General features: G+C 38.2%; 4 protein-coding genes across 4 annotated transcripts; 1 reads left to right on the forward strand and 3 right to left on the reverse strand.

The window, feature by feature from the left end:
• Positions 1-4,118: 4,118 nt before the first annotated feature.
• On the reverse strand, positions 4,119-12,197 carry LOC139739374 (snRNA-activating protein complex subunit 3-like). The gene is made up of 8 exons (XM_071649994.1): positions 11,983-12,197; positions 10,934-11,041; positions 10,158-10,224; positions 9,503-9,610; positions 7,799-8,025; positions 7,249-7,419; positions 4,929-5,036; positions 4,119-4,266 (listed from the first exon to the last, which is right to left on the reverse strand). Exons 1-8 carry the CDS (start codon positions 12,195-12,197, stop codon positions 4,119-4,121), a joined length of 1,152 nt encoding a protein of 383 aa, XP_071506095.1.
• Positions 12,198-26,308: 14,111 nt separating this feature from the next.
• On the forward strand, positions 26,309-28,069 carry LOC139739375 (uncharacterized). The gene has a single exon (XM_071649995.1). It carries the CDS (start codon positions 26,309-26,311, stop codon positions 28,067-28,069), a length of 1,761 nt encoding a protein of 586 aa, XP_071506096.1.
• Positions 28,070-36,180: 8,111 nt separating this feature from the next.
• LOC139739408 (histamine H2 receptor-like) lies at positions 36,181-37,284 on the reverse strand. Its single transcript, XM_071650026.1, has one exon. The coding sequence runs from the start codon at positions 37,282-37,284 to the stop codon at positions 36,199-36,201; it is 1,086 nt and encodes a 361-aa protein (XP_071506127.1). The 3' UTR covers positions 36,181-36,198.
• Positions 37,285-44,953: 7,669 nt separating this feature from the next.
• Positions 44,954-107,264, reverse strand: LOC139739409 (phosphopantothenoylcysteine decarboxylase-like). Its single transcript, XM_071650027.1, has 6 exons — positions 107,208-107,264; positions 104,884-105,047; positions 56,244-56,345; positions 54,989-55,117; positions 47,716-47,884; positions 44,954-45,311 (listed from the first exon to the last, which is right to left on the reverse strand). The coding sequence occupies exons 2-6, from the start codon at positions 105,028-105,030 to the stop codon at positions 45,250-45,252; spliced, it is 609 nt and encodes a 202-aa protein (XP_071506128.1). The 5' UTR covers positions 105,031-105,047; positions 107,208-107,264; the 3' UTR covers positions 44,954-45,249.
• Between the last annotated feature and the right edge of the window lie 28,193 nt (positions 107,265-135,457).

Genomic DNA, 135,457 nt, shown 5'->3' on the forward strand with positions numbered 1-135,457 from the left:
AGTCCTCAAAAACCTAAGGATACACTTGTGTACAGCATAATTTACTATCCTGGTATTATTGTCCCCGCCGAACGAGTTCGAGCAGGGGACTATGAAACGGGCTCCGTACGTGTGTGTGTCCGTCCGTGTGTCCGTGTGTCCGTCCGTGTGTGCGTCCGTGTGTGATCAAAATGTTCAAAATGCTACTCCTTCGCCATTTCTCACCCGATTTTGATTCTGTTTGCTTTATATGATAGCACTACATGGGAGCTTTGAAACTTCTATACAGAATTTCAATTGTGACCTTTGACCTTGACCTTTGACCTATATTGTACATTTTGCTACAAAATGCTACTCCGCCATTTCTAACCCGATTTCGATTCCGTTTGCTTTATGTGATGGCACTAGGTGAGGGCTTCAAAACTTCTACACAGAATTTTGACCTTTGACTTCTTTGACCTTTGACCTTGATTTTTGACCTATATTGTACATTTTGCTACAAAATGCTACTCCTTCGCCATTTGTAACCCGATTTCAATTCCGTTTGCTTTAAGTGATGGCACTAGGTGAGGGCTTCAAAACTTCTACACAGAATTTTGACCTTTGACTTCTTTGACCTTTGACCTTGATTTTTGACCTATATTGTACATTTGCTACAAAATGCTACTCCTTCGCCATTTCTAACCCGATTTCGATTCCGTTTGCTTTATGTGATGGCACTAGGTAAGGGCTTCAAAACTTCTACACAGAATTTTGACCTTTGACTTCTTTGACCTTTGACCTTGATTTTTGACCTATATTGTACATTTTGCTACAAAATGCTACTCCTTTGCCATTTGTAACCCGATTTCAATTCCGTTTGCTTTAAGTGATGGCACTAGGTGAGGGCTTCAAAACTTCTACACAGAATTTTGACCTTTGACTTCTTTGACCTTTGACCTTGATTTTTTTACCTATATTGTACATTGGCTACAAAATGCTACTCCTTCGCCATTTCTAACCCGATTTCGATTCCGTTTGCTTTATGTGATGGCACTAGGTGAGAGCTTCAAAACTTCTACATAGAATTTTGACCTTTGACTTCTTTGACCTTTGACCTTCATCTTTTTACCTATATTGTACATTTTGCTACTAAATGCTACTTCCGGCGGGGACATATATTACGCACCGCGTAATTTCTACTTTTCCTTGTTCACTTTTGAAGAGTCATCACATATGCTTCTCTCTTCCCCATTACCCCCTCCCCCCCCCCCCCCCCCCCACACACACACAAACAATAGACTTTATACAGTATCATGTACAGTAGTTACACCACCATCTCCATCAACACATCAAACATCGTCTTAACCCACTCCATACAGGAACCTTGTGACTTGTGTAATAGGTCTATGGAGATTTCAGAATTCAATATGGAAAGGGTGAAGAATGTCTTCAGTTTGTCAGGGTCCTGCTACAAAATGTGTGTAAATATCTTTTCACACAGGTGCACACTATAGCCGGGTTCACACGTACAAAATAGCGGGATGACGATCGCACTCCATATCTCAAGATTTTTGCAACCGTTCACTCACTCCAAATTAGCGGGATAGCGATGGCGCTCGGAATCTCAAGTTTTTTTGCAACCGTTCACACATACAGAATTATCCCGCTAATTGCCGATCGGGATAACAACAAAACCTGCAAACTGGGTCATTTAGCGCCCTTCTCTATCACTGCCTGCGTGCACTTCTCTTTGCCCATTATTTCTTGCACACCAGTGGTGTGGTTCGCGCGCTGTTCTTGTGGTGTGCCAAAGAGGTGAAGGACCTCTTCGCAGAGGCCTTGCTGTTGCGATGTGCGCATTGTATGATAGGATGTAAAAACTCAAGATTCTAAACCCCACTGTTCACACGTACCGGCCCAGGGTGAATTATCCCGCTTATTGAGGAATTAACGCAAGATTTCTTGGGATTAGCATCATGATGCTTATCGCGCTAATTTTCGGGTTTTTTCTGTCCACACAGAAACTCAAGATACCGATCGCGATACAAATCTCGAGATTTGTATCCCGCCAGTTGGTGTACGTGTGAACCCCCCTTATGTAGGTGTTAGAATAGAACCTCGCACGTGGAGCATAATGGAATCGTAAAATAACACTACAATACACATACAGTGTACATGTGGTATTGCATATGTGTGTACACGGTGTTTGTGGAGCGGTGTTATGTAATTAAGTCTAAGCATGGATTTACAATGAAAGGTCCATGGTCTATGGAAGACAACCTTTCGGATGTTTGATAAAAAACAGATCTTTATTGCATACAAGCATTTCCAAATTGAGTGATGGTACACATGACATAACAATTGTGACATGAAAGTACACTGTTATGTGTCTAAACCAAGAATATCAGAAAGTGTATCTTACATGCTGACTTCTCTTTTCCCTGGGATTACACAGTTGTGACATCAAATTTTCATAAAAAGTGAAATGATCAGATAAAATGTCATCAAGAACAGCAGCACAATACACATATGATTATGATTTCAAAAGAGGATTAGCTTCATGGAAAACCATCACAAAAAGTGAATGAAATACATGTATGCATGATCACAGAATACCAGAAAAACAAATGACGGGCTGTCAAATTTCATTTGTGCTGCATCACTGGTCTCAAATCCAACCGGGAAAGCTGCATGTAACAGTATGGATTCATTGGTATAACAAATATGTCTTTACAAGGTAATTTTCTTTTTTCAGTGAGAACTACAAAATGTACATTGTACATGATTTATCTCTGCAAGAAGACAGTACACTGTATATCAGAAAGAAATTCAATTTTCAGTGCATCAACCTTACTTGTAGAGTATGTCGAGAAAACTGTGCAACCTCATTCGATCAAGAGCTGTGTGCTTATTTTCACAGGCCAGACGTTCTACATCAAATACAGTAATCATAATGTTCACTGATGATAGCCATGCAAACATACTATCACAAACTTGTAGCAATTGTCCTGCAAAACCCACTTGTGACTTGATGGTCTTTGTATAGGACTGTTCATTGTCGTGCAAAGAAAACATGGAAAGTTTGAACATGCATGACAATCTTGGCTGGCAAATGGAAGGGCAATGCATATGAACAAGATTTTGCTAGAGCGAAAGAAATCTAACGGCAAAACAATTGTTATTTCACTCACTTGCTTCAATCTTTGAGAAGAGGGGCAGGGAACCTGGGAATGACTGACTTCCCAATTAAATACACAGTATGTGGATTCCCAACCAAACTTGCCTCTTGTTCACCTAACACATACATATACAAACAGAGCACAAGTCATATTAATGAAATCTGGCTGACAAGAAAAGATTCTTGCAGTTCCCAGTACCTCACTTTAACAGGATCTGCCTGTACAATGAACCATCAGACATCTCTACATTACGCTGGATAAGTCAAGAGATGATAGTGGCAAGTATTTTTCTTTCTTTTTCCATTGTACAGACATGGTGGTCTGGACAAAGGCAATAAAGGAAAAGAAACATCAACCCCTACAGAGTGGGAGACATGGTTAAGTAATGGTAATGATGATGAAGATGATGGTTATGATGATAATAATGATTGGAATGATTATGATAACAGTGATGATGACAATGGTTATGATGATCAGGATTAAGATGGGGATAATGATACTAATAATGATTAGGATGATAGTGATGGTGACAATGATGATAATAATGATTAGGATAGTGTTGACAATGATCAGGATGACAATGAAAATGATTCTTAAAATGATTAGGATGATGATGATGATGGTGATGGTGATGAATGTATTCTATCACTGCTTTGCATACAGAGTAGCAGCTTTCAATAAATGATGGAGACACAATGCCGTTATGGCATCTGCATCCAACATACTGTTCCTTGGCAGGCACAATGTCCTCATAATGCTCCGATGATGTACAGCTATCCACTCATAAATTCAACGTCATGTCACTGCTGATCTGATGCATGGTGTATGGTGCTTTCCCCTCCAATGAGTATGTATTCACATACAAATAATGTTATGTGCACATCACAGTTCAGGTGTGAAGAATTCCTTTCTCAGAGGTATATTGCAGGTGTCTACCAATGCAGCAGTTCTCAACACAAGGACTTTGATGGCCCTGTGCTACCTGAAAATGGACGGGTCGATGAATCGATAGGCCTTGAAAGTCCCCAGCTTGTTTCCGTCCGGATCATAGTGAAACTTGTAGAAGCAGACGTCACAGAAGAAGCAGGGATCATGTGGTGCCAACATGTCTTCTTGGGTCATCCATCTATGGAGAGCGAAAGGGAGCAACATTTTTACTTAAAAATGGCCCGCAAGATATCATAATGCCCCTTTCTACAACTCAATGGCATCCCACAGGTAGTTTTTGGGAGGAAAAAAACAACAACAAGCCAATCAAACCAACATTTCTTCATCCTTTGACACAGGCCTTGGCTTTAACAACTTGCCAAGCTCTTTCATTATGATTCAGTAACCCATCCAAACCTGACTGACCTACGGATAAAGGAAGCCCACTCAGGTGGATTAATGTGCCTCAGACCAATACAATGACAACACTACAGTGACACAAAAGGCACTATGGGATAAGGTAATCGTTATTCATTAACCCATTGAGGACGAGTCCCCAGTATACTCAGGCAGGGGTCTATGGGAAATGCATGTTGTAGCAAAATCGGCCTGTCCTCAATGGGTTAACAATTAGTTTCCAGACATCCCTACAAATACTGTAGGCAAACAAAGCATGCACGTCAGTGTGCCAACTGGCAAACCCAGCACAGTACAGGTTTATATAATCATATGAGCGGATGTTACTGAAAAAAAAAAAACAACAACAGCCAAACATTTGTGTTTGAACATGTCAGAAGCCTTGCAAGGAATTCTAGGGTGATCTTTTTTTCTATCTAGAAGTGAGAAATCATGGATACTAACTTGGATATAAGCAGCTTGCAGGCATAACAGGCAATCTTGTAGAATTTGGACTTGTTAAGCAGCAGCGGGTATTGCTCCAGATCCTGGGGGTCATCACCATTCAGAAACCTGCACATCAAGAATTGGATTCAGAGGCAGTTAGTCACATGACTGATAAAACTTATTTTTCTCTCTATTCATCAACCATGTTTCCTGATCAATTTATTTTCCAAACTGTACTTTCTCTCTTTGTATAGGTGCAATGAACACTTGAACAATACTTAATCATTTGAACACATTCACTATATCCACCTATAATCTTTACCATACTTTGGTATACATGTTGAGAAAAAAAATAACAACAATCACCATACATGACGTAACAGAGAAAATATCATTAAGATCATTAACAACAAAAACATAATAATGATATCATATCATCAATTAGGGTAACGATGACAACAAGACAAAGACAAAAGAACCAAAGATGAAGATGAAAAGACAGAAAAGAGAGGGGTTGGTGAGACAGCAAAAACAAAAGTTCATGAGAAGTATCCAAAGCCTTCTTCATTGAGGATTGAGCAATTTTGTGGACCTGGAATGTCACGCCAGATACCACAAGACAGCAATCAAACAGGGACAGATTTGGCTCTTAATTAGCCATTTTCAAAGGCCCCCGCACTGTTGTTATCACTGAAAGTCGTGAGCAAAGAGCACACTAAGCTGCACTTGTAAGGGTAAGGACCTTTCGCGATCTGTGATTGTGATTATTATTAATGACTGGGAGAAAGTCTAACCCGCCCACCACTTCTGATGAAAAATTCAATCACTGAATAATTGAGCCATCACTTTGACCTGTGAAAGTTCTTGATTTGCCCATCAGCCATCAGTGCAAAACGTGTGTGCGTGACCTTCTTCAGGTCGTGCCCACCTGATCGGTTGTGATATTTGCTATCTAACACTGGTCGCAAATCCTACAATTCATTGGCTTAAGTTTTAAAAAAAAAATGGATGGATTCCCAGAGGCTCTCTTGATGCGTCTTAATAGACTTTTGCTACCAGCCCAACTAATCTTGTCTACCAACGGACTACTTGTTCCTCTTGCAATCCTTACAGCAGGGCGGCAGTTGAAATAGGCTAGCTCTCAATGGGCTCTAGAGCAAATATTTTCTAGTCCGAAGCAACAATAACAACAATATCTGAACTGACAATACTAACAGCAAGAGACAAAATAAAGAACTCATTAACATTTGGAAATGTATGTATATAGTTGTAGCTACACTATCCATAGTATTGCCATCCCCTGACATGGACATCATGTATGCAACAGCTTGAGTGTGTGAGACAAAAAAGATAGAGTATAGATACAAAGAAAGAGAGAGAGCACTCTATGCAGCAGACATATTTCATATGTCTAGTGATGCGTATGTCTTTCATGGGGAAAAATTAAAATCGGACAGGAAATCTAGAACACAAGCACAACCAATACAAACTAGAAATGTTGCTATAATGCCTCCGCCACATCACATTATTTTCCCATAGGTCTGTTGTACATCTTGACAGTGTGAGATGACAGCTTCACATGATTGGCAAAAATACAAAAATTGAGATGACATGTTTGAAAGTTCCATGGCACCACCCAAATGACAGAATGTGTTTAGTATTTACACATTCCGTGAACCAGATTTCATTCCAAAGGCAAAATTCTTTCAGAGAGCAAGTATTTGGGTATTTGAGCATTTTTACTGATCCTTGACCCTTGCCCTTTGATGCCATACCAAAACATATTGCCTATGGCGACACTTTGTGGTGGAGGAATTAAAGAAGACTTTACAGTACATTTAAGAGACTTAAAGATAATATAAAGTTTTGGTACCTCAAAAGTTTCCCTGAGTTTCCATGTCTTAGTTTGTGTTTCAGGTTAAAGTACCATTCATATAACTACATTGGTAACAGTGTGAGACTTACTCGCCCCAAAGTGCTCTCATGTCTTAGTAATCATGCAATAATGGTTTCGTACAATACGTGTATATTGATTGTCACGGTACCGCGTCGAGTCAACCTAACGGCTCGTTCGAATTTTTCAGAGCCTGCTCTGCTCTGGTACGAAACCATTATTGCATGATTACTAAGACATGAGAGCACTTTGGGGCGAGTAAGTCTCACAGTGTTAGTTATATGAAAGGTACTTTAACCTGAAACACAAACTAAGACAAGGAAACTCAGGGAAACTTTTGAGGTACCAAAACTTTATATTATCTTTAAAGGGGGAAGGAACAGACAGATAGATAACAGACAGACAGACAGACAGACAGACAGACAGAAGAGTGGTGTCCTGTACCTGATGTCAGTGAAAGTGATGTTGTGTTCACAGTCTCCCTGATGACAGTAGAGATAGGGGTAGCCCAGCCTGACCTTCAGGTCATTGAAGGTCACCTCAGACATCCTGGCGCTGGTCACCTCACCCTTGATCAGGTCACTCTTGCCCTGCCGCAGCCACTCTCGCACTGGACTGGCATGGGGAGACCAGCAAAGAGAGTGTGAGAGCAGATGTGCTTTGATGCCTCTTCGGAAGTACAGGCATGAATTATTATACTCAGTTGACTGCTTCTTTCAATGAACTGGTCAAGGAATTTTGTTACCACATAATAATAACAAAAAGAAAATAGTACTATTACTGCTGCTACTATTTATTGTAGGAATACTGATAATGAATTACAATGATGTTGATGATAATGACCAAATCAATACTACAATTACCATGAACATCGTCATGATAATAATAATAATCAGGACACGTTAATCACTGAGTGATGTAATGTATTTAAAGGATGTAGAATAGTTGGGGGAATGTCATAAAACAAAAAGCTGGGGATTTCACAGACACTCACGCACTAATATCTCTAGCAGCAGGATCTCTCATGTCATTGTAGAAAACATTCTCGATGAAGAAGTACGAGGACTTGAACAGGTCCTGGGCTCTGATGTCGGTGACCGCATCAGGATTCCCACTGCATTCTCCTTCGATGTAAACCATGTCTAGGGGACAGATTAGATTGTCCTTGAGGGCAGTAAGGGGCTGATCTGCATAGACTAGCAACTCACAATCATGCTTCACCTTTCGAAGTAACAAATAAAGAGAGAATCAGGTATAGTGGGGTCAATTGGTAGGCAGTCACAAAATAGCAAAGTAGAGAGCAATACACCATCATACATGCTCCTGAATTCGCAACAAGTCTTTGCTTTACAGATATCTTTGAGTCGCAAAAACAAGGAGGTTAGAAGTTGTAGTGACAAAGTTAATGATACAAAGTACACTGAATTTGTTTTTCAGCATTTTTTTCTTTAAAAAAAAAGATGAAAGTTTTAACAAAGGCCCCATTTACAATTGAAATCACAGCTGACACTAGTGTTGAATATACAAAATAAATATTGATACAAATAACATTATGGTTAATGTATAATCTGTGCCTGTGCCATGTAGAAAGTTAAAGACCTGTCAGCATTGGGAGACTGTGTGATGGAAAGTTGGCTCAATTTAATCAATCTCCATTCGCTGCCCGCCAGGGTACATTTGAAAAACGCAACTAGCACAGGCCTGATAGAACAGATTTGCTTGTCAGCGAATGTGCACCAATGTGTACGCTCATTAGTAGTGTTTGCAGCGCTGAATGTTTGAAATTCTTCAGCTGCCTGTGCTATGTATAAAGCAGCACATAATTTGAATGGTTGTCGGATGGTTATCGGCCATTCGACGCCACTCGACCAACCGGTTTGAACCGGTTCAAGACAGCACGCCCCCCGCCACGGCAGGGAACAATAGCAGCACCGCGCCTGGTGATTGGCCATTGACAGTGGCCAACCACAATGCAGGAGCACCTCGACCAATAGCAGGCCAGCGGCACCGGCCAATGGCAGTCCAGCTCACGCCTCAGTAGACCCGGACAATAGTGCGCGCCCAGTCGCCCCGGGCCACCTTCACGGCTATATAAACCGCACGCAGCAAAGTCTATGTTCATTGCCTGACGAAGACTAGCAGTTCGCAGTCGAAACGTCGCAACCTCTCAACATTTGCACATCGTGAGACAACTGATTACTTTCTTCATTCAGCACATAATTTGTTAAGGAGATTCACAAATATGATGCATCACGCATTACCCCGGGGTACCACGTTGTGTAGCGCCACCTAACGTCCACTCGAGGACAGCCGCAGGGAAATGCATGCACTGTGTGTGCGTGTACATAGTCGTTTCCATGCCACTGCATGTTATACTATGCATGCATGGTACGCTGTGCTAGCAATAGCGTGTGCTTCAGTGCAGTGCAGTGTAGTGCAGTGCAGTGGCTAGCGCGTGCTAGCTCCAGCACCAAAATAATTTCCTACTTTTTGGCACCCAGGGTACAACCATTAAAAAAAATAATAATAATTCAACAAAATGGCTGATTTTTATTTGGTACCCCGGGATACCATATATGTCATCACATGTCCACATCATGCCAACCTTCGCAATACAGTGTCCCCATGCTATACCAAGTGTTTAAATGAGTTTATCTGCGCGAGTCTGTGGCACTTGTCACCACTCAGCAGTTCTTACCATATGAGAGGCGTGCTGGACTTTCCTGCTGACCGTTACTGATACTGTGAGAAGGGTGACTGGCCTGTTCAGCGGCTTTGCCGTGGTTGGCTCGTCGTCATAGTAGTACTGGACATGGCATGTGAATAGACGGACAGACTTGCTTTATCATTACATGGGTTTAAGAACGTATACAAGAATGAGAAGCACTGTAATGAGTCACATGTGATCTCTCTATTATTTCACTAATGCATAGGAGTGTAAAAAGTGTGAAGCAAAATAAATGTAACTGCACTACGCAATATCCCTGTGGAAAATTACTGAATGCTTTGAAAAGAAAAAATATGATCAAGGCTACTACTAAAACGCTGAATAATCGGTGCTTACGGTATATACACCGAAGAAGGGCAATTTGTCAATTTGTAAGCTGTGATAAAAAACTTGACACAAGAATTCATTAATTACGGTACATATGAATATTGTCAGTTGTGTTCTGCCACAACTGGTCTGATAAGATAAGTGCTTGAAATAAGCTATGCCTGTCATTATATTAAAGGGCAATGATGTAGCCCAGTGATTTCACTCAGGCACTGTCACACACGCGCACGCGCGCGCACACACACACACACACACACACACACACACACATTTGGTCAAGGGGAATCTGGGTACTTACGTGAGACCATTTACATCGCAAGGGAATTCCACACTGACCGTACTGTCTATAGTTTTCTGCTCTCCTCCTGCAATGCACATTTAAATGTTGAGTACAGAATTATATGAGAACAAACCCTCAACAGGTTACATTCACAGATTTTTGCAGCACAGCATGAATTCTGCTGAGATGCATTGTTGATTTTCTCATAATCAAAGTTGTGTTTGTCTGTTGGCAGGCTTTCTCACCACTTTGGTGATAGGACTTGGGGAGAAATGTGTTACATTATTAATCATCGAAAAGCTTTAAATACAGTGTACATAGAGAATCTGAAGATCCATACTAGGTGAAAAAAGAGATCAACATCAAAATACTTCATTACATGTTTGTGATGAAAACAATATTTTTGCAAACTCATTAAATAAATTCTATTCATGACTGATACCACCTTTCCATATGTAGAACTCTCCCCCCCCCCCCCCCCAAAAAAAAGAGTTCTACAAAAACTGCCAAACAGAAACAGAGACAACTTTCCATGCATGTTATGATCCCAAACTTGCAAATAATTATCTAGAAGAATTGCTCTTTCAGAAAATATTGACACATTCATTTTTTTTTTTAGTCCTCATGTTCAATTGGGTCTTTCGACTTTTTGTTGGTTTGGTAATGCATGGTCACATTTAACTTTTTGGAAGTAGTCCACAATCACATACACTGTGGGGAACAATACCTCTGGTATAAAGAACTATGTATTAGGAATATAAAGTTTTGAGTATTATATCCACACAACACTGCACCTGACTGATTCTAGCTGCTCACAGCCGTCTGGTACCTTGCCATTGACGATGGCGACATGTTTGGCAGTCGGCACACAGGTTGTCATTTCAGAGTGTAATGTGTCTACACTGTAGAAAAAGAAATACAGAGAGGGGGTGCGTGGGGTAGATACACAGAGAGATCAACAAAATATTCGCTAATAGTAACATAGCCATGATGATATGATGTATAGAAGATGACTGTCATGAGAAAAAGCACACATGCAATGTTTAATCTTAAGAGTCTGAAAATTTTAGGGGGAATGCTAGATAAATTCTGTATACTCCTGACAACAAAAGTCATCATCTCTGAAAACATAAAGATCAATTAATGTGACTAAGTCAATTTATATAGATACAATTGTTGAAAAAGCAGCAACTACATATCAGTCCTTTGAAGATTTAACTGAAAATGAAAAATCACAGTAGATATACATTGTATATTTCACGAATGAGAGTACATTGCTTGGTTCCACTCTGCCGTTTCTGTAATCTCTGTGAACAAGAGTTTGACTAGCATGCCCAGTCAGACCAGCCTCATCAACAGCAGCTCTCCCGTCCCTAACAATCACAATATGCTGGACACAACCTGCAATATACACATTGTACTCAGCCCAACTGCATAGAGAACCGCTACATGTTACAGCATGTTCCAAAGAACTAGACGCATCTGGAATACTCTCCCACACTCCACCATAGCTTCAACTTCTGTCTACAGCTAGATTTCAGGGAACAATGTTACCTGTCATTTGAGACATATTGCCTACCCAAACACTGAAGTTGCTTTTAAAAGAGGGACACGCATGCACCACCTAGGGCCTACATACTGCACCTAGCACACTATAGAATGTACAAACTGTAAAAGTGGATATCTTTGCGCCAGAGATTTTCTTCAACATTTAAAAGGTTTAAGTAAATATCTTTGTGAAGGGAAGTTTCATGACACAAACTGTTAAAAACAGATATTAAATAGAGGTCTACAGATATACATTCTTGTTTTTTAAAACTCAAGTTCATAATGAAGAAAATACCTGCACACTTTGCGTAACTCTTCTGCTAAGACAGAAGAGACTCCCAGCTCCTTCACAACATCCTCGTCAGGAAGATCTCTCACATCAAACCTGAAGTTGGCATCGTCAAGGATGTTCCAGCTCTCCTGGAAGTCGGCCACGGCGACGAGTTTGGAACATGCGCCCTTTGTTTCGTCTTCCTGCTCATGAGACTCATCAGCTACAGCTGCACACATTCTGTCCAACTTAGCAAGATGTCTGAAAAGTAGAGACTACTGACTGTTATCAAAGTAAGACAGAGTCAGGTAAATTTATTCAAATTTAGTCTGTAGACTGTAGGCCTACTTATTTTCTTCTCTCTCTTTTTTTTTTTGTTGCAATTTTTACGCACTTACGTACGAGTGCACCTTTACTATACAGTCACTAGAGATCTACATGAAAAGCAAATGATATTGTAGCAGCTCAACTTTCTGCTTCTCTCTCCTCCACAATCTCTCTCTCTCTCCGCTCCGATCTCTCCGTCTTTCCCCACTCTCTCTCCTCCTCTCTCCGTGGGTCATTGTATCCTCCCCGCTGGTTCTCTCCAAAACAATTCCAAGGTAACCGCTTGTCAACACTGACCACTTGTTTCATTGTCTCATACCAGAGAGGTGAGTCACCTCTCTGCTGTTCTACATGTATAAATACCGACTGCTCTTTGTGTAAAAATGCAGAGTGTGTTACAATTTCATCATGAGCGACTTGCTCAGACAACTCGCCTCGGCAGGGCCTCAATAAAACCTCATCTACAATGTACGCTCGGAGTGCTCGATGTCTTCATTTCCTATAGTGTATTCGACCTTAATTAATAAGTGAGTAGGTGTTGCTACCACTACCACAATCATCATCCATATCACCGCTAAATTGGTGACCCCGTGTTACGAACAACGCAGCAATCATGACGGAAACGACATCAACTCCAACTCCAACCACGCCCGAGCTTGCCTCAACAATGGCTGCCGACACTACTGCCTCTCTGCACCTTGAGATGGATATTCCTCATCACCTTAGTCCATCTTCCCTTTCTCGGAGCCGATTTTCTGCATCACTGTAATCTGCTTTTCGACATGCACCACTCAACTTTGCATCAGCGGGATCGCTCCTTTTTCTCGTCACCGGCCCCTTGCCACATCACGACATGCACTCGACCAGCCCGCGGCCGGCCACTCCCTAGAGCAACTCCCCGACTCAACTGGTTCTCTAAACCATGTTACGCTTACTGCCGTGGAAATTCATTGCACCCATGACGAACTGACATCTATTCGACGATTTCGACCCCGCCACTTACGCCGGCACTTACGCTCATCTTTTGCACGTCACAACGTAGTTGATGCGACGACATCGCCCGCCACGCCAACAGCAATCATCTTCGAACATGCCATCGCAACGAGCAGGCTGCATGTTTTTGCCCGCCACGATGCCGCCCGGCCGCCGTCTACTTCACCCGCCGCACGCCTCGACCGTTCCTTCGGCAGGCACGCACGATCGACATCCACGACCGCCTAATCGCCGCACTGACACCAACACCTGCCAGCATCAACCCGCCTTCAACCGCATGACGCCATTCGAATCGCTCGAACTCTCGACACGATATGATACGAATTGCTCAACAGCTGTCGCTTCGACACGATACGACACACCGCGATACGAATCGCTCAACTCTCGCAACGCCACGATACGACTCGACATCGCCGACCGTTGCCGCATCGACCGCCACGAACTCTCGATCGCCCTCTGCCTAACTTTGGCTTGACCTCGAACACATCGCGCATCGGCTTCTACCGGCACGACTCGCTGCTGCCGCTGGCCATCTCGCGCTTGTCAACTATCAACACGACATCTCCAGGCGACTCACTGTCCTGTCGAGAGACCGTTGATAGCTGACAATCTGACATCGACATCGACCATCCGCTCACCCCGACTCTCGTCCACGCCACATACGTCCTACTGACTACAGTTAGTCTTCGTCAACCGCGATAGCCGGACATTACCCGAGCACGTTATAATCGCAAGCGATAAAAAGACTCAGTCATACACAGGACATTCGTGTTGGACACTCATTTCACTGCGTGTTTCGTGATTACTTTATCATGTCTGTCAAGTAAGCATCACCTTGCATATTTCAATTGTACTCTGATCATGCTTTAATTCTCTTAATTTCTATGTTACCTTTCGATATGCGATAACACGGTTTATAAACACTGCCTGCAACGACACGCGTCAAACTGCCAGTGCTTATTTTTATATTGTCATTTTGAAACGAATAGCATGTAAATTGACGGAATTATTGTGTGGCCATGTCAGTACTTCATAAACATAATTACCAAATCCCATGCATTTTGATTGTACATGACGCATACAATTCGATAAGTTCATTGCTTTGAAACGACTCAGCGTGATTGACATTTGTTCCGTTCGCATTTCTCGAACCAAGTTCACTTTGGCATTGTCATGTATACGATTACATAGCGCGTTTCATGCCTTACAACGGTTCACGAAATTTAACATGAACGAATGTTAGCATGTACGTTTTCCAAACCATTCTGTACATTTTGTAATTTCCATGTGTGCTCTAGCCTCGCTGCATACTTTTACATTTTCTATCGTTCCCATCTCTCTCTTTTACCTTTCGAGACGCTCACTAGGGGGGAGCTACTGTAGCAGCTCAACTTTCTGCTTCTCTCTCCTCCACAATCTCTCTCTCTCTCCGCTCCGATCTCTCCGTCTTTCCCCACTCTCTCTCCTCCTCTCTCCGTGGGTCATTGTATCCTCCCCGCTGGTTCTCTCCAAAACAATTCCAAGGTAACCGCTTGTCAACACTGACCACTTGTTTCATTGTCTCATACCAGAGAGGTGAGTCACCTCTCTGCTGTTCTACATGTATAAATACCGACTGCTCTTTGTGTAAAAATGCAGAGTGTGTTACAATTTCATCATGAGCGACTTGCTCAGACAACTCGCCTCGGCAGGGCCTCAATAAAACCTCATCTACAATGTACGCTCGGAGTGCTCGATGTCTTCATTTCCTATAGTGTATTCGACCTTAATTAATTAGTGAGTAGGTGTTGCTACCACTACCACAATCATCATCCATATCACCGCTAAAATATGAACACTGTAAAGTCATCCACTAATGCATTTCCATTCCAAGTAAGACAGAGAAAAAGACGAAAAGACCAATACACATTTATAATCTTTACAATGCAATGATACCATTTATGTAGTCCCATATATGCCATTTTATGCCATCATGTTTACTCTGTTGATAGTGTGCATGGTTTTGATCCTGCGAGGAGGTCTGAATTTACACTATATCAGTTCGGGAAACCCACTCACAAGGGGGGCCCCTCCTTATAAGTAACCCGTCCCCCTTATAAGTAACCCCGTCCCCCTTATAAGTAACCCCCGGGGCACCCCTTATAAGGAGGCGACTGAGTCGTACTCAGTCGCCACGTCTGCACTCAAGCATTGCCGCGCCGCCGCGTCTGGCGACACTCACGCCAGTAATCGCTCGCATTTCAGCATTCGCATGGGTCGTTTGACATCGCATTTAAATCCATGATTTTAGATATGATGCCTCAAACCGATTTTGCTCAAATTTCGTGAGTAACTAGGAAACTTGTGAAGCTTTATGGACATAATCAAGCGAATTGCCGCAGTCCTTTCATTTTCGCGTTGCATTGCAAAAAAGCGTGGAGACTCCTTATAAGGGGTGCCCCGGGGGTTACTTATAAGGGGGACGGGGTTACTTATAAGGGGGACGGGTTACTTATAAGGAGGGGCCCCCCTTGTGAGTGGGTTTCCCGAACTGATATGGACGTGGATGGATCCATTATGGATGAAAATGAACCTTTATACTGAATAGTCGATCAAAAGACTTAAGAATCACTGAATACGCTGCCACACAGCCGAGTATCCGAGAGCAGTTCAGCAGAAAAGGGGCCTCGCACACCAACGTGCACACAGCCCTTGACTGATGAGGCATGCCGCGCTGCCGGGACTTCGGGGTAGCTAGTAGCTGATGCTGATGTCACGTCCGCCTTCGGCTGCTGCAATATCAAAACCACAGCAAAGTAAGCATTTAAAGCAACAAGCTACTTAATATGGTAATACACACCTGATTGCTTACTTATAAATATCATCAGCAACAGCCACAAAGTTAAAGATCAGTTAAGATTCCGGTTTCTGCTAGGTAGCCATCGCCATCTAATGTTACTTGCTGATCAGTGCAGTGATATTCGCCATCGCCACAATATGAGCTGAACGCTTCGCAGGGATTCGCGCGCAACTCGCAAGAGCTTGATCATCGCGGAGTGAGTTGCCAATTTAAAACTGCACAGCGTTCACCACTGATTCCCAGACGTGGTCGAAGGAATGTGTAGGCCTAGCTACTAAAAGAAAAAAAAAAAAAAACTTTTAATGATTTTTTTTTCTTCATATTATGCTCCTATGCGACGTCACAAACGGATCCCTTCACAAACTATGGTAGTCTTCTCACTCAGCGAAAACAAAGAAATTTCTTGCTCATCATTCACACAAATTCACAGATTCATTTCGGATACTAGTATGAAAGTGTATAAGGCCATTTTCGTCACCCGATGTATACTTGGACTGATAGAAAGCATATCAACACTCTTTTATGTCGATACGTGAAACTTGTTATGTGTGTGTGTGTGTATTTCAATTTTCAATTCAATTCAATTCAATAGAACATTTATTTCCAGATCAATTCGTGTAACAGTAGTAACAATTCAGTAATGACAAACTGGAGGTGACAACTCAGTAAGCACAGCTTGAAGTGAGTGCACCTTTAACATTTGAAAATGTAGTTGAATCTGATTGAAACATAGCTAAAAAGACATTTTTGTTTAAAATACACATATTTACAAGACGAAGTACAGATACACAAGAGACTAAAGCTAGGGATGCAGGAGGGAAAACAGATAGGAAGAATTGTTTTGCTATTTTTCTAGGCAATTTGACTAGTTTCCTAGTTTGGCAATGAGCTAGGCTTATTATTTATGAGGAGACTGCAGACTTAAAGTCCTGCTGTTCAGCAGTCCGCTCCATATCCGACAACTTTGATTAATCAGTATTTGACATACAAGTCGCTTATAGTATTTCAGTTCATCGTATTCGTTTAAATAGTGTCATTAGGAGAAAATATTTTACTGCAATTATACTTTTGCAGGAAATTAAAATAAACGAAAATAAATGAATCGGTGTACAAACTATTAGGCCTATAGATCCTAACTGATTCTCACATTGTTTTACTTTACATTTGTCTCGTCGTTTTATGTGAAGTCCAGAAACCATGGCCTATTTGAACTGGATAGCCATTGGTTTTTCCCTGTACATGAGAAACGCATAGCTATTTTACGACAAAGAAACAAGACCAGTTGAAAGTCTTGTTTTACGTGGCACTGGTCTGACTAGGGCCTACACCATGTGCACAGATTTCTGGCTGAATACTGCACCGGACATGTCTTGCCGTTCGTAGAATGCAAACTAGTAGTAACTTATTGCCCTGAATTTCTAGCATTTACCCCCTTCTATACAATCTCTTACAAGAAAAATATGTTTAACTAACTTTGCACCTTTAGGGATGTCATACTATGGGAGAACCCTCTACGGGTGCAACTGTGCACACTTAAAGAAAAAATCCACCCCAAAAATAGATAAACTTCAAAAGAAAGAGAAAAATATTCCCTACAGAATGATGCAAAAATGAGTAAAATCGATTGAGAAATAAGGAAGATAATCAACATTAGGTCATTTTTGAAATTATACATATTTTAACTCCTTATATCTTATCCGATTTTAGTTATTTATGTATCATTCTGTAGGGAATGTTTTTTTTTTCTCTCTCTTTTGAAGTTTATTTTTGGGGGGTTGATTTTCTATTTAAGACCATTAAGACGATGGGAGCACCTTGAAAGGTGCTCTTATTGTGACACTGGCAAAGGTGCAAAGTCGAACCTCTTTTTTTCTAAGAGTGCATTGCAAACTAAAAAAAATCGCGTAGACTTCTGTATGTTTTCCTACTTGCCATCTGCACTGTGACCAAGAGGGAGCTCATTTCCGAGTCCCAGTTCGCACTCCTATACACAGTCATGACTGTGCTTAGGAGTGTGAACTGGGACTGATTATTTACAATGGAGTGAAAAGAAGGAAGAGTGAACAGAAATGTAAAACTCAATGGCTGCTGTAGGCAGCGAAAGACATGCCACTGGATGACGAAGCCTACACAAGAGACGAACTTCGGCTGCTATTTATTTATTCATTCTTTTATTTATTTATTTATTTATTTATTTATCTATCTATATATATATATATGCATCTATTTATCTATCTATATATATATATATATATATATATATATATATATATATATACATCTATTTATCTATCTATCTATCTATCTATCTATCTGTCTGTCTATCTGTCTATCTGTCTATCTATATATTGCTGTGAGTGACTTTAAAGTCACTCATACCCACACTCTCTCTCCCCACATGTTTTCTCTTTCATTCCAAATCAAGTAAACACTGAGGTTAGTAATTATTCTAGACAACGAATGAATGATCATGTCCCCGTAAATTACAAATTATTATCGCATTACACTATTTGGATACTGTGCCTTTCTATAATAGTGTGATATAACACTTGAAATCTCAGCGTGAGATTATGTTTTCCCCATGAAAGGAAATATATTGCATGTAAGATATAATATTGTCTCAGGAGGATTGTGTGTTATACTATCTGGTCTACATAAATGCATGTCATTTCAGCAGACATTCAAAATCTTAAATTATATCACGTGACGTTATGCCACTGCTCACAATCACAACGATTTTGATCCTCACTGCATAGTCACGTGATCGCATTATGGCCGATCACCAAGCAGTATAGGCCTATTTATACCATCTAAGATATGTAGAGTACCTAAAGTATATCATATATACACACATGCATTCATACATACATACATGCATACATACATGAATACGTACGTACATACATGCAAAAATACATATTTATCGAAGCAATATAGTTTGATTAGTATAAGTAACATGAGACGGGATGATGGTGCGTATTCGTGTGTTAATTTTTGAGATACAAGAAATCATGTCTCTTTATAGTGTGCGAACTATTTGTTAATACATTTTCTCACCCCCCCCCCTTGTTTCTCTTCTGACAACAAGGAACTAATGTCCAAAGACTTCAATGTTAATCATCCTTTCAGCCCATGAACCTCGTACCTGACCTGAACCCCCATAGGGAGGTATAAATCCTTTGTTCTCATCACCCTGTATAATTGTGTTTTATATACCCGTATTGAGGCTACGTGCTCCTCTCCGCTATCATGATATGATATTAAACTTAATACATTGATGATGAAAACGTATGTGCACGCCACAAAATTAGTGGTTGGATCTATAGGGGCAGACAGTTGAAATCTAAGGCTCGATAGGTAAGCGATACCATTGTTAAGCACTCAAGCACCCTCGACGTTAGTGCGGGTATAGCTATAGCTGGCGTGGTTAACTGATGTTGCTTTTATCTCGTGTTGCATATCGTGCCGAAGTGTTGACAAAAAAACAACAAAAAATCAAAGAAAAAATGTAGATGGGAAGAAAAAGAGACGGGGATCAGAGTTCTTTCTGGTCTTTGTCGAGGTGAATCTGCGATCGTGTGAAGCACTCTTGCCATTGTGATCGGCTGCTGCTGCTTACATTGAAATGCATGTTCGTCTTTTAGGCTATACGAACTTCGCACTTTTTTTTCAAGGGAGAAACGCCGTAAGATCCTCACTGGACGAAATAACATTAAAGATTGTCTTTGTTTTTTTTTCATGGCTTTCCAAACGAAATGAATCGATTTCCTTATGCGAGTCGCTTAAAGAGACAAAATAGAGACTTTTGTGCATTCAAAAAAACAAATACACAGAGTTTATCGGCCAATTTCGTAAGATTGCCGTCCATTTTCACTTTATGAGCATTCAAATTCGTATGTTTGAAGCGGTGAAGTGACTTTGGTCAAAGGATTTCACATTAATCGTTTTGAGGCACCCAAATAAATTGTTACAATATTCAACTTCGCATGTAAGCATCCAATTTCGTGTTTGGGCACGAGTTTCCAAAGATGTGCATTCTATTAGTGAGATGGGTTATCATCATTACATTGATCATTACATTGATTTTGCTTTATAATTTTGATGTTAATTTTAACTTACGTCTTTATCTTTATCATGATCATTACGTTGTGTTTATAATCTTCATTTGAAATCTTTAATTTCATCACGATCATCATATTGCTTTTGTGCTCTTTGAATACACATCTATAACACAATTATGTGTGATTCATATAATATAATTTTTGTATATATTCAGGTTGAAATACATTACAAGCAATGAACCTTTTGAATCGACATCTCATTGAGTGTTTCTGTGATCATAATGCTGGACTTGTTTGCCCTTTTGCAAATTTGAATAATTATTCGGAATGATCTGGCGAGATGTATAACCATTGCCGAAAGTGTATGTGCATTCAATGAATTAGAATTCCCAAATGCAAAACCGATTGTCACTTTAGTTAATTGGAACGACGACGAAAAACGATTTTGAAAGATGATAATCATTTCGATGCAGGATCGTATTTGAAGAAAATGATTGCTTCCGACATGAAATTGAATGAAAAAAACAAACAAACAATTAAATTGGAGAGGAAAACTTATATGAAACTTCAGAGGTAACAATTCGTCCAGACGCTTTCTTTCCTCACTATACATTACCTAAGTTTCACAAAGAATCAAGTGGATAATCTCAGGTATTATTATTTTGACGGGACTTGCCAAACAGAGGGACACTTCTTTGAAGACAGTGTAAAATTTGATTGAGACAAAGAAAGAAAAAAATAGAAAGGGAACTTTGATTATATCACTTATTTCTATCCTATCACAAAATGCATTCATTCCTTTTTCGGAGCTCTCTTTATGCAAAACAAGGATTTCTCTTGTTGGAAACTATAAGTACGTGTACAATGTACCCTACTTGAAGATCCATTGAGGCCTGTAATCGCAAAGCCTCATTATTATTGTAAAATGTCGTGTTAGGTTTACTTATCTTTTTTTTTTCGACTCGCAAAGAGGTTTACGAACCCTGTGCAAGGAAGCTCTGTTTTGTTCAATTATTGAAAGAAACTTAGGAGATCCGCGCTCGGTCGCGGCTGTTCAAAAGCGAGGTACTTCCCTTCAAACATCCGTGTCAAACTGCAAAAACCTATTCAACTCTTCTGAGAATACTATTGATACGTACGACTGTGTTCCTTCATAATTTATGATATATACAACGGTATGAATAGTTCGTCGCGTATCACCCCATCTATTTTTCTTCCCATCGTCGCGTCGCCCCCTCAAAAAGGGACTGATAGCTTAACTACATCAGTGATTCTAGAGTTTTATAAATAAGCCATGATGAAAAGTGAAGGAAAAACGTAGTCTTTTAGAGAGAAAAAAACCCCCAAAAGCCAGGTGATTACTTAAATGTAAAAATAACGACCGAAAGGTATTTGAAGGGGACCATTCAAGTTAACGAACTTGAAAGAGAAAACATGAAAATGCTGATTAAGAGATGTGAATGAGGACATATTATCAATGAATGTTACGTGCAAATCACGCCATGCACGGCGCTTCAGGGACTTGATTACATAAAACAACGTTTTCAGTTTTGCTGGATAGAAAACAGAAATTTCTCGATCTCCCTCTGCCTGAAAACAATGACACTAGAGCGCATGGAGCCAAAGAAACTGGAAAAAAAATTGGAAGATACCTTTACATTCGTTACTATATTACTAGAATAGTTCGTAACATGTTTGACGCTAGTTATGGAGGATATTTTTCTTGTTTTTCATTGTTTCATGAAATCTGAGTGACAGCAGTCTCATACACACAATAAACAGAATAGTTTGAATGCTTTGGGTTGCTGACATTATTGCCATGGAGACAAAGTTGACATTTAGCCTATCTCAAGTCTTTGCTCGTTGTACTTTGCCATTCAGGGGGATTTACACTGCGCTTTGAAACTGGCTGGCAGCATTCACACAACGGTATTCTTTCAACGTTGAAACGGAACTTGTAATGATTGTATTTGCTCTAAACCTTGAAAGTGTACAGGAACGTACACTTAATGGTCTCTGACAAACAGATCTATTGATCATCTATTTTCGTTTCTATTCCTCGTCATGCTTTAGATAACACAAACATACATTATTATTTTCAGCAGTCAAGAGATCTCCAGATGCAAGATTACTCACCCGGAGCAGGCATATCAGGATGTCTTTATGCTCCAACGAGTATGTTTTTGTCGTAATTTCCCAACGATATTGTTAGTATTCCCTGGCAAGTGATGATATGAAGGGCAAAGAGGAATTTGTTTTGTTTTTGTTTAGTGCCAAGCAACGAATCTTGAATTGTATGATCTTAATTAGAATAGGTACTTCCAGCGCTGCAAGCAATGAACAGAAATTTCACCTTTGATTGATGGATTAATTCATGATTGATGAATCCTTATTGTGCCGCTCTCCCTCTCTCATCTTGCTTTCTTTTCTCATCTCTTTCTTTCTCTATTTCTCTGTCTATTTCTCTTTCTCTTAGCAATGTCCTGCATTAATCATTAATCGTGCACCTGGGAAGCTCTAGGAGCACAGCGTTCTGCTACACGTGATGACTATGATGATAAGAGTTTATTATAGCGCAAAATATCCCACACACGCGCATACACACAAACACAAGTGTAAACTGGATGGATACACACAAATTTAGCTACGACACACCCACGTACATTTCACACCACATTCTTGCACGGAAAGGGTCAACTTTTTTTTTTTTTTTTTTTTTTTTTGCTGAGAAACGACTCAGAATTTAGCAAAACGCGATAATTTGTCTCTCGGCCTATAAAAATGCCCACATTCTTGTTTCCCATTAATCGTATTGTTCTGAGGATAAACGTGTTGCCCATACTCCATAATGGGAAAACCACTTCTTTTGCTCTATCATGATGTGTACTTGAAATTGACAAAATATTTGATTTATGAGCTTTATTGTTTTCTTCTTGTAGTTTTGTGTAAAGGCAAATGAATGCAAAATGTCAACAGGGTTTGATAGCTTCCATGTGATTCCATGCGTAGCATCAAGAATTGAACTTTGGATGCAGTACACATTTTAATGTCTTCGTGGGTAAACGGATTGATTTCTACGAGAGCATCAGAAGCAAAGGACGTCATGCAGTTTTGAGAGAATTTATGAACGTTGTGAGGTGACAGGGTGCATGCCTGATTGACATTCTTTTAAAGCCCTGACATGTTCGCAATGATCTCGTAGTTCCCGAACAGTTGGATTAAGATTCTGTCCGTCTATCGCGACATTCTGATACTTAATCGTGTCCCGATGACACGGACAAACACTCAGACGTCACGACAAAGGAACTCTCCCATGCATGGCTAGCGGCGATGACTTACCCCGGTCCCGAGACGCTATTCAACCTGCCACAGGAGCAAACAAATAGCAGCTTCTCGCCTAGGCAACCACGACACGCTTTAACCACGAACGAAATTATTCAATCACCAGCACTCCCCAACCTCAATAGGCTTTCGGGACCGCTAATGCATGGTATTACCATCGGCACGGAAGAACATGCATAAGCGATCCTGTGGGTAACAATTAATGTTTTTTCAGCAACAAGTCGTGCATGTGTGGACGCCAACATTCAATAGACGGTCATATGGTTTGGGATTGACAGAGAACAAGATGTGATTTTGTGCGACAGATTTACGAGAATCTGATATCGATCTGTCATTCGGTGGGACTGGTCGTGATTTCGTCTTCAGTGCTGCCTAACGTCACTCTGTCATATTGCGGCGCCAAGTGGTACACTCAGTCCGTATAATCAGGAAATAAGCGAAGGTGATTCGGTTGTTCAAGCGAACATGATGTGACTGCAGCTATTAACTGACACCATCGAGACATAATTATGAGCTGATCTGTTTGTGATACTACGAAACCGCCGGCAACACACATCATTCGTCATTATAGTGTACTGACTGAATGACTCGGGACAACAGTCTACAAGGAGACACAAGTACACCTACCGGAGTATTAGGCCTAATTCAACGCGATACGGTTCAACTATTCAAATGGTGAGCAAATTTGTGTGAGAACATAGAAGTGACAGGCAATAAACTTACGATGATAAGTAAAGGGAAAAAACATTTAAAATGTGTTGTCAATAACACATTAAAATGTTTTATTTCCCTTCATAAGTGAAGGGAAATAACACTTTATAGTAGTGAAATTTCATGACACACGATATGCAGATATCTTTAAGGTATTACTGCAATGTCTGTTGACATTGCAGTAATACCTTTGATACCTTAATTTCATGACACACGATATGCAGATATCTTTAAGGTATTACTACAATGTATGTTGACATTACAGTAATACCTTTATAGGACATTTGCCTGTATCGGTGAAACTTTTCATCAATTTGTCAGTATTCCTGGTTTGCCTCTATCTCAAAAGAGAACAACGAACTTCAAAAGAAGGGTATCTAAATTATGAATAGCCCTTTTCATATTTCTTTTGAAAGATTGGTTCTAGCCCTGCAAGTGAAAGGAACAATCAGATATTTGTGAAATTCTTCCTGAAATGATTATTTTAACTTTGCCATGAAGTGTAGTCGCAAAGTTAGTTTACAGATAAGTGACAGTGATAATTTTGTAGATAAAGTGATTGTTTTCACGTTCAGCGTAGCTCTTCTACAAAATTGAATATGCAATAGACGGAATAACGACATCTTCATTGCTGATTTGCCATGTAGACCAAGTGAGAGTTTGATTTTTAGTGGGCAGGGCTGATTAAGAGTAATCCTGTTTTATAAAAGCGGGAGGGGCATAGTGGTAAATTGTGCGTACTGTCTGTAAATAGAAGGAAATGTGTCTTCCAAATGAATCAGCTGCGATACAGAGTACTTTAGTGTACACTATATACATTATGACATTTCCCCCCACTTACAATACAGCATTAGTATGAGAGCGAACATAAATCTCAATGGGATTATGAAAGTCGATCCAAATGTCAATTATTATCGTAAAACTCAAATTTCAGACTTCTTGGAGATGGCCTTTTATTATTCTGTAATGCACAGGTTGCTGGAAACAGGAAAAGAAAAGAAAAGAAAAATGGAATTACTTTTTTATGTCGTTTGTAAAGATACAGACAAAAAAGAAAGAAAAAAAGAACAAGTGAAGGGAAATAACACTTTGTAGTAGGGAAATTTCATGCCACACGATATGCAGATATATCTTTGCCTTCGAGTGTGGGAACTGGGAACTTATATTTCATTGAAAGTGCCCAAATCAAGCGTTGCAATAAGTTTTCGCTGTGCAAAATAGAGAGAAGCTTAAAGCATGTTAGAATATACAGCAAGATTTTCTTTTCATTACATTTGCTATGTTTTGTTTTGTTTGTGGGTGTTTTTGTCTTTTCTTTTTTTTTGCTGGGTACAAATTCTGCTCAGGCACGTCACTGTACGCGATACTTGTATGGCACTAATTCAAATCAAGCAAGAGTTTTCTATCACAATTGGATGATCATGATGGCGGATATGATACCTGCCGAGCGTTTATTAGTGGAAGTCATCAGGCTAATGGATGTGCTGTACGCACTCGAAGGACGGAGGATAGCGTCTTTTGTACTTATTGTTGCGTGTTTTTTTTTTGTTTAATACGACACAAACCTATTTAGGTTCGGCCCCTACACCGGTGTCATATGGGAGATGTTGATTACCATCATTTTTCTTTTTCAAAGCGACAGTCCTACACACGCACAGTTTATCAAATGACTCATGTTATTATGGAGAGGCGAATTAAAGCAATCACATGAAGAGGTTTTGCGAACCTGCCTCCGATTGTTCGTGACGCTCGATACATATAATCGCGCTTTGCCAATATCGATAATTACTATCGACAGTGTCCATCCTGAGTATTTCATCAAAACTTTTCAAGGGTTTATTGAGATCCTTTCGATGACTGACGATGAGAATGTTATCTATGTAACTGCTCGACGACAGACATTGTGTTTATAAGTAAGACGTCAGCTTGATCATCAATTCCTGAATGTTGTCTTCCCATTCCTGCAGATTGCTGAGAGAAACCTTCGGCTACTCGTGTTCGGTGCCGGGCATTTCGATGTCGTCATGGTTGGAGAATGATGCTCATCAATTCCGACGACGAGTTACTGGCGGACAGCATGCTTGACTCGGATGACATCAAACCGGTCCTGGCACACCACGTCACCTGGATTCACAACGCACCAAAGTGCGACAGCTGCGCGGTTATGACCGGACTCGGAAGCGATCATCCCGCCCGAGACCTTCCCGCTTTTACCAGGAGATGTCCTCATCACAGCACCAGTATGGAAAGACCACGGATAAACGCAATTACACAGAAATCCTTTCCACCGTATGAAACGCGGCTTGAAACTGGCTTTCTACCAGATATCGTACAAGGTAAATCAATGCAACGAGCGCGTCGCTATGACTTGTTGCGAGATAACCCCGAAAACGATCTTGTTCTTGACAAAGACTCGAAGTTATTATCGTGTCAGGAGGACACGAGACACTCAAGTAATTCCCTGCCAAAAATAAGACAATTTCCGCGACAATCGAACGCAAACCACAGCGCTGGCTTGCGACTGAGTGTGAATACATTATATAACCACAGACTGTCTAGGTCGCTGGATATGTACGACCGCGTGAGACAGCTAGAAGTTGAGGGTCGATACCTCGCGACGCCCCAGTCCGACAGCCGAAAACTTTTGAGTGGCGCACGAACAGCTTCCGACGGGTCGATCACGGACAGTGGGATATATGACGGAACGACCGACGAAGAGGTACTCCTCAGTCGCGTTTCGCTCGACGAAAGCGCATCGGAGGGCGAGGAGGCCGACGATGTGCACGCACTGACTATTAATCCCTTCCCTTACGAGACAGGGCGATCACCGTACGAGAATGACATCGATACTGAGCCCGAGAGGCCACCCACACCAATCAAACCGAAAAAGAAGAAGAAGAAAAAGAAAGAGCCCCCTCCACCACCTCCGAAGCCGAGACCGAAGAAGATCAAGAGACCTTACCAGCGCAAGAAGCCGATCAATTTCGCAGCACTCCGGCGCCACGAGCAAGAAGTGGCAAGGCGACATCCCATCAGAAAGCAATTCCTCTACTCGCACATTCTGGAAAGCGAACTCCAGAGCTACATTCCAGCACGGAGGCCCGGCGGGAAACTGAAGCCGGTTTACAAGCGGTCTTTGCAAACCGGGGATATCATGCTACCCGATTATCCCATAACCGTCGAATACACCCAGCTCGAAGAAGGTGACCACGCGCACACGAACTCTCCCTGGCAGATCACGCGGCGCCGGCAGGAGGCGCTGCAGGCATTCATAGAGAGGAGGCGGAAGATGCAAAAACACGTCGCCACGAAGAGCAAACGGAAACGCGTGCGGTTCATTCTTCCACCAGGACACGTCGACAGCGTAAGCGATCATGATTCCGTCGAAGATGAACTCGATGATGATGAGAATCACGAAGAAAGGCAAGCACTGCCTCTTGAAAATGCCGATGAACAAGGTGATGATGCAAACGGTGCAGAGAAAACTGAACAAACTCCAAAAGAATCTAATGAAAGGAAGGATGAACAAGCACCAGATGCAGTTGATGCTGCTGAAGCGATATCCCGCGACACAATGTCGGACCTCATAGGCGACTCGACCTTGAAGAACTCAGACGAGCTCGTAAGTGATTGGCTGCAGACGATGGAACCTAGTCGCCATCAGAGTCGGAAATATTCGGGAGATCGACTCAGTATCACGGATCAATTCGTTAAGCTGCCGAAGATATCCGAGTCGGAGCCTCTTCCGCGAATCTCCCTTACGCTTGCCGACGATGCTCAAATCATTCCAATACTAGACTCTGCAAATGTCGGTACCAACGAAGTTGAGGAAAGCTAGCTTGGTATCAAGCCATAAAAGACAACGACATTTGGTACTTTTAACTGATTAATGTGAACAATTGGGTCAGCAAACTGTTCATATATCCATAAAGTTATTTGCTAAAATAACATGATGGATAATTGATTTCATTTACTGCAAAACTGTAGCACATTATCGCAACCCTTTGTACAGCTGACAATGGCTGAGTGCAACGGTTAAGAAATGGTAGATGTCGTCAAAGTATTTTCCTCTCAGTGGTGATGGTAGTAAATCGTGTCTTTTTTTGTGTGTGTCTTTTTCGTTGTCATGAAATTAATGTCTAGTGCAAAACAAGGTTCATTTGATAGCAAAGTCTAAGTTTTGCCAACAATTATAATATTGCACGTTGAAATCAAGTGATTATAATCAATGGCTGATTAAGGTATGAATGGATAACCATCAACAAATGAGCAAAGTCGCATCCCTTGGCTTGCTTGGAAAAAGTTTCAAAACAGGCCAATACAATTGGTATGTTGTTGTACTCCAAATTAAAAAAACAAAACAAAGACAGACCAAACACAATCTGACAATGATAATATTCAGTGGGAATAAATGGTATTATGCTAAAACGGATCTTACATATTCTATATCACTCTGCCAGCCTTAGTGGTGTAGATCCCTTTTGTCAAACTAAAGGTGAAACTATGACATCACACAAATATTGTTATAGTACCACAGCATAAACCAAACTAGTACACACCCTTTTGATTGAGATGAAATCTTTTTTTTTTTCAACCATCGTATTTTCGCACCGTAATTATGGTTACTTGAATATGAAAAATTATGTGAAGCGTCAGGCCAAAAGAGAAGAGGAACAAGATACATCTTCTGTTAAAAATATTTAGAATTCTAGCTGAGCCGGCAAATATAGCAGCAATTATATGATTAGCACTTTGATACTTCGAGAGTTGACTTTTTCCTCTCTCTCTTTTAGCAAATTGGGTCACCGTCTTTGTACAGGTATCTCACCTTCTACGTAATTTTACCATTACCGTAAGCATCCAAGTTATGTTCATTGTCAGTAGTCTTTTGCAATATAATCTCGAATAGGTTAAAGTTGATGCTTATAATGCTTATAATGCACTAAACGTCCAACTCTTCAATCATTGCCAAAGTGCAGGTCACATAGATCCAACTCCTATAGATCCTCCGGCTACAAGGAAAGGCCTGAAGTATTTAATTGATTTAAACTAAATTTCAAGTACGCATCGGCTAGTCACTTAGTAGGTTCAAGAAAACGTTTACCACATTTACTCATTGAAAGAGTTATTTTAGCATTATCAGAATAACTTGGTATCAGGAAGGCTTGAAGAGAGATTGACTTTGGTCATTTTGGGTTGACATGATATACATGTATGCTATGATCTTTCGTTTGTTTAGCAGTTTTCGACTCGTGATCTTTTAGACAGATGTGCAATATCCTTGGTACGCCAACTCTGATATGACTAGATCCCTACAGTACGTTGGCAGTCACCATGATGCTGAAAATTTGTGCATTTCAATCTTGACATTTCTGTGTGAAAAGTACTTTTTATTTGATAAATCTTCATGTTATCAATGTGAGTGTTGTAACAGTAGAATAGCCATGTCGAATCAATTTTATTCATTTGTCTTAGATTGTCTGTCAAATCTTTTTTTTTTTTAGGTCTTCGACATCACTTTTCACAGATACAATATATTTCGCGAGTAAGAACATATTTGGTGTTGATCATTAGGCCAATTGTTCCACACTTCAATATTCACAAGACAAAGTCCCCCTGTTCTTTGGCGTTAAAACGCATTGTGCAATATTCCCTACTTACACTGCATTAATATTCAGTGGCAAAGGTCATTGATTACCATGTTCACCAATGCCATCGCATTATGATAATTAGTGCTGGTTTATAAACGACAAGATGATAATAGTAATAAAGAACAGCATTTTTTTTTTCAGATTGTAACTACGGGCAGAACTCAACGAAGAACATCTATTGTGATAATATAATGTATGGGCCACAACTCTCAAAGATAAAGTGTTTGTCTTAGATAGCTTTTTTTTTTCAAGTTAACTTACAAGTTAAGCAGAATCTTACGCCGTCATTTTGTTGAAATAAAGTTATTGATGATATACATATTAACATTATATCAATTATAGAATTCGCAATAGTTTATTTGACAAGATGTCAAGGCCGAGGGTCAAAGCTACGAGGGGGAAAAAACTCTAAAACACACACTAACTTTGTCAGATCCGGACATGGAAATTCCTCATTGTTTCATCTGCATTGTGTGAACTCATTGAATTTGTAACAGACGACAGGTCACCCTACCCTCCCCCCCCCCCCCTTGAAAAATTGAAAGGTCGTCCTCTGCTGCATAGTGGCAAGCATCTGCAGCAGGTTCAACTCGTGCGTACGCGCATTGATACAACAGGTTGCCTTGATATCTGCCTGCAAAATTTTCAGGGCAAGTGATGCTAATGTTAGAATGTACATTCCTTGGATGATAATGTCATCTCATTATGTGTAACGTAAATATTTTGCATTTGTGCCTAAAATGATGAGAGTGATCTGGAATCATTATTAAACAAGAAATCTTTGTTTTAAAAAAATCATTATTTTCGTGTGTGGTTGAAAGTTGTATGTCCTGTGAAATGAGTGAGTCTTTTACACGCAAATTTGAGCGAGTTGTTGCATAAATAGGTGTTTGGTAAGTGACAGGTATAACAAAAAGGTATTAAGAAGTGTATGAATGTGCTTGATCACATGCTCTAAAGACGAAGAAAATAACCAACAAATAGCCAAATAGAATACAATATAAACAATTTGTTCCAAAAGCGGATTGAATATACACAAGAAATCTCTAGAAAGCAAAAGCCCATATGGTTGTTATGAACAATCTAGAATTGATGGCTAATCGCCTGACTGTGAGCCTTTTGTTTTTTGTGGCAAGTAGCACGAAGCAATTTCACAGAGATAGAGGAGAGAGGAAAAATGGCGGAGAACACAGATACAGACATGCACAGATATAATTAAAGAGTTTGACCACAAAATAGGGTAAGCGCCATTTCAGCTGCATTTTAAAATATCTTAAAGTAAGTTCATCATCACATAGAGCAGAATAAAATCTTTCCAGTGATGCCTCACTTGTCGCATAACAAGGAATATGCCTGAACTTACGATTAAGATTATCTCGTATTTTCTTATTATTTTCTTGGTTTTTTTTTTTTAGCAGCTTCAATCGCAAACATCCTAACTTAACAGGAAGAGAGTTAACTTGTTTTACGATCTTGAAATAGTCAAACGCGCACTTAATGTCTGATTATGATTGCTATATGTGTAAGTCCAAGACCTAGTTTGATATTGAACGTGATGATAAACTACTTCAGCTTGCCTACGTAAGCACGGCAGGTTGAGATATCGAGTGCCACTGTCATTGCGCTCGTCCGTGACCGAATCCGATGAGTGCGCCGTGGCCTTGCTGCGTTTTTGCTGGAAGCGGTGTGCTCCGCGGGTGACCCGCAACCTCGTGAGCTCGCCCGTATATCCACGCCCCTGGTCGAGTTTCAGCCACATCTTGGAGAAGTGGGGTGAACGTACGCGGATCTCCGCAGGGAGCCTCAACCCGGACAGTGCTCTTACAGTGTGAAACTTTTCAAAGTACACATCTCTTATACCAGGAAAAGCTGACATATAGAGTACAGTCTCAGTTTCACGCAAGTGAATAGCCCCTATAAACATGATATAGAGTGAACATTGCCCACAGTAATGTTTAGAACAGAGCTTTAGGAAGACAGCGTTTGACACAGAAATAGAGAAGAAATCTAGTCCGGCTAGGATCACGTGAGGATTGATAGAGAAAGAAGGGTGCCAAGGCAGACCGTACACATAATGTGACCCTTCATGACAAAACCACCGAAACGTCGTCAGCGGTGGATTTTTAGATAAGGGCAAATTCTAAAAGAGCAAACTCTATGCTTTAAAATAACATGTACTTTAAGGGATTTTCTAAACTCAACTTAGTAAAGGGACATAACTAAACACTCTGGAAAAGCGTGTACTGAGAAGAGGCTTTGAAGTTAAGGGTATTATCAATTGCGCATTTCACCCCGATGTGAACTATGCAATGAATGGAATAAACAACAGGATATAAAGCTCAATGGCAAGCACTACATCAAACATTGTCAAACTAAACTGAAAGTTTGCGCATCATTAAGTACATGATATTCTTGACCGACACTAACTTAAAATTGCATCATCCTTTCAGAAGTTATAGGAGTCGAAAAATGAAAAGTGCTAGAAGGATTCCTTATAGTGCGCCTAATTCGCAAATCTGAGAAAGCCTACGTCCGACCGACTATAAGTGTTCTAGAAAAAAAAAATGGAATGAAATAATTTGTTATATTCGCTTTATGATCCCAAATTTCGAACCCTACATTGAAGAAGAATTGCTTTTTCAGAAAATATCAAATACCTAAACATTGACTAGGTTTTTATTCATTGGTGAAGGGATTGTTAAGATCCTACGTACCATTTAAGATAGCAAGTTATGAGTCAAAAATAAAATCTATCTACGAACAAGAGATAAAATGGACCAATCAATATCAGATTGATGATTGAAGCTTTAGTAAAGCTTCAATCCTGCATTTTCTATTATCCAAGGAATCCTTCATAATAATATAAATAGGCCTATAATATTCTTTATCATATTATTCATACTGTTCGTCGTTATATTCTTTTGAATCACGACAGAACGGCGTGGATGGAATCGTCATTTGGAAACATGAGTTCTACACAATATTCTATCTGCACTACAAGGAGTGAAATATCGGCCAGCTGTATAGAAACACACACACACACACACACACACACACACACACACACACACACACACACACGCGCGCGCGCACACACACACACACACACACACACACACACACACATACACACACAAACAAACACCTGAAATAACTTCTAGCGCTGGAAAGTGTACACGCGTGCATATTATGTGTCATTACTCATATACATAACACATAACATACACACATATATATATGTATGTGTATGTTTATTGAAAAAGGTCTTTGACCAAAACGTCAGTCCAATTTTTTGGCTCCTGCGGTGTTTATACGACTGTTTTTACACTTGATATATATATATATATATATATATATATATATATATATATATACATATACATATATGTATACACATATATATATATATATTGGTATGTAAGTCTATGTGTGTGTGTGTGTGTGTGTGTGTGTGTGTGTGTTATGTGGGTCAAATCATGACATCATACAGACGAATAAGTGGGAAGTACTTTATTTACAGACTTGCCGTTACAACATGCAAACAAATAGCATTGCGGAGCAATCCAATCATAAGAATCATTAAAGTAGATAGTTAACATGGAATAAAAGTAAAAAATAAGTAATTGTCAAATCTGTGCTTTCCTTCCACACAAGCGAAGGTCAATATTCAAAATATTCTTTCGCGATCAAAAAAAAAAATGCATTTTCCCACTTAGGTGTATTTCTTTGAAAAGATACCTTGGAGGTGTTTCAAAAAGCTGTTCGTAAAGTTACGAAAAACTTACGAGCGACTGGTGATCAGTTCTTGTGCTGAAGTATGGAAATTCTGATAAGTATAGCACATTAGAACTGATCACCAGTCGCTCGTAAGTTGTTCGTAACTTTACGAACAGCTTTGTGAAACAACCCCCTTATATTGTGTTTTTCATTTCTCAAGCTCGTTTCCTTTTATTAGCGGAATCGAAACATCGGTTTTATACGAGTCTTTACGCCGTAAAGAATTGATTATGATAAGAGCAAAGTAGATAGCATGATAGAATTAAGGCCATGTACATCGGTACATCTATTTACAAAACATACACTCCGAAGAAAATATAAAAAATTCGTCCTTTGAGGGTCTTCTTTCACAGCTTAGACTGACCATGAATGCCTCAGAACTGAAAATCTTGCGCAAAATATGAACGAGTGAGTACATCGATTATCATCGTCGGCTGCCCGTACAAAGTGAGGGAGCGTATTTTTTTGAATATTTATTTTGTTTTGTGTGTATGTGTGTTGTTGTTGTTGTTGTTGTTGTTGTTGTTGTTGTTGTTGTTGTTGTTTTTTTTTTTTTTTTTTTTTTTTTTTGGGGGGGGGGGGTAATTTCGAATACTTGTTTTTACTTGCATAATTTAAAGAAAAAAGAGTACATCGCGTTAGCTTTCTGATGGTGTACAAGCCGAGTTATGATCATGATGATATTTCACATTCTAGTTGATATAGTGCACGCTGGTTTTTCAAAATTTGCAATGAAAATATGGTGTAAACATATCCTAAAATTATTTTTCTTTGTTGTCGTTGGCAACTGACGTCTGTAGTCACACCATCAAAGTCTTGGTATAGAGTGGCGTTAAATGATGATATTTACACGAATTCCAATACATCGTAAAAGCAAAGACTCGTATTTGAAATAATGTCCATCCTGTTCCTTATCTCTTTCAAGTATTCATAATGTCAGTGTAAGTAACATCACATCGTCGCAATTAATGCATGTACTCGAATCTCTGCTCTTTAACAAATCTTAATGTTCCTCTGCTTTCTTCTCTTGCTTTTCCCCATTGCTCTCTCCATTTTGTCTTCTAACTCTTCTTCTCTTTATCTCCTAATAAACACTTGGAAGTTCCTGCTTCCTCAATTCTTTCAAAATTATCAAAATCGATGTCTTCCGCTGAAAATTAAAGGTTTTCCCGCTCAATTTCATCAGATTTGCATTCGACTTCATGAATAGGCGTTCAAGTTCAAACGATTTTGGTCAACACTCTGTTTTGTGATTCATTTTTATTTGTTGAGCATTTAGTTTGGTTTCATATCATTCCTTTTAAATTCTATTCCATTCACTTTAGAGATGGATTCATTCTATTTAACTAAGGGAAGTTGTCATTCAATTTCGCGCTAGCTGGATATAGACGTTGAATTTCGTCCCAATGCTGATTTCAATTTCAGTTATACACAATACCTTCGCACTTTGAACGTTCGAATTCAGTAAACATAAACAAATTCTGTATAGTTTTATGCAATTGCCGCCGATTTCCTTCATGTTAAATCCCCCTTTTTACTGCTTGAAATTACATAATTTCATGTTAATATCAGAGTTGAAATTCAAAAGATCAATTCAATTGTATTTTCATGTTTTTCTTTCTCATTCTTCTTCCAGTTATACTTCATTTGATGATTATATGGATGTATTGTTATAACTAACACAAAATGGCCATAACTCATAACTTTTTGCATCTAAACATCCATTTTAACATTTTGGACCCCACCTCTTGGTAGCTTTTGAACCCTGCCCGCGTATTTCCCTCGAAATTGAATGATCTCGTCGATAAATCGAATGCAACTCTGACAGAATTGAATGGGAAAACTTATATCACATCAATGATTATTATGACAATTTCACGTTTGCTGAAGTCATAATACTACTAAATCTATTTAAAAAATAACCAAGTAGAATTTTATATACAAATATGTCTACACTACATAGAATAGTCCTTAATACTATTGCATGAACCGCATTACTACTTTGATACTCAGGGGGAAAATGACGTAACGCGAGTGTGTGTGTGTTTGTGTGTGTTTAGACATTTAACACAATTTATGCCAAAGTAATATCAAATGAATGTATACAAATTAATGCATATTCTAGTTATTGTGACATATGAATGGGGATAGAAACACTAAATAACTCTGATATTGCCCCGCAATATGCGCACCTCAGAACACTCTCTGATGTTTACATGATAAACCATTATTCTTACATAGGTATATTAAATTAAAACAACCATATAACAGCTTTTATCTGCGGAAAGGTGCTAGTATCAAGAAGTGTATGCAAACATTGTCCTTAACTTTACCATTTTTCCTCAGCTGATGTTACTTACTGACGTCAGTCAATGTTTAAGCATCACGCTGGATGATACATTGGGTTTCAGAGACACTCTCATCTCATTCGTTCCTGTCATAGCGTTGATTACTCATCTCGATGAAGAATTGGCTCATTTCAATGATACACATCGACGTATTCAGAACAATATTTCTCTTATCCAGTTCATTTTGGGTTCTAACGAGTAGAAGCTGTTTCGTTCTTGGAAGTGCGCAGGTTGGTGTTTGACCGCTGTTTCTCCAGACCTGTGGATCTGAGGATGAACTTGAGGAGACTGGTGGGTTCTGGAATCTCGTCGTACTCAAAGTGCACCATGTAGTGGAAGACCATCTTAAAGTGAGGATGCTTGAAGCTGTAGATGAGGGGATTAACGCATGAGTTGGCCATGAGGAGGACGCCAGCATAAACGTCAGCAACGCTCTTGATGGGAATGGTGAGAGTGATCGGGTACGGCAGGATGCACACGAAGAAGGCGCACACCACGTAAAATAGGTTCTTGGTAATCTGAATCTCGCGCTTGTTGGCCTTTCTTTCCTTCGTGTCCAGGGTCGAGTTGTGTCCTTTCTCTTTAACGATTCGAGAGCCGGAGGATCCGGTGTTGTAGACCACCTTCAGACGGATGTTATGACGCCTGACGTGGACGTAGATTGTCGAGTAGCAGACGATTATAACTATGAAGGCCACGAGAAATGTGGCAGCCACGATGTAGTCGTTGATGTAGTAGAGCGGATGTGTGTCGTCCCAGAGGCACACCTTGTAGGGATGGGAGTATCCGAGGCGACCGATGCCAAGAGACGGAGGCAAGGCGAAGGCCAAGATCGGGTAGAGCCAAGCGAAGAAGACCATCATGCCCAGCTTGATCGGTGTGTACAGCTGGCGATAATGCGTGCGCGGATTCTTAATCAAATAGGCGCGATTGAAGGCGATGAGCGCCAGGTTGACGACGGTAGCGCCCAGACACACCATGGTGATCCCACCCGACAGCGTGCAGATACTGTACGACATCGGCCAGCCCGTTCGGCTGAGCATGGACACGGAGTTGAAGGGGAGAAAAAGACAGTTTAGGAAGTCGACGCAGGCGGTGTTGAAGACGAAGGCGTTGGTAGCCGTCTGAAGTTTGCGGGAGAGGTTGACAGCGATGATGACCAGGAGGTTTCCCGCCAGACCGAGGAGTGAGATCGTGATGAAGAGAATAGCGATGAAGACCCGTTGTCCGTAGTCGGTGAATTCCCACTCCGTCACGTTCGTTGCAATGGACGACATGTTTGACATGTCGCCGTCCATTGTGGCATTAGACATGGCCGGTCGTCGAGGAAATCAACTCAATACTCTCCACGAATTACCTGTAGGAACGAAGGTACAAATCAGGGATACCGTTATGCCCCAATTTCATCAAAATAATGATGTTTATCATGTCTGCTATAATCAGGAGCATTTTATTGAATCACATATCTCGGATCTCATATCTTGTAAGGTACAAACATTTAATATTAAACCGTTTAGGGTAGTGGATAACGGAAAATGAAGCGCTTTTTAATTCCATTTCTTTAGTTTGATCGATGTTCGTTTTGTTTTAGCGAGGGTGGGGATAGTTCCTTTGGGATCATGTGAGACGACCATTATTTTGTAAAACGAGTCTGTTTTCTTCATACCTAATGTAGATTAATAAAATGTGGCTTTCTCAAATGAGAGGGGGATCCGAATGTCATTCACACTGAGTAGTCATGCAGTGTACCACTTACTGTTACTTTATGCCAAAGTTTAGAGAAAACGTGGAGCACCGACGCAAAGTCATCAAAGACAAAATGGAATAGAGTTTCAATAAGAGAGGAAACACATACATGTATTTCCTTCAAAAAACCCCGTTTCACATCATTACATCATCCCATATTATGACAGTGAGATTAAAAGTAAGAAGATTAGCAGACTACAGGTTTCAGAAATGTGGAATAAGTGCCCGGGAATCGGAAAGAAAAAATGGCAACACTTACCAAACTTGGGTCAGCGATTTGTTGCTTTTGTGCCGACTCCGATATCGGTTTTAGATAGGAGCCCTGAGCGATGCTTCTGGCGTCTCTATCACAAAGTGTAATGTTTTGCGGTCACAGCGCACTTATGACGACCACATCTGAAACCTTTTCCCATTTTTAATGGAGGGGGTGGGCTTTAGTATAAAAAAGGACAACTTCAAACAACGATTCTCTCCTACCAGCAACAGAAAAGTGGCAGAGAATAGACAAGCATGCTATCAAATGTCACTGGAGGAGACAATCGAAGCAAAACTCGGGCTATCATCCGACGGGAGAGAGCTGGTGTTGATTGCAGTGAGGTGAAGGGTACTTGTGATTTGCTTTTCCTTTGCTTAACACCCTTAACAGACTCGAGTTTCGTTTAATGTGTGTGCCATTTCGTATCATTTAAAACTGTTCTTCCTTTGTGTGGAAGGCAGGAGCCTTAGTATCGCACACTTTTCCCGGTTTCAATTATGTGGTAGTCGCATTATAAGATCATAGTAATGTCCATTCATTTGTCGATGGCAAATAAACAAAAATAGTTCTCATGCAGCCTTTCCTTTATTAGTGTCCAGGATGTGTGTCAAATCATGGTTATAGATGAGATACTTTGCAACTGATTGACAAATTGCCCTACATCGACGTAAATAAGCACTGAATTAATTAGTGTTTTGGAAGTAGCCATGCCAAAAATCATGGGCGTACATAGTCGAGCAGGATTCGAACCTACGACCTACAGATCTGCGGACAGGCGTCTTATCCACTAGACCACCGAGCTTCTACCCGACAGCCAGTGCTGGTTCTAATCCTTATAGCATGCAGCGGGTACTGCGTATAATTATTGAAATTGATGAAATTCTTCCGTCGATTTGTTTTCATTGCAACTGATTGACAAATTGCCCTACATCGACGTAAACAAGAATACAGCTGTACTGCTAAAAGTGATTACATTTTTATATTTGTAAAATTATTCATAGCATTCCTAAAAACGTGTTTTGTAGGTACATTGTACCTAACTGTATCTCTCAAGGGTCACTGCAAAACTATGCTATTTGTTTTCTCTTTTCCCCTTTCGCTAACATTAAGTGTATATTTTTTCCCCTTTTGGATCACTCCTTCCACTTGCCTTGCTTTTCCACTCCCTGTTTGGAAATGGTTAGGTGAAAGACTGCGTCTGCATGGATTTTTCAGACTGAATATGTACTTGATCATGGCTACTTAACTCAATACTATTATGTTCATAACAATATATATATATATATATATATATATATATATATATATATATACATATATATATATATATACATATACATAGATAAAATGAAATACATGGGAAAATTAATTTCAAAAAGCCAATAAAGAAAACAAAAGCACATCTTCATCACAATCACAGAACTTAATCAGTCAATGATAAACTGAAAAACATAAACTGAAATATACAAATATATAGATACATAAACATACAAATATATGAAAATATGAATACATGAACACACACACACACACACATATATATATATATATATATATATATATATATATATATATATATATGTATATGACCCTGCACCACAAAACAAAGTCGCCAGACATGCATTTTAAGTTAAGAGCATATTCTGAAAGAGCAGACTTTAAGCTTTAAAATGATGTATAACTCAAATCAAAGGACTCTCCTAACCTAGCTAAATATTGGAAAGAAAGAACAAACTCAGGAAAAGTGTGAACTGAGAAAAGAGGCTCTGAAGTACATTGTCTATTCAAGCGCTTAATCGTTACCAAGCCGTGCTGGCTGTGCGATGAATGGGACAAAAAACAGGAAGTAGACTACCAGAGTAACAACAATGAAGGGAAAATTAGATTAAATTGAAATTGAGCATGCCTCATTAACACATTCTGTAGATAATTAATGCCAACCTTCAAAGCAGTAGCATTACTCTTTCAAAAGTTATTAGAGTTGAAAGTGAAGAGTGTGTTCAAGGTTTTTCAGAAATGAAAAGGGGATTCTAAAGACACACCTTATCACACTATTCTACCAAAAATGTTCGAAATAAACTGCTAAAAAACACACTTTCCTGCCCGTTTTATGATCCCAAATTTCAGCATAATGTTAAAGAAGACTTGTTCTTTCAGAAAATATGAAAAAAGTCAAGAGCGGTTAGGTTGACCCATTTCACTTATTTTCAGTCCTCACACAAAATCAGTGTGTGCGACTTTTTGTTCGTTTTGTGATGCACGGTCACATAATATACATACAGTGTACATATACAAATATGTATGTATATATATATATATATATATATATATATGAAGAGTTTGTTCGCAAAAACCGGTAAGTCCATATTTGCCAAATGGAGATATTTGCGATAAAAGGATAAGAAAAATAAAGAGAATAATAAGAAATTTTTTGCTTCTTTTGACCATAACTTCAAAAATGTACCTTTATATGTAGTGACCAATATATAATTTAAAAGGTATTATTTTGTACTTTATGATAGAGACCGTACTTGAAAATCTTCAAAAATGGACTTATCGGTTTTTGCGAACAAACTCTTCATATATATATATATATATATATATATATATATATATATATATATATATACATACATATATAGATAGATAGAAAGAGATATATAATGATGAAATAAACTGGTAATGCATTTTTTGCCAATAAAGAATGAGTTTATTCGACTCAAATTTTCAGCGGCCTCCGCCTTCTTCAGGAGTCAACTCCTGAGGAAGGCGGAGGCCGCTGAAAATTTGAGTTGAATAAAAACTCATTCTTTATTGGCAAAAATGCATTACCAGTTTATTTCATCATTTCTTCGTGGAGCCAATACGTGAATTCTCAACATGTTTGTATATAAATATATAGATATATATACAGTATACATTGTGTATCACACAAACAAACACACGCACACACACACACACACAATTATACAGGCATACGCGATATTTGGTCAATCGTGTCTGAAAGAATGGGAGAGGGACCGAGAGACTACTTGCAAGCAAAAGTTGAGTGCGTTGCCCTTGTACCTGGGGCTCGGATTACCACAACAAACTACTCCAGTGTGCTTAGCGGGGACACACACAGCCAGAGAAGAGTAGAGTACAGGTTGTGGCATTGATGGTATAAAAATCAGATTCGATAATCTTATAAATGACAAGGTACAAAGTACTACAAACCTCTTGCTGCTCGGGTTTTATTTCAAACGGAAATAATGTGTCCATTTACTCTCCTTCATTTTTTGTTTCATTCAAGAAAGAAACAGATATTCACGCAATGGAGCTGTTATTCAATTTCATTTTTATTTGTTTTTTGTTTTTGTTTTTCTTCATCTTTACTCCCCTTCAGGACTCATTGACTGTGGTCTGGTGGAAAGATACACGTAAGAAAAAAACAAGATAGAATAGTGACATGCTGTAGATGGAAGGGTACACACAATCTTATGCATGATTTCTACTATTCACAGACTTAAATTATAGCTCACTTTCACTGATTTGTGTACAAAGAAGAATATACATTTACAAAGGTAGGATTTTATTCAGTAATATAGAAAACTCTCTGCATAATTCATCATAATATAAGTTATGATTAGCAAATTACAACTGAAATCCAGTTTTTCTGGGTGTTCTGTATAATACACAAATCAGTATCAATGAGCTATACATACAAGTCTTTATAGAAGATGGTATATTTTGTTATAAAGTATCTTATTGGCTATGAAGCTAGCATACATACTATAGGTTTTTTCCGCCCAATTTCATCAGATTTGCATTCGATGTAATGATGCGAGCAATCATTTTCAAGCAAATTTGAATGATCTGCGAGATCAACATTCAAAAAGCAAAGTAGGTTATTCAATTTAATTTCATCAGCATTCGAATTCCTGATTTTGTCACATAAACATGTAAACAGTGCGTTCAAATTAAAAATGCACATGAAATGCATTCAAATTCGCACCAGCACAGCTGTGATGAACATTAAGGAATTCAAATTAATGAATAGGCAAAGATTTACAGCATCTGGGCAGTGTTTTTTGTTACTGCTCATGTTCTTTGTATATTCTCCATCAGTTTGAATAATGGTACAACCACTCTCAGACGTACATGCCAAGGTGCCTGGCGCATCAACAGATTGACGGCTGAAGAGACTGAGAGACTGAACATTGAAATTATGAATTATGTAAAAGAAAGAATATCCCAATGCAATGTATCTCACACACATTTCAAGCCTCAAACGTGACTGAAAACAAAATCTGTAATACCACTCTAATCACACCTGACATATCAATGTTCTCATGTGATCTCTCATTATGTTAGCAAAGTCAGAGTTTAACCATTCTGTAAAATAATGTAATACCCATTTTGATGGGGAAATAAAGTTAAACTAGCCGAATAAAAAAAAAAAACATGAAAAAGAGATGTTGAAATTGAAATGATAACACTGAACATTGATGAATTTGCCATTCATCAACGTAAGAATATTTGTAAGAATTGCATAGAATTACAGGACTTGGTTATGCTAATTGAATTTGAACGTTCAAAGGTCGAAGTTGTGTGCCTATAGATGAAATTGAAACAGGTATTTGGTGCGAATCTGAACATCTATCCAGCTGGCGCGAAATTGAATGCCAACTTCGAGCTGTTAAATTGAATGAATTTCTCTCTAAATTGAATGAAATAAAATCTAAAAGGAATGACATGAAATGAAATTGCATACTCAAAGAATTACAATGAACTGTGAGAGTAGAGCAGTGACAAAAATCCCTTGAATTTGAACGCCTTGTCATTAATTCTCATGCAAATCTGATGACATTGGGCGGCAAAACCTATATTAAACTTCAGTGTTTGTTTGTTTCTTTTTTTCCCCCATAGTTTTCATAGTATGATATGGTGTTCGAGGGATGTATCACAGCCAGGTATCACAGATCACAGTCATTTACATCTTGTTTTATTCCTGCAAATACTTGTCACAAAAATTTAATAGAAGGCCACATATCATTGAGAGGGGTGATGCAGGAACGGAGCCAGGCACGAGCTTGGTACCCTCAAATTTACATCATAAATCTTGCATGCATATCATTGCTATATCTGTCACATTCATTTTAATATTAAAATTAAAAATTTGTTCATATAAATGTATATTTAATACACAGATTGAGAGGATGCAAAGTTTACAATATTAATCTCCAGCAAATTTCACCAACATGAACTGAGTAGAGCTTTCACGTGAGTGCTCATCACTTTCAAATGGCAACCTGAAGATTCAAAATATACTGTAAATGTTGCTTTAGGTTTAAAGACATTAATATCTTGTATATTTGGGGGTACTTGAAGAAAATGAAGATGTACTTCTATCAATATTGCAATGTATTTGGCTCACAATCTCATTCTTGAAACAAGAGCAGAAGTTCACACATGTACTTTCATCTTCCTCTGCTGAAATTTTTCGGTGGAGGTGGAAAAATATATTTTGTAAAGGGTAATAGACCCATGTCCTTGAACTTTTACATCATGGTTTTGTTTTTCCTCAAACTATAATACCAATGTTTCTGCCATATGAGCAATTGAAAAGTTCTGCAATGAAATAGGACACTGAATAATCAGAATTTGCACAGATATCAAACCTCTGGCTTGAAATAAAGATTTTAAGACGCTACCAGTTTATTTTATGTGATATTTCATTCCAAACACATAGTATTTTTTGAGAGTTCAGGTACTGCCATGGCATGTGTTAATTTTGAGTGCAACAAGATTTTGGATAACTGAGATTTTGATTGCAATCCAACATGCTGCTTGAAAGAAGAAAATGTTGGCACTTACAGTGTATATACATTGTAAGTCACAGAATGCTTTTAAGTTGGTGAATTTTGCACAAGCACACATTTTTTTCTTTTTTTAAAGGATTTCATTGATTAATTGATATGCTACCATGGCAACATCACTGAAACTTTTACCTATTGTCAGTTTAACAGCAAACAGACTGATTACGATTGTAAAGTTAACTAGGTTAAAAAGAAACATATTGGAAGACATCGTGTCAGAGAGAATGAGTTACATTTAACTAAATCGGCACAGTCAGTTTGTATGGATTTTGTAAACTGAGTACAAGTGTATATCTACTTAAAAAATCCCACCATGATGTTTCCACAGCAACTGTCCTATTAGGTACAGCTGTAACCTTAACCCGTTGAAGACTAGTCAAGAGTATACTCAGGCAGGTGTCTATGGAAAATCAGTATTATAGCAAAATCAGCTCGTCCTCAGTGGGTTAAAAGCATAGACACAGATTGTAAACAGTTAGATTGGCGCATTGATTGCCCAATCATTTACTTGTGATCTTAGTTATTTATGTTGTTTCGACACAAAAAATAATATATTAAACAGCAATTTCTACACAGTGACTGCCATAGCAACCACCATGAAACAGAGAAAATGAGTTTTCATGGCAAACATGAAATAGACATACTCAAACACTTCTCTCATGTTTTTTATACTGTTTCATTATAAATGTGCTAGATTCCAGAAAGTCAACATTCCCATGACCCTGAAAGAGAATAGGATTTTGATTGCTAATGAACTGGTAACTCTAAATCTATACATTTATTCACTATACATAATCACATCTTAATACTGTAGAATAGGAATGATAATTATTACCACGGCTGAAGACAGGATTTCTACATGTGGCAACAAGCAGATTTGTGTTTAGCACCCTAAAAACAGGGGGGATAGGAAAATCATCAGATTCTATGGAATATTTTTAGTATCATTGTGACTTGCCTTACACTAGTACTGGTGCCACCATGAAAACACATCTGAAAGTGGACAAAAACTGGGGAATGAACCCAGACATTCACACAGAGTCATTATAATGACCTCATAACTGCAAAATTGTGTTTCCTCCTTCTACATCTCCAATTATTTTGGGGTTATGTTAATCATTCATTGGAGACATCTGTATTAACCCGTTGAGGACGAGTCCCAAGTATACTCGAGCAGGTGTCTATGGAAAATGTGTGTTGTAGCAAAATAAGCTAGTCCTCAACGGGTTAAAGAAGACTCTGAAGACAGTGGCACTGGGTAACACAAAAACAGCAACATGACCCTAGGTCATTCATTGATGTACAACTGTTCAAATACACATGAATGCCATTGAAGGGACATTACAATGAAGCATCACTGAGGTAGAAATGTATGGCCAGCGTCATGTGAGGGCTTCCTTTACTCCGTCAACAATTGTTGAAACCTCAGCCATGGCTCCAAAACCTGAATGGCAAAGAAATTGAGAGAGAATAGAGAGAAGAAATACAATACAGAATGATGTACCAAACAAATACAGGATTATGCTCAAGACATGATGGCAAATGCTATTAAGAACATTTATTCTATGCACATGGAAAATTAGTGTGAAATAGTAGGAATGAAAGTGCAGACTGAGAAAGAAGCAGAAAAAATATGAAAGAGACAGCAAAAGATTCCAGTTCTTTGCCACATTTAAAGTGTAATGTTGTTCATTCATTTATGGCACAAATTAGAAGAAAACATGTCACTTCACTATAAAGGAAAAGTGAGAATGTGAAGAAAGGGGATACACATCTCGTCTTTTTCACTCCTTCAAATGAAAGGAAACAACACAAGAATGAGTAGGGTATCTTTAATCTTTCTGATCAACAAGTTGGTCATTTCATACCATCAACAACGTGAACAGGACATGACCTCGGTGAAATAGAAGTTTCTTCATTCATTGTTTATGCATACTTTGATTTTGATGCTTTTGTCTGCATTAACAACAAAAGAAGACTTTGACAGAAGACAAATCCTTTTTTGTTGACGATGTGTATGTAAAAAGATTGTTTATGACAAAGTTGGGAAATAATAACACATTATGATACAGAACAGGAGGGGGAAATTTTGCAAGGGTGCTAAAATTATCATTGGGGCTTATTAGACTCTCTTAAAGGTCCTGGTTACCTTTGGGACCAGTGATTTAAAAAATGTCCAAGATATCACATTTAATGCATATGCATAGGCCTGTTGTACCACAAAACATCCTAACATATGAAATTTTTGCAATGACGCCTGAAATATAAGGAGATATCAGTATTTTTCACAATAGACCGTAACTGTAGATGGTTTAGTCTGGAAGCATTTTCATTATAACTATTGTTCATATTTTGTATATTTAGCAATACTTAGCATCAATTTTATTGATTCAAATTTTTACAGTGATCATTTCTATCCCTAACTCATATTTTAGAACTATTTTAAAGCACAAATGCTGGGTTTTTGTTTCATCTGCGAATGGTAAATTATGCCTTTAACATGAAGCAATCAAACTACCTCCATAAGCAGCTCAAAGGTCTTTGCAGCACACAGTCAAAATGTTGAAATACAACATGGCACTCACAGAAATGCCCCCAACAGATGCCATCCAATATCAAATAATGGCAAGGTGTGTTCGTGCAGCCAACCGGCACCGCTATTCGACCAGATGCTTAAGGTTGTGTTATATCAAGTAGGATTGTTTTACACATTATTTTTTTGCCAAGTGCAAGGATACTAAGGCACGTGAACATTCAAGGCTAAAAGCTGAAGTGGCACACTGTACCTTTTTATTTTATTCTCCTCCTTGTTGGATTCAATGGCCTCTTGTGAAAGTGATGTAAATGTATGCTGGTCTGTCCCACAGGCAAGGGCATAATATTTCACCTGATTCTAATCCCGTGGTATTTTCCTTCGTTCAACTGCCATGACATGACATGTGATATAAACCAAACTTTACAGTTATTCAAATTTTTTGAAACGGATCTCAGTGAAACTTTCCAGTGATCCACTAATCTTTCTGCATTTGCATGGATGAATCAACATATAGTTTTTGCTATCTTTCCCTTTAACTATTCCTCCACACATGTGTCACTTTTATCTTGATGCAATTAAGAAAACAAAAATAGCAAAGCTTCTGATAACAGTTAACATACCAGTTGCTTTCTAAGGTTCCATGACATTTGCTCCTGTGACAAGTGCTCCTATGAAATATCTGCATACTATGCAAAACATTTTACCCACAAATATAAACCTAAGCCTAATCCTAATCCTCATATGAAACTAAACCGAATCCTTAACACAACCCTAAAGCTAACCCAAAGTCCTGGGAGAAAATAAGACCAGTGAGAGCAGATTGTGATAGGAGAAAATGTCATTTCACTGCTTTCTAAACACTTTAAAGGGATGTTACAGTATTGGTTGAGATGAGGATTCATCTTTTAATTTTTTGCAAGATACTATAATGGAAACCATTTTATGAAATGTTAAAGAGCATACAATTCCAGACAGAATTCAAAGTTATTTGATAAAAATTGGATTTCAATTCGCTGAGATATCTAAAAGAAATAACTATAAAACAGAGTGACCCTAATAAAAGATGGGTTCTACTGTACGATCACATTGTTTTGGATATCTCAGCCATTTCAAAACTGATTTTTTTCATCTAATAAACTTGCAGTTCCTCTTAGAATTGTATGCTCTTTTATATTTCATAAAAGATTTCTCATTATCTAAAAAAACCATCGTCAAAAAACATGAGAAACCAAAACCCCTATCTCAACCGAAACTGTACCATTCCTTTAAACACATGTATGAAGACCAGAGATGATTGCTGACACACACTAACCTTTATCACCACAGGCGAGGAGTTTCTCAATGCAGGGAATCTCTGTGTATCCCCATGACGACAGCTTCGCAACCTGTCGGGCCGTGATGGGATGCTGCCACATGTGGGTGTTCATGGCGGGACAGAACAGCAGGGGGCGGCTCACATCCCACGCCCGCACCACGCAGGTCTGCCATTTTGACACAAAGAAAACAATAGCAGCAGTAAAATTAAACACTTTCCTCTCTCAAAACATCACCCTCACAAAGCGACTCACTGTGGCTCATTCACAGACCATGGCAGAACACATAACCCATTGGGAATAGACAGGTTAAGTGTGATATAGTGTATACACGGATTGAATCTAACATGAGAAATTTAACTTTTGGGAATACAACTACTCTTTTAAATACAAGGTACAGCAGATTAATTTTCTCTGTGCATATTATGGGAGACATTGTGCTCAATTACTATGTGTGATAAAATCTAGTAAAGCAATCAAAAACTTTAGGTTACACTCAGTAATCTCAAAACTCAATATGTCTCAAAAGTGGAGTGAAAAGAAAAAAAACATCTAAAATAATGGCTAAAGAGGGCTTGTGTGATCTCTATCTAAGCAAAAATTGAAGAGAAAACCATATCTCTCCATTAAAAATGAAAGGTCTGGTAAAAATTGATAGATTCTAACAAGGCTGATATCATTGATATTAACCCGTTGAGGACGGGCTGATTTTGCTACAGCACGCATTTTCCACAGACACCTGCCCAAGTATACTCAAGACACATCTTTAAGGGGTTAAAATGGGATGACAACATACACCCACGCTCTTACAAAGGTAACTGTGATTCAGAGAAGTCCAAGCATACACTGGTGAAATATAAAACAGTCCCAGCCAAAGGCTTTTGTATGACTAGAGATTCTATGAGATTTAGCTAAATAGATAACGCACTCATACAGTTTCATTAAAAGAGTAAATTATGCCACCCTATCATGCAGAGTGAATAAAATTGAGGCAACAATCATCACCATCAAAATTTATGTAGTCATGTTTCTGAAGGAAAGTTGACCTTGATCATATTATTTCCATAAACATATCACTATCATAAAGAAGAAAAAAATTACAATCCTCACTAATGACCGTCATTAAACAACAACAAAAGCAGGGACACTAATGTTGTCATGCTATGGTGGTGAGGAAGGGCTTTCATTGGAATGGCATGATGTATAAATGGCAGTGGCAGTCATGGTTAAGCAGTACATGCATGACAATGCAATAGCGCCATCTCTTGTCCTCTGGCATATAGGCCTCACGCTCCTAATTCAACTCGCGCATTGCCTACAGGGAAAGCAGTCCAAAGATGAGGTAATGTTTTTTTTTACAAAAAAAATAACTAAAAATCAGTCAAGTGGAAAATTGCAACCTTTGGTAGTGTTTGACATTGCTTGAGGACAAGAGCTTCTGCAGGCTATGAAGAAGTTGAATGAATCAGGGTTTTTTGTATTTCTAATGAATTTTTATTGATATATGAGGTAATTTGCTATTTTTATTGTTTTTGAGAGTGACTGGATGAATAGTCTCGTATGGAGGCTCTTAACTTTTTTTAGAGCTGGAAAACATCCCAAAATATGTTGTTTGCTTGAAAGCAGAGAAAATTTCCCTTCATCTGCTTCAATTTAAAAAAAATCTATGATTCGATTGATTTTTTATGATTTATGGAATATGCTGCACTTAACACAGGTTTCTATGGGAGCCTGGAAAAGGAGCGTGAGGCCTAAAGGTGTGAGTTACCCTCATTTCTATCGCTCCTTGTTATATGGACTTGGTACAAAGATAAGCACAGAGTACATTGTACTGTTCTGGTGAGGACAGGCTAGCTGATGGTCAGTAGTTCTATAGAGATGAAAGAACAGCTGGGTGAATGCAGAGAGAAAGAAAGATAAAATGGAAAGAAGAAGAAGGACACAGATACCAGTATCTATGATTGAGTCTCAACCCTCTGAATGTACAGTTGAACCTCTCATATCCGGACAAGTCGGGACCGAGGCTCATCCGGATAAGGGATTTGGCCGTATACGGGAGACTCAATGCTTTATACATGTACATATACATACACATGTACTGATGTAGCCCATTGTAGTACCACATGCAGTAATGTGTATACTGCAACCTTTTCATTGTTACACTCAGTAACAGACCCCAAAATAGAGGTTCGTGTTTGCAAGAATGAAATCATTTTCTTTTATAAATTCTTGGGATGATTTACCTAAATAATTATTAAGAAATGTATCAAGTATATGTAATCCATGTGTGTTTGTGTGGGAGTTCTCATGGAGTTGGGAATCCCCCTTTCCTCCCGTAATTATTTTTAAAAAAATCACGGCGAGATTGCGTCTGTATAATAGAGAGATCCGGATAAAGGGGGGCCAGATAAGAGAGGTTCAACTGTAATACTATAATCAAGATATTTAATAAATGACTGTTAAATTTCATTTTATTAATGACTCATCAACATGATACAGAAGCAGAAATAACTTCATGAAAAGGAAATTTGTGTATATAAGCTGGATTAAAAAAATGTCCTCCCCCCCAAAAAAAAACCCACAAAAAAAACCCCACCCAAAACAAAACACGAAGAACAGGTAGAATATTGAGGTTAAATTGTGAACAGATACAGTGTAGCTGACTGTAGCATACATGTGATGAAATTTACAGCACATTCATCTGTTTCATAGTTTAATATCATAAAGCTAACCCGTCATAACTTTTGGGAACCTTCTACATGCTTTGAGTGCTGACTGGCTCAGAAAACCCTATAATGTTGCACACATTTATATTGGGATACCCGGGCACAGGCAGGGTTCACTTTATGACACTTTGCAACATATTCAGCTTTATACAACGTGCAAGTAGATCCTTGTAATTTGATTGGAGGATTGTTGGTGACGTGATATTCAATAAGTACTCCATTCAACGCGCCGTGCAATTTTGGTTCTATTTTTGCGTGCAACTTGGTTCGTTTTTTTCGTTCTATTCCACGGTTCGAGAAATTGTACGGTACTGCGTGTACTGTGTGTTGCATATTGAGGATCGAATGCAGCTAGCGCAGTGTACTTGTGCGGTACATGCATGCGCGTACGTAGGCCTATGTAGTGCTAGTGTACGTGTATATGAGCGCTAGTATAGCTGTGACCTGTATCTACACTGATTGCACAAGCCAGAAAGAGAATCGCAGTGGATCCACATGTAAGTATGGCTATATTTTTCATACATATATAGACTTCTAGGCCTACTTAGACCAAAAAGATCTACTTGGACGTTGTATAAATCAAATAGTGTATGGTCTTTACTCGTGCAATGGAACGAGATTTCGCACTCGGTGAAAGATGAGGCGCACTATTCAACTCGGCTTCGCCTCGTTGAATAGAGCGCCTCTATCTTTCACCTCGTGCGAAATCTCGTACCATTGCACTCGTGACCATTCACTATTTGTATATCAACCCGTTGAGAATGAGTTCCAAGCAGGCGTCTGTGGGAAATGACTGTTGTGGCAAAATTAGCCCATCCTCAGCGGGTTAAAAGCAAATACACTCAGCAAAAAAAGAAAGTAAAAACTTTTTCGAAGTCATATTTTTCATAGAAGATTTATAGGAAAATCAATGTATTATATACCATGTTAAAGGTAATTAAATTGGCTATTAAGCTAATAGGTTAATTAAAAAGAAAATTTTACGCATGAGTGAGCAAATTCGTTTTTGTCCTCCAAAGTACAAAATCAAAAATTGCAAAAATTGACATGTTCTCTTTCATTTGCAAATGCCCTTCACGATAACATTGACAACAAAAGACCAGTTTTACAAAATGAGAGACATGAATGAAATAGGAAAAATAAAATTTTGTTCTCTTTATCTCTTTATAACCTGTAAGAAAAACAAAGTGGAAAAACAAAGTGGGAAAATAAAGGGGAAAAATAAGGATTTTCTGTCAAGTCAAACTTCAAATGACACAGGGAATGATAAGCATAAAGATGATTAAATAAGCTGAATTTCTTCATTTATTTCTTTTATTCTAGTGATTTAAGAGTCCATGTGAAAATTTCAAGAACCAAACATTATTTACAATTTCTTAATTTGAAAAAAAAGCTCAAATTCCTACCATTTTTGTTAATTTTTACTTCTCTTATTTCATTTAAATCTAGATTTGACGAAAGATGCTTTATTTTCCTCCATTATTTTTAGCCTTCATCGATCTTTTGGGCTTTAGAAATATCACAGCGATCAAAGGTTTATTTTTGCAACTTAAATCATGTTTCTTTTTGTGTGAAATTTGTTGTTTGTTCTTATTGTTCCATGGAAGAGCACATACGCATGAATTACAATTGGTTCAGTTTTGCAATTTTTACTTTTGTGCCTTGGAAGAGAAAAACAATGGTGTTCACTCATGCGTAAAGTTTTCTATTTTGTTGACCTACCAGGTTGATAGCCAATTAAATTACCTTCAATATGATATATAATACATTAGCTTTCAGCCATATATTCTATGAGAAATCTAAACTTGAAAAAGCGTTTACTTTCTTTTTTTGCTGAGTGTATATCATCCTTGGTGATGCTGTGCAAAAAGTGAGGATTAAAACATTACAAATTTCATAAATATTCCAAAGAATTAAAATTGAAGCTGCCATACAACTGTACATTCATTCTTCATGTTCCTTCTTTGACATCTTTTTAAACAAGATAGAGTATTAAACAGAAAATGAACCAAACAGGAAGTATTTTGTTGTTGTTGGTTTTGCTGTTGATGCTGACAGTAACTGATGACAAGGTGGAGGTGAATGCCATGGCAACAACTAATTTATCTCTTGGGACTGAATCAGAGAACCTGCCTGGAGCAATTGGGGATGGGGGAGGGGGGGGGGTAATCTGCAATCATACATTTACATCATCTAAGCCCAGCCTTAAGTCTTTCAGGCAATAGAGTTATCCAGTAAGCTTCCATGCATTGTATCCACGCATGTTTGGTCAGGTGCCCAGCGAAAATCAAATTTGGGCGATTCATATCTTCTCCAACCCCCATCCCCCATCTCTCACTCTATCTCTCTTCCTGCGAATAGAACAGAAACCAGAACAATCCAAGGGATGCGGTCCAATACATTAACCCTGGCAGAAATATGTTCAATCAGCATCTGAGCATTTACTCAAACATGACATTCATGGGAATCTAAAAATGATGAGAAGCAGTACGGCATATCAAGTGATCTATGAATACACTCAACAAGCATTCTTGAGGGGTAGTCTCCTAACAAGAGGGAGAGATGAAAGAATCAGGTATTGTAAAGGTCGCGGCTCTCTTTTGATGCATACCTTGCAATTCCTGCTAAATTGTGTGGTCCGAGAATAGCATGACCACAGAATTCTGGCTAAAAAAATGCCTTCAAGTTTGGCTGAGAGAGTTCTAAGAGTATCCATACTTATATCTTGAATTTAACATTCGTTGTTTCATCTCAATATTGAAGACTTCTAGGAGTCTGGATCAATATTCCAGACAACTCGAGAATATAAAATCAATGATAAATGATGAACTTTCAATAGTATACGCATACCAAAAAGGCACTGTGACGCATGCATATATCATGCTGGTTAAGATCTTAACCCGTTAAGGATGGGCTAATTTTGCTACAACACGCATTTCCCATCAACCCTTGCTCGATTATACTCAGGACTCGTCCTCAACGGGTTAAGCTTTTATTCTCAATGTATTTAACCATTGCATGGATTACTACAAATACTTTTGTATAGAAAACATTCCAAGGTGGATATTACTTTACAATGGAAATACTGTGGGGGTGGAAAAGAGGGCACAATCACGACCTTTAACTACTTTTTTTTTCAATCACAAAGGATCATTGAAATACAATATCCTCAGATGCATCCATGAGCATTACTACACTTTCGATCAATCATGACTAATATGGTAGTGGGTGGCTGGTGCTGTCCTGTTTTGAAAACAAACATCCAAGATTTGAGGGGGAGAAAAACTAGGGTGCAAGAGAGGGAAATAAAAATATCACATCAGCGTACATTAATAGCTGTGCCCGGGGAAATGCCATGGAGGCCAAGCTTTAGCTATAGCACTAGTATCTACTGGGTTAAGTATCACCCTTTCACACAGTCTTGCTGGCTACCCCTTTCTTATTTCATCATTGTAATTCTTATTCTTCTTGTTAACCCATTGAGGACGAGTCCCGAGTATACTCGGGCAAGTGTCTGGATGGGAAATGTGTGTTGTAGCAAAATCAGTTTGTCCTCAACGGGGTAATATCATTATCAGTACTATACTCTTATGTCATTATTGTCATTATCAGTGTTTCTGCTTTGGTTTTGTATTGCAGCCTGGCCCAAATCCTGTGCATTCACATCTTTCGAATGCCTAACGCTAATCAGAATGAAAGGGAAATATTTCATCCTCATAATCCTGTGTAAAATATAGAATGAATTAACTGAATAAAACATTCTCTTTCACCTTTTTTTTTTTGTATTGTATATTGAGTAATAATGATTACCTCTTATACGCTCAATGATGCCAAAACTTTAATAACATAAAGATTTCAAACAACTCTTAATGAACAAGCAATCCCCCCCCCTCCTTGTTCCATCCCAAACCCTTAATGCACATGTAACTGTGCCTTTTGTTTACAAAAGTAGATAGGTTACAGATTTTTTGCCCCCAGGGTTGTCATGTGCTTTCGAGTTTTGCTTTTTGTGTAAACCCTGTAACATCATTGCTGATTAATTATGATGAGCCTGTACTATTTTATAATGATTTGTATCACAGAAATGTAGGGCACACTTTATAGTATTATAATATTTTGTATACACATTTTCTTCTTTGTGAATGTGTGTTCAAGAAAAATTTCCATGAACCAATAAATGAAATGAAATTAAGATTACACTATCTGGCAGACATTATCCTAAATAGTTGTAGTACTAGGGGATGTTGTGTGTAATTTTAGCACTGTTTTGTATAACTACAGTGATGACATCAATAAATGACTACAGATAGTTATAAAAACTTTACCATATCTTATTTTTTGGTGTTAACTCTGGTGAACTTTTCATGCCCATATTTGCTTGGGACAATATTGTTTGTGAATGGTGTAATAAGCTGTAAATCATATTCCACAGCAATTCATGATTTTAGCCATACATACTCTAGCACTCTAAAGGTACTCTATGTTCCATAGAGAGGGACAATGAATCCAGACAGGGCTGTATGAAATGGTATGATAAAGGACCTACCAAGAGGTTATCACAAATGCCACTAGACACTTTCCCCAGGGTGTTGGCATCCAGGGGTGCGATGACCATCAGGTCCGCCCAGCGTCTCAGCTCGATGTGCAGCACAGGATCAGACAACTTGTTCCACATCTGGGATATCAAGCGATAATTATTGACAGGACCCCATTAAAATCAAACATACATGTATGCCTTACCAATCTCATTTGACTCTTCATGTACTGGAGTATCTTATATGCACTGTGCAAATGTTTGTCATTACAAATACATAGACAGACACATGTGTTTATGTCTACACCGTATGTTGATACATGTATGTGCATTAGAATTGTTTATTGTATATGTGTATAAATGTGATAATGAAATAGTTATTGTAGTGTGAGCAAAGAAGAGATATAACTCTCCTGACTTGGATGCCAAGCCACATTCTTGTGTACTTTATCAGTCACATTCTTGTGTGTGCTGTATCTATCACATTCTTGTGTGTGCTGTATCGGCCACATTCTCTGTCGGATTTTATTCAAATTTGTTATTGAGATTCATGGGGAGTTTGATTCCAGGTAGTAAGTTTTTATTGATAGTGCTGTCAATGTTCAAGATTTTCATAGGATGAGATGTCAATATCTTTTTTGGTACAATGTATGTGCTTTATCAGCCTCATTTTTTGTTTACTTCATTGTATTTTGCAACTGTTGTTATTTCATAACACTTGGGTTTTAAAAAGTTATTTAGATTAGGTATAGAAGAACAGGTGCAATATTTGATGTTGTGGATGTGTTCTTTGTTATTGAGTGTTAAGTTTTTTCTGTGTTATTTATATATGAATTAATGACATGTGTGTTGTTATCTTCTGTTTTATTTTGAAATGTGTGCTTCATGTATGTGTATTTATGTATGCTGCTTGAATCATAAAGACTTTCCATTTTATGGACAATAAGATTAATGAAATGAAATGAAATGAAATAATACTATGGAACAAGTAAATAAACAAACACACTCACACAAGACACACAAGCTACCCATTAAATTGAAAAAAAAAAAAGTTGACGAGAATGAGACTACTTAACACTCTATAATCTGTAATCCTTGATCTGTTCTACAGCAAATCGTCCATTATTGGAAAAGAGAGAATGTATTAAAGTCAAAACATTGATCTGAGTGTTATCACTCTGGTGTAGTTTTTCTCCATCTTTTGACACACGTCTCTGTGATCAGGGAGTGTATAAATAACAAGGACTGACTAGGGAGGGATACATACCTGCCATTCATCTTGATCACGGTAGATCCGGACACCCGAGGGCAGCGTCGATTTGTCAAAAAACTTGAGGGCGTTTTCTGTCACCAAGATGCGGACCTCCACCTGAAGACAGAAGCAAAAGAGAACAAGGCGGTTTTGATTCGAACAGTCACCATTACTAATTCACAGCAAGACAGAATCACATGGTTCTTGCTCTAAACAATTCTTTAAGATGAGGAGTAACCTCCATTTTTGTCCTCCAATACCCTGTACAATTAAGTAAACACCGTGAGAGTAGGCACATCAATCTATGTGACCTTACATCACAAAATCAGGCGTATTGTAAAAGGTTGCCAGAGTATATTATGAAATTCAGGTGAAGGATCCTGAAAGTAAAAATTTCAAAGTGTGAATTGATTCATAAGTCAGAAAGGTGTGACATTCATCATCCCTTACAATACCGGTACCTGAATGAGAGAAAATAAACTTTATTTATGGAATCAAAAAGAAATTCTGAAAATATAGACTTATGCTATAATTGTATGGACAAGAAATGTAGCATTAAGAGATTATCAAATTTCCTATCTTTGCATACTCAGCCAAAACATTCAATTAAATCTAATGCATGAACTCTATTGCCTACTGTGTTGACAAGTTCAGTGGCATTTCAATGTACACTTGATGCATCAAAAGGTTTGGGAAATGAAGTTTACCTAAAGCCAGACCTATGGCTCTATAACGTCCGTTACATATCATTGCTTTTACTCATACTTCAAAGCTGTAAAACTAAAGAAAAAAAATGTAAAAAAAGCAACAACAAATTCCTTACGATTGATGCTGCCAAGCTTCATATGGATAAAAGGAAAGATCTTTCTGAAAAAAATTTAAAAGACCAATATTCGATCTTGCTGGCAATCTATAATTGTTTCAGGTTTACTTTAAATCTAGCCTCTGCAAGTTTCAGTAGGTCTTGTGATGTTACCAACCACATACAAGCGCATAGCTTCTGTATTTCAAAACAAAGCTTCTAAACTTCTGTGGAAATTTTCCACAATGTGAAGACAGGATGAAAAAGAATGATATCATGGCATTGACTGAAGTGTGAACACACCATTTGCACACTTTATCACACAAAATAAAGTTGGCCTCAGAGAGAATCAAAGTTGCAAATCCCTAATATGCTGTGAACACTTGGATAAATCAGTGCTTTTCCATAGTGCTGAAAATGCAACCCACTGTTTGCATCTTGCTGTTGTTTTTTTATACTGTGTTCACAAAATAAAGCACAAAGTAGTCATGAAGAAATCACAGTGCGCACTTTAATAATACACACTTGCATTCAACCATCACCACTTCCGTCGGCAAATCTTCATGGTGTGATAATGCGAAAGCACAGCTGTCACTACACATTAGCTTCCACATTGTGAAACGTCGTCTATCTGGAATGGTTGTCGAAGCCTTTATAGAAGTGTTTTCTTCGATATAGGGATTTTTTTTTTCTTGTTTTTAGATTTACTGTTTTCCATCATTTTGGGGGTTTTCTTTTTCTCACTTGATTTGCTTGTCTTTGCTTGATAAGGAATCAGATGTAAGTCAACTCCCCCGGTTGCCAATGATAAGAAAATCTGTACTTTGAACTCTCTCGTGGGGAAAGTGGATCCGTGGACTCAATCTGACCAAAATGCCATATTGGAGGACAACTCATTAAACCTGGCGTGTTGAGGAATAAAAGGAGGCAAAAGCCACGGCAGTGTCAACTTCCTAGCAAATCTGCTGGAATTATTCATGAGTTAAGTTTTTTTTCTTTCTTTCTTTCATTTCACTCGGAATATATCACGTCTCAATTTGCATTATATATCTAATGATGGGGAATGAATCCCTAGGATTGATTATGCCTTATTCACATCTGGCCTGCAATGTGTCTACTGAACCGCTACCCCCTTCTCTTGCAGCCTCCGTGTGGAGGCAGGAGAAGGCTGTGAGATGCGTTTGTGGCCTTCACAGGGTTTGTGGCCTTTACAATTCCATTTAGAGGGAAATTATACAAATCTGAAAAATTATACGACTGTAGTTGGCAGACGCATCATGCAACGGAAGTGGCATTGCACGGTTCTTGCAAAGACAGGTCTGCCAACATTCCCACATCCAAATCATGTAGATTCCACAGTAATCAGGGAGATATGTGTGTTCCATGCATTTCAATGGGCGAAAAAATAATTCCCAAATCAGGGAGATTTTGATATTCTCGAGAATATTCAGACATGAACAGATTTTGACATTTTCAGGGAGACTCCTGCAGAATCAGGGAGACTTGGCAGCTCTGGAAAGACATCATGCAGAGGCCATTTGGCTGATGGCACAGCACACCCAATGCACGGTCACCTTGCATCCTGGCTCATTCTCACCTGGGCTCCACGCAATTTCTGGGCAGGGACTCCACACAATTTCCATGCAGAAGCTCCACAGATTGCAAGATTGATTTGCATTTCATATCAGTAATAGAAAATACATCCACGCGATCACTGCAGGTGGTAACTGCAGAGAACTGGATTGCAATCCAATCAAATAAACTGAGCATACCATCTATGCTTTGTATCCCTCACTTTAAGGTTGTTATATTGTGTTTTTTTTTCTTTAATAATAACTTGAGTCTATTCAGAATGGCATCATTAGTACTATGTATCCTGAAAAGTAAAATGTTTCAAATTTCATAGACTTCTAGACTTTGCAATTATTTGCAGAGGTCATTGAATATCATTTATCATATCACCATCATACATTTTTAAAGAAATATCCAATTCCACCTTTTTTTTTTCAGAGTAAACTGTATATTCACACAAGTTTTCTAGGCTTTATCTTTTGGGATGCTAGCAGTATAACATGATGGGCCAGTCACATGTATGCATTATACACACCCCCTTGCCCTGAGGCAAGAGCAGTGTCAACATCAGGCAGCGATGGTCCCATACTTCAGTCAAGATTAATTGGGGTCGTTAAGCCGAACAAACTGCATTACGGGGACGAAGATATCACCATCTCTTGGCGCTCATTTATCTGTGCTCTAATGGCGTGGGTCAACTCCTAATTCCGTCCCAGCAATGTAGAGTGAGATTCATCACAGCATTTGTATACATATGTCTCTATGTGGTTGTCTGTGTGTCTGCGTGTCTGTGTCTGTGTTGTGTATGTTTGTGCTTACATTGATTGCAAAAGACGCCCCAGGAAAACTTTGAGTAAATAAATCTCAGAATCCATTCAACATACGTTGGAGTTCTTTCAGTGTCCCTGTGCCAAAAAAAAAAAACTAATAATATCTCAACATCATCCTTTATTCTGACGCTGAAAGTGTTGATAAGTTTAAATCATTGCTGAAAATTTATCTACTACTCAATCCTCATTTTTGTTGTTGTTGTTGTTGTTGTTATATATGTACATAATCCCGTATTTTACTTCAATTTTTTTTTTCCGATTAATGCACTTGGAAATGTCAGTATTAAGCACTATATAAGTGTTATTCATTATTCATTATAATTATCATTATTCTGGTGTATGTTCCACTTTACACAGTTTTGTTCTCTTTAACAAATACATACACATTCTATTTTTTCTATGTTATACATACACCTTGTACAGGTAGGCCTATCTATCATTTAAATGTCCTTAGAACTATGAAGAAAACAGACCAAAGCTCAGAGAAATATACAACATGATGTGAGAAAATACTGGCATATTATATCACATGGCAGGCCATTTATCAGCTCCAGAGCAGCAGGTACAATATGCTTGTGAAATCATGGGGCTGGAGCTCCAAAAAGATGCGGTTCCCATAGCAACCAGAAATCAGGAAGAGTCATAAAAGCAGAGAGGTAACTTCATGTAGATGTTATCAACTCTGCCACTGGACAATTGACAAACTTGACACGTAATCCGGCGGTGTGAATGATGCAGAGAAAGTGAGCCTTAATGACTCGACAATTGCCCAAGCAGATGAGGGCTGGATGATAATAACCTCTAAATGAACCCGCCAGAGGCTAGAATCGTATCCCAGTTGTCCGTCCAGGATTTTGATTTTTGCATTTATTATGTGCAGTTACACCGTTTACATCAATGCACCAGGTAACAGGGAAAGGGAAACAATGAGTACTAATCAATCTGTACTTTGCCTATTTGCTCCTTTTCTCTTCTGTAATCTTTTGTTAAAATGTTTGACAGAGTTTCGAGCCAATATCATTCAAAGCCTACATCCTATCAATTTCACTAATTTCCTGTCATTTTCACAGATTTATCACAAAAAAATAGGCTTACTATACCTGTATATAATCTGTATTTTGCCTCTGAATTAGCTTCTTCTCCTATTCTGTAATTTTGTGTAAGGACTTTTAACACAGTTTTGAGCCAATATCATCTGAAGCCTTTATCTCAACAATTTCACTGATTTCCTAACAGGTTCACAGATTCACTACTTTAAAAAGTGTGGCTTACTATACCTGGTAAAAAGCAGCATGAAATTTAATGTGGCACTAGATCACTTTTTGAAAAATTGTCCTTAATCTCTCCTATTAAAGAAACTAGAAATGTCGCTATGGCGACTGGTATGCCTCCGCCATAATGCATGGTTCTCCTAATAGGTCTATAGTACATGTGGACAATGTGTGATTACATTTTCACAAAATTGGCAAAATATTAAAATGACATGTTTGTCACAAATGTATTGAATGTTTACCTTCCTTGACCTATGTTTAATTGGATGAATAAGAGAGCATGTATTTGGGGATTTAAGAACTTTAACTTGACTTTGACCATTTCATAAGTTTATGTACTGAGTAATTTTCAAGGTATGGAGAAAAAGCGCAATTTCTGTATTGAACAGTAAATTGTTATCATTTTCATCTGGCCTTTGATTCATAACAGAATCACTGTCAGGCAGAACATACATAAATTCAGCATGTACTAAGTTTCAAGATAACTTGAGCCACTTCCGAGATATGGAGAAAGAAGTAAGTTCAGCACTTTCACTTGATCTTTGACCTTTTGACCTTTGACCTTCTTGGCAAAAAAAAAAATCCCAGAGAATCCCTATTGGGTTATACATGCATACATCAAGTTTTAAAACAAAAAATCCTGCTGGCATTGCATAAATACGTTGTATAAGGAAAATAATAAAATTTTGAAGTATTACCCTTGACCTTTGACCCCTGACCTTTGACCCCATGAACCCTAATTTCCCTAGATAACCACTGCCAGTCAGTAGATGCATATATACTATGTTCCATGAAGATACCATGAACAATTTCCAAGATACAGAGAAAAAGTGAAATTTGAACATTTTACTTGACCTTTTGACCTTTGACCTTTTGACCTCATGACCCCAAACTTTCACCAGAGAATCTTCATTGGGTAGTACATGTATACACTAAGTTTCAAGAAAATATCTTCAGGCATTGCATAGATATGGGGGAAATACTAAAATTTTAAGCATTTGACCTTGACCTTTTGACCTTTGACCTTGAGCATGTGCACCCAAAAGTTGATAGGCACAACTTCACCCCCTAATACACATACATGCCAAGTTTCATTAGGATACCTCAAAAGGATTTGGTAGTTACCCTGTCCACAAAATTCATTATGGACGGACGGAAGGACGGACGGACGGACGGACGGAAAGACGGACGGACGGACGGACGGACGGACGGACGGACGGACGGACGGACGGACGGACGGACGGACGGACAACCCGAAAACATAATGCCTCCGGCACCACTTCGTGGCGGAGGCATAAAAACAAAAATGTATTCTACAAGCCCTACTGGTATTGTCTTACAGTGTTATGCAGTATTTGTGTGCTTGCAAATGTATTAAATAAGACAGAGAGAGAGAGAGAGAAAGAGAGAGAAATTTCTATCACTACTGTGTTGGCAAAGTTTAAGATACCAGAAAAGAGATACTCTGTATTAAAAAAGGCATCATAAAAAGCTTCTCATTTCATATTAAAAAAATAATGAAGCTGAGCCCAAATTCAGCTCTTATTTTCTTCTTTTTTTTTCCTTCCACCCACCAAGACACTGTTCTTTTTAAGAAAAAAACAACAACAACAACTGATGTCTGAGGAATAAACAAATTACAGCCTCCTCCTAGCTGGAGTGACAAATTGAGCTAATTGGAATGACAAATTATATCATGTAAGTACATGTGTACAGAAGCCCCTGAAGGAAGTGATCAAAAGCAGCATAACACAAGTCAATAGATTCTGTCCCAGTGTAAAATGTCCTGAAGGCTTGCCACTCGCAAGCAGACTGTCAGACTTTCATTTGGAGGTGTGCTAATTTGCATCATATCATTTTACAAATTTCTGTTGGCCTCAAGGCATCTATCAGAGGGTGAAAAAAAAAACCATCATTTACACTTAAGAGACAGATATTTCTTGTAATTGATAATGTACATATGCATCAGTAACCACTGACTGATAAATGTAAAGAATAAGCATACATTTCCACTATTTAAACCATGTTACATTTACTTTGTAATACAATGCATTAAGTTCAATGCCATTTGATACTTTCTATTTATCTAAATAAAACCCATGGAATAGTCAAAATTTTGCTGGAAATTTTGTGGATTTGTCTTTTTCATGTATTGTCCCCAATGTGCATGGGGGGGGGGGGGGAACGGAGGGTGGAACACATGGCCACAGGGATTTGATTTAAAGTTTTTCTTTGTGCGGTTACTTTCACGAAGGCTACAAGATGTCATCACTGAATAAACCCATTAGTCAAGTTTTGTGTTGCAACCATTCACTATTTGTTGGTTCATTTGTAAAGTGAATGAAGATAGTGATGTTAGCAGATATTGTACTGAACTTGACACTTGGACGGAAATATCAAAGGACAGCGAAGAAAGAAAAGAAAATGCTACATACTGGTCTGGGCTGGCAAACGTGACAATGGAAGCATGCCAGCCAAAACAGGTAGCACTTAGGATTGACATATAACAAAATACATCAATACATAGTATTCATCATCATCATCATCATCATTATCATAACAGCAATGATATCGATAAAAACTAATAACAAAACTCTGGTGTTATTAAACTATCTCACACAATAAACCATTTTCTTTAATATCATATGTATCAGTGACAGATGATATACCATGTATATCATTAAAAGTTGAATGTCTGAAAATTCATAATGCTGGATATGATGAGTGTATTACTGCATACTGTATCTCTCAACCTTGAAAAAGGTAATGATTCTTTTTTTTTTTCAAGTCAAGAAAGAGTCTGAAAAAGATGTAATAATCAAAGATTCTAGGGCAAAAAATCAAACATGTTTTTCTTTTCTGAATGTGACTTCTTGTTGTATTTATCTCTACTCTAAGGCCCCCTTCATCCTTCTCACTTTAGCCAGATTTGTAGACCTTGGGATATCGGAGTGATTTGCCAGTAATGGATTGGGAGATTTCTGTTAGTGCATAGATCAGGAACACAAACATATAAGAGTGATGTTTGACTCAAATTCCAAGCGCTCATCTGACATTTTTTTTATCATTCTATAAGGCAAAAAATCCAAAATAGGTATGTGGTTTCAGCAAATAAAGGAAAAATAAGAAAAGAAATGGGCACAAATTTGAGGAAAATTGCACAAATCCTTATATGCATTTCCCTCAACAGAGGGTATAAAAATTGTACCTACGAGCAAACAAAAACAAACATGTTTTTCAAGGAATTTAAAACAATAATATTCATTGATGATTCAATGAAGTATATCTCTATTTTGCATATTTCTTTGTTTTTCTTCTGTTTTTATCATTTTTCTTCCTTTTCTTTTACTTCTCCACTTGAAGAGTTTGTTTGCAGAAACCGATAAGTCCATTTATGAAGATTTTGAAGTACGATCTCTGTCATAAAGTACGAAATAATACCTTTTAAATGATATATTGGTCACTATATATAAAGGTACATTTTTAAAGTTATGTTAAAAAGAAGCAAAAATTTTCTTATTATTCTCTTTATTTTCCTTGACCTTTAATCGCAAATATCTCCATTTGGCAAATATGGACTTATCTGTTTTTGCGAACAAACTCCTCACTTCTTACCTTCATTACTGCATCTCTATGCAACTTTTTTTACCCTTAAGTGTGGTTGCTATAATACTGATTCATTTGCCACACATAGAATTCTTTGGGTGGTTAACCTACCTAGCAATTTGGAGCAAGAGACCAACTCATGGAAACATGGTACATGGAATAATGGATAAGGTATGAAAGGTGTCTTGGTACGTGTAGGCCCCGGACCGGATGTTTAAAGCACTATGGAAATTAAATAGCTACAACCACGATGGGCGAATTGTTCATGGCTGGGTGAGAATTTAATGAATTCCCCAAACCAATATCTAAGGCACACAAACTGAAATCCATAAATGTCTCGAGTTCACAATCATCATCCAAAACACATTTCCCATAGTGACCAGATATGTAGCAAGGTGTATCTCTGAGCCTTGTAATACTCAGCAATGGTCAAAACCTTATCACAATGGCCCACGCCTAGCAACAGTCCACACATAGCAACCATCCACACACACATGCTGCATTCTCACTGCGAAAGTTTGATGGTGACAGGTGTGTATTCTAAGAGGTCCTTCTTCTCTAAAGACACAAACCCCGCATTCACATTTGTCCCTGCATTGCGGGGACAGTCATCACAGATCTTATCTTTTTTTATGAGCAACCGTCCACACTACTATCTCAACTATCTTGAATTGAAGGAGAAATCGGGGCTTGGAGCAAGTTCTGCCACTTGAAACCAGACTTTGCGCATGCACACATTTGATGAATACAGCTGGGTGCTATCAATTATTCCCAAAGGGTACTCTCCCCTCCAAATGTTGTTCCTATAGACCCAACCTGCATTGTGGGGACAGGGGGACGAGTCCAAGGGAGCGTTCACCTTATGGTTTAGGAAGGGAAAGTCCTACTGCGTGGGACTTTCCCCAGGAGGTGGAGACTTATGTGAATGCAAGACAAGAAGAGGAGTAACTTGTGGGGGCAATATCCCTCAAAAGAAATTACATATGAGAGTCATTACTACCATCCAAATGGACTTGGGTCCTCCATACAGGATCGCTCGACAAATGGGAAAAGTGGAGACTTAATGTTCTACGGATGAGTAAAGCCACGGATAATCTCCATTTTATGGTTGGACATATACAACTGAATAATAACAAAGCAAATCACCCTTTTCCATGTTAGCTCTGTACTGAATGGTGCATAAACTTCTCATGTAATGACAAATGTCATGTCTGTGCTTCAAATAAATTCCTTCAATTGCCCCAGAATTTAAAAGCTTTTCTGTAAGCACAATCTATAAACCAATATATCTTCCCGATGTCCCAGCAAATAATTCTGATCCTAACCATCATCTTGATGGCATTATCCTGTACTCAGGAAATACATTTTTTGTCTTTGTTTTGCTTTGTTGTAGTCGTTTGTTTTGTTGATACAATTTGCTTCATCCTGCATCGGAGAGACACATGGGGTAACCTGCACTGTACTACTTCATACACTTGTAGGTCAGTATGGTAGGTGTTAGTGTGACTGACTGGATGGTAAGACTCCAGGGAGAATGAAAATGTGTGTCACAGATGAGTAGATACTCACTATGGATAGAAAGATGGAGAGAACGAGAGATCAGGGAAATATAGAGGGATGGAAGAGAGATGACATGGAATTTGGAGAAAGAGAGAGAGAGGGGTTGAGAAAGACATAAAGGTGAGAGAAGATGAAGAAAATATCGGAAGAGAGAAGGGAGAGGGGATAAGAAGAGGAGGGAAAGAGAAAAAAGAGGGGGAGGAATACAAGAGAGAGAGAGAGAGAGGATGAGAAGGAGAGGAGAGAGAGGGGGAGGGGACAGGAGGGAGTGACAGAAGGGAGAGTGGGAGAGATGGAGAGAGGGAGAGAGAGAGAGAGAGATGGAGAGAGGGAGAGAGGAATAGAGAAACAAAAATGCAGTTATGGTTATTGAGGTCCGGCTAGATCGCATTGCTAGGCAATGTGTCTCCTCCATATGTGGTAGCAGCTCTTAAAAACAATCCCAGACAAGGATCATCAAGGGAGTCTAGCTCGCAATTCCCAAATCATCATCTTTGATTACTGGTGTCTCATCTTCCTAATCTCTTGGATCGCCACCACCGCTGAACCCCGCATCCCTCCCCCTCCCCCTTTTGAGTGGTAACATAGAAAAGAATATGACAGCTGTAAGCTTAAGATGTTTCTAATACGTTTTGCCCTACTCCACATGTATGCACTTCTTGGAGTGTGTGGTTTAAAAGTTCATCCATTTGATCTGTTTTGTTGAAGGGCAGGGGAGGGGGTATTGTTGGCTACTTGAAGCTTACATTTGAAACATACATTTGACATATTCAGTTATGAAATCTTGGATTAAACTTTACCCAAATTATGAAACCTTTACTTTGTCCTGATGACCAAATCCACTTGTAAACCTTGATCCTAATCCTTATCTCCCTGCTGCTACACGAAACAGAAAATGACTCATAGACCCTGGTACTAAAGGTGATTGACAATTGGAAATGATTATAAATGACAGGTACCAGAAACGAGGCTTGTTATTGCTTACACTGCACATCCCTCTGCATGTGGCATGTTGTAAAAAAAATTCTCATAAACTTGTTTTTGTTTTGTTTTTTAAATCTGTGCTTTAAATCATTTTAGCATGTATTATTGTATCTTTCTATGAGGTTAATAAAGATGAAATGAAAACAAATGATATATGATATGATATGATATGATATGATATGATATGATATATCTCACGAAGTGTAGTTCTTTTGCTCCCCAAAAGTATGCCATTCAATACATTAATATTAGATTAGTGGTACACTGCCTCCAGAGCAGTGTGACCTTCAACACAGTTTTGTAATACAATGCAATTTTTGGATGGTTTTGAACCCTAGTTAAACAAATCCAATGCTACATACACTGCATTCATCATCCAATCCAAATAGAATGTAGAGATCCTCTACAGATGATTATTTCAATGGCAAAACGATATGGTGAAGCTTCAGAGCGCTTACGAATGCCTGCTTCTGATCCAACTTTAACTGACAAAAAGAAAGAAAAGAAAAAAGAAATCTTGACATGTGATCGAGTACACAAGATGATACATTTCATGAATTGCATTTCTCTTATTCCGGGCAGGTAAGAAGATTTTTGGCACACATAAGTGTCGCGATTTTCCTGATTTAAAGTATCATTATGCCCCCCTGACATATTAATCACATCTCAGATATGATATCAAGGGAATAGAACAAGAGCTGGCACTACATTAGCTCTGAGGTACAAAGATAAGTTTCGTCATGGACCGCAAGTACTTCAAACCGTCATTCTCAATTTTAATGAGAAAAGGAGAAACAAGGTGTGATTTGGAGCAGCTATCTGGGTCACACTCAAACCTGCCGGCAATGCCATTTTGCTCACTTTTAAAAATTTGATCAGTTAATGAGTTTTGAAAGTTCTTATTGATCTGAACTGGTTAAAAGGAGCAAAGATGCCTTTCATCACAGGCATCAGAAAAAGAGAAGAAGATGGGGGAAATAGAGTTAAAGGGCACATTCTGGGTTGAGAGACAGATTTGAGTGCCTGAGTTGACAAGCAGATTTTATTGCCTGGTATGTGGGTCTGACTCGTGCCAGAATTAATCAGATAAAAATGTGGCTGTAAAAATAATGATTCAGGTTTTTTCACTCTGGTCCAATGGGCATATAGGCACACCGGTCAATGTTTACCTTGGCCAGATATAAAAAGAGGGCAAATTTTTGAAGATGAAGCACACAGTGGTTAGGCATTCAACCAGCGGTCAGATTTATTTTATGTCTGGTTCACATCACACGGGGGCATGATGGTTTCTTGGCTAGTGATGGGCGGGTGGGTGAAAGGTCAGATTTTGGGAATAATATGCCAAAAGATTTTTTTCAAAAGTTTGCCTTTTGATGTACACCATGTCTACACCTATAGATACAGACTAAAATTTGTACATCACATGTTTGAATGTGGAGACATTTCTTATATACCCATAGGTCTACTATTTGTGAACACTGGCACTGGAAATGGGTAAATGTGACCTTGCACCTCAAAACAAACAAAAAGTCGCCAGACATGACTTTTTAGTTAAGGCCATATTCTGAAAGAGCAGACTTTAAGCTTTAAAATGATGCATAACTCAAATCAAATGGACTCTCCTAACCTATCTAAATATTGGAAAGAAAGCGCAAACTCAGGAAAAGTGTGAACTGAGAAAAGAGGCTCTGAAGTACAGTGTCTATTCAAGCGCTTAATCTTTACCAAACCGTGCTGGCTGTGCGATGAATGGGACAAAAAACAGGAAGTAAACCACCAGAGTAACAACAATGAAGAGATTATCAGATTAAACTGAAATTAAGCATGCCTCATTAACACATTCTGTCCATAATCAATGCCAACTTTCAAAGCAGTAGTGCTATCCTTTTAAAAGTTATTAGAGTTAAAAGTGAAGAGTGTGGACAAGGTTTTTCAGAAATGAAAAAGGTATTGTAAAGACACACCTAATCACACTATTCTACCAAAAATGTTCGAGATAAACTGCTAAAAAACACACTTTCCTGCCCGTTTTATGATCCCAAATTTTAGCATAATGTAAAAGAAGACCCGCTCTTTCAGAAAATATGAAAAAGTCAAGTTCGGCTAGGTTGACCCATTTCACTTATTTTCAGTCCTCACGCAAAATCAGTGTGTGCGACTTTATGTTCGTTTTGAGGTGCACTGTCACAAATGTACACAAAATCTGTAGGGATTACAGGCAGCAAGGCTGACATAATGAATGCACAAAATTACAGTAACTAGAGTACAATAATCATAGATAACACATTCAGTGATACAATGTGTACTTATATTAGTTTAATATGATACTGATATCAGTAATTATCATTCTGCTAACAGTAATGACATTACAGTATTATGATACCATTAAAATTTATCTTAATAACTCATTCTGCTGTGTGCAGTCAGCCACACTTAGAGAGCTAGATTCACAAGCCTTTATATGGTGAGTGAATTTTTATCATACATTCTCATCTAGATATAAACGGAGGGGTCATAATATAATTTCCATACCTTCAGCTGGTTCCAAACTCATCACTATCTGTGAAACTTTAATACTGTCGCAAAAAAAAAGCTGCTGAAGACTGCTTATCCAATAAGGGCAAGCCAATGGAGTAAAATGGAGTCAAAAGGGGTCTGAGCTTTCGATCCTAGCAGAATTTTCGTCAGAGGCAAATCTTCTGATGAAGATTCTGCTGGGATCGAAAGCTCAGGCCCCTTTTGACTCCAAACTTTAATATTGAAAACATAACTTTAGTTCACCTGTTAGCCATCAGAAGTCTGCAAAGTTTTGAGTGCTGTAGAGTGTAGTGTGAACCTCTCACCCCCGATACCAAAAAAACAAACAAATATGCAAACAAACAAACAAGACGAAACACACACACACTACAATCCAGAAATCTTAGCATAACATGGGTTCAACCATAATGCCTAAATGAACCAAATTGGTTGTTCAAGCCAGCAAATGCTGAGAAAAAAGAAAGATATTTCACACACACCATGACTGATTCTTAGAGCAAGCATGTTCTTGCATTCCTGCATGCATGTCACATAAAACACACACACACACACACACACACACACACACACATGTACACACACATGCACACACGCACACACACATGGTAAACACACACACACACACTCAATTCACAAACACATACAACACACAAACCCATGCATATTCATACAAACAAATACGGTACATTATAAATGTACATAGTCACAATGCTGTTCTATGCCCTCTGTGACAGAAATGCAATCATTTTGAAAAGCTATTATGAAATTCATGCACGATTTAAAGGGCAAGAGGTGTGATAACTGTAAATATTTGAAAAGGCTAATCCAGGTTGTACAACTTTTGCAACAAAAGGAAGTAAATAGTATCAAGCAGCAGTAGGTTCTACATATGCTGTCTACTACTGATGTGAAACAACTAGACTACCTACAGTGTGATGGAATATCTGCACAACTCTAGAACCCCAATCTAAGTTCTAGGCTGTAGTGAAACACACAGTTTGTTGAAGAATAATGCAAAAAGACTGCACACTTTTCAAATTACAGCAGCTAGCATCAAACAGAGTGACTTTTATAAATAAAAAATTGAAATGGCTTTATACTTGCAAATTAGGTGTTTACCTATTAGATAGATAGATCATATGAATATGGAGAGATGTTCCAGACCCATAAACCCTCTCAGACTCACCACTTCATAATGTCATTGATGCTGTATATAAAATGCTGTCAATGGTACTCTCAGAGTTAAACAAAAATGACCATTATGGAGTTTCAAATTGCATTCGCCCTCATTACTGAACTATACATGTATAAGAGCTCAGATTGCATAGGGGTATAAATCAGAGATTAATACAATGGTCCTGAAAATTCAAGATACCTGATACATGTATGATTAAAATGTTAAAATGTAGCAAACTTCAATTATGGGAAATTTAATTCACATAGGGTATAGCAAATGAATGATTTGAATTATTGAAAGAGGAAGTGCTTTTTTGATGGTATAGATTATTAACATTTCCATTCTTTGCAAAGTCTGATCTTGCTTCGAGTTTCAATCTTAAAGTAAATCCATTATTCTAGAGAATGGAGCCCCATCAAATCTGAAGTCATGTATGGGGAATGAAAAAACCATTGGCTGAAAAGATATAAACTGCACCAAGCAAGACTTTTGACATCAGAACTTGAGCCTAAACTGCCTGAAGGATCTTCATGGGTTTGATTGATGATGATTCACATGTTTTTTGTTTGTTTGTTTGATGCTCTGCCTGCTGTATTTTCAAGAAGCATCTACCTTCAATATGAAGTACCTGGCATTTACAATTTATCACAGACAAAAGGGATACAAGGCATCCATCTCACAAGGGGGGAATGTTCTCATCCATACTGGGTGATCTATGAATGGGACCATTATCCCCCTTCCGCATTTCAATCTTCCAAGATGACTTGCACATCTGTGGTGCTCGTCTAGGCATCGTTCCATAACGACCCCTCGTTCCACTGGCAGTGCGGATAATGTTGCTGCCATTCTAGACCCACATCACCAACGACTCCATTCTTGCATACTTCATGAGATGAATGTGGTATATGTACACCCATTACATTAATAATACATCTCTGTAACCATTACCCAGTTGTACATCAGTGAAATCTTTTTCACGGGCAGCTTCCATGGGCAGATGCTGGTGAGGTGCTCAGCCACTTGCATAATGTATGTATCGACCCAAGTAACGACTAATCACCTATAAATGTCATCATGAAATCACCAGATGATGCCATAAAAGTCTGGGGTAAAGAGAGGGGAAGGCATGGTTGGAACACATCCAGACTCTTTGTGGCATGTATAGGGACATAACAGGCAACAGGAAACTTGAGCTGACAAAACCCGCAGATCAAATGAAAATTTGAAGGGCGTTCCACTTGACATCAACTTCTGCAATCAAGTCATACAAATATAAATCCAGGGCAAGCTGGAATAAAAGAGTAATCCTTGTTTGCCCACTTTCTCACAGGTCCTCAAGTTCATGTCCACTGAGGTTTGTTTCAAGGATGTCAAGCTACAAAATTTCTACTGAAAGATTCACAATTTCTTCATACTCTGAGATAATCTGGAGTGCAAGTGACTGATACTATTGGTATCACTACAAATTTATAGATAGGGGAACTGATGAATATTACCACACCAGAAACCATAAAAATCAATATTCCACAAGAACAGAACTAACCATAATTTGTGAACATAGGTAATAATTTGATGATTTCTATGCAGATTATTCTTGGTGCATGATTCCCTTTGCAAATTCTGGGTCATCCAACCAAATCCTAATCACCCTTCCCTACAAAAACAAAGAAACAACCACAACAGAATGATAGAAATGCAGCTTCTGAGATGACCATCCACCTCAAGACCTGAATAATGATAGGCCCATTCACACAGCCACCAATGTCTCAAGTATTCGCAATTTGAATCACAGTACAAAATCTACATTTTTCTAATGTGTGTGGACATAATATTGTGATTATGAGTGAGATTCACAGTGCGCTATACAGTATACACACTATTAAAGTGTGATGTTTCCAAACTGCTTACGCTTATGCTTTTTTCAGAATAGTCACAAAAATTTGCTGTGTGCATTGCGTATGAACAGTCACATAATGAGAGGCATGTGTTAGACCCTTCCAGACTGTCGTGTCAAAGTCAACAGGTCAAACTTCGCAAACTAAAGCATGCACACTTTGTCCTCCTTGGAACCAGTGTGTTTTGAGTGGATTTCTTTTGCCCATGTATGCATGAGCAAGAACAAAAAAAAAAAAAAAACGTAACTTGATTTGTAATTCGAATCAAAGTTGGTATTCCAAAGTGTATGTGAATGAGCACAATTAAATGTCCTCTCTCTGTCTATATCTGTCTACACATGCACACTCATAGAGCAAACATTTATTTCTTACTTTCACCTTCATTTTCAGACTTTTTAACCTGCTGAGGATGAGTCCTGAGTATACTCGGGCAGGTGTCTATGGGAAATGCGTGTTGTGGCAAAATCAGTCCGTCCTCAATGGGTTAATTGTGGTGATATCTGCTTGATCCTGATACAAGAAAGAAAAGAAGCCACAAGCACTTGTGTGTTGGTTGGTCTGGTTTGTAGTCAGCAATAGGTGACATCTTTCTATTTCTTGTGGGACATGCCTTGACCTGAAAGAACAGCCTATTCTTGCTCCCCCCCCCCCCCCATATAACAATCAAACAAAGAGATGGTGTCCGAATACTTGACTATCTAGGACAACCTTAGTTCAATGCCTAGCTGCTCCCAAATTCCACATCGATGGATGTAGTCTGACAAAGCAGCAAAAAAAAAAAACAAAACAGATGAAATCATTGTGAATAGTAGGGCTGACAGAGATGAGAAGACAAGGGAAGACAAGTCGAGCTGTCTGGCATTGACTGTGACGTCCGTGGAGAGCACCTGCTCAAAATTGATCACTCCGCCGACTGGGAGCATACATTCCATCTTCATCAGCTTGCAAATGGCTTCCGTCCCAAGGACATTTTTCTCTCTCTGCTTTTTTTCTCTATCTCTCCTTTCTCTTTTTCTTCTTCATCTAAGTGCAGCAGCTGCTTTCAGATGGAGTAAGAAAAATAATTTCACGACCAAGTTTTTTTTTTTTTTCGTTTGAAAAAAAAATGGAGAGGACAAAAAAATCTTCTGTGAAATTTGATAATCACATTGGAGAAAGGGCCCATCACTGTTATGTCGGGGGCAGTTGACGTTGCCTGAAACATTATCCAAGATGATGTATTGGAACCTGGCTTCGAGGGAAGTGGAGGCGGGAGGGTGCACAAGCAGAAAAAAAGAAAAGTGTGGGCACGAAACATACATTTTCCTTTTATGCAGTCAAGCAGTGAATAAGACCAGTGCACCTGTTGGTCTATTTTATCATTTGACGTGAGCTGCGCAATTTCAAACATTTATGAGTTGCAGTGGAAAGTATACCAACTTTTTATTGCAGCCATTACTGATCATCATGTCATTACCCTTTGAGAAGATATACAATAAATGCACAAGATCAGTAAAGGAAAACTAACTTTACACTTGAAAGTAGGATCACAATACTGTTGATACTTGTAAACAAGTTGTGAATATGTGTTAGTAAGAACCAAACACTATTTGATGTCATTTTACTATGTTCTTTGATGATTGCATCTAAATGTACCATCAATCATCCAATTTTGTGTATGTTCGTTTGTGTGTGTGTGTGTGTGTGTGTGTGTGTGTGTGTGTGTGTGTGCGTGTGTGTGCAATTGTATGAATATGTTGTATGTGCATTTGTATGAATATGGCATATTCAATGCAGTTTTGGTTTGTTTTTGTATTGTTCTGTTTTGACTGGGAACTAAGGGTAGAGAAGGACAGATGTCTGTCTGGTAATGGGCTGGACTTAAATTAAGGGGGAGGGGAGATGTGAATATGGAGGATTTTTGATAGTCTTGGGTAGTTTAAAGGTATACTATTAGGAAGGGTGGCTAGGGAGCATTGTGTGGGGGATGGGTCTTATATTAGATACACTTTCATTCTCTTTTTTTTTGGGGGGGGGGAGGGATTTGCAGTACTATTGTCATTTATTTGTGACATTTGAAAATTAAATGTTTGCCTCAATTGCTACATTTACTCAAGGAATTATTTTGTTACATTGTACAGTAATACCAGAGAGAATTGATGTTTCTGGCATAATTTGAGAAAAAAACAACAACATTCATATAAAAAATGCACTAGCAAATGGTAAACAACAGACTTTTCAAACCTAAAATGCAAACACTCAAGAACTCAGACACGATTAATGTGCACATGAATGCAACATGCTGAAAGTCTTGATAATGGCTGCTTTTAGAGCAACGGACAAACCACCCACATATTTCCTCACCAGCCTTGTGAAACATTTGGACTTTGAGATACCAGGCCATTCTGCAAGAAAGACAATAATCCTATGCATTGCAATGAGATCCAGCAAATGCTTTAATCTTGAAGTCCACACTACACCTTTTAAAATTCAACTGGTACAAAATTACACAAGGATATCTGAAAGCTATGTAAATGCATGCAGAAGAATTACCAGTAGTTATCACTATGAATAAAACAAAAGCATCTTGACATACATGAGAGAGGAAATATGTGTGGGAGTTATGGTAGAGGAGAGCATTTTAGTTTGTCCATGAAAGTAAGATTTCCTCTAAATACACACTAAGACAAACAAGGTAATGCCTATTTCAAGAAAGAACTTATTATACATCCAATATGGTAGTATCTGGTCATAAAGTCTCATGTCTCTTTGTATATACCATTTTGCTTTCTACTATTTCTGAAAAATCCAGATTGAAACATACGGTCAACTATGTGTAAGATCAGCTACAATAATTCTAATTACTAAACAAACCTTCACAATCATTCTAATTACTAAACAAACCTTCACAAAACACATATCTCTAGGTCACTTCCCTCAATATTAAGCATTGATTTGCAGAAAAGATGTTACTAGAGGGAAAATAGAAGAGCTTAAGTCAAAATTTGATGCCAAAATTTTCACAAACATACAAGAATTGGGATATGGTGCAGTTTTTCACTTCTGTGTTTAACCCAATATCAGATCCATTTGTTCATTTGTATGCAATGTTTTTTGTGAAATAAAGTTTTTGAAGAATTAGGATATGATGCAGTTTCTCACTTCAATATATCAGATATATTTGTTAACCCATTGAGGATGGACTGATTTTGCTACAACACAAATTTCCCATAGACACCTGCCCAAGTATACTCAGAATTCCTCAGCGGGTGAATCTGTTGGCACACTTTTTTTTTTTTACATCATAAGCTTCTGTGATGGGGGGTTCATGGGTGAAAGACATCATGATAAATGGCCATGTTTACATACTTAATAATTATGGTTTCACAAGTCATACAAGCCTTCAAAGTACACCATATGTTTTTTTTTTTCCTGCCCATTTTTTTCTTCTTATCTCTTATAAATCAGTGGGCTGGTATGAGTTATTCTGTGACTGCAAATATCCATCAAACAAAACAGACTGTCAATTACAAATCTTTGTAATGCTGGGCACAATTAAAGCCCCTGAAGAGGCGTGTGTGGTATATAACAAAAAAGAAAACATCCTTGGCAGAAGCATAGTCAAGCCTTATTTGATCACTGCAGCAGCAATAAACCATTGGGTTTATCCAACTTGGACACGGTCAAAGCATCCTAAAGTTTGCTCTCTATCTAGATGTGGATGCAGTTTTCTTTCTGGACTTCAACACGCTCAGCTCACTCCAGCAAACACAGGTGTGCAAACTCAAAATTGAGGCAGCCCGGCGCAATGATGCCACGTGGCGACTGAAATAGCAACCTGTGCATTCCATTGCACTGCAGTTGGCGGTAATGGTTGTTTTCTGCTTTTCTACCTTCACACACAACATGAATATTGCATACATGGGACTAGGGAGAGACGCATTACCATAAAGATTTAACAAACTGGATGGAATGAAATCAGGAGAAAGAAGGGAAAAACACTGCCATGCATTCTAACCAACACAAATGCAAAAGTGAGATTCTCAAAGGGGCTCTCTGAGGATCTGATTGGTTTCAAAAACTCAGCCATCAAAAGCTAAAGCAAAACTCATCAGAACGGAAACTACACTTTAAAGTAAGCTCCTCTGCATCATACTGCCCTCTGCAGCATTAGATGATGTTCATTTACTTTCTTTTTTTCTGCAGGACAGATGACTGAAAGCTTTTGACTCCATTAAGATAACTTTACTGGCTTTACATAAATCAGACAGTTATTGGAACAGAAGTGGAGGAGGGGGTCAGGGGTCATAAAATGAATTAGCAATCAAAGGAGGCAGAGAGTATACATACCAGATGAAAAACATTATGCAGAAATACATCACTCTGTGATTCCTTTGGGGAATACAACCTGAGAAGTAAATGCAGTAACCACTACAATCAGTAGATAGAAGTGGAAGAAAGGAGTCCAGGGATTTGTATACCATGAGCCTAGAGCATTCTGCAGAAAGCAATCAAACATGGACGATCACATGCATCTGAGCTCTACAGAAGCTTCCTAGCAATCCTAAAAATGGGAAAATGCATTCATCACATCAATTTTCCTTCACATGGTTGGGATGATACTGAAGTTAGACAGAATTTGCCAGGACATTTTATTGGGTTAATTCACTAAATTTCAAAACCTACAAAATCATTTCTTTTTGTTTAGCTGACAAGTGAGCAAAGATTTGTTCATGACTTCCTACAATCTACAGCTTATCACTTGTAATCCAGCCTTCATACCTATGATTGTTGAAGCATGGGGCAAACCTTGTGCAAACTATCTGGTTGTTAGGAATATTTTTCTATTCTCCACTCCCATTTCATTGGTAACAGGAACTGTTGTACCACCATTCTAAAATGAGTGGAAATTGTCACTTCTCAAAGGCGATGTGATAAGCATGATTCTGATAGCTAGAATAAACCATATCATACAACACCTATTTAGAATGTAGCTATCCGATTAGTCGATTGCCCATTACGTGACATTTAGTGAAAGGTTCTACATGTCTTACACACTCTGGCTGTCTCAGCGTGCAATTTTGGTTCGATCAAAATGTTCTATTGCACGCGCTCTGATGTCACAATAAACAAACATGTGCAGCGCGCACTCAACAACTACAAGCGCGCTTACAAGCGCGTACTTTTGTCATTATTTTTTGTAAACAACTTCGTTTCGCATACGTACGTACACGTTAACATGTACATACATGGTGACTGCGACTGAGGCTACTCATTCGTCTTTCACGGAAAATGGTTGCCATTTCTGTGCTAAATTCAAGAATCTGTGAGTACCAAATTCGTTGACGTACGAGGTGTTGTATAAAACAAATAGTGTATGGTCTTTACTTGTGCAATGGAACGAGATTTCGCACTCGGTGAAAGATGAGGCGCACTATTCCACTCGGCTTTGCCTCGTTGAATAGAGCGCCTCTATCTTTCACCGCGTGCCAAATCTCGTACCATTGCACTCGTGACAATTCACTATTTATATATCATGGAATATATAAGAAGAAACAAGAGTATTTGTTGGTAGAATGAACCAGAATATGCCTGTAGAGTCAAAAAGAATTAACTTATAAGTGCAGTCTGATATAGTCTAATCCTGAAAAAATAACGTCTACGGGCAATAGTACAATGTTTTTACTTTTGTGTGCCCTGACCCGCATGTTGTCACCATCTTTAACTCTATCATTTTTGTTACAAGTACAACCAATCCTTTTGTAATGTTCATGCTAGTTTTTGTTTTATGTTTGTAATGCTAATGATATCTTTATGCTATTTATCTAGTTGAATTAATAATAGTAATGTAAATAATGATTAAGAAAAGAATCAGTCTGTTTTTGTCATGATCCTAAAAGAAGAGTACACAATGATTCTACACTGTAGACAAAGAAAAATGTGACCCGCTACAACAAAAGGATCCTAAAGTCGCTGACGGCTGAGCCGAGAAAATTGAGTTTGAAGTCGCATCATCAAAATTAGTCAAAACAATCGGATTTCTATTTTTGGCATAATTTTGTACTCTAATGTCTTGTCTATCGTCTGCCTTTATTTTGAAGCTAAATGATCAAAGGAAAAGCAAGAAATCTGCATTTTCCTGGGCCATGATTTTCTGACTTTTAACGTAAGAGAAACGTGTCCGAAGATTTGGATTTAGCGCCACAGCTAGACTCCGCCCCTAGCAATGAGGGAGTGATCTTATTGGTCAGTGCGTGGCATCCTGATTTCTGATTGGTCATGCGTAGACCGCTGGCGCTAAGCTTGAATGAACATCACGGAGGTCGCTAGGAGCATGCCTTCTATTGTCAAGCGGTGAAAACTGTCTAGCCTCCCCCTGATCATGATAGCGTCGGAAGGAAAACTTTGAAGGCGTTTTCTCGAAACTCTGATTTCCTCAACCACTTGACATGCGCTAATAAAATCATCAATATCTCCGCAACCAAGTACTTTTATGAGTTGTGCTATATGTGAAATTAAAGTGGAATAGTAAGGGAATAATGTCATGCCATTGTCAGAAAATTGTCCTCCTCCCACTTTCAGATCCTTTTGTTGTAGCGGGTCACAAATGGTATCATGAATGATTGAAAAAAAATATCAATAACAACATTCCTGGTCCTTGTCTAGGTACCGGTTGAGAGTCACAGAGAAGAAGAAAAAAATGTTATTTCTTTAGCTGCATGATTGGGCCTTGGAAGTGTCCATTTTTAATTTTGGTCAATCAGTTGATGCATCTAAAGACAAACTGTCTGGTATGTGTGGTCAAGATGGTTGATTGTGCAGATGTCATATTTCTGGAAACCAGGTCTATGTATGTGTATGTATTTCTGTGTGAATACTAGACACAGAAATATTGTTTGTGTGTTATGGCTTTAATATAGGGTTAGAAACTTGTAAACACATAACACGTGGGTGTATGATGAAGGAAAACATTTTGTACATTGTGACAGTCCAAAAACAGTCGTGCAGCCATTTGCGTCTGATTTCTCCCATGTCACCCGCAGGCGGAGATCTTCAATTTCACGCCGCCTTTTGTATCCAGTGCAACGAGTTGATGAGGGGTCCCACCGCTAAGGTAGAGATGTCATTTCACTGATGGCTAAAAGAGAATGCTCCTGAAAGAGATCTTTGACAAAAACATTCTTGATTTGTTTTCTCTCCTTTTGGCTCTCATTTTCTTCACTTTATGCTGCATATTGTTTTCTTTTTCTCTCCTTCTTCTGTTTGTTTGGTTTGCGCAAGAGACATCCCTGTAGATAACAACAATCAACATGTGGGCATCGGCAAAGGTCAGTTTGGTTTATGGGTTTGTTTGTTCTGTTTGTTTTTAGTTCTGGTTTTGTAACCTAGCAGAATAATATATTTTATGTGTAGCCTTGTGATGACAATGACAGAATGAAATCTGTATGATATAGGGATAAAGACATGCGTAATATTATAGTGTACATAAAGACATGTGTATAGTACACATGGATTCAGTTACACTGAAGACTTATGCATCAATTCTCTTTTGATTGATTTTGACTTCGTTTTCAGTGTTGTACCTCAGCATACCCATGATAAAATTTAACAGCATTTAACATACATTTTCTATCTTTACCTAGATCCTGGATTGGACTACTGGCTGAAATTAAAGATTTTTATTAAAAAAAACCTGCGATAAATGCAATCCTCAGTTCCTGGTCTGTACTTGAAAGTGTACTTTACTCTTAATTCTCACCTGGTTAGTTTTACTCAAAATAATGAAGGGCATATGGGCAACAATGAAGGAATTATCATATTTAACTGAAATTGAGCATGCCTCATTAACACATTCTGTCTATAATCAATGCCAACTTTCAAAGCAGTAGCACTATCCTTTCAAAAGTTATTAGAGTTGAAAGTGAAGAGTGTGGACAAAGTGTTTCAGAAATGAGAAAAGGATTGTAAAGACACACCTAATCACACTATTCTACCAAAAATGTTCGAGATAAACTGCTAAAAAAAACACACTTTCCTGCCCATTTTATGATACCAAATTTTAGCATAATATAAAAGAAGACCCGCTCTTTCAGAAAATATGAAAAAGTCAAATTCGGCTAGGTTGACCCATTTCACTTATTTTCAGTCCTCACTCAAAATCAGTGTGTGCGACTTTATGTTCGTTTTGAGGTGCACGGCCACAATTTATCTTCTATCATCTGCCGAAATTTCGAAGCTAAATGATCAGTGGAAAGGCAAGAAAATAACATTTTTCTGGGCCATGATTTTCCGACTTTCAACGGAACAGAAGCGTGTCTGAAGATTTGGATTCAGCATCGCAGCTAGACTCCGCCCCTGGCAACCAGGGAGTGATCTCATTGGTCAGTGCGTGGCATCCTGGTTACTGATTGGCCGTGCGTAGACCGCTGGCGCTAAGCTTGAATGAACATCGCGGAGGTTGCCAGGAGCGTACCTTCTATTGTCAAACAGTGAAAACTGTCTTGCTTTCCCTTGATCATAATAGCGTCAGAAGGAAAACTTTGAAGGTGGTTTTCTAGTAACGCTGATTTCTTAAACCACTCGACATACGCTAATAAAATCATCCATATCTCCGCAACCGAATACTTTTATGAGTCATGTTATGTATGGCATTACAGTGGAAGAGTAAGGGAATAATGTCATGTCATTTTCAGAAAATTGTCCTCCCCCAACTTTCAGATCCTTTTGTTGCAGCGGGTCACATTTAATGGCAGACACGTTTTCTACACTGATCAAACAACAAAATTTACATCTATTTTGCAAACTTGGTTAAAACCGTCTCCAAGTCATAGACAAAGCAACATAGACTAATACAGAATGGAGGGTGTATCATTATATTGTACTCTGGAAAGAGAAAAACCCTGCAAGCGAGTCTGTTAGAGACCATATCAAATCTGACAGGCTCACCAAACCAGGGAAGAGATTAAACTACCTTAAGGCGGTTTCTTCGACTCCCATTTCCTCCCCCTTTATTATATTACATGCCAGAATATTGTAAACAGAACAATCATCCTCCAACTTGGACCCATTTCACACTGGCAAAAGATTTTGTATGTAACATTTTTTTTTTTTTTGGTTTACCAAGTATTCAAGTTTGATACACTGTAGCAAACCGAGGAATTGTTTTTCACTTAAAGGGACATTCCAAACGATTTTCATAATTTCACATCATGTAGTACATAAATCAACAACTCCATGTATTGATTTGTAGAATTGATTGTGGTTTTTGAGCAGAGAAACAATACTTTGAAAACCTTTAACTAATTACACTGAACAAGAATGATGACAAAGGAGGCTCATGTATTTTAGAAATGTAGCAGTGTAATTCCATTACAATACCGCTTGCTTGCGAGTTCACCTGTGTATAATCTATGCATGCCTTCTTCGTTTGTTCTGCTTCCTTGAGCCCCAACTCATGCATTCTTATGGTGACTCTGCCATGTCATCATCCTTGTTCATTCCAATTTGTTCTAAATTTTGAAAATATTCTTATTCTTCATCCCAATTACCATATATATATTCTGAAACTCTGTCTTCAGTATAACTAATTTACAGTTGTTCAAATGTAAAAACCTGAAAATTGTCCGGAGGTCTCCTTTAACACACTTTTCCAGTCATGTTTGGTCAGTCACAGTCTGAAGGTAATATCTGTTTAAATTCTCCTCAATTCTGGGTGTGTTTTTGATCAGAATAGTTTTGTTTTCTAAAAGATGATTGGAGAGGTGGAGATTGTGGCTTGAGTTTGCATTCCATTCTAACATTGCATGTGCATAACATATCTATGTCAGTATCATCATACAGGCAAGTATTTTACTCTCTAAAAAAATCGAGTGAAAATATTCACTCTTAAAGGAGTGAATTCAAAAAAGAGTGAATTGTGAGTGAAAATGTCCATTTTCACTCGTTTCAGAGTGATGTCAGGGATCACTCCAAAATCTTTGAGTGATCCTTGAGGTCACTCCAAAATGAGTGAAAATGAACATTTTCACTCGAAATTCACTCCAATTTCACTCTAAATTCACTCTTTTTTTAATTCACTCCTTCAAGAGTGAATATTTTCATTCAATTTTTTTTAGAGAGTACGATGTGTTCCATTCACAGACCACATGTTGTATGGAATGCATTTGCATGTGACAATTGACAGTTTCTGTGATGTATTAGCATTCATGGCTGCTTCTCTTATTACACCCTAGTATCGAATCATTTTATTCACCTGCTCCCTCCATATAAGTTTCTGAGGCAGGAATTCACTGGCACTCATCAGTCATTGCTTCATGTAGGTAGGTAGAGCATTCCTCTGGCAAGCTTTGTGATCGCTAAGGCAATCTTTGTGAATTCAGCATGCATAAAATTGTCATACATTACAGAAATGACCTAGTGTCAAGGAGACACACTGCAGCATCTGAATAGGTTACAACTTAGTGAACAAGATCTTTTTAAAGTCTGAAACCCATCTGACAGCCCTAGCTTGATGGGATGAGAGGCTATGCTGTCAATTCAAATCTCCCCCGATCATTAGGACACATCCTAGAAGGCATTATCTCTGCCCACCATGTAGAGGGTACTTCCTGTTTGACTATCACCATTTGATGAACCTCAAAGCAAATGGGTTTCTTCAGTTACCAGTTCCTACCCCCTCCAACCCCATTCTTTTCCTCACCTTCCCCTTACGAGGCAATCTTCATGCAAATTTGCTTCAATCCATCAGTTGGCGGGGTGCTCCCAACACACACCCTGGGCATTCATTTATTCCATTTTGCTGCTATCAAAAGATATGTCCGTTTGGGTTTATCTCCGGAAAACAGCTACCCTGGACATGACTATAAAGTGCATGGAGGTTACACAATTGCCGGACACTGGGCAAAAGGTTATAGAAATGTCAAATGCCAGGTTTACCTCAAGCCCACATCAAATGGAAAGTTTGAATCGGCACGCTATCAACTGGAGGAGGTGAAATGGTGCACACTTCAGCTCAAATACACTCAGTTTGTTTCACATATATGTACACTGTGTAGCTGATGCTCACACCCAGAAAAAACTTTGAGGCTGGATGTCATTTTGGACTTGGTGTGACTAAAATGAAAAAAATTCAAGTTCATTTAATGCACTTTCCGCATGGGAATAGCCTACTACAATGTCATGTCTGTGTCTCCAGGAAAGAGAAGAAGTATCACGTTTTTCATCAAAGTCAGGTACCCATCATACCGTACTATTCTTCCCTCTGCTTGTTTTTGCCTGCCCATGCATAATATTTCTTTACCTATCAATCTTAAATAATTGTTTTGGATATAAACTCCAAATTTTATTGTCCGAAAATGGATATTCTTTTTGCCCAATTGATCGTGGGCCCAGCAGCCACCGAGCAGCGCCAGATCGACGTTGCTCTCACCTTTTCAACTGTTGAACGGCAAACAAGGTAGCAGCAACTCCCATCTTTTAACGTCTTTTGGCATGACGCGGCCGGGGTTCGAACCCATGACCTCCCGATTGTGAGGCAGCCGCTCTACTTACTGAGCCAACACATCGGTATTGGTCTCTTAGCATTTATTGGTAGGGTTACACTCCTAGAATTTGTTATTGTCAAATAAAAGATAAAGGAAAATATTCATATCCAAGAGAAAATGGCTCCCTCTGCGTGATACATTTATTACCTGTCCATAGGGTTTTTTTAATGTGAAATTTGTGCACATTTGACTCATTGGCATAGAAATGGTTGAAATATTCACAACTTGTTTATTTTCTAGCCACCAGTATTAATGCTTTGCTACCATTACATCAGGCTCTTTGTTTTTGTGTGTTTTCTGTGACATCACTATCTTTCATGTGTGAATATTGTTTTCACAATGTTGTAAGCTTATGAAACTAATAAACATTTTGAAAGAAAAAAATATTACTCTTTAACAATACTTCGAGAACACATAATTATTTAATCATCTGAATGAAAAATGTTTTGTTATGTTTTTCACAATCTGTATTCACCATTTATTATAATTCATGCAACAATACACTCCTCAAGCTTTAACTATGTAGCCAATTCAATTTCCTTTGCTAAGCTTCAATCACCAAGATATTCTAAAAATAATTTTCATCTTGTACCATTTCTTTACATATATTTTTTTTTTGGGAAAAAAAGCATGACTTTGATTGATACTCATCACAGATGATAGGAAATTGTATAGTGAGTCTTGATACTAACGATACTGCCATCAGATATTCTGTAAGTGATACAGGCAGGATTTCAGCAAAACCCCCACCTCAAAACATATCCATTAGACCTTGGCCCAAGAGATGGTGTCTTTCTGTTGGTAAAAAAAAAAGTATTAGAAACGGGCATCGCTTGCAACAATCAATGCTCCGGACCATTTGCAAAACTCCCCATTACTTTGCATCTCATGGCAATGAGCCAAACATTTCAGAAAGCGACGATGTGAACAAGAGGACAGTTGCGTCTCTGTAATCAATACATTTGTCACATGTCCGATGAAGTAATCTCTAAACCCAACGAATCAGGAGGAGTTGACTGCCTGCAATTTGTCATTGTCTCTTAAGTTCCCTAGAAGCGAGCAGTAGAGGATAAACGATCTCCACACATGGTCCACATGCCACAGACAGTATGTATCATAAGAAACATTAGTTTGTAATAGTACAGATACACTGGCAGTAAACTTGTATTTCTTTGAATACAAATCAAACTTTAGCCATCTGTAATAGTGCTCCGTGGACATGCAAATGGGAAGCACAGATGCAATTTTACCTGTACAGCAAAGCCGATGAGCCCGCTTTGCTAGGAAACACATCTATTGGAATTTCCACAAATGACTTTTCCACAAGACGGATAAGTTGCAATCAAATTCACATTTATGAAGATACATGTAGGGTATTCATCTATTGGTTTGTATGAGTTACTGTAATAATTGTCAGAGAGAGGGAAAAAAGAGCTCTTTGTAACATCATTCACCGAGATTAAAGATACATTTCAAAGAAATCTAATTTTACTTAGGATTGAAAAAGCAATAGACCAAGAAAATTGCAAATTGAGGTGATTTGTCAGAAGAAATAAGTTACTTGATATTTGTTTTTTTTTAAATGCCCTCTCTATCTTCCCTTCATCAAATACCTCATCCCTTCGCCATCGATGCCAATAGCTTTCATCTCCTAAATAACACTGTAAAAGTAGAAATTTTTGTAGTTTTTTTACTTTTCTTTTCTTTCTTTTTTTTGCATTTTAGGCAACCAGAAACTCGAGCAAAATAAAAGCACACAAATATTTCTGCTTGTTACATGTTCCAGTAGTTATTGTCTTGATTCTGCGGAATTAGAAACACGCAAAACTCATCTTATCTGGCCGAGTGCGAAAAATTACATGCAAAAATATCCACTTTTACAGTATGCATGGGAGCTAATAGAAAGGTGGCTCTATCAAAGTTTGCTAATATCAGTTCATGATTTTTAAAAAAATACTGAATGATATCATAAACATCACTTCTGTGTTTGTCATTCATGGCAGTGGTACTGTATTCATATATGTCCATTTCTATAATTTGTAAGTTCAACAGATGTGAACAGACTCCTTTAGATTGTCACAGCTTGGTAGGTCAACAGCTAAAGGGGCATTCCGGACGATTTTCATAATCTCACATCATGTAGTACATAAATCGACAGTTCCATGTATAGATTTGTGGAATTTATTGTGGTCCTTGAGCAGAGAAACCAATAAATTGAAAATCTTAAACAAATTACACTGAACAGTATTGATGACATCAGAGTCTCATATATTTCAGAAATGTAGCAGTGTAATTCCATTACAATACCACTTGCTCAACAAATTCACCTGCGAAAAATCTATGCATGCCTTCTTCTTTTGTTCTGCTTCCTTGAGCCCCAACTCATGCATTGTTATGGTGAGGCTGCTATGTCATCATCCTTCTTCATCGCAATTTGTTATAGATTTTGAAAACATTCTCATTCCTCAACCCAATCACTAAAAATTCTAAAACTCTGTACTCAGTTTAACTAATTTATAGTTTTTCAAATGTAAAAGTCTGAAAATCATCCGGAGGTCCCCTTTAAGACCTCTGTTGCGGATGATGGTGACACAACATTTTGCTCCTGCGAACGTTGCTCCAGTCTTTTTTTTTTTTTTTTTGAGGATTAGGATTAGGGTTAGAGTTATGCTTGTGGGTAGAATTATTTATGTTTAGCTCAGCGTACAGATATTTCGTGGGAGCAATTGTCACAGGAGCACATGTCATGGAACTGCGGATGATAAATGTTCCTATTTGGCTTGCAACTCTGGAGGCAAGACAATAACAAACACGTCCAGAGATATTGATGAGCTGGGAGTGGACTGGGCAACTGGTGAGAATAGCAACACATTACTGATGGCAGGATGGCGTGATGACACCATGCTATTCACCTCATCCTTAAACCTTCGTGACCCGATAAATCTGAACGCGTCAGCCTTCTGTGCAGAAAATCAGAAGTGAGATTGAGAGGAGAAAAGAAGAGGTTGAAATGATACTAGCGCACAGAAGTGATTAACGTTTCTCAAACGGAAGCACAAACAAACTTCCAAAGAGATTATTAAACTGGTATTATGGTGACATCAGCAAGGCCCTAAGGCTACTCCGGTGGAGACAGAAGAAGCAGAAGGGGGCAGATGATACCTATCAAGGACATCAAATGAAAGGCATAAAGAAGGGAAGACAGAGAAAGACGAGTGACAGAACAAAAAAGAAAGAAGGACAGCAGATGATATTAAAGGTCCTGTTTACCTTTGAGAACAGTAATTTTAAAAATTTTCAAGATATCACATTTGATGCATATATGTAGGTCTGTTGTATCACAAAACATCCTACCACATAAAATTTTTGCAATAAAGCCTAAAATACATAAGGAGATATCTGTATTTTTCTCATTAAACTATAACTGAAGATGGTTTAGTCTAGCAATATTTTTATTATAACTACTGTTCACATTTTGTCTATTTAACAATACTTAACATTGATTATATGGATTCAAATTTTTACAGTGGTTGTTTCTATCCCAAACTCACAGTTTGGAACTATCTTAAGTTTAAGCACTAATGATGGGTTTTTGTTTCATCTGCAAAGGGTAAATTATGCCTTTAAGTGATCACAGAAAGAATATAACTAGAGCCCTTTCACCTCTCCACACAGTCAAATGTGCTGCCTCTGCTTCCCACTATATATTTGCCATATGAACATGGCCCTTCATTTACATCTTTCATGACACTCCTTGATCTTGACCATTGACACAAATCATAACTTTTGCGATCTCTATGCAAAAGACATATTTTCCAATTTATTTCAATCCCTTACACCAAATGGCATTGCTATTGGACTTATGCCTCATAGAACTCATAGCCAGATAATAACGCTTTACCTAATTTTAGATGATCCTTTTTATAGCTTTCATCCTTGACGTGTTAGGCAATTAATGGTGTATTATAGCTGAAAATGGCATTAGAGCCAATTTTAGAAAACTTCAACCCTTCAACAAGTGGGATTTTTGCCAAAATTTGAAAACACATGTCATGTGACAAATACCAGCCCTAGTCCAATGAAAAGAAGCCAAAAATATTTTCCCAACATTATGGCACCACCTTGGATACAGCAGGAACAGACAGAGATCCTTTAAACTAAATGGTTTTAATTGCCTCACAGATGTCTTATAATAATAAACCACGAGTCTTACTGCAGGAAACCACAGCAGCAAGAAAGTCTGAAGACAGCCACAAACCTGTTCCATTGCAGCCTGATAAAATTTTTGCCACATGACTAGTCAGGAAACACACCTTGTACTTTCCACATTAAGTACCAAGCAATGTTATCCAACATTACTTGTCATCAATGCACCTGCCAGTTAATAAAGTGCAGTGACTACCAGTTAGCAAAATACTGCTGTACAACAAAAGTCATGGGCCCACTACTACTGTTATGTATGTACTTGCAAGCACTTCTTTTCATCACAGGAATGTAAAAAAAAAAAAAAAAAAAAACTTGAAATCTTTTCAAAATTGGTGAAAATCTGTTTTAAAAAATTTTGTTGGGGGAAACTTTCCAGGAGGTTATGGTACACTGCATGCCAATAATGTCTGCTCTGGAACCTTCACAGAGGGGACCCTTTGGGTACGGCTCAGCTGAAATCTAAAGGCAGAGGTTAGCTTAGGTGGCTGAATTTGAAACTATTTGACCCTGACTGCACTTTGTGTGCCATTTGCCATGTATGCTCGAGTGTTTTTCTTTGCCGATCAGCAAAGATGTCTGGAAATTAATTTTCAATGATTAGAGATTGCATAATCCCTATAATCTTGTTCATCATATAATATTTCAGGTAAATTACTTTACTTTGAAGTTGTCATTGCTCAAAACTCCGCATCTTTCATTATCCATTGAACCGTTTGTGTGCTGAAGAACAGACGTCTGGAAACTAATTGTCAACGAATAGATTACCTGTATATAATACCTAGTATCTAATTTTATAATAATTCAGGCAAAACTACTTAATTTTGAAGTTGCCTTCTCTCAAACCTCTGCATCTTTTTCCACTTTAACCCTCTATGTGCTGACGCGCAGATGATGTCAAACTAATTGTCAATGAATAGTGATTACCTAATCCTTAAAATTTTATCCTTTAATACAATTTCAGGCAAATTATTTTGAAGTTGCCTGTGCTTAAACTTTCGCATCTTTATCTAATTCATCCCTTCTTTTTTTTGAGCCAAAGCATAGAATGTTAGAATAACTTGACTAGCTTTGAATCAACCATCAGCAATCCATTCAAACTTTACCTACATTGCATTTGTAAACCTGGACAGCCTACTTAGCTGTAGCAAGGAGGTATCCTATACCTCCTTTAGTTGTAGCAAAGTGCCTCTAAGCCCAGCACAAAGGCCATGGAAACACATTATGGATTATGGGGACTACAACTTGTAGGTAGAATCCCTTAATTGACAATTAGTTTCCAGATATACATTGCACGATCCAATCGGCAACGAAAGCACTCCAATATGTTGCTCACAAGTCAGCGGATATGGCACAGCGAGGGTTAAAGTTAACATGACTCAGATTATACAACCCTACATGAGCCATAAACCTCGACATTAATGCCACCGCTATATGACAGGACATACTGTAAATTTATCAGCAGGAGTCTGGGTGAGCGGCCACAAATGTCGTCCAGGACATCTATATTTTAGTCTCGGTCATTACAAACCAGCATCTGGAAGTCTTTACTGCTAGCCAGAGTCAAACATTCTTGTGAAACATTGTCCCATGTCAGTTCACCTCATAAACATGGCAGAGTTACAATGTAACATGATTTAGGACAAGCAATGTAATTATTTCAGTATTTATCTCACACTAGCCCATTTAAAATTCTGACTCATCTGGCACACGTTTTTCCATGAAGAACTGGCAAGTGCACAGGGACTCATTTAGTTTGTTTGAATTTCTTTTTGGTTTTGTTAATCCGAACTGGGTATCTATACACAATTCAATGAATTTAGATACAAAAAAGGCAAGAGTATGTTTCTAAATACTGCATACTAGCCAGAATTGCATTTCTAATCTAAAGGATTACATTAACTGAAATGACCACTATGCTATCCATGTGGCTGTAATTTGAAAATGATTCAACAGTAACTGGTTTGTTCATAAAAAGTGTACAGTACTGCTGAGAACATTGTTTTCATATTACCAGTAGCTATGTCATCGGTTTAATAATCACAGACATGTTTAGGCCAGTCAATGAAAATCTTGGCAATTAAAGAAAACTTCCAATTCAAAAAGATTTGGAAGTTTGCTTGTCACTTTGTGCTTTATTTTTTACACATCAATAGAAAATAGTATGGCGACATCATGTGACTGGAAAACATGGCAGCACAAGATATTAGTATCCCAAAGAATCCATGTTTGGGTGAAACGTTCCTTCAATCGAAGCTGCTATTACATTTGAAAAGGGTTAAAATATAAATGATTTGTGAGGTTGATGTGCTTTTATGGCTTATTTGTTAGAACCCAGCCAGCATGAAGAAGCAGAAACTACATCCAACAACTTTCTCTTGATACAAAAAAAGGGGGGAAAAAAGAAAAGAAGAAACAAAAGAAAAAAAAACAGGGAAAAGATACTGAGACGAGCTCCCAGATGTGAAGCCTACATTATGCTCACAAACATTTGACTTGCTGAAAATTGCCTCCGGGCTCAGTCGTGATCCAGACTGTCTATCACCAGGGCGTTTGTTGGGGCTTGTGGGAAAAGAATTCGTGACAGCACGAATCCCCCGCATGGAAAAAGGAGAATGCGAAATGGCAAATGGCGATATGGTACCTGTCCGTATCAATCACAAGCCCTGGGGGCTGTCCAGTCCCCTACATTTGCCACAGACGTCTGTACTTCTGGTTAACCCATACAGTGTTTTTTTTTGTTTGTCAATCGGCACACAGGAAAGCTGTTGTGCTTTCTCTCCTGAACACAGCACATGTCCTGAAATAAAATGTCACATTACCGGGATCACATCATCCCATTACAGGGAATTTCATCTTGATATTATGTTGCTTTGCATGAAAACAGGAAAATCAAAAAAGTCGATCAGTGAAAATTTGGGTAGAGAAATTAAAGACACAAAAAAGTTATGAACTAGCAAGACATATTGGCAATTCAGCATGACATCAATATTGTGAGCAGCTCTCCATTCCATCTGTACACAAAAAAAGTCACAAATTTTCATTTTTCTCACAAGAAAAAGTGCCTTCAGATCTCTTTTTGGTGTACAATAAAGTCTCTGCTTGTCTTCCTCAGTGGATGAATTCTGTCTGCATCAAAATACTTGAGAAAAATGAAAATCGGTAAAATTCTGTGTACAAAACAAAAAGAGTGCTGCTCCATATCTATAGTACAGTAGGCCTAGATGTCACTCAGAGTTGCCAATTTGTCTGTACTCTCTAAACTTTATAAATTCATATCTGTATTGTGGGTGCCTGATTTTTTCTACAAATTTTCTCTGATCTACACATGTACTTCAAAGCAACATGAAAAAAGAATGGACTTTCTCTGTAATGCCTGCAGTAACACAACAGCCACCATGAATGTGACTGTTGTATAATGTATAGCCATAATAATGAGGAGTTTGTCTAACCAAGGAGGTTCAAGAGATGGAGTTACACCACTGTTATTCCCTTTGATCCCATGTTTAATGCCGCCAATAAGAAATATTTAAATTATACTGTATGTGCTAAATTGGAGCTACCCACACACACGAATACAATTGATTCATGTGGCAGTACATCATGACTTGTCACTCTCTAAGGAAGATATGTCTTTATGTTGGTAATTACTTTTCGCCGTCCCTTCTTATGAAACATGAGCGGTACATAAAGGTACAGACACAGGGATGTGCGAATAAAACTTCCGCAAGAATTGATGAAATAAGAATTAAAATTACTCAACTTGACATGTTTTTACACTAATCTAACATATACATGAATAAAGAACTACACTTGAAGATTATATCATATCAGTTTCATTTGTCGGAAGTGATCGGAAAGATAATAAAATCGGCTTTCCAGTAAGAGTGCAGTTTCATATATATATATTTTCACAACGTACGGCTCAGATTTACACTTTTGACATAATCCTGGTCAGGATTTACTTTCTTTTTCATATGCCTTGTTAAATTATTTTGCTAACATTTAATTTCCTTTAATACAAAAACAAACAAAATATATCCGACATTATGTTGGCTTTCCAAATGAACCATGACATTGTTGAGAAAGACAGCGGCATCGAACCCCGATCATCAAAGGCACAAATCCACCTGTGGAATTCTTTTGTACGTCAATAGAAACAGCCAGTTGGAACTCCATTTCTCAAAACTCCTTGGTCTAACCAGGGAGGTGATAGAAAAGGAGAGACAACTCCTGCTCTCCTTTGAAGTGATGCGCGGCACCGCCGAAAAGTTATGCGCTTAACTACAGGTGGAAATCAGGTGCTTTGACAAAAGAGAGCATCAATAATCGGGACTAGCGCTCTCACATCTAGAAATACTTGCCCCTACTGCATTTCGCTCTCTCTCTCTTTCAATGTGATGGCAACAATGAATTTGTGTACCTTGAATTGGAGCAGCAAATCAAAATGCAGTGTAAAACTGACAATTTTAACAGCAAATAGTTTAAAAGCACGCTGGTGCACGCTTTAGCAGAGTACTTTATTTGAAAGATCAAAATATCCCAGATTAAAGGATAGAAAACTAACATGCGGAAATGTGCACATTATAGAAAAATATTAGGTTTTTAAGATGGCCTAATTTTCATTTCATTTCAATTTGCGCATTACGAAGAAACTAGAAATACATGTTTATAATATTGAATTCTTTCCTAAACTACTCTTAATCAATTCGAGTATTTCATTTAAAATTTTACGGGGAAATAAAGTTTGTAATTCAACGAAAGGTGAAATGCGTTCTTCGTCTCCGAACTTCGCCTTGCAACTAGAGCGGTGCCGCGCATGACTTCAAAGCGTATAGTGGAATGCTAGACATCCCATTGTAACGCTTTGAACCAAAAAACATGTGTTTGCATGAATTACAAAGAGTTGGCTCTCCTTTTCTAACACCTCCCTGGTCTAACCTAGATTGTGGCCACATTTTGGACTGAAGGAGCTCACAGGCATGATCTCAGTAAGGCAGGGCTTCATAGTGAAGAGAGCGCATTAAGGTTTATCTGTCTCTGATGTCTGTGCTCATCTCACATACACGAACTACATGCATTTCTTGGCATATGGAACCAGACTACACGTGTATGTGGGTTGGTCTTTGTGGGAGTGACCAAGTTATTGGACAGGTGGCCATGTTAAAGGTTATGGACCATAAAATGTTAAGAGGAAATGATAAACACAAACCTGTGTTTGTACAGGCTGGCCAATTTGGCCACTTTCATTGACAGATCTCAGCCATTCAGTGAGACATGCATTGTTCCTTCATGTGACTCTCAAACTTGAGAAAAGTGCAATTTGTCGTTGTTGTCTTTAAAGTTCATGTGCTCAATCATGAATGGCATTTGTCAACATAATTAGGTATTAATGGAAAGAGGAAGGGTTCTTCTTTCCTCACAACCAACATTGTGCTCTTCATAGCTGACAAAATATTACAAAACAGTAGCCCTCCAAAGTTGGATTACCTTTTTTTTTATATGCACTGTGTATACCATAAAAACAATATATTACAAAACTGAAAAATGATACCACAGAATTATTCATACATTTTTATATTATTTTATGTTTTTTAAACATTATGTCCTTGTTTCGTGTCTGTGTTTTTCTATCCTGAATGTATGTTATAAGTACATCTATACTGAATGTATTATTCAGCTGCAAAGTACGTAGATAGAAAGGGGACAAAAAGACTAACAAATTCATCAGCAATTATTCACCCAAAAAACAAGATAAGATAATTTGGTAATCGGAAGATGGCAATTGATGGATATCCCTCCACTGTGACAATAAGCCCACATGGCTCTGAGGTACCTGACATGGCGATGAATTATGCATCAAAATAGGCTCTCTAGCCATTCGATGTATTCCGTAGTGCCTGGTAGGAAGATAAACAGGTCTCATCCACCATTTATCACTCTAGTTCTATCAAAGACTTTTTCTGGCAGTCTTGCTCATTTTGGTGCAAGCCAATCATTCATCCTTGCCCCTCCCTTCCCCCCCCCCCCCCCACCCCCCCCCCCAAAAAAAAAAGAAATAAAGAGAAGGTTCCATAATTCATGAAACTCTTTTCCTTCAATGCAAGATAGTTTATGCACACAAGTATGGAACAACTGCATCCTGTTTCAAATGCTGGCAGTATACAGCGTCGTCGGTTACGGGGATTCTATTATATTTTGATATACTGCTTTGTTTTTCCTATTTCTTGCTGCATGGAAAATGACTTGCAAAAGCGAGAAATAAAAAGTAGATCAATACTGAATGATGCTGAGTGCCTTGCTCTTCAATGCTCCAATGCCCGAATTCCCCCGAGATGAAGAAAGAAAATAAATAACCCAGAAATTCTGGAGCAGAAATGACGAGATGAGCTGGGGGGCTGGTAGAGGGGTGGGGGTGGGGGGTTATTGATTTGGTAAATGATATGCACTCTGCATTCATCCCAGCCTCCATTATAAGAAAATGGAAATAAATCCATGTGTCATTTTTCAATTCCGCATAATGCATCCCTGATGAGATTCTCTTTTTTTTCTTCTTCAATTTTGTTTCTTCGTCCCAATTTCATGCAGAGGCTCTTTCTCGTCAACAGGTTTTTTTTGTTTTGTTTTTTTTTAATCCTGACTTGCTTCATCTAATAGTCTGATTTTTTTTTTCCACAGCTACACTGCAATCTTAACATTTGCCACTGCATATGGCAAAGGGTCAGTTACACTATACTCTTACTTCATAGCTAATGCCAAGTGTCAAATGGTTTATTTCTACATACACAGCAGCAACTGCATGGAAGTTTGTTGGTAATTCTGCTCTCACAGTTAACATGCATGGTTAATATGAATCATCTGCATGTATTTTTAAATGTTTGCCTACCTACTGGCAATTAGCTGCAAGTTGAATGTACAGTGAAGTGTATTAAATACAACTGAATTCTTGTGCCAAATCCTGTCAGGACTACCATTTTTCCCCCGTGTTTAAAGTGAGTTTATTCTTCTTTCAGTCTACTACAATTTACTTGTAGATAAAATACAAGTTCCAACATGAATGTGAAGTAACAGTGTATAAACATTGCATTACTGTAAAAGTGGATATTTTCTTGCGACTAATTTTTCGCGCTTGGCCGGGTAAGAAGAGTTTCGCATGTTTTTCATTCGGTGGAATCAGGACATCATGCACAGGAACATATAGCAAGCAAAAATATTTGCATGCTTTTATTTTCACGCTAGTTTCTGGTTGCGCAAAACTTTCCACTTTTACAGTACTCAGAACATTTCTGGAGTAGGATGTCTACACTTTGGCTAATTTTGTGTAGTATGGTGTTTCACCATATGAAATACAATTCTGCCCTTGCAAAGTAAAATAGAGGGTGATTTCCCCTCCCCCAACATCTAAAACATTGATCTATGTTTTAATCAAACTGCTGCAATGATCTCATCTTTCAAAATAATTTAAATAACAAGATATCTAATGACATTTCATGGCATGAATTGTACCTAGCACACTGTAGGAGCTCTAGAGAGAATATAGACATCAGCATATGAAAACATGGACTTCATCAATATGCTGGCAACTGACTTTCTGTTTTTTTTTTTTTTTTTTTTTTTTTTTGTAGCCTAATAAACCACTCCAACCTAAACATATCATTTGGTTCTAGCCTAGATTGAAAATCAAAAATGCATCAATCAATGAAAGCCCATAATCTAATATTCATGATTAACTCTAATCTTCTATTTCCTCTTCCACCCCTACCCCAAAAAGGAAAAATAAACAAACTCACAAATAAATTTGAATACAAATAAGAGTATTCTTCAGTTTGAAAGGGTACCCACTCCCAGTAATTACTTTCCGAGTTCATCACTTACTCAACCATCCAGCTTGCTCTTAAGCAATTACCAGTAAAGTGGGCCACGCAGACATTGTGCCTTTGGCCAAATTTCTTCAATTAGCTCAGAGTATACACAGATCAGGGCATGTGGCATCAAAGACGGATGACTTACGAAAAGGACATAGTATGTGACATTCATTTTGTCGTTCTTAAACTGTCTTTTGTGGGGTTTTAGGTTGTTTTTGTAGTTTTTGCTCTTTTGTGTGTGTGGGGGGGGGGGATGCAGTGGCAGATCCAGAGGGGGGCGCGCGCCCCCTCTTCATCTGTTGTTAAAACAAAAGAAATAAAAAGAAAAAAATGAGATGGAACCCGGAAGTAGCACCAGAAATATTGTTTGCGCCTCCCCCCCCCCCCCCCCCCCCCCCCTTTACGGAATTCCTGGATCCACCCCTGGGATGGGCCTTGAACAGTGATGAAGCGATGACAATCTAATCAGTACATGCACTATCATGAAACATGTTTACGATTAGAATATGAGACTGTGATGTATGCAGAGCCACAAAGTCTCACGCATTCTGCGTGAGACTCGAGCATTTAGGGGCCATCTCACGATCTCACGCATGGCAACCATTTTTCTCAGGCACCGGGCGAAGTCTGCAACTTGGGCCTATAATAATGAGCATAGCTCAAAAGATTAAAGTGATAGTTGCAAATGAAGGTATATTTCCCTTTTGTCTTTCAAAATAAGTAAAAAATAGTCACTTAAGTATGCATCTGATTGCGCCATTAAGAGCTAAAAATTGAAAAAGCTCCCTACCGTGGGAGGCCACAGGGGGGAAAAAACACCTCCCACACCCTCGCTCGCACGCACATTCACATGCTGAGATGCCGAGTCATGAAAATCTCACTCATAATTTTTTTTTTTTTAACTTGGCATCCCTGTGTATGTGTCGTACAAAAATAGAGTTTTGTCTGCGTGGCGACATCTCCCGGTGTCTGGTGTTGTATTTAGAGGAGCTAGATGCCACTGTGTCATAGGATTGAGACATGACTCATGAATTTGCGAGAAGACACAAACATGTTGACATGAATAAAACATAAATCACATGGCTCTTCCTCCCAGATGCAATAAGTACCAGTCTGTCTCCGGAAACGGGATGGGATGTCAGACAAATGATGAAGAATTCACTTTACCCAGATGTTGACAGTGAATCTGGTTGGGAGTTGAATTGTAATATGGCATGTCCAATTCACACATTGGCTCTTGATTTGATTTTTGATTTGATTTGATTTGATTTATTCATTTTCTCCGTATGGCACCATTTGCAATTTTTTTCTTAATTAACATAATCAAACATAATATACAAATATGATACTCATTATAGCTAGTTTCTACAATTTCAACAATTTTGATTACACATACATCTGTGACACAATTACAGTACATGTGTTATGAATTACCACACAGAACAGTACATGTGTTATGAATTACCATACAGAACGGTACAGAAAGCTATAAGCTTGACCCTTTGGCAACCGGTGATACAATAGGTGAATGCAATAAGAGAAAGGGGGTCCAACATGATGCTCATGAATGGATTTAAAGGGGGATAATACAAGAGACAGAAAGAGCAAGAAAGAGAGGGTGATAGAAACTCTTGCTCTCAATGAGTTCTGTACTGCATCCGGTGTTACTATGGAAACCCATCCTATCAAGTCCAATAAACCACAATTTCTGTAGTTTCCTGCTGTATCTTCTGATTATCACTTTTGACATTCATTATGAGTGTTTCATAGAGAGAATAAAAACTTCCTTTTTCATTTGAGCCCTACCAAGGTCATATTCCATTCTTTATTTTGGTTACAAAATCACTAAAAGCTGCTGTATTTCTTAATTTACAACTGATTTCTAAATCCCAAACACACTTTACAATTTCAAAGTAATAATTTCCCGGACAAAATGGATAATTTCATATAAAGTTTTCTGATTTTGTGCAGATTCAATGTATTACAACCAGTTCCATCTAGCCCTTCTCCATATAAATGTAACATGATGAGGACAGCATGAAAATATCAGCAGAAGCAATGAAACTTGAGAACTGGGACATGATACACTGTTACTGCAGAAATACAGGGATCTGGTATAAAAATTGCAGGTAAGTCACTAAAGTATTGCAGAAATGATATTGCAGAATGCTAAATGTCTTTAGAAATCAACTTTGCCACCCTCCTTATTTAAAAAAAAAAAAATCAAAAATGTGGATGGTTCCACATACATTCTAGGGCAATTCTTGTGATATTACATTAATTGAAAATATGAATATTTTTCTCTCGAACAAAGTACATAATTAGATAATGCATATATTGAGTGTAGTTTGTGATGGAAGTGGAGCCTTATGTTCAAGGTGACTTGTGAAACAATTGGGGGGGGGGGGGTGACATGGCAGTTCTGATATGTGACTGGATGCCTTTAATATCAACCTTATATCACCAAGGAGTTTTTTTTTCCTCATTTAAATCCCCTCATATTGGGAAATAGAGCACTTGGTCAGGGGCCCCATTCACAAGCACATCCCCAAATCAAACCCCCCATACTCCATTTGGATGACTTTTTCAGGTAAAATGTTGTACAGTATGGCAACTGGGGACCATTGTTTGCACTACTGCCATTTTTTGTACAGTTAATGTGGATATCATGAAAGGTGCCATAATGTTTGTTTCTTTCCTACTTTATTATGAAGAAAGTCTGCAGGTTTGGTGAAAATCTGATCATCTGTTCTATGAGTTATGTCCTTTATAACCAAAATGACCTTTAAAGTTTGACCCCATCACCCACAAATTATATTGTTTCCTTCCTACTTCATTATAAACACAGTTTGTAAGTTTGGTGAAAATCTGATTGTACATTTTTTAGTTATTGGGACATTAAGCTTAAAATTGTATGTCCTTTGTGACCCCTATGATCTTTGACCTGTGACCTCATGACCCCAAATTTAATAATATTTCTATTTTATTTCCTACTTCATAAAGAACATAGTCTGCAAGTTTTGGTGAAAATCTGATCATCTGTTCTTGAGTTATTGGGAGATTAAGCTAATTTCATGTCCTTTGTGACCCCTATGGAGATGACATTTGACCTTTGACCTCACGAACCCAAATTTAAGTGTTTCTTTCTTACTTCATTATATGGAAATACCCTGTAAAGTTTGGTGAAAATCTGAACATCCATTCTCAAGTTATTGGGAGATTTAGCTTATTTCATCTCCTGTATGACTCCAATGACCTTTGACTTCATGACTGCCATATCGCATCGTTTCTTTCCAACTTAATTTACATTTAATAAACACACGCTGCAAATTTGGTAAAATATCCAGTCATCCACTCTTGAGTTATTGGGAGATTAAGCTTATTTCATGTCCTTCATGACCCCTATGGCCTTTGATCTTTGACCTCATGACCCAAAAATTCAATTGTTTTTCTCTCACCTTATTATGAATACACCCTGCAAATCTTGTGAAAATTTGTTCATTTGATCTCCCATTATCTTGTACATAAACAGACGGACGGACAGATAGATGGACAGACAAACATGCAGAACTAAAAACAAAACCTCCACCAGCCGTATGTTCCACCCACTGGTGGAGATAGTGATCAGAAGAGTCCTGCAGGCATGTATTCACACTGGTACACATTAATCACATTTATCTTTGAACTAGAAATGTCGCTTTGGCGACTGGTATGCCTCCGCCATAATGCATGATTTTCCCAATAGGTCTAGATAGTACATGTGGACAATGTGTGATTACATTTTCACAAAATTGGCAAAATATTTAAATAACAAATTTGTCACAAATGTGTTGAATGTTCACCTTCCTTGACCTAGGTTTAATTGGATGAATAGGAGAGCATGTATCTAGGGATTTAAGGACTTTAACTTGACTTTGACCCATTCATACATTTAGGCACTGAGTAATTTTCAAGGTACAGGTGTGGAAAATTGGTGTGAATTTCTGAATTGAATAGTAAATTGTTACCATTTTCATCTGGCCCTTGACCCTAAAATTCATAAGATAATCACTTTCAGGTAGAACATGCATAATACAGTGTATGTACTAAGTTTCAAGATAACTTGAGCCACTTCCGAGATATGGAGGAAAAAGTTAGTTCAGCACTTTCACTTGATTTTTGACCTTTTGACCTTTGAGGCAAAGAAAGAAGAAAAAAAAAACTTTCCAGAGAATTTCTATTAGGTTACACATGCATACACCAAGTGTAAAAAAAGATAACCCTGCTGGCATTACATAAATATGAGGGAAATAGTAAAATTTTGAAGTGTTGCACTTGACCTTTGACCCCTGACCTTTGACCCCATGAACCCTACATTCTCTAGATAATCACTTCCAGTCAGTACATGTATATACTATGTTCCATGAAGATACCTTGAACAATTTTCCAAGGTACGGAGAAAAAAAAGAAGTTTTAATATTTTTACTTGACCTTTTGACCTTTGACCTTTGACCTCACAACCCAAACTTTCACCAGAGAATTTTAATTGGGTAATACATGTATACACTAAGTTTCAAGAAAATATCTTCAGGCATTCAATAGATATGGTGGAAATAGTGAAATTTTATGTATTTGACCCTGACCTTTTGACCTTTGACCTTTGACCTCATGACCTAAACCTTCACCAGGGAATCTTAATTGGGTAATACATGTATACATTAAGTTTCAAGAAAATATCTTCAGGCATTCAATAGATATGGTGGAAATGGTGAAATTTTATGTATTTGACCCTGACCTTTTGACCTTTGACCTTTGACCTCATGACCCAAACTTTCACCAGAGAATTTTAATTGGGTAATACATGTATACACTAAGTTTCAAGAAAATATCTTCAGGCATTCAATAGATATGGTGGAAATAGTGAAATTTTATGTATTTGACCTTGACCTTTTGACCTTTGACCTTGAGCATGTGCACCCAAAAGTTGATAGGCACAACTTCACCCCCTAATACACATACATGCCAAGTTTCATTAGGATACCTCAACAGGTTTTGATAGTTACCTTGTCCACAAAATTCATTACGGACGGACGGAAGGACGGACGGACGGACGGACGGAAGGACGGACGGACGGAAGGACGGACGGACGGACGGACGGACGGAAGGACAACCCGAAAACATAATGCCTCCGGCACCACTTCGTGGCGGAGGCATAAAAACTCTATATAGCACATATCAACAACATGACATGGAATGGTGTGGAAATTTGTGTACTAGGCTACAAAGTACAGACGAGCAAATGTCCTCTTTCAATGAATTGTCATGGTACCAAAGACAGTAGTGGGGGTTCAAACTACCTTTGCGCTAAAAGAATGATCTGCGATGCAGATTTGGGAACACAATCTATTCTGTGACATGGAATTGCTAATACTGTATATGTGTGTGTGTGTGTGTGGGGGGGGGGGGTAACCCACACACTTATGAGTTTTGTGTGCATATCACAAATACAATCATACAATGGAGTAGTTTCACCTTGACCTGTGTCTGACTGTGGGTTCTCACTTGATAATGCTAATATTTCTGCATCTGTCACCAGTACATTTGATAGAAATATAATTACAGGTGTGATGAGCAGAATGAATTGAGAAATAAAATCATAGAAAACAAAAAACCTTCTTGTAGACAGCTTTGACTAAATTTCATTACCACATTCTAAGTCATCCAGCAGAGGAAAAACCCCTTGCTTTACAAAGTTAAAATATGATGGATAACACATTTCAGGCAAAGATCTGTGAATTTAATGATTGAATGATCATGTGTTTGTACACTATAAACCATCTTGTCCAATTGGGAACTAATGTCCACAGCACAGACATTTGATTTTGTTTTGTGTGGTTTTTTTTTTTTTTTTTGGACAGATGTTATTTACAATATACTTCTGCTGCTTATGGGGTGGTGTTCTGAAAATCGTCCAAAGTTTCTTCCTAAGTCAGAAAGTTAGGAAGTACCTAGGATCAAAGACAGAATTGGCATTCTGAAAGTTCTTCCTAGGAACTTCTTATTAACCCATTGAGGACGAGTCCCGAGTATACTCGGGCAAGTGTCTATGGGATTTGTGTGCTGTAGCAAAATCAGCCTGTCCTCAACGAGAGTACTGCAAATTAGGCCATCCTTATCCCTGCATACGAGACATTGTATAATAAGGACCAACCCATGACAATCGCATATTATATCATTTTGACGTAGGATTAAAAAAACGAGTGTGCCGCATGTCCCCTTTCTCATGCCCATTTCGCGCATCAAAGTACATGTTGCGCACAGTGAATGACAAGTGCCTATCACAATATTTTGCAGCTTGCTACATCTTAACAACATACTTAGGACAGGGGTGGGGCTTTCCTAGATATATTCCTAAAATTCTTTTCTAGGTGCATTTCAGAATACTAACTTCTTTCTAAGTCAGAAATTTGCATATATCTCATCCTCATTGGCATATCTTCCTATTAAAGTTTAGGAAAAATAGCTAGGAAGACAATTGTGACCGTGCACCTCAAAATGAACAAAAGGTCGCACACACTTATTTTGCGTGAGGACTGAAAATAAGTGAAATGGGTCAACCTAGCCGAGCTTGACTTTTTCATATTTTCTGAAAGAGCGGGTCTTCTTTTACATTATGCTAAAATGTGGTATCATAAAACGGGCAGGAAAGTGTGTTTTTTTAGCAGTTTATCTCGAACATTTTTGGTAGAATAGTGTGATTAGGTGCGTCTTTAGAATCCCTTTTTCATTTCTGAAAAACCTTGTCCTCACTCTTCACTTTCAACTCAAATAACTTTTGAAAGGATAGTGCTACTGCTTTGAAAGTTGGCATTTTATTATGGACAAAATGTGTTCATGAGACATGCTTAATTTCAGTTTAATCTGATAATCCCTTCATTGTTGCTACTCTGGTGGTTTACTTCCTGTTTTTTGTCCCATTCATCGCACAGCCAGCATGGTTTGGTAAAGATTAAGCGCTTGAATAGACACTGTACTTCAGAGCCTCTTTTCTCAGTTCACACATTTCCTGAGTTTGTGCTTTCTGTCCAATATTTAGATAGGTTAGGAGAGTCCACTTGATTTGAGTTATACATCATTTTAAAGCTTAAAGTCTGCTCTTTCAGAATATGGTCTTAACTTAAAATTCGTGTCTGGCAACTTTTTGTTTGTTTTGAGGTGCAGTGTCACAATTAGTAAGAAACTTTGGAGGATTTTCAGAATTACCCTGTAGGAAAATATCCTGACTTAGGAAGAAATTTCTTCCTAGGAAGGATTTCAGATATATAGTATATTTGTGAATGTGTGTGTGTGTGTGTGTGTGTGTGTGTGTGTACCCCTCTTCTTTCTCTCTTTCTGTCCATAATTCAAGGTGTGGCTCTTGCAAAAATAAACGCACAGAAAACCCTCAACCCCTCATGACTAACATATCTGTACATACAGCTGTCAAAGCAACAACATTGTGATTTGTGAAATTTATGAAAAATTTTGTGAAAATTAGCCTTAATTACAAAGTGATTAATATACTGAGTAATGATATAAATAATGCAGAATGGTGGCCCCGCTAAATATGGCTATGATATGTTAATTTCATTGTCAATCATAATGATGTTAGCACACTCACATTAGTGCAACACAAAATCCTTTGAGAGCCACACTAATGAAGGTCATTCACTTGTTTAAATGTCAACTGAAACTTGTAAGTGTATTTCCAACACTTCAAAAGGAAGATCATAACGAGAAGTCATGCTGAAATCTTGTGAAGACTTTTACCGATTCAAGGTAAGCACGTACTTGGATAATGTCTTATTGGATCAATTTCTATGATAGGCAAACCAGGTATGTCCAGGTAACACTGATTGAAATAACTTCCTTTCATTCTGTTGATGACGAGTGTTTTGGGTATCATGATAGCCACAGTCTTGTTCATCCTAATACATCAATTACTGTGTATGCTATTTATTTTTCCGAGCGTGATATTCTGCAACTTGGGACTTGTAAGATGATTTGGCAAATGGTTGGATTGGCCATCAAGAACCACAATGATGGAACGAAATAGAATTATTATCGCTTTTCAAGAGAAAACTTAGAGATTTGCCATATTGGAGATGATATCATTATGCTTTTTTTTTTCTGTGTTACGTATTAAAGTCAATATTTTTGCTAATTGTTCATTTCGTTATTTCCGTTATGAATGTCCATTCGTTTGGACAACTTGTGAAATTCTCAACAATAAAAACACAGCAAAATATTTAAAACCATAAGCATGTGCAACACACCTTTTTCAGTGGAGCTGAGCTCGTGATTATGTAAAGGCTGAGTCACCTATACGTATAGCAAACTCATAACCATTCCAGAGCTCTGAAATGTGATGATTCCCCTTCCAAAGGTAGTAGGTAGTAGTAGTAGTAGTAGTAGTACTAGTAATGAATACAATAACAACAATAATAATAATAATGATAATAATTATAATAATAATAATAATAATGATAATAATTATAATAATAATAATAATAATGATAATAATAATAATAATAATAATAATAATAATAATAATAATAATAATAATGAGAAGAAGAAGAAGAAAAAGAAGAAGAGTAGTGGCTATCAGTACAGCACACATGGTGCGTCAACAAAGAAGAAAACATGTACAAAACATGACAACGGGGAAGAAAATAGCAAACAAACAAAGTAATAATTTCCATGAGGCACACTTCCCTCACATTAAATGTAAATAATTCATCCATTAAAGGATGCAAAAAAACGTCTTTTGTCGTTGTTTAAAAGTGGTTCTAAGATATTATTTTGTACTTACATTACCAATACTCTGCAGTTCTTGGACCAAGACTGGCAGCTTTATGGCAGCCACACTGCCTGTGCACCCAATTAAAACATGCTTTTCCTTGTCTTGGCTTCTTGAGATGCCCTGTGATGATGAAGTTTGCTTTCCTGATGCACTCATTCTGCAAATGGGCTTGTCTGGGTCAAACGATAAAATAAATTGTGGCTCACAGGGGAGAGAAAACGAGATACAAAATTTTCCATCCTTACAGTTTGACTCTACGGATTTATGACCCAACCAAGCCTGTTCGGGACCACCCTGACATTGAGGACTGATTTTGCTATACAACAAACATTTCCCATAGACACCTGCACGAGTATACTCCTGAAGGACTCATCTTCAACGAGTTAAAACATCAGAATGCATACTACAAATGATAAAATCCACAAATCTGTAAACATCATATGGGTTAGTCAAAGTACTTGAAGAACACACAGAAATAAGTCAACATAATGCACTTCCCAAAATGGCAGTCATTTTTTTTTTTTTTTTTTTTTTTGGCATCACCTCCATGCTTACATGATGTAGTGTTCAGTGTGTACCACATAAAATCCTGATTCTCTAAACCACAATTTTACATGAATCAGATATTATCTTTTGCTCAGGTTCTGGCATTATATGGAACATGAACATTTACTTACCAATGACAGTAAACACATCGTTCTATGAGGGGTTTTTTGCCATTTGCTTGTGGGCAGTATTTCTATATCCAGGAATGTTCTGCCAGATGGGAAAACATTGAAAATTGTCTACTATTTCACCACAGCTATAAACATCCAAAGGCTGTAATGGGTATTCAATAACCATTAGCTAGCCATTGGACGATTCCACTGACCTCCGCCAAGCACCTAATTTTTATACCAACGATCTTGTTTTTCCATCGTGTTCATAGAGATCAATGAAATCCACCTAGATACGTATACTAGTGCATGCTAAAAATCTCCCGAATTCGCACTATAGAAGCCTTTTGTTACGTCACCAACCCTCAGGTGTGCAGCGCGCCTCGCAGCAAGCAGAGCCCACGCCGCACTTTTAGTGCGCGTATGAAAACCCATAAACTGCAGCTTGAACTCCCAAGTTCATTGACCCTACATGCCAAAATATCGAAAATCCTTCATAAAATCCATAGAAGTTTCCGGATCACTACCAAAATTTAATCATCTGTTCCTCGTGTCATTCTCAATCTTTCCTGCAAGTTTCATCTAAATCCATTCGCAACTTTTTTTGAGTTATTTTGCACATGGACAAACCAACAAACGGTAACAAAAACATGACCTCCTCCCTTGGTGGGGGTAATAATGAACGGGTAATAATCATACACAAATGGAGACCATGGTGCGCTGGAAGCGATTCCCACATCCAGTGAAAAGATCGAGAGTTGTGGTCAATGTATGTCTACACTTTGTTAATTTGAGTTCCCATAATGCACTTGTGCACACAGCATTATTACATGCATTTGACAGTGCACTGTGTGTAGCAAATTATTGATGTGAGCTGCACTTCAACAGAAATTCACAGGCATGTTTTAAAGTTGAGGGTTGAGGGTTTAGAAGAAAAACGATGATATGCTGAGCCAAAAGCAGAATATGAGACAGCCCACTAGTGCAGATTGTAAATTAACCACTTGCTCTGGCCAAGAAGAGTGGGTCAAAGTATGCATACAAAATATTGTACCATTCATGCATGGCAATTCAGTAATATGGCGACTTCACCCAGCTGCACCATCATGCAAGCAGCACATAACACTAAACAGTCTTAGCACAGCACAGTAGACAGGACAGAAAAGCAAGAACGGAGCGCGGGCGGGGCAGCTCAGCCGAGTAGTACAGCACCGTAAGGCTAGACGATGCATTGATTTGAAGGGCGAGCGCAGCCACTACACTGTCACTGGCACACACAACATCAGAGTGATTTCACTGACGTAACCGTATTACAGGAAACTTCAATGTCAAACCTCATGCCCACAGAGATGTGCGAACTGTGTGACACTACATCCTACTATAGTCTAGATCTACTAACGTCAGAAGAGGGTCGACAAAGGCTGCATTCTCTCTCGTATCAAACACAACCAGAACGGGGAAACACAGATGTCTATGCATGGGACCGTAATGTTGTTGCGTGAGCAATGTCAACATAACGTATCGTCTGCTACTCGTCTAATGGCTGTGCTTCAGATGCACATAATGTATCTTTGTTAAACAGTTAAACAGAATGATGCCATCGCATTACTTTATGTCACCTGTATTGGCAAATTAATGACATGCGATGATAAGAATAAACGAGCAACACTTTCTTACCGTATTCTTACTCATGACTGTGCATACCTCACCAACAGCACTGTCAGCAGCCTCACACCAATCGGTATGAATTTAGTAGTAGATCCGCATATCAGCAGCTGCAGTTAGCTGCGCCAAATCCGTTACGCAAGATCAGCTTGCATGCGTGGCTTGAGGCGCACACACAGTGTCACAGAGTCAGAGGTGTGTCTTCATGTAAGAACCAGGGAGGTGGAAGAGAGCTCCCTGCAAGAACCTTTCATGCAGGATGACCAAGGCCTAATCCATTTCTGTATCATATCATGGACCTTTTTGCTAGGTCCATGATCATACACCATCTACGCTATTCACGCCAGCTCTTGGTACAGTGTATTACATTGTAGCCGTACTTGGTATGGCTTTTCTTTTTTATAGTGTGGGTGTCCCCTCCCCCCCCCCCTCTCTCTCCCTCACCCTCCCCCATCTGTCTGTCTGTCTATTTGTCTGTTTGTATTTTGTTTTGTTTTTCTCTCTCTCTCTCTTTTGTTTCTTTGGTCTGCTTTTGGTATGTTTGTTTGTTTGTTTGTTTGTTTGTTAGTTAGTTTGTATGTTTGTTTGTTTGTTTGCTTGCTTGGGGTGGGGTGGCTAGGTTGCCTACTGTTAGTTCGGTTGGTTATGAAATTTAAGAGGGGTTCCAGTTATTCGGCTGGTTATTTGGGTTTCTTACATATTATTTGGTCGATTCTGATCAGCCACCAGCTTACAGTTTCTTAGTTTTTGCCCTCTTTTCTTCTTCTAAGTTTTTAAATCTATTTCATTAACCACTTCAATTCAAGCTTTTGACATTTGTTTGTCTTGTTTGATAATTCTTTGTTTGTTTAAATTGTAGAAAATAAAAATACAGTCCATTTTACACCCGCTGAACTTTACCACAAAGAACAAATATTGTTTTCAACGACAATTTAGATAGCGATGTTGGTTCGTGCACGGAAGTACAAACCTCCATCTAAAGTTCATGCGTGTGTGTGGGGGGGGGGGGGCGGCACGGGGGTGCGACAGCCTTCTGAAGCTCCGAAAATCAGGAATGTGACGTATAATACAATGGTAGATCTATAATTATGTGAGGAAGACAAACTATAAATAATCGGGGGGTTGTATTTAAAACATTTGAGTCTATGTAGAAAATGCACTCATCTGGTTGTCACATATTATTATGTGCATCTCAGTAACGTCGGCTGCGGTCACATTAAGTATGGGCCCATCCCATTAATTGAGAGGTTTTGTTCATTTTTGTGCATATAGCGTTAATGTCACTGACGATGATGATTACAATGATGGTGTCTTTTTATCGGTGAAGATACTCATGAAATAATTATGACAATGATGATAAAGATGAAATGGAAATGAAAGTGACCATTTAATGGTAGGTTATTGCGGTTATTATTCATTTCTGTCATTATTTTCATCATCTTCATCATCTTAACTGTTTTAGATCGGACTTGCAGTAGTATAGTGGTAGTAGTTTCGGTTTCATTATCAAAAGCACATCTAAGTAATTATGAAGAGACATGAGTTTAAATTGTCACTATCGTAGCGCCCTTTTTTTCCGTTGACTATATTTCAGATGCTTACTTCAAATGCGATATTTTCTTGTTCCCTAGCACCTTGGGGAAGAATAGAAAGGGGTGTGTTAGATACTGAGGTCACTGTTCAGTCTTTTTTTCTGCAGCTTACTTTTTTATCATCGTTTGTCGTTTCTTCTTCTTCTATCGCCTTTTAACGATTCGATTGTAATTTCAGCTTGATGACATGGGAATGACTTCCTCACCTTGTCTGCGCATTCTTTCTCAATTATCGTGACGTTGACATTAAAAACAGGCAAAACAAAATCCACGAGGTAGAAAGTGATCAGCGGGTCGTGTAATGTCCACATGAGGAAAGACTCCGATGATTAAATTTGAAAGGCGCAATTGTATTAGGGGCAGGGCAGCGGTGGCAAGGTGATCGCGAAGGGTGTCGCAGTGCAATTCTGTCTCGATCACTCATATAATTATAACGGACAGCTAATGAGAGCGTCAGTTTCAGCCGCTGCCCGACACCGCGTCTTTACCCTAGATCTTCCGCGTCATCTATCTGGAGGGACGATCCATTACCGCGTCGGAAAACTTAAAGGAGCAGGCTTTATTTGGCCGGTCATTTCTCAACATGAATTCGCCGCTTATCTATATTATCCTACCTCACAATTCGCAAAGAGAGAGCTTTTTGAAATCATGATGCGCCTTAAGATATTCTGCTTTATTAAGCATCAATCGACGAATTTATTGTTCCTTTGGCCAAGCTGTCGAATGCACTCACAAGGACTTCTCATTTAACCACAAATTTAGCAGAGAAAAATTTAGTGATCCCAAAAGGACAATTACAAGCAGGAAATCTATATTTCCTGATGTACTATGTATTATTCCTTTGTATTCTTAATGTTTGACAGCAGAAGTAAATACGATGTGATTATCATGACGTTGGTGATTGTATATATTAAAAAAAATATATATAGGGCCTATACTGTGGTATAATACTCATTGGTACAGTAAAAATAGAGTACTAGTATGCACATCGGCCGCCTCATTAAAATTTTAGTTGTCAAGATAAAACACTCATCTTTGATACAATAGATTAATAATAATAATGTCAAATTGAAAGAAATCACTGATTCTGACAGGTACGTTTTCCACATATTATGCAAAGGTATAGTTTCAAAAAAGTTAGTATTCTGTCTTCTGGATTAAGTAAATCAAGGACTTTGTAATAATAAGATTCAAGATTCATATTTATTTTCACTTCCATCAAATAAACAAAGAAATTATGTACAATGCATATGTACAAGATATATCGTAATAATTGCAGAATGTGATTTAACAAAGTTTATATGAAAATGAGTAGCAGATGGAAAAAAAAACCCGCAATCATATCTTTATATACATAAAGCGTATAATACAAGTTAACTAAGGATGGGGATGGAAATGGAGGGTCCCACTAAGAAGCAAAGCTTGTACGATATGGGACCCTCACTTAGTCAGAAAATACACAAGATGATATAAGGTCTTATTTATCCAGGGTTGCCTCTTCAGTGTTGCCACTGCTCTGTCAGAGGGTCCTGTTATTATTACCCTATAGCGTTGCCAGGTACCCATTTACACACCCGGGTAGAGAGGGACATTGTGAGTAAAAACATCTTGTTCAAGGAAGTAAGCACTAGGTGGGAATCGAACTCGTGTCCTCCGATTTGGAGTCGGGAGTCTTTTCCACTTTGCCACAGCGCCCCCCCCCCCCCCCCCATTTGTATCCATTAGGTTTCTATATAACATTGAGAAAGATGGCCAGTGTATAGTTTGGTTTGAAATGGCGACTTATAGACGAAAAACATCTCGGACAGATTTATGTTGGTACGATTTATGATACCTCTCTCAAGAGATCTCTTGTTAACCTTTTGTGTGCTAACGAGTCAATTGTACCCACATTCCTCACACAAACCTAAGGACAAGAAATTAGTGTGGCATGCAGAGGGTAAAATGAGTGGTATAGTATTGGTTGAGGTGAGGATTCAGCTTTTAACTTTTTGAGAGATACTTGGAAACCACTTTATGAAATGTTAAAGAGCATATAATTCCAAGACGAATTCAAAGAAATGAAAATCCGTTTTGAAATGGCTGAGACATCCCAAAACAAAGCAAAACAAAGAGATCTTAATGGAAAGTGGGTCCCACTTTTTAATAGGATCGTTTCGTTTTGGATGCTTGAGCCATTTCAAAACTAATTTTCATCAAATAAACTTTGAGTTTCTCTTAGAATTGGGTGCTCTTTTATATTTCATAAAAGATTTCTCATTATCTCAAATGATTATCATCAACAAAACGTTGGAAACCTTAAGCCCCATCTCAACCGGAACTGTACCATCCCTACGAACTTCATACTCCAAAGGATCTGTGTGACCGGGTCCCGTGAAAGATGCTCCGCTTGCAGTACCCAGGATGGTACGCCCAGGGATCGTGGAGTTATACAACACAGAGAGATGTAAGACATCGTCATCAAGCGTATTGATTATTAACGATGGTGCCCCCGAATCGGGAAAAGGTTTAAAAATGGCAAACAGAATTTGGGTTCTTGTGATGTAACATAAAAATCCATATGGCAGGCATTATCGCTTACAATGCATAAGTACAAAGCATTTTTTTACGAGATCAAACGTACATTGTATCGCAGTGAGATAAACATAATCCCACAACAGCAAATACTGAAGAAGGGCGATTCGTTTAAATCCCACTGCCAAACACAGCTGATGTCTGACCTAAAATTTGATGTATGTGAGCAATACAGAAACCCAAATACAATCTCTTAGACGAATATTTGGTTGACATTTTGAACGGCTTTCGAAAGTCGCTCATTGCTTAGCCAATGAAAATGTTCCAAAAATGAGAATCGATTAGTTATCTCGACAGACATTGCAAAAGCACAGCACATAACGCACGCAAGCACGGGAGCACGCACACGAATGCATAATGTAAGAGATTTGAACGTGCGCGCGTATTATATTTAAATTGTTTAAAGCCAAATTCATTCCATGTTCACTATTATCTTCAATAAATACATGTGTAAGTTTCATCAAAAGCGGACAAAATGAAAGAGAGTGCAAAATTACATTTTTAGATAGAGGTGATTTTTATTTGCTGATATTATTTACCAAAATATTTTTTTAGGTTTTGTTCACATCGAAAATGTCGAGAGGGAATTATCATCACCTTGTTTAATTCGCATTAATGATTTCCACAACTTTCCTATCAATTATCTGATATTTAATAACAAAAATGAAATGCAGTTTCTGTTTGTTTTACAGTACTCTCTTTCCTCAAGTCAACCTTCGGGGCTGACATTCAAACAAGCTTGCTTTCATTTAGGTCCCGTCGTACTACTCTTTGTACATAAAACCCGACTCCGATTTTGACTAGTTATCATTGTAATTACTGTGTATAACTATGTAATCTATATTTTTGTTTGTTTGTATATTATTGACAAAGGACAAGCACTTGTGCTATCACTCCTGGAAAGGTATGAAATAAATTGAAACTTGAAACGTGAAACCTGAGCAAAGAGAGGATTTTCCCTTAAAGATGAGTCTTTTGGGCTGGTCGACATGCGCCGAATGTCTCAAGGAGGAAATAATGGCGGCCGGACTCTCCCCCTCCCAACGAATAAGTGCCTGGCCATGTTAAATATTTGTCCCATTTAGGGTTGTTTGCATGAACTGTCTAGTCGCCATCGCCCCCCCCCCCCCCCCCTCCTCGTGTGTTCTCCTGTCCCCCTTCTCACTCTGTACGATTTCAGCCTGCAGGTAATCTTTTAAAATGCTATACCCCTGTATTTTCAAAGCCAGTTCAATGCATGTCGAATTTCTGAGGGAGAAGCAGTCATTTAGTATACGGTATATATCAGAACATGCAGGGTGTGGAGAATTTAAGTTGAATCGTCCCGATTGAGCACTGAAATATCACAACATCATCAACAACAACAACAACAGCAGTTTCAAACTTTCATGGGATTGTATTTCGTTTGTCAATCACTAAAATGTGACGAGGATCTTTTCCTCTGTTAATCTAAACAAATTTTCTTTTTGATATATTCACCGGTAATTAAAGGCATGTCTTCATTGCAGTGACCACCTTTAAGTTAACATGTTGAGTTTTAAAAATAGAAATTACCTGAATTGCTATCTACGTTTTTCTGTAGTATTCTGCAAAAATGTTAACGTTTTTACTTGTATCTTGTGTATAGTCATTCATTCTTTTATTCATTTTCCATCTAAAAAAAAGTAAATACATATTTTTTTTACAGAAGGTAAGTGCATACATTGACATCGTATACTAGTATACAGAGTACAATTATAAGTGAAATTCATAATTATGATATTAACAAGGAGCGTGGCAAATTTTGAATACACACACGCACACACACACACGCATTATATATATATATATATATATATATATATATATATATATATATATATATATATATATATATATACTGAGTAAGTTGTCCACGTGTTAGTGTAATAATAACATCAAAAATAAAAATGAAACCAAGTTCATGCTATATTCATCAACAGTTTATTTCGGCACACAAATTTTCGAGCGATTCGTTCTCTCTCAAGTGTTCTTGATACTGAGAGAACAATTATTACATTTGTTATCCATTATATTTCATGTGAAATAGTTTCTCATAACTTGGAAATGGTTTCCAATGATATTTGATGTAATGCTCTGACCATTCTTCCATCGTATATCATGTAGGCCAATTGCTAAGATGATTACATGTCCCACTGTTGAAAGGAATGGGGGTACTATAAATATCTCACGAATGAACGAAGAAAGAGTAGATGAACGCAAAGGAGAAGCAAAAGAAGATAAAGAAAGAAGACTGGTGGAGAGAGCGAAGGAGAGAGGGGACTAAGAGGAGAGAGACTGTACAGTGGACTCCCGTTATGACGAAGGTCTAGGGACCGGAAGTTTTCTGTCATTATATCGAAATTTCGTCATAACCGAACAAAAAAACAAACAAACAAACAATACAAGATAGAACGGATAATGTAGCGGCCTGAATTTTTTTACTTCGTTGTAACCGGAATTTTGTTAAAGCCGTGTTCGTTATAACGGGAGTGCACTGCATATACTATGAAATTTCTGTTAGGAAAACTTTTGTTTATTAATTGGAAATATGGAGAAAAATTCCGCATATGGGGTGGAGAAAGTATACTGCTAACAAATTGAATGATAAGTTTGTCTTGGACGAGATGGGATAAAAGATGTGAAATCATTTTTGAGACAGAGGAGAAATCCACCAGCCCTTGGCCATTGTTGGCCAGACGGATTTGTCAATTAACCTGACTTTGATTCATTCGCTCCTGATGACATTTTGAGCGCAGAATCCGCCACTAAATAAAATATATTTAATAGGCGTATGATATAGATTATGTGTGTCTGTGTGTGTGTGTGCACCTGTTCAACTATAACTTTGTCTTATAAATTATATTCTCTCCCCTCTCTCTCCATCTCCCTCTCTCACAGGCATTGTCTTTTATACCCTCTCTCGCTCTCTCCCTCTATTTCATCATCTCTTATACTATATCATTTTCTCTAAACCAAGGTAATGTTTTTTGCCCCTAAAAGAAAATTGAGAAATAAAGTATCTGTAATATTCAATGTATAATGATATTGTATTAGAAACTATTGATACTGTTAAAGGCCCGGTCACACCGCCCGAACTTTGTTGGAGCGTTCCTTGAACGGTAGGGAGAGGGGGCCGAATTTCGACAACGCTCGTCACCGCGCACAAAATGGGGAAAAAAAATCGAAAACACGGGCGGTGCCTTAGCGGTGCACCGCTGAAGCCGGCGTTGCTTTAGCGTTGTTTTAACGGTAGCGAGCATTGGTTTAGCGGTGACGCGAGCGTTGATAGAGCGGCGTTCTGCGTATGTGGGCGTTGGCTCGGCGGGGGTTTAAAGTTGGTTTAGCGGCATACCGCTTTTGACTACGGAGCTGAACAGATCGCTTTGATAGAAGTTCTGATAGATTTTGATAGAAGTCGATAGTTGAAGTTCATCATGCCACGTGGACAAAAGAAGAGGAAGGCTGGAAAAGGAAAGGCATCAGCCTCCAAGAAGATCATTACTGAGCAGGCAGCTTCTTCTCTCTCTTCTCCTTCTGTCAACAACTTGTTGCAATCTGAGGAGGTTCTGATTCTGCTGCTGGACTAGTGCACCAATCATAGCAAGTCTCTCAGCATCCATGATAGTACAGTTTTACTGTAATTTTAAGCATTCGATATAAATGAGGTCTGCACTCAACGGCAGCTCGATTCCAAATGGGCTCCTGGTCTATTTCTCCCCGTATTGATAGCCAAATTCTGGTCCCGCTCCGACACCTCCACATCAACGCCAAACCAAAGTTCATCACTGCAATGGATCGCTGCTTCAACGCCCGACACCGTTCCAGCAATCCCGTGTCCGCTCGTAAAACACTTGCAGCCGCTCCACCAAAGTCTGTGCAACGTTTAATCACCGCCCGGGCAAAGCTGGCGAAGCAGCGGTGGTCCAGCGTTCAAGATTTCTGCGTTGGCCTAGCGGACCCAAGCGTCCACGAAAATGGGTCTAGCGGTGCCAAACTTTGACTGGGCGTTGTTGGAGCGGTGGCGAACTTTTCCGAAGCGGAAAATTGCCCGCTCCTCACCGCTCGCAATATTTTGTGCAGCTTAAAACTTTCGGAGCGGTAGGAGGGACCATCTGCGGTGGCAGAGCGTATACGGCGTTGCCTTAACGGAGGCCAACTTCTGTTAAACGGTGGTGAACGGTTACGAGCAGTGATGATTTTTTTTTACCGCTCCAGGAACGCTCTAGCAAAGTTCTGGCTGTGTGACCGGGCTTTAAATATTTGGGGGTTATATTAGACTCACAACTATTGCGGAATTATCATATTCTGTATGTACGTGGAAAGATATCTCGAGCAATAGGATGCATTCGCCGTATTAAAAAAAAAAGATCATTTCCTCAAAACATGTTGATTAATTTATATTTTCCTTTTATATAACCACATATTGATTACTGTTGTACGGCAGGGAGGGGGGGGGTGTTCTAAAACCAATGTGCAAAAGCCACAAAGGATGTAAAATAAATATGCGCGATTAGTGCTTAATGTTGATTGTTATACACCCCAATGCTCTCTGCTCACCACTTTAAACTGGCTCTCTATTGAAGAAAGACTCAAGCTACAATATTGCATACTCACCTTCAAAATCAATCATAATCTGGTACCTACTTTGATATTTAAACCCTTTGATTACTTCTTATTCGACCAATATACCACAAAACACAATATTCTCAGAACAGCACTCTATCAATACCTTACCCGAAAACTGAATATAAGAAACGTTCCTTTCCGTCCACCGGTAGCTCTTTTTTCAACAAACTCCCCATTGCAGTAACTGTCCTCGTCTCTGAATATATTAAAAAAAATTGTTTAAGATTTATCCGCATCCTCTATTTTTTTTTCTCTCATGAATCCAACAAGATTTCTTTTTCTTTTTCATTGTCTTACCCATTAGACATTTTTTGTTTTTGTATATGGTTATATACTCTCTCTTTTTCCAAATTGCTAAGGCCGTATAACCTTTGATATATCCAGTATATAGTACGTAACAGAAATGTAGTTAAGTTTTTTTTTTTTGTTTGTTTCTGTCATTGATCTGTCATCGTGTGAATCATGTTACTATAAATGTATTGTAATCTTATATTTTGCGTATATTCAGGGCGCCATTGTAAAGCAGTAATCGAACTGAATGTGCCTACTCTGTATTTTCAAAGAAAACATGAATGAATAATAAATAAATAAAACATTCTTTTCTCTCTCTCTCTCTCTCTCTCTCTCTCTCTCTCTCTCACCTCTTCTTCTTCATGTTCTTTCTCCCTCCTTGTAGCTCACACCAACACGGTCTTCATTTCTCTCTCCCTCTCTTTTCTCTTAGTCTCTCTCACACTGACACTGTTTTGTACCTTCTCTTTGATCTCTCTGGTCTCCCTCTCTCTCTCTCCCTCTCTCTCTCTCTCTCTCTCTCTCTCTCTCTCTCTCTCCCTCCCTCTCCCCCTCTTCCCCTCTTTCTCTCTCTCTGTTGTCACCTCACACTCCCGATGACCGGATATAGCCTCACTCTGGTATTCCATTACATGACGTGATCCTGAGACTAGGCAGATAGGTAGATTATTGCAAAATCCTCTGATTTCATTCCGAGAGCTGATACCCAGTTTGATTTCCCTGGATGGCATGTAGGATTTTCTGCTTAAAGTGGGGGCATTCACCCTTCCAACAGTTGAGTCCTACGTCAACAGATACGATTTGTTTGCTAAGTTTGTGGATAGAATTAATGTGTGTATCGGCCTCCGACCCCCCCCCCCCAATTCTTTCTTTAAGTCATCGTTCTAGTAATAAAGTGTTGTCGTAGTTATTACTGTGGTATTCAGTTTGGAAATTGTAACAAAGTTTAAGCTATGGTCATTATGCAATGTATAGTTTGTATTTTGTTTGGATGTTTGTGGATGAATGGAAATAAATGTCAATTGAATTAAATAGAATAGAATAGAATAGAATAGAATAGAATAGAATAGAATAGAATAGAATATAGAATAGAATAGAATAGAATTGAATTGAATTACATTGAATTACAAGTGAAGTGAAATGAAGTGAATTAATCAGCAATTGTATATTATCTCGCTGTGACGTGGATGCTGAATTTACTACAGATTCTAATTTGACTGGATAGTCGGTATTTCTACACACATACTTGTTTTCTTGAAGGTGATTGTGTCTAACCGCAATATGTTCACAAGTGCATTTCAACACCAAATTGAAGTTGACTACAGTGTACTACGTAAAACCAGATGAACAGGACATTAAGTGTCAAATACACTAATATTGACTAATGTTCATGTAATAGACAAGTATTGGGGGAATTCAGATACAGCTTACCTTTCTCTTGTTTGCAGGGGAAAATGAACTAAACAAGTATTAATGAGTTGTTCAAATAATTAAAAACGAAATTCTCACCACTGATCCAGCGTCCATGTTTATTGAGAACTTGTTAACATTAAAGAAGATTTTAATTATATGACAACAATTCAATGCTCAAACTGATTTTTTTTTTTAGCTTCCATCAGAATGATGTAGTAGGTCCTACTATCTCAGAAAATTTCACAGCACGGTACGGAGACTAAGTGGAAATTGCAGGAGGCGGATGACTGGCATTCCTAGATTTAGTTTATCAAATTTGTTGTCTTCTCCAGAGGCTACAGTCTCTCATTTCATGGACTCTTGCGCGCGAAATTTGCTTCGTTCCCAGAGAAGCTAATATAGGTTTACACTTTCACAAAGCTAATGTCTTCTTATCGGGGTGGAAAGCGGTGCTTACTGTCAAATTGTCTTCTTGATTACCTGGAACAAAATTCTGTCAGTCGCTTTTCCGTTTAGGATCGCACTAGCTCGGCAATGCGTGCAACTGAATACCTGCAACGCCGCGAGTTATCACTTTTGCCACGAGAACTGAGATAATAATCGGCTACAGTGACACCGCAGAACTGACATCATTCTATTCTTATGAGCGTTAAACAGATAAGGTGGTTGGAAGGAAATGTTGATAACAGAAAAAGAATGAAAATGGAAGTGAATGGAATGAAATCAATACCACATGGAATTACATTTTACTTTGAGAGATGGGGGAGGGGTAACATTGACAGACAGAGAAAAGGGGGGGGGGTGCAGAGAAACAAGCAAAGAAAAGAGGAAGCCAGCTTTTCGTCAATATTTTCATTAGACGATTTTGCTTTTATGGATTGAAAAGAGGAAGAAAGATGACACTAACAGTAAAGAGAAAAAGAGGCTATATTAATGATGGTTATTGATTTATCAATGACAAAACTCAGACGGGGGGAGGGGGGGGGGGTTACAAAACTCATTCGTTAAAATACAGTGGACCATGCACTCAGCACTCTGCGTTTATCATTTGTTCATGGAGGGAGAGTGCCATTTTCATTTGTTTTCTGTACATTCATTTAGTTTAGACCTCTTCCACCAAACAAACAAGCAAGCAAGCAAACAAACAAACAGACACACACACAGAACAAACCAAAGCCTGTTGAGAACAGCAAACGAAACTAACCGAAAGTGTATAAACAATAGATATTACGCACTGACTGATCAGATCACAAAGAGCACCCGCGCGCGCTCTCACAGGTGCACGCAAGGGCGAGTTGCTTCCTCATATTACTCCCATATATTGCAAACTATTCTTTTACTGAAATGTAAAACACTGATGAAACAACAACAACAACAACAACAACAAAGCTTATGCCATCTAAGATATATGCGTCTCGTGCGAAACCAGAATCAGTGAAGAGCACAACGTCAGGTAACTGGGCGAAAATGTTCATATTAAGTTTCTGTTTGTTAGCCGTTGCCGACCGGGCACACCCTCGTATCTACTCAACTACCGTAACCGTATTCCCCAACAGCCCGTGGCAAAGCCAGATTAACATCTCTATTTCTCGCTTCTGTCTTCCACAGATTTCCAGCTGCCGATGTGCCAAAGGAGGCTCACAGGCCAAGCCAACAATAAACAAACGCACAAGTAAATGAAAAAAAAAACACTTCAGTATATGGACTTTCTTCTTTGACGTAGTATATACAATAACACATGCTGCTATTCGACACGTCGAAGGAAGTTTGGTTTGCCAAAACGTTCATTTCAACTGTAGCACTTCCTTATAGATAAATGAATATATAAATAAATAAATAAATAAATAAATAGATAAATATATATATATATATATATATATATATATATATATATATATATATATATACTAATTCCAACAGTGTAAATGACAAGGGCAAAATATATGTTCTTATAATCATCCCTTCAGAAATGGAAGGGGACATATTTGATATCAAGACTAAATTCTCTAGGTTTGATTTTGAACCATTGACTTTTGTTCGCATTGTTGCTGCTGTTCACACCTATATTATACACTGACCTATTCGCCATGTCCAAAAGTTTAAAGTTGATGAAAACATGAATAATTGAGGTGAATGGCGTTCATGAAATCAACGCATCATTTTGTTTCTTCAGTTTAAGACACACAAAATTGAGGGATGCATGATTTTTACAAATAAGTAGCTGAAGAGACATTACCAAATTTCAGGTTTCCCCCTTGTATGTTAATTATACCTTTTACTCTGCAATCGCCCATAAATGCCCATATCATACGTGTAAAGAAGATACTAATGCAGTTAGAACAGCACATCCTAATAAAGAAGCAACATGGAGAAAAAAAATCATTATTTTAAGCTCGTTTCGATCACTACATCTTCGAACGTGTAGTGGGGTTACGGAAGAATACTCCCTGAGCATGCAATAAGATGGTTGTTTCTTTCTAACAAAACTACGAGACTGCCCACCGTGACACGCTGTGATTGGTGGAAAGTGATGGGAAATGATGGCTATTATGAATGAGGTTTACATGACGCCAGTGGCGTTCCCCAATGAATCTCCATTTGTTAAGGCATGGAACAGTATTGAAGTTAAAGCCATGAAGTGTATAAAACGTCAAGCTCTTGAGATATAATTTCTCATATGAAATGTATACATCGTTAATTTTTACTTATATGTAAAGAACTCACTTGGACTTAGAAAACAGTCAAAAGTAGATAGCATTAAAATCTTGCAGGGCTATCGAATACGGTGCATTTGTAGTGGCAGCTGTGCAACATGAGGCCATGTCAAATAATGGAACAAGCTCAAAGAATATTTTACTACAATCTATATCCCACCTCTAAACCTAAACGAGATAAGACTATTATACCTAAAATTAAACCTTATCATATCCTGGTCTGTGTAACTTATGTAAAATTACACGTGTATCATGTGGACACACAGACACACACACACAGACACACACACACAGACACACACACACACAGACACACACACACACGCAAACACACAATTATACACTTACACGTACATGCATGTACAAATTTTTCCTCATTTTTTCGAATGTCGTCAAGTATTAAATCTTTGATTTTGGTGTATTTCGCTCATTAATGCTCTTAGGTCACATAAGGCCTAAATGGATAGGCCTATAGAACATGCAAAGTAAAAAAAAAATGGAAAGAGTACATACGGACGTATGTTTTATACTGTTTGTGTAAGATGTCGGCTATGTAAGTGTGTGTCTGGTGAAACGTCCATATCCTCCGAGAAAAAAAAAATCACTCCTTCTCCCAACAACAAAAGATAAACATGAACACATTCTGCAAACACAAAATACATGTACAAGGATACGTCTGTATATTTCATGTATTATTCGTTCCAGTTTCCAAAATAAACTGTGAGCAAAAGAGCAATTTGTTTGAATGAGAACACTAATTTGGACTGCTGGCTGAATTTTCCATCTTCTTTCAATTTGGCGCAAGCCATTTTTCACACTCTGGACAAAGAGCATCAGTGTTCAGCCAAGCGTGAAAAAAAATTGTTTTGTTGATTGCACTTGATGGATAACACTATTGGGTTTCCATAAATATGAAAAAATCTTCCAAATATTTTGAAATGTAATTTAGACAATTTTTTTTTTAAAGTGTAAATTTTTTTGATACACCTTGTGTATATATATATATATATATATATATATATATATATATATATATATATATTAATAATTAAAGTGTAATTTCGTATTCATGACACGCGACAAGAGCAGGTTCGTTTCAGATGGACGTAGTTAAATTGACGTCGTCCCTTTTTTTTCTTTTTTTCTTTTTTTTCTTTTTTTTTTTTTGCTGTCTTCATGCGACGGAATCCAAAGGGAAAACAAAATCCCTGGGTACAAGCAGACAAGTGCTCTGTGTATAGACATTTTTATGAACATGTGGACATCCAGGCAAAGAGCGGTCATGGGTGAGAGTGTATTCATGCTCGCACGAACGAGGCTATAGTTTGAGGTGAGTAAACCCTGTGAAATGTCGAAACCCTCAAGATCCAGTGTGCCGGGCCACTTGACGGCTCCGTGACAGCGCCTTGCCAAGGGCAACATCTGATCTTTGGGAGTCAGCGAAGCCCGGAGAGGATGAGATGACATCAAGAAAGTGGTCGAGGATCAAATGTTTAGAGATCCTTTTCTAGATAGCTGATTCATCTGAAGTTCGCTTTATGACCTCTATTCCATCGTTCTTGTCTCTTGTTTACTGGACCAGACTGATTTTTAATCTGAAGCCAGCCAACATGATGATACAACATAATGAAAATTCAGTTTGACACATCATGTACTTTAGAAGAAAAAATCTCATCTCATGATATTCAAAACCATAACTAAAGACAGCAAGGCATTCATTTTGTGCAGATATCTCAAATTAAAACTTTATGTTGCTGGTGAAGTCCACTTATACAAACTATAAAGTAAGATTACCAAACTAAATCTGCAACGTCATTTCAGTTTTCTCGCCGTTTCTCCAGTCCTTTTCTTCAAGTGGGTATGGTAACTTTTTAAAAATTTGTTCAGCGTATAGAAGAGATCTGTAAATACATGTGGAGGTCAAATTGTAGTTTACATGGACATTTTTCCGCTATAGATATTTGTTTGTTGTTGTTTGTTTACTTATAGGAAATGAGTGCCTAACGCAACCTCGTGTGAACTAGCTGTCCGAATATAACAGATAGAATCTCAAAACCTGTACTCATACAGCGTCGCCGTTCTGCTGTAAGGCTGGGAGTGTCTTCAGTATAATATTTTTCACGAGTATGTAGTGCTTCTGTCAGGCTCGATCCCAGCTATCATAACGGATGTGTCTTATTCTATTTGTTTGTCCCTAGCATCCTCATTTTCGCGAAGATGTGAATTCAGTATCGACTCAAAAGGAACACTCGCTATAAGTGTTTACTGTTTCCCTATACAGATTGGAACATGATGACGTGATTACTTTTTATTGAGGTCTAAGTGTGCTTGAGTGTACACTGGTGTATATGTGTGCGTGTTTGTATGTTTGTTTTACGCGCGCATCGACGGTAGAAATGAGACGTTTATATCAATAAACAGCATCCATTTAAGAGGAAAAACCTTATAACGTCATACAATGTAACATATTAAATGCACTGGACTTCGTGTCTAGAATATAAAAGTAGTGCACAAAAAGCTGCAGAAAGCTGCTTATCCAATAAGAACGAGCCCATGGAGTAGCACTGAGTCAAAATGGGCCTGAACATTAGATCATATCAGAATTTTAATTAGAGACAAAATGACAAGAAAAAAGAGATGTACACTTGGACTACAGACATAACAACCAAAATTATATTTCTTCTGGTTTGTGCATTGTTTGTACAATTAGCTATTGCTTTTGTGTTATAAAACCGCGATCTTTTGTGATAACTCACAAAAGCATAAATCAGTCAAGGATGCGATATCAGTCTCTTAGCTTTGAGAACACGACGATTAAATGCATTAATAATCTCTTCTATAGTTCATTTCATTAAACATTAAGAGGGATGTGGTATATGACAAGGCAGACTTTATATCCGTTTAAACCAGTCCTCTCTCTCTCTCTCTCTTTCTCTCTCTTTGTATGTATGCATATATACATGTATATATATGTATATATATATATATATATATATATATATATTTATACATGTAATATATATATATATATATATATATATATAATTATATATAAAATTATGATTGCATTATCATTAAATTGTACAAATACAGTAGTATATATGATCTTGAATGCATTGCACTAGATTTTTGTTCTCTTTTTTTTCCATTTCAAATGCATGGAAGAGCTTGTGCCATTTTTATTAGTAAATAAACTGTATTTATACAATAACATCGAGTTGTCGTTGTCTTGGCTATACAGAGGGATTTCCGTGCAGGAGCATTTCCGTGCAAGAGCATGGTTCCCGTGGTGCCTATGAGAGAAATCTTGCTGTAAAATCAAAAATACACAATTTACTATAATAATGTTTGTGTTTATGTGATTCAGCGTTAAACATTTCCATTCTTCAACTCACCTCTATAGTAATAGTAATAGTTTATTGAAAATTCATTTACAGTCATGCAGATGGCTATATTGCAGAATTTTATACATTTCTATTGAGTGTATAACATACATCATACAATCTTTCTTTATTCGTTATCGTATAATGTCATATATAGCCTGAACTTACATCGGACGTCTCTGATGACCACGCCATGAGCGGAGTTTTTCGTCCCACCGCATCAGTGTGTTATGGCGGTGAGTTTCATAATTATACACCCCGACTCGTTCGTGTAGTTCAGTCTCTCTTTACTGGTGAATGCTCTGCTATTCTACAGGAGGACAACCCACAGGGCGTAGGGGTCATGCAAGACTCGATTTACTTGTCGTTGGCTCACAGCCGTGACATTTGACGACCTTGGTGAAAGGAAGTACCCCTGATTTCCCACAGAGCTGGTCACGAGCTTTCAGTTCGATGAATAAAAGAATATAGACAAATTAACGTATGAATACACAAGCACACTCTGACCCATGTGGCGAAACGGGCAAGTGTAATCAAACGTGATCCCACATGTGACAGATCGTGAAATATATACAGGAACGACGAGTATAATATAAGAGGACTGCTTGTATTAAAATACATGTATTCAGTAAAACAGACATGCGAACGAATTTCGGAAAATGTCTCAGACATCACCGACGCACAGGACTCTGCCTAATTTGCCTCAATATTCGATTCATGGGTCATAAAGGTAAGACATTCTGTCTGGCCGACAAAGTCAACAGTGGCGATCTTTATTTCCACCCTCGCAGTTGAATGAAACTTTGATATTGTAATGAATTTGGAATTTCTTTTTTAAATGCGTAATTTCAAGAATGCAACCTCTGTTTTCTTGAAATGTTAATAAAAAAAAATAGACATTATGCCTTGTCATGCGCTTGCTGGACTAGCAGGGGCAGAGCACAATACGTTTGCTTGAGTGTGAGGAGTGGTGTGCAAATACATGTACATGTATGTACGGCTATCTGAAAGATGACAATGTGAACATAATATAAGTCAATCTACATTCATTCATTCCTGTTATATTTTCATTTTCAAAAAATATGGGTAACACAAACGTCAAAATTATGATATATACTTATAACATAGTATCACATAAGTACCATGAGTATAGATATCTGTCAAAAAAAAATGCTAGCTGAGTTAAAACTTTTCAAGTTCATGATGATGATGACGATGATGATGACAGCAATAAGAACGACAATGATGGTAATGATAATGATGATGGTAATAAATATGGTAATCTTATCGATAATGATAATGATAACAATAATCATCAATACTGACAGTGATAACAATAATGATAGAATAGTGGTTATTTTGAGCTCTTTAAACTGCTGGGGCATAGGACAGTAAGACAGTAAGAACAAGCAGTATAGGTTATGACACAAAAGGGCTTTTTAAAGTTTTCCATTGAGGGCCCATACTGCATTGGTTAATATACGTCAAATCTTTATATGACAACTCCTCTGTTACGCCCAGTAGGTATCTGAATTGAACCCAGCATTACAGTATAAAAGATATCTGAGTGCATAAAGAAACGTTTTGTGATAATGATAATGATAATGATTACAGCGGGTATTTACAACGAACTGATTTATCTCGTTCACATTGCACATTCCTTTTTATTGACGGCAAAGCTCAGCATTATAGCTGCAAGTTCGCACAGTATTGTCTAACCTGCATTGACCCCCACTTTGGTTGGTTGGGCACTGTAAGAATATGCGAGTGGTCAAAACAATCACTATAACGTTAGGATTTATGGGGCACATCTAATGACTAGTTGACTGTTTAATTAACTGTACGATGGATTGGTTATAGGGTTGTCCTTGCTCATGATTGCAAAGGGTTTAGTCTTTCATATTAACAATCATGACATTTAGTCACTATACTTTATAATCTGTTGAGAAGATAAACACTTTGTGCATCATGTTTGCGTAAAAGAAGTACATGTAGTAGGAATTACCATCAACTTTCCTTTTCTTAATTGTCTTTGAGTGTGCTTATGCGCGGTTTCCAGTTAGGTCTATCAGAGGGTCCAATAATTCATAAAAGTTTTGTGAAGACAATATGCGATAAAATAATAACCAAGTAAACTCTTGGTTATTAAAATCCATCGGTGAGACTCAACGTGGTTTTTTTTTTTTCAATCTTTATACGCAAGACACGAAGGCCCTTAGAAGGCTTTCCGCTTAATGAAATCGGTGCTTTGTCGTCTCTTCCTCGGCGTAGTGTCGGGGAAACTTACTCTGAGCAATCCCAGGGGCTGGCCTTGAAACGACAGCCACAGAAATTAGTATTCCATCAATCGATTCAGAGCAGTGCGTTTCAACTCTTCACGCATATAACGCACATACACAGATACACACGGGTGGGGCAATCATGTATTGTCGGGTTGTGTCTGCCTATATTATACGACCTACACGTTCTCATTAGCCGGGACTGGTTTCGTGTGACAAATTCATCTGTGCGTGTTATAGAAGAGTTCCAGCGCCATGCTGCTTGCACGTCTGCAACCCTGGCGCGAGAGAAACTTTAATTTTGCAAAGGAGACAATAATATTCTCCATCTGAGACTTGGGAAAAGAGAGAAATATGCCCCTCCTTAAAGGGAGAAGTCACTCTTTTATCAAGTTGATTTGTAATGGAAATAGAAAAATGTCAAACAAATTTTGGTAGACGTTTTCGTCAAAACGAGAAATGTAATGAGGAACATATGGAATATCAAAATTTCACAGGGCAACATTGTTGGTCTCAACTTAAAAATCACGCCAAGCACATGAGGTAATGGTACCATTGGCCCACAACTTCTACTTTGTTTGTAAACAGAAGATATCATAAAACAAATTTGTGTCTTTTAATATGACAACTATTCAAATTAAAGTGTGACGTCATCACACATCTAGAATAATTTGATGAGTGATTTTTTTCTTTTTTTATTCAATTCAAAAGAGGATTTGTATGGAAGATTTTTGTGCAGGTCAGTGAGAGGCGACGAATAAATAATGTTTAACTCATCTGATTTCCAAGTTTGGTTGTGACCGATGTTACTGTTCACTGAAAACAGGTGCAACTTTGATATTTCTGAATTCTATTAGGGCTTATATTTTTGCATTTATTCAAGGGAATTTTCGTTGTGCTAAGTGATTGCTTATGGGCCTACTCAGTTTCGTATAAGTCAGCTAGAACAAGGCGCAGGGTTGTAGTCAAAGCGAAACAAATGGCCATGAACACAACTGTACGAAGTAAATTTTAACCATGCCGCGCTTGAAAGTAGGTGCTTGCATTGCTCTTTGACATGTTTGTTAGACGAATTATTTCGCCGGTCCGGCCATAACGCCCCCGTCAAGCCCCCCGCCTAAAAATGTCCCAGTGGTTAACTCCCTCAAGCGCCTCGTTAGACGGGAAAAATCGAATCGCATTTCTTCGTGCGGCTCTCGAATCCTCGCTGTGTTCATGTTACAGCACGCACAAGCAGGGGGCATTCTTGCACATGGTCCCTGAGGGCGCCACTTAAGGCTGCTTTTTATAGCGCGTGTAAACAGTCATCATTTTCTTAGGCGGCAAAAAGTTCACACTGCTCCGGGTGAAGAGTCTTGTCCGTGGAGTCCAACCCCGCCTTGAAGCCTTCCAGCTAACTGAAGTGACATTCGGGTAAGGAGGGCGAGGAGAGGTCAAGCAAGGGGGCCGGAGCCAGGCTGGTTTTGAGATGGCGTCACCGAGATAGTATTCTCTCCAGTCCACGTACGTTCCAACATTTCGTGCAACGGTCATGGCGGTATAAAGTTGTTTGTGAGCTGTTTCACAAACCACTTGACGGCCTATGCATACGTTGTAAACGTTATTTGCTGATGGATATGATATTATTTTCTTTGAGTGTAATCCTGTTCAGATGAGTGTCTGGCACTGATTACAGATTGTTACAAATCTTTCGACATTATTGACTCACATTATAGGCCTATATCCATGAATCGTCAACTGGTCGAGCATGAGATTCAATTCTACTTTTCATATCAATATGGCATCATGGCAGTGGAGATAATATTGCCTGATGGTATAAAGGGAAGTTGAGCAGAAGATAGATAGGTGATAGATAGATAGATATAGATAGATAGATAGAGATAGATAGAGAGAGAGATAGAGATAGAGATAGATAGATAGATATAAAGATATGAGATAGAGATAGATAGATAGAGATAGATAGATAGATAGATAGATAGATAGATAGATAGATAGATAGATAGAGATAGATAGATAGATAGGCCTGGATAGATAGATAGATGGAAATCGAGAGGGACAAAGTGAGATATATATTTCAATAAAGCGAGATTGTTTGTGGGTAGCATATCAACAGTCAATACCTCTATCGATGCTGACAAAAGGACAGGAAGACGAAGAGCTGCTATTTGAATGTTTGAGAGATGCCTTCAGCCTGTGACGTCACTTGCTGCGGAAGTAACGTGTATTTCTAAGGGCTGGAGGTCATACGTAATGTCACTGTCCTGTGTAGATTGCAGGATGAAATTTGTTTTCCTTATACCTGAGTCTTCCCTTTGCGGCTTCAAATTCGATGAACAATATGAGTGACATTACAGACACATGTTTTTGTGTTTTGCTGTTGTCTTTGTTGTTGCTGTCGAAGTGGCCTCAGTAAAATTTGTAAGAAGACTGTCTTGTTGACATTCATGACTTTTCTTACTAGTTGTGCGTATATTTTGATTGTTCCATCGCTATCAGGGGATGCGTGTATTCAAACTCTCCTTCCTGTTTGTAATTATGGCACCTCATTTTTCTTTGTGTGTGTGTGTGTGTACTGCGCTGCGTGACGTAAACCAAACATTGAATGTTGACAGGCACCATCAGGCTTAGTGTTTGGCGAATATCTACTGCGTTGTTGTATCAGTGCTAAACAGAGCTCCAAAGGGATTCGTGTTATGTGCGTCTCGAGGTATAAATAGCACTTCAGCCCATACATCGCGTAAAATGTCTCTATATACTACGTATTGAAGCCCACACAAAACCGCGTAGATATGATAGCAAACAAGTGACTGCCTTAATGAAGTTGACTACACAGCCATACACACACAAACACAAACAAACGAACAAACAAACAAACAAACACACAAACAAACAAACAAACAAAAAGAAAGGTATCAAGACACAGTAAAGGGGTTAAGGGGAATAGATCTAAGCAAAAGTCCCCCCCCATTAGGATATGTAGCATTGTATACAATATCGCAAAATGTAAATGAAAAGCAATGAACTGTCGTGACTCATAACATCGTTATGAGTCAAGACAGTGACAAAAGATGCGTAATACAACAAAAGTTGTATAATAAAACGAAAAACAGAGAAATGAGGCCCGGAAAAAAAGGATCAAATAATGTCTATTCAAGTGACCTCAATAGAATTCTGGCATTGTCTTGGAAACATTGTGGAAGATGTGTATAAAAATGATAGAAACATGTGCAGAAGAATGTGATTTGATGATTCCATGTTGGTTTGTGAAGAAGGGCATACTACGGAAAAAAAAAGAAAGGATTATATCCCATGTTTGTCGATACGTCATTCCAGCATTGCCATGGGAAGCTAGCTACCTCCAGCGAACACATTTAATCAGATTACAGCCCTTGTTTATGCGTAATAGCATTATGGAAAACCGAGAACTAGCATTTTTACTATTGTGTTATCTTACGGAGGGCACGAAGCATGTTTCCTCTTGGCCTTTGAAAACTGAAGAAAAAAAACACGCGGAAATTTCTTCTGGTATGTCATTTGCATTCCTAAAGTAATTTCCCTAGTATCGCGGAAAGTATATTAGGAGAAATGCTGCTCCTTTGGAATAATTGTTATTTTCTCCTACGTAATTTGCGTCGCTTTGCAACGGTGCCGGCGGCGGAATCATGTACTGAGTATGATGATTCAGCTGCTGCGAAATGATACAAGATGAGGGAGAAAGAGGGGGGAGGGATGAAAGACAAGCAGGCAGGTAGACAGAAAGGACAAGAAAAAGATAGCAACCGTCGACAGTAGAAAGGAAAAAAAAGACAATACTGTGAGCGTGTGTCTAAAGCATTGCGCAACCAAAAATACGATCGTTTTTGTTTTACCAAGAAAAATAGCATCAATTCAACGAATGTGACTCTCTTAAAAACACCGCGATTTTTCAAATCTCCTGTAGCTTGTTCAACTGGCGTTGGTCGTTTTATTTTGCTTGTTATCATTGTGACCGTATAATTCTATTATCACCATTATCTTTATTACCACCATCATCATTCTTTTCATTATCAGAATTATTATGTACTTACTCATTTTTTTTTCTGAATTTGTTTTTTAATAGGCCCGACGTTCTCCGGATGCTCAGAGCGTCCTTGGGTTTGTATTACAAATGTGAGAATGCTAAACTTAAGTAAAGTTATTTTTAAAGAAATCATCATTATCATCATCATCTAACAATGATAATAACAACAACAACAACGACGACGACAACAACAACAACAGCAAAGACTTTTGCATACACCATTGGAACGCACGACGAGTGGAGCCGGCGACGCTACCAGTGCCCAGGCATATCGTCCGCTGTGGTCTCCGTCCGGTGGGAGCTGTTGACCTACAATCTCTGACCTGTCAGCCAACGTTCAGGCACTGAGTCTAATCACAATCACTTTGCTCAGTAAAAGCCGAGAAACAATCGTCTCAAATCAACATTTTTCTTGGCGTTTTTACCTCGTAATAGAATAATATTGAATGTAAGAATCTCTGCCAATTTGAGACTTTAAAGAAGAGCGCAAGCGTGTACAATTCACATACTGTCTTGTAAAGGTTCATGGAAGCTGTATGACGTGTCTTAATATAAAGTCACATTTTCCCCCTCAACCCCCTCGATAAATGACAGTGATGACGATATGATGATAAGAATATTGATATTGAATAAAGAACAAGAAATAACAATGAGATTAATTCGATGATTTTCTTGGTATATATATATATATATATATATATATATATATATATATATGTATTCATATATATATATATATATATATATATATATATATATATATATATATATATAATGAAACAAGGAAAGAAAAACTGACCAGAAACAATTGTAATAATAAACAGCGAAAACTTTGAGCAAAGAAAATGGGTTTTCATCGGGATTCGAACCCGAGACCTCCGGATTACTAGACCGGTGCTCTACCGACTGAGCTATTGAAAGCCCTAGATCGGTGTTCGTCCCAAACCCTTAACTCTCTTTGCTCGTGTGGTCAGAAGCTATAGTGTGTGTATGTGTGCTACACACACACACACACACACACACACACATTAACCTGACATAAACCCAAATGATGCAAATCAACTTTGGAATAAATGTGAGGGATCGCCGAAGCGATGCAGCTTTTTGTAATATATTTTGAAACAAGGAAGGAAAAACTGACCAGAAACAATTGTAATAATAAACAGCGAAAACTTTGAGCAAAGAAAATGGGTTTTCATCGGGATTCGAACGCGAGACCTCCGGATTACTAGACCGGTGCTCTACCGACTGAGCTATTGAAAGCCCTAGATCGGTGTTCGTCCCAAACCCTTAACTCTCTTTGCTCGTGTGGTCAGAAGTTATTTACATATATATATATATATATATATATATATATATATATATATATATATATATAATATACATATATTTTTTTTTTTTTGCGTATGGCACCTTCGGAGTCTCCATGTGCAGGGACAACTTCGAAAGAGTGTTAAATAAATCAAATTATCTCTGGTTACCAATAATGATCATTATGGGAATAAATTCCTGATATATCTAAGCTGATTTCTTTGCATTCATAGCTCGTGTCTCTCTCCCTACCAGTGATGACGTGGTATAGAAGAATATCGGTCGACGTGCGACCCGCAGAGAGGAAACCATCATGTGTGGGCACATCAAATTAAATTTTCGTCTCCCACAAACTTCTTAATTCAATAGCAAACTTCATCGATTGACCCTCACACGTGATTGGGGATATTGCTCAAACAGAGAGAAAGGAAAGGAAAAAGGTGGGTTTTTTCCAAATTAATGATTGTTATGTCGAGTTGTTTTCCATTGCAACTGATTTACAATTGCCCTTCATCGACGTAAATAAACACCGATTATTCAGTGTTTGAGTAATGGCCATGATAAAAAAAATCATGGTCATAAAAACTCGCGTAGGACCCAATCCACGACCTCCTGATTTTTAGACTTGCGTCATATCCACTATTTATAGACTCTTTCCTGAGCTTCCGCCTGATATAGATAGCCTGTGATGATTCTGATTTCTTATAGTAGCAGGCAATGTGTGATTTATTCAAATTAATGATTTTTGCATGGAGTCGAGTTGTTTTTTTGCCATGGAGATTTGGCAGGCGACGTCAATGGGACGAACATTTATGTCAGTCTTTTATAGTATCTAAACAAGAACGATAATTGATTCCTTTTTTTACTGAATGAGCAACCTTTTTGTATCTGGAAAATAATTCAATACCAACGATATTTTAAAAAATAGAAAGCTTATCATATGAACTCAATTACAAAAATATATTCATCTGAATGGAGCAATATGATAGAATTAAAAAGCGTGCTGACTCATTGCTTCATAAATCCCCCACTGGTTGATACATAATGGAACAGGTTATACAAGTCACATTTATGATTGAAAACACTCCCTCTCCTATACATAAAGACGATGATTGTTATAAAAACGCTACAATGAATAAAGATAGGAAGCATGCATTTTTTCAATATTGTCCGAAAAGAAATAGACAAACAAACAAGTAAACAAACAAACAAACATTCACTGGTCAATGATATCACCACATCATCTAATGTGAATAGACGGTTTCAACTAATAACACAACTTCTTGAAAATATTCTAAAATCGGATTTCTCAATGAAACTTTTACGATTCGGTTTATTTGATTTCACTCTTACACAGTCAACTTGAACAAAAACAAACAAACAAACAAACAAACAAATAAACAAACAAACCAAAGAGGACTTGTCTGCAGTTTAAGGGGCGATAAGGAGACAATGACATCGTTATCACATTTTATTTGCATGTGGGATTCGACCTTTTGTTTTACTCTCTTCATCATATGAAATTGCGAAATTTCTTATTTTTGCGTTAAATCTTCATCCGATTTAAGTAGATATTTTTAGGTCCTTGATTTTTGTTTTGATATTTTCGTAAAAGTCGATACTTAAGGGAGTTTCTGTTGATGTTTATTGTGGCGAAGTGAAACAGGACCAAAAAATCTATACCCATGAGTACTAGTACTCATAATAAATGTATAGTGTAACGTAATATCACAATGACGAACAATACTGTATGCCTATCACATTTACGGACTTCAAAGCTCCCCTCAATCACAAAAGATATCGTGCAATTCGAAAAACGAGTTCAAAAAAGTAAAATGACTCCATGCTTAAAAGATCATATTCCTGTTTTCTCTAAAAGGTGCTATGGGGCTTTCTGTGTGTAGTTCCTCGTAAAACTAGACCTGTTGACGCACTGAGCAATGCTCAGCAAAGCTTTCCACACTGATTACTTGTAATCTTCTGACGAATCGTTTGAAGCGAAATTGGGAGACTGAGTTTCAGGAAGAGAAGAAGTAGATGGAAACTCGGAAGAGAGTAAAAGCAGCACAGAAAAAAATATGGAAGAAAGAATGAATGGATGCGGGTGGGGGGATGATGGGGAGAATGGGTATTATAAAACTTTTCAAAAGAAAAGTGCGATACCAGAAACTATCCTTCACTTGGAATGAAGTCGTAATCCTCCTAAGGTTCACTGGGTAGCTTTCAAATACTTAATCCAGTTTCCTAAGTAGTTAAAGCGATCTTGATTTCGTGTAAAAAAAAAGATCAAAAAACAAACAAACAAAATAGCCTGGGGGTAAAAGACTGTAAGAAGGGCCGAGGGAGAAGCGTAAGTTCATTAAAGGGTGACTTTTTGATGGTAAATGACAATACGTAAAAAGTGCCTCTAGGCCGATTTTCCTCCAAAGGGAGGGTAATTCAAGGCATGGACGGTCAATTATGTATGTCGGGCAGGAAACGTGTAGGACTTCGAATACTCCCCCCCCCCCCCCTCTCTCTCTCTCTCTCTCTCTCTCTCTCTCTCTCCATCTCTCTCTCATTTCTTCCGTAAGGATGTTGCCTCCCCCATTCATGCCCATTCTTCAATTTAATCTCTCTTAATGGGTCAAAATTGGGCATAAACAACACACATAAGCACACACAGTCCACTGCAAAACAATAAGGAGATGCGGAAGTCTCAGGTAGCCTTTAAACAAATGCGTTAATCTGATTATATATATATAAATATATATATATAAATATATATATATATATATATATATATATATATATACATCATATATATATATATATAATACGGAATGACACAATATAGAAATGCATTGATTGCCAGTTGGTATTTATCAAAATTCCAAATTTTCGGGGGCTTCCCCTTTTGTCAGGGATGAAAATGCTATCTTCACAGCGATATTAACAATGACATTAATATCATTCCTTCTACTAATAGTACTGCCAATACGCGGATCAAATAAAATATTAAATGTATATATATATATATATATATATATATATATATATATATATATGTATATTGTGTGTGTAGAGAGAGAAAGATATTAGTAAAACCATCCGTTGGACGAATTTCATATTATTTGACAATGTTTCGTCTACCACCCTTTCTATCTCAATACTGAATATTGAATGTCAACGTTGCAATATTAACATAAATATTATAAAACAGTATGGTTCGCAGACTAAAATGATAGAACGTTGATTCACCAAGCATATTACTTCACGAAAATACTCTATATTCTTGTCCATGCTTACTGATGTCTCATTTTAGAGATGAAGTATACGGATGTTCTTTTTCTTCGAAATACTAAATTTGAGTGATGCACGATTAGAATTATTGTATAAGCAGACTCTTACTGCTCTTGGATTGATAGAAAGTCAAAGAAGTGAAGACACACTTTGTGAAATGATAACGATGTGTAAAATCGAGACAGAGACAGACATTGATAAAGACGGGGGAGGGGTAGAGAAGGGGAGACGGTGAATGATAATGAACCTGTTAACCTGAGTATTCTTGATTGTTGGATTTGGATTGCAATGACGCGCGTGTTTCTAACCACAGGATCGCATACAGATCTCGATAATTCATGAGCAAAATATATATATTATATATATGCAGCGATCTATGACGATTATAGCTGCTTCGCTACTAACCCGCCTGCACCGACTGGACGCAACGTTTAAGTTGGCCGCGCTTCGTCGCACATGCTGATGTTGTCTAGTTCGAGGGGGGGGGGGGGGGTAAGAAAGCTTGCCTGTTTAACCCCATCTATGCGAGTTCTGTCAGCTCTGGTCCCCAAGTCACCTCTGCGGGCTGTTCGAAAATCCCCCAGTGGGACAGGAGCGAGGAGGCGAGCGAGAATATTAAGAGCTCTATAGTCGAGGCTTGCGCGATGCTCCACTGTGTTAATTTACGGCGCCGTGCGCAGATGGTGCTCGGTACCGCTTGCTACGATACTCTCCGT

This window comes from Diadema antillarum, unplaced genomic scaffold, assembly GCF_040938485.1.
Source record: "Diadema antillarum isolate AM-2024a unplaced genomic scaffold, OU_Dant_1.0 seq00000798_RagTag, whole genome shotgun sequence".
Taxonomy (NCBI): Eukaryota; Metazoa; Echinodermata; class Echinoidea; order Diadematoida; family Diadematidae; genus Diadema; species Diadema antillarum.

Coding starts and splice junctions, on each gene's coding strand:
- LOC139739374 (XM_071649994.1), bottom strand. CDS start 12,197: ATGTGTGCAGCTGTAGCTGATGAGTCTCATGAGCAGGAAGACGAAACA. Junction 11,042..11,982: donor GAGTTACGCAAAGTGTGCAG/GTATTTTCTTCA, acceptor CTTTTTCTACAG/TGTAGACACATTACACTCTG. Junction 8,026..9,502: donor TCCAGCACGCCTCTCATATG/GTAAGAACTGCT, acceptor TTACTTCGAAAG/GTGAAGCATGATTGTGAGTT.
- LOC139739375 (XM_071649995.1), top strand. CDS start 26,309: ATGCTTGACTCGGATGACATCAAACCGGTCCTGGCACACCACGTCACC.
- LOC139739408 (XM_071650026.1), bottom strand. CDS start 37,284: ATGTCGTCCATTGCAACGAACGTGACGGAGTGGGAATTCACCGACTAC.
- LOC139739409 (XM_071650027.1), bottom strand. CDS start 105,030: ATGAGTGCATCAGGAAAGCAAACTTCATCATCACAGGGCATCTCAAGA. Junction 56,346..104,883: donor AACTGCAGAGTATTGGTAAT/GTAAGTACAAAA, acceptor TTCTGTCTTCAG/GTGGAGGTCCGCATCTTGGT. Junction 45,312..47,715: donor CCTCGCCTGTGGTGATAAAG/GTTAGTGTGTGT, acceptor TTTGCCATTCAG/GTTTTGGAGCCATGGCTGAG.